The sequence below is a fragment of the Enhydra lutris genome, unplaced genomic scaffold, assembly GCF_002288905.1.
Source record: "Enhydra lutris kenyoni isolate GAN:26980312 unplaced genomic scaffold, ASM228890v2 scaffoldscaffold7, whole genome shotgun sequence".
In the NCBI taxonomy this organism is placed as follows: Eukaryota; Metazoa; Chordata; class Mammalia; order Carnivora; family Mustelidae; genus Enhydra; species Enhydra lutris.
The window spans coordinates 28,985,908-29,130,086 of record NW_019154091.1 but is presented as its reverse complement, the minus strand read 5'-3'; the positions used below and the strand labels follow the sequence as shown (position 1 = coordinate 29,130,086).

General features: G+C 36.5%; 2 protein-coding genes across 5 annotated transcripts; both read left to right on the top strand.

The window, feature by feature from the left end:
• Positions 1-1,627: 1,627 nt before the first annotated feature.
• On the top strand, positions 1,628-34,500 carry LOC111142116 (RAB21, member RAS oncogene family). The gene is made up of 7 exons (XM_022495085.1): positions 1,628-2,029; positions 14,142-14,201; positions 15,156-15,263; positions 18,558-18,621; positions 25,110-25,164; positions 25,636-25,724; positions 32,855-34,500. Exons 1-7 carry the CDS (start codon positions 1,877-1,879, stop codon positions 32,995-32,997), a joined length of 672 nt encoding a protein of 223 aa, XP_022350793.1. The 5' UTR covers positions 1,628-1,876; the 3' UTR covers positions 32,998-34,500.
• Positions 34,501-78,103: 43,603 nt separating this feature from the next.
• LOC111142123 (TBC1 domain family member 15) lies at positions 78,104-143,710 on the top strand. Of its 4 annotated transcripts, none has more exons than XM_022495097.1 (18): positions 78,254-78,299; positions 91,206-91,304; positions 91,894-91,968; positions 98,795-98,933; positions 103,929-104,139; positions 112,837-112,939; positions 113,915-113,965; positions 114,269-114,466; positions 115,671-115,799; positions 116,350-116,453; positions 117,680-117,774; positions 126,703-126,819; positions 132,621-132,721; positions 137,041-137,140; positions 137,533-137,630; positions 140,428-140,544; positions 141,067-141,153; positions 142,371-143,710. In XM_022495097.1, the coding sequence occupies exons 1-18, from the start codon at positions 78,270-78,272 to the stop codon at positions 142,587-142,589; spliced, it is 2,073 nt and encodes a 690-aa protein (XP_022350805.1). In that variant the 5' UTR covers positions 78,254-78,269; the 3' UTR covers positions 142,590-143,710. The 4 variants fall into 4 exon arrangements, with proteins under 4 accessions (XP_022350806.1, XP_022350805.1, XP_022350808.1 ...); XM_022495100.1 differs by lacking the exon at positions 78,254-78,299 and adding an exon at positions 89,102-89,116; XM_022495098.1 differs by lacking the exon at positions 113,915-113,965 and having other exon boundaries at positions 78,104-78,299.
• The last annotated feature ends 469 nt before the right edge of the window (positions 143,711-144,179 follow it).

Sequence of the window (144,179 nt, the reverse complement as noted above, 5' to 3'; positions counted from 1 at the left end):
TTTCTTTAAAAGTTAAATCTGATTATGTCGATTCCTTAATTAAAACTCTTCATTTGCTGAAAGGCCCTTTCAGTATTGGTCCCTGTCTTCCTTGCCAGTCTCATTTAGAACTCTTTTCCTCTCTGCATTCTTATCACAGTTTGAGTTGCTCAACCTTCGATGCTCCTTCCTATGTCAAGGCTGTTGGACATACTGTTCTCTTTTCTTGCAAACCTCTCCTCCCTTCCTGCCTAGGTTACTCCTAACCAAAGGCAACAATCTCTGGGACAGCTTCCCTGGCATGCAAAACCAGTTGGGTCCCAATACAGCTTTGCAAAATACTCTGAATTGCTTTATCAAGATAAAAGCATTTATTGTGTAAATGACTGTTTGTCTTCCCCTGCTAAAATGTAAGCTTTTTTTTTTTTAAGATTTTATTTTTAAGCACTCTTTACACCAAACATGGGGCTTGAACCCACAACCCCAAGATTAAGACTTGCATTCTCTACCAACTGAGCCGCCCAGGTGCTCCTAAAGTGTAAGCTCTTGATGACAGGGACATTGTATGTTGTTCAGTATTGTGCCTGGCATGTGGTGGGCACTTTCAAACATTAGTTGAATGAATGAATGAACTTCCAGGTTTGAAGTGGAAAGGGAGTCTGATGAAAAATAATATGTTTGCTTGACTGATGAAAAATAGTATGTTTGCTTGACTGACACCAAATTTCTAGTTGTAAAATTTCAGAAACACCACTAGGTTTTTGGGAAGAGTGTATTTCATAAAAGAAGGAGAGGCAGATCAAGAAATATAAACAATCATCAAACAAACCAGGTATCTCAAGGTGGAATCAACAAGGAACATCAGAAGCTTCACGGAAGACAGAAAAACAGGGTAGCTAAGACGTAATGACTTAAGATGTACTGTTCTTTCATTCATTCAATGCCTATTCCGTGCTTGGAACTTGGGACTTAGAAATTCAAAGGCGGGCAAGTCTTACACAGTTCTTGTCCTTAAACCTATTGCGTACTAAGAGACTGTATTCGGTCTAGTAACTTCCGTGAAGTGCTGCTAAGGAAGGTATGTATGCCAGCGTCATGAAATACTTTACTTGAAGGTAGGGGAAGAGAGGGAGGAACAAAGAGAAGATGGATGCGTGGTCAGGCAAGCCTTTCTGGTTCAAGCTGAGAACTGAAAGATGAGGAGGAAACCTGACGGTCTGGGGAACTGAAGGAAGTTCGGTAGTTATGATTTGGGATCTCACAGAAAATGTCAAGGGTCCGAAGTGCACCTTGGCAGATTTGCCTTACAGCGACCCCGAGCTGTGAGAGGTCATTAGCCTGGTGAACACTCCCTGGGCAAGAACGTAACGTTCTGCCCCCTTCCACATTCCACCAGAACTGGGTTTACCTCAAATTATCCATTTCTTAATCGCGCAGGTTTCCACCAACTGCAAAGTAGCAACGACCCGCAGACAACCAAGGTCTGCCGGAGACTGCGCGGAGGAACTCTACTCACTGCCAACGCCACCCCGGGAAGAGGCCCCAGAAGCCCCACCCACGTCCAGGCACGTTCTCCTAGGCCGAGTCCCAGGGGCCGCCCGCGACCGCGGCGATCACGTGACCCGAAGTGTGACGTAGGAGGAAGGAGACGCCATTAGAGGGAGGCGGAGAGGGAGCGCTCTTCGCCTTTCCTCGGGTGTTTGACGTGGTGGCGGGGGCCCTTCATTCTCGGACTTTCCTCTGCCCTCTCAGGCTTCGCCCCGAGGCGGGAGTAAAGACAGCGGCTGGGGTTGGCGGGTCGGTGCGGAGGGGCCTGCGCCGGCCGCGGTTGTGAAGGCGCTGCGGCGGCTGTGGGGTGCTCGGCGCAGCTCTAGGGCTCGGGCGGCCGGGAAACGGGATGGCTGCGGCCGGCAGCGGCGGCGGGGCGGCGGCGGGTAGAGCCTACTCATTCAAGGTGGTGCTGCTGGGGGAAGGCTGCGTGGGAAAGACGTCGCTGGTGCTGCGCTACTGCGAGAACAAGTTCAACGACAAGCACATCACCACTCTGCAGGTGCGGGCCCCAGGGAGTGGAAGGTGGAGCCTTGGGGCCCCTACCCCTTCGGGACTGTGAGGACTTTGTTACCGTGGTCCTCTGGATCTCGGCTTACAAATCTCAGGCCTGTCACCTCCGTCTTCGAATTGCCTTTCTGAATTCGCCCTAGGGAAACGCGGGGTCGGGCATCCTGTAGACAGACATTAGGACAGGCTTTTGGGAAGCGAGTGGAAGGTCCCTCAAAAGTCCCCCGTGTGGCTGAGCATATCGTGGAGTCCCCCATATCGCTTGGCTAATTTTCGCTTTTGATTCACTTCCGCTTGGGCCCTAGGTGCCTTCACCCTACAGTCACCGGCTGTCAGCCCTTTTTCTTTCTTTCGGAATTAGGAACTTAGCTGCGGATTTGATTTTGCGAACTAGGTGATTTGTAACTTCAGCGCTTACTGATGACTAAGTGTTTACGCAAGTTCCATTTTGTCCTGTCTTCGAGTAACATGCTGATTGGCGAAACAGTCATTTGTGGAGGATTTTTGAAATGACCGCTTGCCGGTTATGGGTTACACAGTTTCATTGCTGCCTGCGTGAGTCTGACTTATGGGGCAGTTATTCTGTGAAGTCGGTCGATCCACATGCACATGGAAACGTCATGTGACTACTAGCCAACAGTTGGTCCCCAAACTAACAGTTTAGTTGCTGCTGCTACTTGTTTTCTTTGGTTGTAGTGTAGGACCGGCTTTCTTCTGAAGTTACCTTATGGTTAGCTGGAAAAGTGTTAAAGTGTAGTCATTGATTGGGAGTGAAATCAGCCCTTTTAGGCAGGTGTAGTCTCCTCCGTCTCCCAAAGAAATCAGTTTGCACGTGTTAGAAGAAAAATATCCAGCTAATCTGACTTCATCAATTTAGTTACAGGTAGTAAAGTCGAATGGACTTTTGAGCCTGATTGTCGAGGTTTCTATCCATCTCCATCTTTTTAACTAGCTGTGTGATCTTGGGCAAGCTAATTAACCTGTCTGTGCCTAGGTTTTCTTTATCTGTTGAAATGGCCATAATGATAGTTTCTAGCTCATAGGTTTGTCAGGACAAGTATACATAAAATCACTTAGGACCTGGTCTATTGGAAGCTCTCCATCTTTATTACTGGCCCAAATTGCACAATAGATCTTAGTGACTATTTAATAGAATGCATAATCCCCTTTAATTGTTGTGACATTTGATATTTGATGCTATTATTAAACTACTGAGTCTAGAATTCACAAAGATGCTCTGATTCCATGTTCTATTTTTATTCCTGTTTTTACTTCTCTTATGTAAAGCATAATACCTGAAAAAATGAATATGAGGAAACTCCTTTTTTTCTTATATCCTTGAACAAGAACACTTACACAATTTTAGTAGTTGTTATTGTTGAGTGTTGCTAGTGAAATCAAGGAAATTTGTAGGGTAAATACCTATGATTATTTGGAACTTAGAAATTCATTTAGGTAAAGTATAGCTAACATTTAGTAAGTTCTTACTGTGCTGAACATTTTTTCTTCTGTCATTTAATTTTTATAACAGCCTATGAGGTCAGTAGTTTTATTGGCCCCATTTTGTAGGCAAGGAAACAGGCTTGGTTAAGTTGAGTAATTTGCTGGCAGTCATATTGCCACAAGTCTTGCATGGTGCCCAAGCTGAAATTTGAATGCAGATCGGACTTAAGATTTTGAGCAAGTAAACCACACTGCCTCTGGATATTGGTAAACCACCCCTTTAGTGGTTACTTTTGTGCTAGAGATCTAAGATAAAAGAGAAAATCATTGTAATTGTGCCTCCTTCTTTAAGATAATGTAGTCCTACAACCTGAAAATTACACCTTCATTATACATTTCAAAGACATCATTGAAGCTAAAAGCAGGCTAAAGATTTTTAAATATTAGAAACTACTGCAGCCTACACTGGAGAGGATGAAGTTACGGTAGATTTTCGTTATCAAAAACATAGCAGTCCTGATTTTAATATTTATATGACTGTCATCACAAACAGTGTCTGGTTTATATTACAGAATTGAGGATTTTATTGCATACCTATATATGCAAGCATTGTATTTACTTTTTCTTATATATCAGTTTATCTCATTTTAATTTTTTTAGAGAACTGTGACCCATAAAACAACCTGGTATGCTTTTAATTTCCAAATGGAGAGGAGATGATGGATCAAATCAGAAGACATGAAGAGTCCCTCTTTTTTTGTCAACAAAATTACCTCTTACCTATCTTTGTAACATACTTTATGATTTGCAAAGTATATTCTCTTGCAATCTTGTTTCAAAGATTTTTAATACTGAGAGGAACCTAAAGTAGTTTATGGTTCACTGTTTCAGTCTTTTGTTTAATTCAGTCAAGTGATTGTCCACTTTTGTCTCATCTCCTCTTAGAGGCAGATGAACTGGTCTAGAAAGTAGAAAACTCACAATGTCCTGAGATGGCCCACTTCATTTTGGACAGTTTTAATTTCCAGTAAGTTTTTCTGTGTATAAAGCCAAAATTTGTTCCCTTGTTTCCAGTCCCATTTCTGTCCTCTGAATCTTGGTCACACAGGACATCCCTTCTGATAGTTGAAGATCCCTATCACACCCCTTGATTTTGTCTGTTGGGAAACAGCTCTGGTTCCCCTAAAGGAATCTCCTCTGACATCGTTTTAAATCATTTCACTATTTTGATACCTTTTCTCGACACTTATTATTTAATCATTGTCCTCTTTCCTTAGAATGGGGTTCTTTGAGCTGTGGAAATGATTCCAAGTGTAGTTTGAACTGAGCAAAGGACAGGCTATCACCTTCCCTATAGAGAATCCTTTTACAACACTGAAATAGAAGAGTTTCTATGGGCTTGTGGACAGCTGTTACATTGATTAATATTGGGCTTGCTGTCTTGTCTTAGTCTTGCTTATCCCTAACCCCCAAGAAAGGCATTCCATCCCTCAAATTCTTTTTTGTCTGATTTTATGGTTAAGTTTTTGTCCCTAATATATTTGACCCATTAAAAGTGGCTTTGATAGATTTACTCCAGTGGTTAAAGCCTTTTGATGTCCTTTTAAGTTTGATTTTGTAATTCAAGAAATGTGACCTTGATTGGGTTCTGGGCATGCAAAGAAGAAGAAGGTATGTTCCTTAATGTCCAGATGAGCTACTCATTTTAACTTTTCACCTGAAAATTTGCTAAGAATGTCTTCATTGTTCTCATCAGGCATTAATAAAGACTGAAAAAGGGAGACAGTGGGCCAAGTACAAAGCTCTGCAGCAGGTCTCATTATTGTCTCGTGATGCATGACCCGAGGTGTATTTTTCTTTAGATATGCAGAATCTTAGCGTGGGGCTTTTTCAGACTATGCACGGGCTGTAGTCTGTATTCTTGAGTGAGAAACAATGGAGTGTTGTACATATTAATGATAATGAAATCAGAAAACAGCTTAAAATTGACTGCTATGGGTTACTAACTAGTGGACACAAAGCCTTTAATGAAAATGGTTATTCCAGCCTTATAAACCTAGCTTTTTTGCCCTAGCTACATCAGTCTTGCCCACAGGGGATATCATGAGATGTTTTGTCAGATGCTTGCAGAAGACAAGATAAACTGTGTTTCTGCATTAGGAGGCCATACGATGTAAAAAAGACGGGACTTTGAAGTTAGACTTGGTTTTGCATTTTGGCTCCTACTTCATAGCCATCATGATCTTGGCAGGTTATTCTAATGTTTGTAAGTTGGCTCTTGATCTATAAAATGAGAGGATTTTACTTACAGGATTTTTTTTTTTTAAAGATTTTATTTATTTGACAGACAGAGATCACAAGTAGGCAGAGAGACAGGTGGAGAGAGAGAGAGGAGGAAGCAGACTTCCTGCTAAGCAGAGAGCCTGACGTGGGGCTCGATCCCAGGACTCTGGGATCATGACCTGAGCTGAAGGCAGAGGCTTTAACCCACTGAGCCACCCAGGCGCCCTCAGGATTTTTTTTTTTTTTTAAGATTTTATTTTTAAGTAATCTGTACACCCGGCATGAGGCTCAAACCCAGGGATCAAGAATCGCATGCTTATTGAATGAACCAGTGAGGTACCCCTACCCCTTTACTTACTGGATTTTTATATTGGTTAAATAGAGAACCAGTATAGGTAAATCTCCTATCACAGTGCCTGGCACGTTTGTTTACCAAAGGATTGCTGTTGAAGGAATAGATGGTGCTTAGTTTGCATTGGTTTCCTTCATGTTAACTCTGTCAAAAAGGTAATGGGATTAATTTCACATGAATTATTTTGAGAACCCGTGCTGTCTCTAAAGGATCACTACATTTTAGAATTGCTTATAATTTTATATATAATTATATATACATATATATGTAAATGTATTTGTATACAAGTATATATAAATGTATTACTACTGAACATATACATATATATGTGTTTATTATCCATTTTTGGGTTTTGACTGGGATTGACATTACAGGAAATTATGTGACATTGGCCATGCTTTGGTGTTTTAGTACTGCTCCCTTTTCTCAGAGCTTCTCCTCAGTTACTAATAGTTATGAAGTTATCTTGTAGGTGAGCTAAGAACTCAAGATGTTTTACCTATCGCAGGAAACTTGATCTTCTATAGAGTCCCCATGCTTTCTTACGTGATTACCTAAGTCATTAAATTCAGTGATTGTTTATTTCATACCTCTTAAACACCAAACATTATGATAGTTGGGGAATATAAAGATGAGTAAGGTACTTTAACCATCAGTTGAAATGTTTTTGCCATTTCGATTGTAACCACTTTTTTTTTTTTAAGATTTTATTTATTTATTTGACAGACAGAGATCACAAGTAGACAGAGAGGCAGGCAGAGAGAGAGAGGGAAGCAGGCTCCCTGCTGAGCAGAGAGCCCGATGTGGGACTCGATCCCAGGACCCTGAGATCATGACCTGAGCCGAAGGCAGCGGCTTAACCCACTGAGCCACCCAGGTGCCCGATTGTAACCACTTTTTATCTGTGGCATGTCTCTTTATGTCTGTGCTCTTGAGTGATCATTTCATTTTTAGTTGTATGCCATTTTTCCCCCTTACAGGAAAGTGTTCTAAGATCATGCACTCTAATTTAAGTGCTTTCTATCACTTTCCACTAGTCTCTTATATAAAAAGTAACAATGTTTATAATCAGAACCTCAGTCATTTTCCCTTTTAGAATTCTGGCTGGAATTCCACTTATTGGCCTTCTGTAGTCTGGGGTAGGTAGCTGTCATTTGATTAGCAAAGCAGTGCTTTAAGATTGGCTGGGCAGATAGTATCCTGATAGTTTGGCAAATGAGGAAATTAAGATTTGTATTAAATTTCCAAGGTCCCACAAATAGTAATGGTTTACCATTTTTTCTTAAGCTAAGTCTACTGCCCCCCACCTCCACCCCAATGCACCTTAACCTCCTGAGCAGCACTTGGCATTCAGGGTCTAGCAGTTGCTTTTTTATACCTGTCATCTTAGTCTCTGGTCTAGAAATCTTGGTTTCCTTATTTGTAAGACTAGTATTTTGAATGTCTGGAATATCTTCCAAATAGTTCTGGAAGTCATATCAGTGTTGAACAGTCAATTCATTCACATCATCTTTATAAAATACCCCCTTCTTGGTATGTTTCTAGATACATGTGTGCTATGGAAGGGTGGGTTATTTATTTATTTTTTTTTAAGAAAAGAGGTTTTCTGAATTGTTTTAAATTTCTTATATATAAGTATTCCATGTCTGATTGTTATTGTCTCCTTTGGGTTTTGAGCTACTCCTCAGAAATAACTTTTTGGCTCTTATTTTCAAAGTATTGAACTCTAAACTGATTATAATCCTTGTACTTTATGGAAACTAAGGACAAGAAATGTTGAAATATTCAAGCACTCAATTTTCTTTCCTTTTTTATTGAGATGTATTTGACATACAACATTGTGTAAATTTAAGGTATATAATATGTAAATTTGTTACATTTGTATATTGTGACATGATTGCCACTATAGCAATCCAGTTTAGTTTAGACTAATTTATAAATCACCTAATTCCTTTTATGTGTTAATAAAGTAGTAATAGATACTTTAAATACTTAAGTCTGAAACAATGCTAGTGATTATAGCAAAGATAGTATCAGTGTTCAGTTTTTATGTATACACCCAGACACTTATTAATGAAAGTCTGTTGAACTTAAAAGATACTAGATAAAAACAGAAAAGTCTTTGTCTACAACTCATTTACTTTGCTGCTTTAGGTATATTGCTTTGCCAGTGGTTAGCAAACACAGCAAGTGCTAATAGCAACAACAAATACAACAAAACTGATTAAACAAGTTATGAAAAGACTTTCATTTGGCAGATATATTTTTTCTTATTATTTCCTATATTCTTTTTTTTAATAGAGATTTTTAAATAGTATCCACTATGCTTTTAGGTAAGATGTTGGGTAACTAAGCATCATGTGCAGGTAACAGATGTTGGCCTCAGCTAATGAGATTACTGATTTGTTAATACCTCTAAAGTTTGGAAGATGAAGTCATTGGAATTATAAGTACTAGGCTGTAACTCAGGGTTTAGGGGAATAAGGTGGGAGATCTGCCATTGCTTTGATCTTCATTACTTTGTGCCTACCCTGAGAATATATTTTTGGGAGTTGAGTTGGTTTCCAGGAACACCTAGTGTCCATGTGGACGAATGCCATGTTAAGAATGTGTTCTAGAATAAAAAGCTTTGTGCAGTGGAAAAAGCACTGTGGAGTCACACAGTCTTCTACCCCCTGCAACACCTGAGTTGTCTGACCTTGAGTGAGTCCCTATATCTTTAAATCTCAGGTTTTCACAGTTGTAAAGCAGGACTAGTTAGCTACCTCACAGGGTTGTTAAAAAGATTAAATGAGAAAGTCTAGCACAGTGTTTGGCACACAGGATGTACTATTTTTTTTCTTCCTGTATTTCTAGAACCTTTTAAATTGATACTGTAATGCTGCTTTCCCCTCCCCTTTCTAGACTGGGAATTCTTCACTGAGAGTTGTCAGGGATTTATAAATCCCTGGGGTAAGTGTGTGAAATTGTTTTTGGTATGTGCATATGAGCAGTTTTCTTGGGAGGAAATCAGTTCATGGCTCTCATTAGATTCTCAAAAGAAGTCAGTGCTCTCCTTTTCACTCTCACATAACAATTAAGAGCCCCTGTCCCACGTTAAGTGTAACTACAAGTGATATCTTGGTAGTCTATCCAAATTAAGTATGCCTCATAGAGGTTGTTAAAAAAGATAAGATGAATGCCAGCCTTTTGGTTGTTCACTCCTATCTTGATTTTACATAAAATCTTTCAGCTTTATTCTTACATATAATTGTATTTGTTTTTAAGACATATTTGTTCTTTTTTTTTTTTTTTTTAGATTTTATTTATTTATTTGACAGATCACAAGCAGGCAAGGGGGCAGGGGGAAGCAGGCTCCCTGCTAAGCAGAGATGTGGAGCTTGATCCCAGGACCCTGAGATCATGACCTGAGCTGAAGGCAAAGGCTTAACCCATTGAGCCACCCAGGTGCCCCAAAACATATTTGTTCTTTAAGAAAATACCTGTAACATATTAAAGACATAGAAAATATATATAAAATGGGACAGTTTATATTACACTAGGAATCTTTCCATATCACGGGACTTAAGTATTTCATTATGAAGGAGAAAAAAAAGATTTAGCAGGGATCCTTGGATAATATATCAAATATTTGAATTAAAATAATTTGGTTTATAAGGAAACTTTTAGTACATCTCTTACATAAATTGAGTTTTACCTGAATGGATTAACCCAGGCACATTGTAGATACCTATATCTACAGTAACAAAATTTATGTGTCAGCACTGGCTCCTCCTGCTTTTTCCATGAGAAAAGTATTATTTCAGATCTCAGTGTGGAAGATAGCATAGCATAGTAGTTATGAGTCTTGTCTGGAGCCAGATTGCTTGGATTTCAGATCCCACTGTGTCACTTACTATGTGACCATAGGCAAGATATCCTTCCTGTGTCTAGGTTTGCACATCTTTAATATTTGGACAGTTGTTTCTTAGTGTACTGTGACAATTGAATGAGTTAATATTGGAAAGCTTTTAGAATACTGCCCATTTCATTGTAAGCACGGTGAATATGTTAAATAAAAATATGTAATCTACTTGACAGAAGACTTACATTCATGAAAAGAAAACTTAGGATATAAGCAAGGCAGTATATGCTGTTTGTTAAAGATTAGGTTCCCTGTAATTCTTCAGGATAGAGCAAGTCAGTGTGGGTTGTATGGGTGGTACGAGAAAGCTTTAAAAATTTAAGGAGGAAGAGTATGGGTCATGAACTGAACTTGGTTAGATGGGGTCCAAATAGAGAAAAGAGAATACATCCAAATTAGACGGAAATTTTATGAACAAGCAGAATTGGAGGTATGTGTATAAACCATATAAGTTGGAGAGTAAGTGGAGAGATTCTGGAAGCTATCATACGAAGATAGTTGTGGACAATTGTTTAGGTCCTTAAATACAAAGATAGCATTTAGAGATTTTTGCTTGTAGATGAGGGTTCCTGAACTTTTATAAAGGAGAAGCTTGTGAATGATATAAAAAGTGCTCAGCGTGGTACTTGATGGAAGGTAAGCATTCAGTAACTGTTAGCTAGTATAGTAACAGTAGTTGAAATCAAAGTAGAGAGTTTCATTATATGAATGGGCTATATTTGTGTACCTTTTCAAGATTGCCTGTTGAGGGACACTTAGGTTATTTCTTTTTTCTTTATAATCAACACTGATGAGCGTCTTTCCATAAGATTGTGTATCTGTGGTTCCATAGGGGAGACTTAACATTGTTTCTTAAACTCACACAGGAAGGTGGTGGTAAGTTTCCAAGGTGATGGTAAAAAAGGATATGATGGAGCTTTATCAGCTCTAGTTCGTTCCTCTCTACTGAGAACTCCCCACAAATCTCATGACAAAAAGATTATTTAGATATTAGCTACCAGCAGAGATGTAGTTCAAGGACTCTTGTTAAAAATGATACCTTATTGGGATCTTTCAGTGAGTTATGGTAAGATTTTTTTTTTTTTTCCTTAATCATGGAGGCTTTAGAAAGATAATTTGGCATGTTGACTAGAGTGTGAGGTTAGAGCAAAGGTGGTATAATAATAGGAGATTGATCATCCAAGAACTCCAGAGGAAGTATGAAGACAAGCCTTGGTAGGGTTTTTTTTGGAATGTGGAATGTCAGGGGAGGAAGAATATTCAATGATGATATTTGTAAGATTCTAAACAACGGTGACTTGGAGAATGTTATCAAAATACTAAAGTTGGAATGGAAGGCCAATTTTGGAAGGAAGATCAGTTTAATTTTAAATATATTTGAGAGAAAAGAGGCACCTAAGTTGACCTACCTATTAAATATTTGGATAGGACGCAGATTTTGAGTTTCTTTATATAGCATTGTATTGAAACCATGAAAATGGTTGAGTTCAAATAGATTATACAACTAATAAGTAGCAAAGCTGAGATTCAAATCCAAAGTTCTGGTTCAAAGTTCATATTCTTTTTTTTTTTTTTTAAGTTTATTTATTTATTTGATAGAGACATAGTGACAGAGGGAACACAAGCATGGGGAGTGGGAGAGGGAGAAGCAGCTTTCCCACCAAACTGGGAGCCCAATGCGAGGCATGATCCCAAGACCCTGGGATCATGAGCTGAGCCGAAGGCAGAGGCTTAACAACTGATCCACCCAGGCGCCCCAAGAGAGAAAGAGTCTTAAGCAGTCTCCACGCCTAGTGTGGAGTTCAAAGCCTCTTCACAACCCTGAGATCATGACCTGAGCTGAAATCAGGAGTCGGATGCCCAACAGAGTGAGCCACCCAGGCACCCCTCAAAGTTCCTTTTCTTAGCTTCTGTGCTATAATGAGTGGGAGAAGTCCTTTGTTCACATTTATTGTCAAAACATGTATCTGGTCTTCTCATTTTCCAAGTTTTCTTTTATTATTATGCTTTTTTATTTTTTTGTTATTTTATTTTTATTTTGTTACTTATTTTATACCTTTTCTGTGTAATCTGTTTCATTTAATAAAATATCTTTAGTGTAGTTTGGGTTCTGAAGGAAAGCATTCCTGGATTTGATCTCAGCTCTGCCACTTAGTTAAGTACTAAATTCATTGGCTTTTTCTTAATTCTAAATTTCCTTGTGTTTATACAGCAGAAAGTCTTTCCTGAGATCTAGACTCCTTCTCCTTCAGTAATAATTCGCCATTCTAGCTTTTTATCTGTTTTACTGTACTTCTCTGTATTTTCTTTTATATAGATACACCTAACTGTGACTGTCTCTGCATAGCTTTGGACTTGGCTCTTTATTCCTTTTTTTAACTATGTGAGCTGACTCTGGATTTTGATTGTATTTCATTTTCAGGTACTCTGGATTCTCTTTTTTTTCTATGTTTGTGGCCTTGGTTCAGGTCCTTTTTGTTTTTCCCTCCAACTTTGTAATGGCCTTCTGTCTCCAGGTCTAGTCCTGTCCTTTCCTGTCTAACCTCCCTTCCTATTCCAGAGTCATTCTCTTAAAATTTAGATCTTATACTTCCCCACTGCTTTAAAATCCTTCAGTGATTCTCCATCATTAACAGTATTCTTCTTCTTCTTCTTCTTTTTTTTTTTTTTTTTAAAGATTTTATTTGTTTATTTGACAGAGAGAGACACAGCGAGAGAGGCAACACAAGCCTAGGAAGGGGGAGAGGGAGAAGCAGGCTTCCCATTGAGCAGGGATCCTGATGCAGGCTCTATCCCAGGAACCTGCGATCATGACCTGAGCTGAAGTAGATGCTTAACAACTGAAGCACCCAGGCGCCCCAACAGTATTATTCTTCTTAACACTTATTCCTTAGGATGAATTAGGCATTTCTCTAGTAAAAAAGAGGTCAAATAAGTTTAGGAAATGGTTGTATAGATGCAGTTAGCTTTTCTTTTGGCAGAATCTTACTGTGTTGTGTATTATGAATGTACAAAGGGAATACAGAGGAATATGCTGCATTTCCCAAATCTGACTGTAGTATATACATTTATACATTTAAAAAAATACATGTGTCTTGGAACAAGTTTTATTAAAACCCTGAAAGTAAAGTCCATACATCTAGACATGGAACCCTAGCACTTTTTTGATTTGAATAGCATTTGCCTATCTTTGTAGTCTCATCTCCGGCATTGACCTTACTAACTTGTTGGGAGTTTTCCATGGAGAGGGAGTTACATGTTTGAGGCTTCAGTGGCTTCTCCCATCTGTTGGAAAAGCCCCTATTACTCCTAAAGGGGAGATTATCACCTTCTTTTTGAAACTTTTTTTGACTCATCCAGGACGGCTTTACACTTCCTTTCTTAGCACTCTCTTTAGAGTATACTTGGCAAGACCCTCCCATTTTAACAATTGTTACATGATATTGTACTTTTATTTACATGTTTATTTCTACTATAGACTATAAACTCCCTGAAGGCTAGAACCATTTCCTTTCATTTCTGTAACATTGGTACCTGGGATAATTATTAGATATAAGTTAAATAATTGAGTTATAAAATAATTAGAGGAATATTTCAAATAATACTGGTATTCATACCATTAAGTAAACTACCAGTAAATATATCTTTTCTCTCATTTAGAAATCTCTTAGCTCTTTCTATAATGAGTGTGTAGGGTGACATCAAATTAAATGCTCTAAGAAAATTTTTTATGGGGGAAATCTAAGAAAATACTTAATTACAATTTTTTAAAAAATCTTTTTATTTGTTTCTATTTTAAGTTGTCTCCATGCCCAATAGGGGGCTCAAACTCATGGCCCTAAGATCAAAAGTCACATGCTCTGTCAACTGAGCCAGCCAGGGGCCATGTTTTTCTTCCTGTTTTTCATAACTTGTGTTCATAAAGCAAAATACCATTTTTTTAGATTAGAATATAAATAATGTTCTGTCTTCAGTGAATGTTTGGTCATTAATAAGAACTCAGTGATTACTTTTTCTCCCAGATAACTTGAGTTTCATATTGAGATTATTCTTTCATCTATAGTTCTTAGAATAAGAAACATATTATATGAAATATTGTTTAATGTATATCTCTTTTCTTAGGCATCATTCTTAACGAAGAAGTTAAATATTGGTGGGAAAAGAGTAAACCTTGCTATATGGGTAAGTTAACCTTTTCAGTTGAGTGAGTGAAGGCTTCTTCTGTTCTTTGTACTCTAATAACTAATGGGCTCAAGGAATAGGAATTCGAATGTCTGGATTTTTTTTTTTTTAAGTTTAGCTAAAACTTTTTTTTTTAAGGATTTTATTTATTTATTTATTTGACAAACACAGATCACAAGTAGGCAGAGAGGAAGGCAAAGAGAGGGAGAGGAGGAAGCAGGCTCCTTGCTGAGCAGAGAGCCCGATGTGGGGCTCAATCCCAGGACCCTGGAATCATGACCCGAGCTGAAGGCAGGGGCTTTAACCCACTGAGCCACCCAGGCGCCCCCAAAACTGTTTTTAAATAAACATTTTTTTCTAAAATCAGGCTAAGAATTACACAGTTGCATACATGAATATTGCTTATCCATAACCGTTGAGCTGGAAGAAGGGTAAACTCAGAGGGATTCCATGTCAGACAAAGAACAGGGTGGGTGGACAGCCTGACTGGCATTTTTCCCCTCTGTGTTTCCATGTTCCCACTTTCCAGGGGAATAGCTAGTACAGAGTAGGGCAAGGGTAGTGCATCAGAGGACCTTTTGGCCAGTTGTTCTGGTGTATGCTCTCTTTCCTTGTCTTCTCCCTCTATGCAGAACCTAAATTTAGGGCAAGGCCTATTCCTGGCTTATAATGCCATCGTGAGCATTCTGATCCTCTGGCAATTAAACTGTTTTTCGTTTAGTGACAGTGGGAATTTTGCTTGGGAGGGAAGTAACTTTCATATAACAGTAAAACATTAAATATTGTTTGTAACTTCTAAAAATTTTTTTGTAACTTTTTTTTTTCTTTTAACAGTGTTTTGAGTTTATCTGTAATTTCATGTCCCACTTTCCAGTTAATCAAAAGTTTATTGTAGTTGCAATAGCAGATGTATTTTTTTCTTATGACCTAATAAGTGTTTGTTGCTTTATTTAGGATACAGCAGGTCAAGAGAGATTCCATGCATTGGGTCCAATTTACTACAGAGATTCAAATGGAGCTATTTTAGTTTATGATATAACAGATGAAGATTCCTTTCAGAAGGTATACTGTTTACTTATGGGTAGATTACTTAAATAGAATAACAACACTAATTTTTCAAGTCTCCATTCACATGCCTTTGTTTACTAATGTGACTAGCCTTGGTTTTAAAAGTAAAATAAAGTTGTGCATAAATGGTTACCACTCATATTTGTTAATGCAGTATTTAATTCATGTTTATATTTTGAATAACAGTTATAAGTTTATTACATGGCTTTCTCAGATATTAGGAAAGGGAAATACTTTGAAATAACACTTTATAAAAATCAAGGGGCTTTTTTTCTCCCTATAAAGAAAAATCACATGTATTTCTTGATTCCATATACACTAGGCATGTGAATACTTCGTATGGCTGCATGGACTCCCCAATTGTAAAGAGGGAAAAGAAGAACTAAATCATGTTTAAGCTCTTTGTTCTCACTTAATGTCCTGAAGGATATAATATAAATTTTAAATGACAGTCTAATTAGTATTTATTTTAAACCTTCTTCATTATTTTTCACCCCTCTTTTATTTTTTTTTAAGATTTTATTAATTTATTAGAGCATGAGCAGGGTGGGGGTACAGAATGAGAAGCAACTTGTTGCTGAGCACAGAGCCTGAAGCAGGGCTTCATCCCAGGACCCCTGGCTCATGACCTGAGCCTAAGCAGACTGAGCCACCCAGGCGCCTTTCACTCCTCTTTTAAATATCCACCACAAATGTAGAATTATTATTATTATTTTTTTTTTACAAATGTAGAATTTTTGAAGTTGTTCAGAAGCAAACTAAGTTACCGTTAAACTTACCTTTGAATTCTCATCACAGTCAGGATGGTGATTAATTACTTATTTCACCCTTCCTCTGAAAGCCCCTTATGGAATAAATTTGTCAGGGGTATGTAACTAAAAGGGGTAATTCTGCGGCAGAAACTTTACTTGCATTGAAATTACAGGTTTGTTTCTATAGAAATTGCTTGCTTTTTTAGTTTTAGTTTTAGGTGTGTTGTCTTTTTTTTTGTTTGTTTTGTTTTGTTTTGTTTTCCATTTGTTTTTCAGTATTCAACTGATGAAGCAACTATGCAAGTTAGTCCTCGGGTTATTATTACATGTGAAAAAATTTAGTCCAAGGAGTAGAAAAAGGGAATGATGAAGTAACTTGCAGGTTTAATGATACTTGCAAAATTTATTTGGGGGCTGCTGTTTGTTGTCTCTTCCTGCCTTTTGACATAGATGGAAATGGTCTGAGTGTTTTATTGATTAAGAGAAGGTTGAGTCTTTTAGGTTGAAAAGTGACCATTTCTCTCTTGCTGTGTAACAAACCCCCAAAACTTGGTGGCTTAAAACAATGCATTATTTCTCATGGTTTTGTGGGTTGACTGGGCAGGTTATGTGGTTTCATGGGAGTCACTCATGCAACTGCATTGAACTTCAAGTTTGGTGAGGCCAGGACCATCTAGGAAGGCCTGTTCTCCTCCTTGTGGCCTCTCACTCCATTTGGTGTCTCATCGTCTGGTGCTCTCTCCACATGCTCCCTCATTATTCCATATTCTAGCCTAAGCTGTTTACATGACTACTGGATCCTGAGAGTACCTTCCAGGCCTTCTTAAGGCTTAAGTCTGGAACTGGCATAGCATTACTTCTGCCACATTCTCTTGGTCAGAGCAAGTTGTAAGGCTAGCCCAGCTTCAGAGGGAAGGGAAATAGACTCTCTCTCTCTCTCTCTCTCTCTCTTTTTTTTTTTTTTTTAAGATTTTAATGATTTATTTGAGAGAGAGGTAGAGAGCACAGCAGGAGGAGCGGGAGAGGGAGAGGCAGGCTCCCTGCTGAGCAGGGGACAACCCCCGCCCCCCCAACTAACTCTTGTTGAGAGGATTGGTAAAAAATCTGTAACCATCTCTAACTCATCACAGAATGTATGGGGGTAATGAGTAGGATGCCTGCAGAAGGGGATCTATTTGCAGATGTATAACACATTTTTTAAAAAAGTTGGTTAGATTTGGTAGGTTATGATACTATCTATACAGAGAGTACAGTAATATGTAATTGGATTCTGGCATGTTTCCTTTGAAATAATGAGGATGTACGTTTTATACCAAGTTGTCATATTTTTCTTATGTGACATCAACTAGGGATGGAAGTTCAGTGCTTCTCTAAAAACTTTCTATATACATGTGAATGAAGCAAAAAGATGGGGCTGTACTGAGAAAACTATGGTTCAGTTGAAGCTCTGAGAAAGATAAGGTGGTGATATTGATTACTTTTCCTTATATAAAGCTTTGGGGTTTATTAAAGACAGTTTCTCTGCATTCCTGCAAAGAACAGGAATGTGGAACGGTTACATTTGTACTGTAGGACCAGATGTACAGTAAGTGCTTACTTACCACCTATTTAATGTAACTTTTATAATTTAAAGATGTGTGTGCATTTTTTTAGGAATATGTATAGATTCTCTGTGACTTGATGACATGGAAATTAAATTCCATTACAAAAAAATGAAGGAGGTATTCAAGTTTGTTCTTAACCTATTTTATTATAATCAGCATATTTAAAATCAGGAGTTCAACTGATTAATTTACTTAATTTGAATGTACTCAACTGTGCCTACTGCTATGCTTCATAGTGAAGAATCTGTTTGTTACTGGAGTCATTGTATACCAGTGGTTCTCCACCAGGAGGGAGCAGTGTTTGGAGATGTCTTTGGTTGTCACAGCTGGAGGGTGGTACTGATACCTAGTGGGTAGGAGGCTGGGGATGCTGCTCAATAGCATACATTACACAGGGCAGTCCCTCCCAGCAGCGTTAATCTGGGCCAAAATACCAGTAGGGTTGAAGTTGAAAAAAACCTGTTAGACACTAAAGGATGAAAATTTATTTTGGTACTCTTTTTAGTGCCCATATACATTTCTCCCCCCTTTAAGTGTGTGACACTTCTTCTGACGCTTCTGTGCCCTCTAATTTGGAACCAATTGGAATACAAAAGACTTTTAAGATGTTCTTAAGTCCAAAGTGACTCTACAAGCATCTGTTATCTGAGGCTGGAGTTTTGCTCTAGTTAATAGTTTTATTTAGATCTGTGGAAGATTTATGAAAATTTATAATTAGAGGTGTTTCTGTCTATACTGCTATGTAGATAGAGAAATCGTTCCATTAGATGTTTGTATGTTTGTCAGTACAGTTTGTCAGTAACTGATCCTACAGGTAACTAAGTATCTGGGCTGTTAGACAAATTCTGAGTTATTTTGACAATGTGGAGTTTGGGGAGTTGTAATGATAGTTGTTGCAACAGGATTTGATATTTTCTCTTTTGTATACACAGGTAAAAAACTGGGTCAAAGAATTACGGAAAATGTTGGGAAATGAAATCTGTTTATGTATAGTTGGTAAGCATCATTACTTTTTTTTTTTTTTTAAGTCCTCTGTTTCCAAAAAAAAAAAAAAAAAAAAGTGTTCTGTTTCCTTAATGTTATATTAGAGAATAGCAAGTAAGTAAATCTCATTTTTAAAGTTACCTGAGAAAGGAAGAAGAATGATATTTTAATATTTAATATTTTAGAATAATTTTTGATTTGGAAGTGATCTTTCAGGAGATTCAGACTTCAGGGAAGACCTTGGGGAGCAAGTGGGAAACTAACCATGTAAACTTTCAACTCCCAGACTTGCTTCAGTTTCATCTTTAGTTTTTCATCATAAGATTTTCTTTAGAAAAAAAAAGAGTTTAGGAACTATTTTTAAATAAAACGAAAACTAATGACTTAGGCTAGTATTCTTGTTTTATACATTTAACTATATACATTTTTGAATTAAGGACAAATTTGACTCTTGAGGATGAGCAAATCATGATACAAGGGTGAAAGAACTCTAGAACTCACTCTTGGACTTCTGGAATTTCTCTCTGGTTCCCTTTTTCTTTAGATTATTATTTCTATGATATAAGAACTAATTATTGAGCAGTAGAGTATACCAGACACTATGCTTTGTTCTTAGACAATTTTTCATGTAATCCTCATAATTTGATGAGGGCTTTGATGAGAGGAAGCTAAGTCCTGGAGATACTTGATTACTTGTACAATATCAAGCAGCTATCAGAGATGGGGTAGGAATTGAAGTCATTCTGATTCCCATGCTTTGTTATTAATCCTTATGATGAGTAGCTTCATGCTGTTTTCTGTCTTTCTGCATGACTTGGTAGAATAACAATGGCCTAGAAGAAATCAGGGTAGCTTTAGTGGAGGACCTAGAATGGAATGGTCAATGTGGGCACATTTGACTTTTAAGAATTATTTTTTTTAAACTAGAGTTTACATTTCTTATATTGTCTCACCATTAGATTGGCAAACTCTATAGTTCTAGATCAGGGTGTGTGCCTGGGGGAAGAGGCCAAAGGAGATTATCTGGCCTACTTTGTAAGTTTAGTTGCTAGATGTTAAGTTAGATGGCCGGAGTATTTCAGAATGGAAAACTGGAGTAGTAGGCCACATGGGAGTTTGGGCCAAAGCTGTAGCTAGTCAGTGAGTTTGGCCTGGGTTTGTCTGGTATCTGGGGATTAATAGAAATGGAAGTAGTAACAGTAGGTGGATGCCTAAATATTTGATTATTTGGGATTCTGGTTGTCTCTCAGAAGAGGGAAAGAAATGACTAAATATACTTAAAGTCAGAGAAAGCTCAAGAGTTTGTTACTTGACCCAGGTTACAAAGTAACATTTAAAGAAAATAGCTGGATAAATAAAGCTTATGAATAGTTAATTTGAACTGTATATTTTTTGTGTTCATATTATAAGAAGGTTAGAAATTTTGGTGGTAGCTTACTGCCTCAAGTAGGGTCAGATAATCCTCATTTAATGTTATGTAATGTTTATTAATGATTGGTATAGAGACTAAAAAGTTCTCATTTCTATTGGGAAGTGTGACATGGAATTTTAGTTGTAATTCATTGTTGAAAGAATTTTGAGAGTCCTTTTACCACAAAAGGAAAATTTCACAAAGTAACTTACAGGTCTCACCTGTGTTTCTTTTTTTATCCCAGCTGTCTTCCCCTCACCATTTTCCACCTCCAGACACTGTCTTGACATTTTACTGCATGAACCAGTTTTGTTTTGCATTTTATATAAATGAAATTGTATAGTATGAACTCTTGAATCTGGTTTTTTTTGGCTTTACCTTATGTTTGCAGGATTCCTCTATGTTTTTGTATATAGTTGTAGTTCATTTTATTCTCTTTGCTCTCTAATAGTTTATTCTATAAATATCCCAGAATTTATCCTTTTGTTATTGATAGGCATTTACATTATTTTTTCCACATACTGATTTTCATCCTATTTTTTATAGTAGTACAGTGTTTATTTGTTCTTCTGTTTTATTACTAAATTCAAAATAATAACACTACTTCCCAGGATCCTATGTAACTTAATGAAAGTTAAATAATAACTTGGAAAACACTTGGCATAAAGAAGGCATTTGACAAATATTTGTTCCTTTTCCTCTAAATAAGACAACCTTTCAAACATTTGGATGGTTCACCTGAAATCTTACATTCTCTAGTCTTCGGTTGTTTTTCATTTGGTCTTACTTGTAGACATTTTTACCATCCTGATTATTTTTTCCTAGGTTTATGTCAGTGTATAAATATGTCTTCTACACTTGAATACTAGAATCCAAACATTGTTGAGCCAATGTCTCCTTAAATGGCTCTCTTTTTAAAATTCTCCCATTATCTTTCTACCAACACTGCCCAAGATTGCATACATTTTTTAGCAGCCATGTCACAGTGTCTCTTTTACATAGATTATACTTAACAAAAATCTGAATTACTTTTTTATAAGTATTGCTTTTCTGTCAAGCTTTTCTCGTTTTTTTTTTTTTTCTTTAAAGATTTATTTATTTATTTGACAGAGAGAGAGATCACAACTAGGCAGAGAGGCAGGCAGGCAGAGAGAGAGGGAAGCAGGCCCCCCACTGAGCAGAGAGCCTGATGTGGGGCTTGATCTCAAGACCCTGAGACCACGACCTGAGCTGAAGGCAGAGGCTTAACCCGCTTAGTCACCCAGGCACCCATCACTTTTTTTTTTTTTTTTTAAGATTTTATCATTTATTTGACTAGAGAAAGGGAACACAAGTAGGGGGAGTGGGGTTGGGAGAGGGAGAAGCAGGCTTCCTGCAGAGCAGGGAGCCCCATCACAAGGCTCGCCAAAGGCAGATGCTTAATGACTGAGCCACCCCGCCGTTCCCCCCATCTTTTTCATATGTAATTAAGTTATTTAAACTTAAGTGTAGGAATTTCAACTCATATAATGTTCCTGAATCTTTATGTTTGATGGCTTCTTCATGTAAATTAAATACTTAACCTTCTAGGTCCTTATCTAAACCACTTATAATGTGTTAACCAATAATGGAGAACCCCATACTTTGCTAACAGAGATTTTTCCTCTCAGTTTTAGTTAGTCCATTAATTAGCACTCTTAGCTGTGGTTGCTTTATTTGTTATTTTCCTTCTAGTCTGTCCTTAACATTTGTATGTTTGTTAAATACTTATTTTAAATAATAGTTACCAGGCGCCTAGGTAGCTCAGTGGGTTAAAGCCTCTGCCTTCGGCTCAGGTCATGATCCCAGGGTCCTGGGATCGAGCCCCACATCGGGCTCTCTGCTCATCAGGGAGCCTGCTTCCCCTCCTCTCTCTCTGCCTGCCTCTCTGCCTACTTGTGATCTCTATCTGTCAAATAAATAAAATATTTAGAAAATAAATAAATAATAGTTACCATTTATTGAGTCCTAGGTACTGTTCTAAGAACTATATGTTTATGCTTTCATTAAGTCTTCTGACAGCACTACAAGAAGGTATTGCTGCCATTTCCATATCACACATGAGAAGTGGGCTGAGAGCTTGACACTTCTCAAAGTACATAGCTAGTTAGAGGTAGACCTGGGATTTTAACTTAGGTCTTTCTGCTATATCAAGCCCATATTCTTTTTTTTTTTTTTAAGATTTTATTTATTTATTTGACAGACAGAGATCACAAGTAGGCGGAGAGGCAGGCAGAGAGAGAGAGAGGAGGAAGCAAGATCTCCGCTGAGCAGAGAGCCTGATGTGGGGCTCGATCCCAGGACCCTGGGATCATGACCTGAGCCGAAGGCAGAAGCTTTAACCCACTGAGCCACCCAGGCACCCCTCAAGCCCATATTCTTAACCAGCACTATAGATTGCTTACTCTATACCAGTTTTAGGAATAGTGTATTAAAAGAATAAGTGAACAAAATAGATACAGTCCTTGTCTTCCCAGAGCTTATTGAGTAGAGAGAGGGAGAAGAACAGGCTATTATATATTACAGTAAATGCTGTGAAGGGGGAAGTACAGAATGTTCTGATAGCACTAAAACAAACCTAACTAAATTTAGGGGGAAGGGAAGTTAAAGGAGGACTTCCTAGAGTGTTGGATTAACCAAATTAGCTAGATGAAGTAGCAAGGTGGTAGTAAAATGTGTGAGCTTTAATTTTCTCATAATAATACTGATTTTCCATTTGATCATTCACTGTGATGAATACAGCTGATATTAATAACTGCTCTTTATTGAGCATGTACTATATGCTAGGTCTTTTCCATTATCATATTTTCATATAAACCATGCTAAGTTTGTTAGCTACATTTGTGTAGAGTGATACTGAGAGGTTAGTAATTTCCCCTCAGGTTATATAGTTATGAAGTGATCCAGGCCATAAAAACACACTTTATCAGATTGAAAGCCTCTGAAAGCTTCTTTTGACTAGTCCATACACCAACCATACAGTCTAACCAAAATAGGGTTCTAGCCCTTTATTGCCATTAGGCCATCTGCCCTTAGCAATGGGTATATCCCTTTCATATTTTTAATTCAAATGTGTATTTATAAAGAAGATAAAGTTTTTACTATTTGTAACACAGTGGCTTTTCCCTTTCCTCTCCAATAGCTTCAGCCAGTTTTCCCCCCTAATCTTCATAGTACTATACTTGGTGGTAATCCTTGTTTTCAGGTGTTTCAACCCTATTAGAAAGTTCCCTATATAACTGCGTAGTAGCATTGAAATAGATGAGCCTCAAAGCCTTAATCCTTTATATGTCTTGCTTTTAAAAGAGCTATAGGCACTAAAAAGGTTTTGAGTTTGGAAAGATGTCAGTCTCCAAAATGCAGTTTTTTATGACTTAATCTGCATTATTAATCCCTTTATGGACACTGATTGTCAAAAGAAATAGTGGTAAAATTATTTTGTTTTAAATTATAATTAGCTTACTAAAAAATTTAGCTATTTTAATGATAACTAGATTTATTAAAGTTAGGTAAATTTAGAATGCTATTAGATGAGAAAGCAGTGTCTGAATAATTTTCCCCAAATATTCATTTAAGACATTACTCAAATTCTTTCTCAGTCCTTATAAAAAAAAAAATGGATGTTCATAATTCTGGAAGAATTTGAAAGCAGAGGCATTAGAGATTGAGAAAAACAACTCCTAGTGTTTTAGTTAATTGTTGTCTCCCCTTGTGCCTCTGTTGGAACCACTGGCCACTAGGTGGTGCTTCTTGCATTCTTCATAGTATAAACAGCATTTTTTTTTTTTTTTTTTTTTTTTAGGTGACTGTCAGATGTATTGGCTGTAGTATTTAGCAAATTTAAAATTTTATTGACAGATATAATGTAGGAAGTCAGAACTGATATGTCTTTCTTGCTGAGTTAAACAGATAACTCTTCAAAGCAGGAACAATTCATTACTGAATTTGTTGGTAATCCCTGAGCTTTAGTATATAGTCTGTTTCCTTCTCATGCTTTGGCTGTGGTGTCACATAGGTACTGTAGCCGCCAACATTTGGGTGCTCAGATTATTTAAGGTCCTCCATATATACAATCTCTGGGCTTGTACTTCTCAGTTCTAAGCATTGGATCTTTCATTGGGTGCTTACTTCAATACTTAACTGAAATTGTCTTCTAGATTCTGTAAGGTCCTAAGAAAAGATGACCTTATTTACAAAGTTTTCTCCCCCCTTTCCCCATAAATCATAATAGAAATGAAAATATTTGTTTGAAATAGTCTTCCTTAGGGCATTCTCTCTTTTTTCTATCTGTTATTTCCTTTACCTTTAGCATCCTGTGTGCCCGGCCATATCACCTTAACCTCTACCTTGTATTTAATAAGGAATCTGCATTTTGCAGTTTCTTCACTTTTATTCTGGTGGGTTTTTAGCATTATCTCAGTTTTGTCCCATTGTTTAAGAAAACCAAACTTATTTTCAGTAATTTTAAATTTGCATGATGTGCATGTATTATGTTCTCTCATGTTGCTAAATAGTACAGTTTCCTCTCCTTGTGATAGTGGAGTGCTTAAAAGGCCATATGTCTAAATGCTTTATTTAACCAGTTCTTATCAGTTACGAAACCAAAATACCCTCAGAGTCCAAGAGTCTAGCCTATTGTATTTCATGAACAGTAAGGTAGCCTTGCTTAATTATTGACTGGCTATATATTGATTGGGGACCATTTACATTTGGCTAAGAATCATAGTTTATTCCTAGGTTCCCAAGTGATTTTTAGTCTCCATTATATCCTAAATCAAAGAATAGTGCCCATCTCTTCGGAAAAGTTATTTTCTCTGACAAAGGCTGCGGCTTCAGGAGGGATATGCGTTGAGCCATTTGAGGAGGTCGAGGCATATATTGTGACTGTAATGATCAACCCTCCTATCATAGGGTTTAACTTTGTAGTTTTAGGACATGTAGAAGTCTGATGGGGATTTGTATTATTTTTTTCCAGGTAATTAAAATGGCAGTTGTGTGTTTAGAATTGGCGTTGTTTTGTTATAAAAATGAATCAATATTAAGAATTGGCACTTTTACTTTTTGAAACTAGGTAATAAAATAGATCTGGAAAAAGAGAGACACGTTTCCATTCAAGAAGCAGAATCGTAAGTGTTCTCCCTTTCCCCCTCCATCTAGTCATTCCCTAGTAGAAGTCTTTCTCTTTGCACAGTGTGCTTTACCATTTAGGTATTACTCAAACCTCTTAATATAAAATGATCTATTGAATTCAGTGAAGCGTTGGTAATTTGTGGACTTTTGAGAACATCTAAAAATACTCCATTCTCACTTCTCTTTTTGATTTCAGTAGAAAATGTGAAGAGTGATACCAAAAAAAACCTATATAGTCAAATAGTGAGTCACAAAAACTTATTAAAGTATTTGGGTTCCAAATTAACTTAAAAATTTCAAGTCTTATCCTTATGTTCTCATTTAAAATTTGATTCAATGTATCTTAATTTCACTAAATGTGGATTAATTAGTAACGAGTCACTAAAATTGCTACTTGAAAAAATTCAAATAGTTATGACAAAAACATGAAAATTTTTTTGTATCACTGATGTTACTTTTTTTTTAAGGTATGCAGAATCTGTAGGAGCAAAACATTATCATACTTCTGCTAAACAGAACAAAGGAATTGAGGAACTCTTTCTTGACCTTTGTAAAAGTAGGTATACTCAGATTTTGTATATTTAGAAGTTGTTCTTTTAAAAATTTTGGTAATACTTTTTAAGTGATGTTTTATGGTCTCAATTAATGACCACATTAATGATTTCTCACATCTACCAGTACTATTATTGACTTAATATTTTTCTTAAAATCATTTTTTAAAGCTTAAATACCTACTTTAGCTCTATTTCAAGCAGTAGTTAATGGGTATGAAATCATGAAATCATTAGATATGATATGTACCAAGTATACATTAAAATAAAAGTATAACTATCAAATATAAAGATAGAAGGAGAATACACGGATTTAAGAAATGTAACAACTTGCTGCAATGGATGGATCTTATTTGGATCCTGATTTGACAACCTAGTGAAAGAGAACATATGTCAGACAGTGAGCTATATGAACACTCACTGGATATTTGATGATAATTAAGAAATTATTGAGGGGCACCTGGCTAGCTCAGTCAGTAGAGCGTGTGACTCTTGATCTCAGGGTCTTGAGTTCAAGCCCACATTGAACATAGAGCTTACTTAAAGAAAACAAAAATAAAATAAATAAAAACAGGAAAGTGAGTCTTTAAAAAAAATTATTGAGGTTCTAGTTCAAGATGGTCATATCAGAAGATTTTCAGCTTATCTTCCCTAGACACACTGAGTCTAAAGCTATATATGGAGCAACTTCCTCTTAAAAAAAAATAACCTAAAGGCTGGTTGAATGACAGCTGTACATTGGACTACCAAGAAGAAAACCACATCTAAGAGGGGAAGGAGGCTGTAACACAATCTTGCCATAAACCCCATCCCTGGTATGGTGACCCACAACCAGAAGGGAACTCAAAACCCATAGCTTCTCCCTAAGGAGTGAAGAGTTTGAACCCTACAGTGGGCATCTCAACTTTAAAGACATAAATGAGAGATGATTCCCCCATCTAACTTTGAAAACCAGCATGGCTTATATCACAAGACCTGCAAGATTGATGCAGTCTGAAAAACTGCTCTTGAGGGGCTTGCTCTTGGACTCACTTGTCCCAGGGCCCAGCTCAGAGGCAGCTGATCACACCAACTTAAACTGAGGGAGGCCCACCTGCTTCTATTAAAGGCATAGAGTTTAACACACACATCCAGGAGCCTGCTGATGGAATACTCTCCCAGGCTGGAGACTGGCAGGAACCATCTTCATGCTCTCTCTTTGCTGGATTCACCCTTTGTTGTGCTCCAGAGCACCATTATCTTCCAGAGGGAAGCTTTCACACATATCTGGTGCCCCAATTGTTGCAGCTGCACCTAGGAAATACATCTTGATCACCTATCCCAGAGGCCAGGGGAGCTTGTATTCTTGGTCCCGTTGGACTATAATTGATGTTACCCAGAAAGGAGCTCATACCCCTGTCTTGTACCCCAGTTTTTGTGACTGCTGCCAGGGGACAACTCTACATTAGCTGGCTTTGATGCCCAGTGGGGCTTATGGTCATGGGTCCCATGGGACTGTAACCAACAGAGAAAGAGTTCTTAAACAGCTACCACCCACAGGGCACAGCGAGAAGCAACAGAGCCACAAGCTCAATTATTCTGTGAAGGAGGTCTGTTAACTAGTCATCATGACTGTGGCCTGAGGGCCAAGTTTCAAGTTTGAGACATATTTAGTGACCTGTGGAGCTGCTTTCAAGGACGGTAGGCTGTGAGTACCATCTTGGTGCTCTTCTTTTACCTTGTTCTAGCTTGCTCCTATCACCTAGGAAGAGCTTATCCATTTGTCTAGAGCCCTAATTTTTGTGATTGCTATCCGGGGGATACATCCAGATCACCTGGCCTTAGTGGCCAGTGGGGCTTATGATTGCAGTCCTGTAGGACTATATGTTTGCATACTTTTGGGTTTTTATGTTTTTGTTTTAAGATTTTATTTATTCACTTGACAGAGAGATCACAAGTAGGCAGAGAGGCAGGCAGAGAAAGAGGGGGAAGCAGGCTCCCCATTGAGCAGAGAGCCCGATGTGGGGCTCCATCCCAGGACCCTGAGATCATGACCTGAGCCAAAGGCAGAGGCTTAACCCACTGAGCCACGCAGGCGCCCTGTCATCTTTTTTAAAAAAGATTTGAGAGGGAGAGCACGAGCAGAGGGAGGGGCAGAGGGAAAGGAGAGAGAATCCTAAGCAGACTTTGCCCCTGAGCATGGAGCCCCACACACAGCTCCATCCCATGATCCTGAGATCACGACCTGAGCTGAAACCAGGAGTAGGAAGCTTAACCAACTGAACCACCCAGGCATCCCTATATTTGCATACTTTTGAAAGCTGATGCCTAAAGATTGGGCTTCCAGTCACCCTACATCTAGGTGCTAAGGTCCTCCCCTTTGGGACACTGATAGGTCTTAGGACATCCTTAACTACTGGGAGCTATTAAAAATATGATAGGCTGCTTGTTCCATTTACTGTATAGAAAGCAACATGGAGAGTCACACAAAATGAAGAAACAGAGGGGTATGTTTCAAATGAAAGAACAAGATAAAAACGTTGGGGAAAAAAACCTTAATGAAACAAATAAGTAATTTACCTGATAAAGAATTCAAGGTAATGGTTATAAAGATGATCACTGAACATTGAATTGGGGAGAAGACTAGGTGAACACAGAACTTCAACAGGAAATGGAAAATATAAGAAAGTACCAGGCAGAAGTCACAGAGCTGAAGCATACAGTAAATGAACTGAAAAATACAGTGGTGATATTCAATATCAGACTAGATGAATCAGAAGAAATGATCATTCAACTCAAATGCAAGGCAGTGGCACTCACCCAATCAGAGCAGCAAGAAGAAAAGAGTGAAAGGGATAAAGCAAATAGAAAAAAATGAAAAAATTGAAGATAGTTTAAGGGACTTACAGGATGACATCAGACTGCCCAACATTTGCATCCGAGGGATTCCAGAAGGAGAAGACAGAGAGAAAGAGGCAGAATCTTATTTGAAGACATAATGGCTAAAAACTTACCAACCTGAGTAAGGAAACAGACATCCAAGCCCAGGAAGCCCAGAGAGTTCCAAATAAGAGGAACCTAAAAGATCCATACCAAAGACACATTATAAGTAAAATGTCAAAAGTGAAAGATAAGGAGAGATTATTAAAAGCAGCAAGTGAAAAACAACTTGTTACATAAAAGGGGACCCCCAACCCCCATTAGATTATCAGCAGATCTTTCAGCAGCAGTTTCCCAGGCCAGAGGGAATGGCGTGATGTATATGATACATTCAAAGTGCTGAAAGAAAAACTAGCAACTAAGAATTCTCAACTTGGCAAAACTATATTCAGAAGGGAAGGAAAAATAAAGAATTTTCCAGACAAGCAAAAGCTAAAGTTCATCATTACCAAACTTTCCCTAAAGATATGTTAAAGGAACTTCTTTTCCCTGGAAAAAAAAAGGGTGGGGGGCACTAATTAGTTACTAGAACATGCTTGAGAGGAGAACTCTCACTGGAAAGCAGATATTTAGTAAAGGGAGTATATTATTGATTATAAAGCTAGTATGAAAGAAGACAAAAGTCGTAAAAATAACCATAATTACAATAATTAGTTGAGGGATACATAAGATGCAAAGATGTAAAATGTGAAATCAAAACCAATAAACCTTAGTGGGGGAGTAATAATGTTGAGCTTTACAATGGGATCAAGTTTAAGATGTTTTCAACGTAAGGGGTGCCTGGGTGACTCAGTTGTTAAGCATCTGCCTTTGGCTTAGGTCCTGATCCCAGGGTCCTGGGATCGAGCCCCCACATCAGGCTCCCTGCTCAGCGGGAAGCCTGCTTCGCCCTCCCCCACTCCCCCTGTTTGTGTTCCCTCCCTCGCTGTCTCTCTCTCAAATTAAAAAAAAAAAAAAAAAAAAGTCCGTACTACCCAAAGCAGATTCAGCATAGTCTTTATCAAAATTCTAGTAGCATTTTTAACAGAAAGAGAACAAAATCCTAAAGTTGTTATAGAACCATAAAAAACCCTGAATAGCCAGAACAATCTTGAGTTGGAGAACAAAGCTAGAAGCATCACAACACTTCCTGATTTCAAACTGTATTACAGAGCTATAGTAAAATTGTGGTATTGGCATAAAAATAGACACACAGATCAATGGAACAGAATACAGAGCCCAGAAATGAAACAATGCATATATGACCATTTAACTTAGGACAGAAAAGCCAAGAATGTACAACAGGGAAAGGACAGTCTCTTCAATAAATGGCGTTGGAGAATTTGGACAGCCACACGCAAAAGAATGAACCTGGACCACTATCTTATACTGTACACAAAAATTAACTTAAATGGATTAAGTTACAAATTAACTTAAATGAACTTAAATGAATCTAAGTCCTAAAACCATAGAACACTTAAAAGAAAATATAGGCAGTAAGCCCCTTGACATAGGTCTTAGCAATGATTTTTTTAAATCTGACAGTGAAAGCAAAAGCAACAAAAGCAAAAATAAACAAGTGTGCTATATGAAACTAACGATACAGCCCAAAAAACAGATGAGATTTTGCCATTTGTGACAACATGGATGGACCTTGAGGGCATTATCCTAAGTGAAGTAAATCAGAGAAGGATAAATAACTTATGATCCCTCTTATACGTGAAATCTAAAAATAAATAAATAAAACCGATCTCATAGATACAGAGAATAGGTTGGTAGTTGCCAGAGGCAGGGTTTGGGGGTGTGAGAAATAGGTGAAATGTTTTTTGTTTGTTTAGTTTAAATTAATTGCATTATTCTTTATTTTTAAAATTATCATAAACTTTTTAAGGTATGATTATGGTGTTGTGGTTAAACTTTTTTAAAAAGGTCTTAATTTTTTAAAAAAGAATCCATATATTTTAGAGGTCATATTAAAATTATGAATAAAATTATGTGTCTACTGTTTGATTCTCAATAATGCTAGGGATGCTTGCTTAGTATAGATGAAATTGTGTGATGGACATAATGGATTGTCATTATGTTTATATATACTTGAAGTTTTTCATAGTAGAAAGTTTTTTAAAAGAGAGGAAAATGATTATCACCAATAGCATATATACCAACCATACTTAGGAAAACCCTAGTCTATGGAATAATAGATTGAAATGATTTTGTAAAATTATATTCCTTGACTTTATGGATCTTATAGTTTCCTGAGAATTTGATGAAACTGTGGTTTTTATCTCTAGGAAAATGTACATATACATAAACTTTGGAGTAAATTTCAGTTTTACGAAAACCTAAAGATCATTCATAATTCTTGTAGAGCTTTAATTCTCTAAGTGAGGTCCCCTGACCAGCAGCATCAGCATCACTTGAGAATGTATTAGAAATGCAGATTCTTGTGCCCTGCCCAAACCAACTGAGTCAAAACTTCTGGAGGTGGTGCCTAGAATCTATGTTTTAACAATCCTTCCTTATGATTGTGATGCACACTGAAATTTGGGAATTTGTTTCTGTTTTCACTGCTTGTACATACCTATCAATCACTTGGAGATCTTGTAAAAATGTATATTTGATAGAGTGGGTCTGGTGTGGGCTTCAGCTTTTCTTTTCTAACAGGCACGCATGTGGTGATGATGCTGGTCCTACGACCATTCTTGGAGTACCAAGGGTCTAGAGCTGTAGCTTAGACATGTTATAAATCTCACATCTTTTTTTTCTTAAGATTTTATTTATTTATTTATTGAGAGTGTGCATGAGCACACAAGCAGGGGGAGAGGCGGAGAGAGATTGAGAGAGAGAATCCTAAGCAGACTCTGTGCTGAGCATGGAGCCCAATACAGGGCTCAGTCTTACAACCCTGAGATCAAGACCTGAGCCAGAATCAAGAAAGGGACTCTTAACTGACTGAGACACCCAGATGCCCCTAAATCTCACAGTTTTATAGAAAAAAATTTGAGTATTTCCCATGTTTATTTAAAATATATAGAACATATACAAATGCTAATATATTTTGTACATTTTTATAAAACATTGTGGTGGTTTCTTATTTCATCTTACTGGATTTTCCTGTACACCTAAATTTGGAAACCGTTGTTCAAGGTCAGTCTCTGGACCCAAGTTTAAGAATTATTGTTCTAAGGACTCCCTCTTTTCCTTCTTCCTCTTTTCAGATATGTATTTTGTGAATATTTACTCCCAATCTTTGTCTTCTTTTTTCATTTTTTAACTGTCTTTCAGAAGTTCTAAATTTATTTAATAAGGTCTTATTTGTCAGTTTTTCTTTATGATTCATTTTTTGTGTGTTTTATATGAGAAATCTTTGCCTAATTCACAGTCACAAAGATTTTTTTCCTACAGAGATTGCCTCCTATGTTTTCTTCTAGAAATTTCTGGTTGGGTCTATAATTCATTTTTAAATTTTTATATATAGCGAGAGATAAAAATAAATCAGGGTTTATTTTTTACATGTAAATATCCAGTTCTAATATTGTTTCTTAAAAAGATTAATCTTTATTCATTGAATAATCTTGGCATATACATCAAAAATCAAGTGACCATATAAATGGGGGTCTATTTCTGGACTCTGTTCCATTGATCTGTATTTATTTATTTTTTATTTAAATTTGGTTAATTAACATGTAGTGTATTACTAGTTTCATTGATCTTTCGAGCTCTCCTTTCCCCAATATCTCACTCTCTATTGGAGTAACTTTCTGCTATATTTTTAAGTCACATAGCATGGGTCCTGCAGCTTGTTCTTCCTCCCTCATCTTAAACTCTTTCATTCTTTCAAATACTATATAAAAGTATTACATTATTAGTTGAAGAATAAATCTTTTCCCCTAACTACTAGTTGTACATGGAATAATTTGAACTTCTTTGACAGATTGCTAAGTATATTTGGAAAATCTTAAGGATTATACTTGTATACAGTCATTTGTTCAAAGCAGAAACTTTTCTCTCTATTGATATCACTGTGGCCATTATGCAACTGGACAAATATAGTTGCTATTAACTATTTATAACTTTCAGGAAAGGCTGTTTAGTGAGCTGACAAAATGTTTATTATATTTAGCTTCCTTGTTGGTTGAAAGTCAGAAATGGCTGTTATGGTGGTATACTGAAATTACAGAAAGAGGAAACTCATAGGTTGTGGTCCTAAATAATTTCTGTTTCCTCCCTCTCTCAGGGATGATAGAAACAGCACAAGTGGATGAGAGAGCAAAAGGCAATGGCTCTAGTCAACCGGGATCTGCAAGGCGGGGTGTACAGATTATTGATGATGAACCTCAAGCCCAGAGTGGTGGTGGAGGGTGCTGTTCTTCTGGATAACTGTTCACACTTAAGAAATTAAACAAACTGTGGATCATTGCCCTCAACATGAAGACTGCCATATTCCAAGTCACATTATTTTACCAATGGAATTATAGAATTAACAGTATTTTAAATTACATTTATAACACTGCAGAGACCTTAAGTGCTAAACTTAGTGGAGTTTGTGACCAGAGAATTGGCATTTTTCTACAAATGTTAACAAAGCAATTACCAATGGCCTTTTTACATACTTTTTTCTTTAATAAGGAATAATATGCATGTAGAAAAGACCTACTTAAAGGCTTCATTTATATTCTTTTAAATCAGATCTTTATTTAATAACTTATATATGTTGTTGGAATGGTATACATTTTTGCAGCCCTTTGTATTTTGTGGTAGTTTGAATTGTATCACTTCTGAACAGCAAAGTGTTTTTGTTTTCTTTTTTTTTAAGTAGCAGATACCTGAAGTACTATTTTTGCAGGGTTTGCACAGGCCCCTTAACTGTCTACTACTTTGATATAATCTATATACAACCTGTATGCTGAGCTGGTAAAATACATTGTAAAATTACATATTAAATATTTTATCTGCTTTTACAAGCGCAAGGTGCAAAAATATATACAATAGTCTCATTGATGATTGTAAAGTGAATTAACATTTGGTGATAATGCCTAAGCTTTTTGACTCTGTTATAAAGATCATAGCTCCCCTTCACTTTTTGTCTTAACTTGAAAGTGGCGTGTTTTAATTTTCACATATACTTTACTTGAATTACTGCTGTTGTCATATTTTTTGCCTCTGTAAGTCTTTCTGATGATTGAACAACAGCATTTGCCTTTTGGTTTGTTGGGGTTTTTTTGTTTTTGTTGTTGTTGTTGTTGTTGTTGTTATTGTTGTTTGGGGGGGGACTTTTTTGGATAAAAGAGATGAATTCTGCTGATTTTGCTTTAGAGTGGTTACCTTAGAAGTATTTGAGTGGAGCATGCTGAGTTTCACTTCTGCAATGGCTTTAGTTTTCTCTTAGACTTTATGTGAGATGGTTTCACTGGTGTGAGAAGAAAGGAGAGGTCCCAGAGAGTTGCCACTGGCCAAGACTCATTCATACAGCATGTCAGTGGGTAGTTTATTCTCCTGGGGCAGCACTTTTAAACCCTTTGTGAGCAAATTGTATTTGTTCATTGCTTGCCAGAGACGAACACAGAAAAGTTTGTTCCATTTTATAAGAGTTGTCCTTCTGAGTTTCTGTGAAGGGAAACATTTCATGTAATGTGGTTATAGCAGACACTGGAAAGATTTATTATAAAATTATATTCTTGTATACTTTGTAAATTAGTCTCATTAGGGTTTTTTTTTCCTTAAGCATAGGACTGAACTTAAATTTGTTAATTTTAATAGAATCAGACACTGCTCACAGAAGGATCACAAATTGTGGAGATTAACATAAATTGTTCTTGTTCTAATATATATATTTTTCCATTTCTGTCATGCTTGGAAAACTAGTAAATGTTATGTCTAAGATTAAATGGAATGGTCCCTGGATTTACTTCTAATAAGAAGCAGTAGTATGCAATAAAGTTGTTAGCATGAGCAATTAAGAGAATATAAAGAGGTTACAGTTACTAAAGAAGTACTATCATATTTTTAAGTTAATAGCTTAAATTTTCCCAAATGGGTTTAAAGTTGAATTGACACCTTGATGTTATGATGTTAGAATTTTAACTTAAAATATTAAGTGTTTGAGCCCTCACTTTACCTTCTTTAGTTACTCTCCTTGCTAAACTCAACACACTGATCTTTGTTATTTGTGTTTGGAGAGGGTGGAGTGGAAAGAGTGAGGGATATAAGCTATAAAATTGTTTTTTTTTTTTTTTAAACAGATGATTGTACTCTGTATAATCTCTCAGTGTCCTGGGAAGTTTGTCTTTATGTAGGGCAGCAGAGGAGACAAGGGGAATCATGAGTACAAATACAGGAAAAATTGGTTTTGTCCCCTGGTTCTTCCACAGAAAGTAAATCAAGCCTTGCCATTTCTTCTAGTATACATGCAGATGTGAAATAAGCTCTTCTCCTTTGGAGTGGAATGTTTTAGAGATAAAATTGAGTTTTTTTCCAAAAAAGTAGAGTCATAAAGCCTGATAACTGGAGAGTTGTACTCTTGATTTTTGACCCTATATTAATGATACTAAGTCCAGATAGGAATCTCTGCTCCAGAGTTGCCAGATAACGATTGATGGGGTAAAACCACTCTCCATATTTTTTTCCTTTACTCTCCCTTGGTTTCTGTGTATCTTTCTTAACCTCAAGCGTTTCTTCTTTTTTTGACCTGTAATTTAAGCTAATTCATTAGCAATGATAAATAATACAGAATACTTGTCCTTGCCTTGAGGTCTGAGAGGTCTTTAGGTAGGAATAGGATGAAAGAGGAATAAAAGAGGACCAGCAAATTGCAATATGTGCATAAAGGAGAGGTAAAGGGATGGTAAACTAAGGCTGAGAAAATTTCTCTGATAACTTTCTTCACCTCTAACATATCTTTTGTGTTCCTGTCCTTATAAATTGTGCTATTAGGAAAAAGACACAAGTTACTGTATTGTGTATTAAAAGTAGTAGGTAGGTAGGTAGAACCAATATATTTTTTATTTAGTAAGTGTATACATTTAGTATATGTAATTAAAAATTGGTATAAGATAGTCATTAAAAAATACCTGAATATTATGTTAAAAGTATACAATCATTGTTTCTGTAATGATGATGGGTATTCAGCCTCTTGTTTTGCTTTGTGACTATAGAGGAAAATACTGTTTTTAAAAATGTATATTGCAACAGTTTTGGGGTAAACAGCAATCTGAAAAAAAGCATCACGTTATTGTATGAAATATGAGTGTTCGAATTTGTTTTATTCTGGGAATATCTCCTAAAAATACCCTAAAGCTATGGCTGTTGCAGCTAAATTGATGTTTTGGTTTTTTGGTTTTTTTTTTTTAATATTAGCCATATATTATTAGTGATTACTTTTTACTTGGCATTAAAGTAAAAAAGAAGAATGATACATGTTTTCAGTAAGAAAAAATAGAATTTGGGAAATATGAAAGAAGGCTAGTAAGGAGAATGGAAGGCAGATGGATATGAAACTCTACAACCTGACATCTTTATAATCATTTTGAAAATACATTATCAAGTCATTATTTAGTCATTTCTAAAGACAAGTTATGCATTGTGCCAAATATTTAGAACATATAAAAAATGAATTGTGATACTATGTCTTTTAATATAATTTGCAATTTTCTATATTATAAATGCTACAAGGAGTCTAGATCATTGATGTTATCTCCAGATAATAGAATTTACCCTTATAAATTACCACTTATATTATCTCCAGAAGTGGTTTGATCTGTGCCTTTAACTTTTGAAATTCACCTTTTTTTGACTTCTGTTTGCCATTGTAGTTTTCTTTATAGATGCAGTTTGGCAAAGAGGGGATGCATACTCTGACGATTGAAGATGTTGAGCTCTTCTAGAAAAGTGTATGGATGGTTGCAATCATTAGGAGCCTTACAATAATGTCTGGAGATACAGAGACTAAGTAGATCTTTTTTCTAAATTACAAAATGTATTACCTAGATTTTAATAACTAAAAGCTGAATATATATATTTACTTGACTTCACGATAGGTATTGATTCTAGTATGTTGCTGTTCTGTAATTTTCAGTTAACAAAAACAATAATATATTTGGTGTTTGTGGACCAAAATTCATGTTACACATATGTTTGGCTTTGATGGCGTTTCCCTTTTCAAAGGAAACAAATTTGAATTCTGGGCAAATTTCCTAAATGAAAGTATTTTAGCATTAATCATACATAATGAAAAAAATCTAGAAATACTCTTAATAAGAGTTTGCAATTTCAAGCAACAATGTTTTTGCTTCTAAACAAATACCACTTTAATTTGATAGACTTTTAGCACTGCTTGTGCTCTTTGGGATTTATATATCATCTCTTTTCTGAGAAGTTGAGTGTGCTTTATATGTTAACTTTGCTACCACAACTTTTTCTCTGCAGTAGATAAATGAACACAGCAAGTTGATGTTACACGGCACTCCCAGTAAGAAACTTACTCTTAAAGCATCTTGTCCTCTTCAGAGGCCTGCTCATACTTCCAAATATATCACATTAAAGCCAAAAGATGAAACTGCCTACCTTTATTCTCACTGTATCAGTTCTCAAATACTCAAGAAAAAGCTAAAATTGACTTCCTTAAATTTGAGCTTGTGTAGAGCAATGAGAGGAAAGGTGAGGGACCGCAGGGATAACGTATGGTAATACTGAAATGTAGACAACAATGGTATTTGCCAAACTGTATCTTCGGTAGCAAACTATTTTAAGGAGATCATCATATGTGGTACTTCTAGAAATATAAAAGTTCTTCACTTTGTATTTAATTATCTGAGAATATACTCTAGGAAAAAAAATAAAAAGTACTCCCCTCCCAGATGGAAAATAATTGCTCTGTTGTATATACTCTTCAATTACCTTTTTGCTGTGCATTTATATAAATATATTTACCTAGAGAAATGCATAGTTTTATGGGTTTAAAATTTTTACATAAATGCTGTCTTACTATGCATGTGTTTTGTAACTTGCTTTTTCTCTTACCAACATGTCTAGGAACTGTTGTGTCAGTATATGTAGACTTTCTTTTTATCTTCTCCCACATGTTTGGAGTGTTTGCCTTTCAGAATAACTTCTGACTCTCTATGAAACCTTCCCAAAAGGAATATTGTCAATTAGATGGATTTCATGAGAATCAGAATTTAAGTGCAAGCCAGTGATTAAACAGAATCAGGGTCTCCCTTAAACATGTGAATCAGGATATTAGAAAGACATCTGCTTATAATTCATTTGAAGTACATTACTTTTGGCCTACTGGTGGCTGATTAACATATAAAATTTAAGAATTTAGCAGGTTGTTTATTTAGAATAGGTTTTTATTTGAGGGAAGTAGAAAAAAGAGGAGGAATAGCTGATAGAGAAAGAGTACAGATAAACTAAAGTCTTTCTAGAACTCCCAAGTAGTTACATAACATAGGACTTTGTGCGGCCAAAAATTAAAACTTCTGTTTGGCTGGTGCCTTTAATGAAAAAATGAAAAGTCCCTTTTCAGATTTCCCTTCCCCCAACATCCCACATCCCTATCCTTCTTAAGAGATATGGTTAACAGTGTGTGTCTCTGTCTCTCATTTTTACTTATATTTGGCCTTTATGAATTTTTAGTGTTCCCTGATATCAACTTCTACCCTATGTCAAATTCCATCTTCAGTCAACTAATAAATTTACCAAGAGCAAACCAGAATCATACTTCTTTAAAGAAAGTTACATCAGTGGTGACAGTTCTTGAACTGGAAATTAACTACTTGATTCTTAATATGTTTTATGTTTATCATAAATTAAAGAGTAACCATCATTCTGTGAAAGTCAAACCATTGGTTTCTATACCCTGTGGAAATAGGGTAGGGAAAGAGAAGTGTGCTAGTACCTGTGTAATTCTGAGTTGGGCTCATTCTCGGCATATTCTCTTACTTGAGCGTTGCAGTTGTCCCCCAGTTACTTTACAGGTGTTTCTCACTGTTCAGGCTATAGCTTAGCATGAGAGTGCCTTGACACAGAGTTAGCTGTATATGCCCCAGAACAACAAATTTGTTCTTATTTGACTTCTAATGAAAATAATTCAGAGGCGGAAATTAAGCACAAGCGTACATGATTTTGTTAATTGTTTCTGGATGGTCTTTTAAAAAATTTAAAAAACATTCCGCTCATCATGACTGTTTATCAGTTTCCCTCATTTATTGAGTACCTGCTCTGTGCCCAGTGAACATATAGCAGGGGAACCAGCTTCCTTTGTAGTTAGAACTTGGAGATGGGGAACAGATGACCATTGCCTATAATCAAGGGTGTAAGTAGTTTATCTGTATATATGAGGTTGACTGAGCACATGTGTTCACATTCTGTATTTGATCAGATACATACATGTCAGTTTTTGAGGTGAGGTAATTAGAATGATAGGAGTTGGAACTGATCATGAATTTGAGGTAAAGCTGGACAGTTTGATTTTTGAGTTTTGCAAATAATACATTTTCAAGCCAAATTAAAATAGAATAACTTGTTTTCTAGCTTCAGGGGGGACAATTAAATGATCCGTAAGTCCAAACTGCTTTTCCAGGTTTTGTAGTAGCAGTGAAGAAATATGTGCTTTTTGCTTATTTCGACAGCTGTTTTTTTTAAACCTAGAAAAAAAGTGCATTTAAAAAAGCAGTGGTATTATTTTCTTTGTTTTTGACAGCCGTTATCTGGTCACCAGATAATAACCCAGGACTCAATCCAGTCCTAAGTCATAGGCCCATTTGGAGAGTATATCATAGTATAATTTGTATATATGTATACATTTTCTTTTTAAGTAGGCTCTACATGGGCTTGAACTCAGCCCCAAGACCACGTGTCACATGCTCTACTGACTGGGCCAGCCAGGGCCCCTAATTTGTGTATTTCTAAAAACATTTTTCAAATGGGAAGTAAGTCCCTGTTTTTCTACATGAAGTTGAAGACATAGACCAGAAGGATTAAGCCAGAAAGCTTAATGAATATCTGAATTTTCTGATAATCTTTCCAGTGCCCTTTAAGAATATTTTTGATATTACAGTGTATTGTTAAAATTAACTCAAATTATCGGGTCCCTTCTTGGCCTTTTTGGGAAAAAACAGAGTGAAATCAGTTTTGTTTTGTTTTTTTTTAAAGATTTTATTTATTTGACAGAGATCACAAGTAGGCAGAGAGAGGAGGAAGCAGGCCCCCGGCCAAGCAGAGAGCCCGATGCAGGGCTCGATCCCAGAACCCTGGGATCATGACCTAAGCTGAAGGCAGAGGCTTTAACCCACTGAGCCACCCAGGCGCCCCGTGAAATCAGTTTTTTTTTTTTTAAAGATTTTATTTATTTCTTTGAGAGAGAGACAGTGAGAGAGAGCATGAGCAAGGAGAAGGTCAGAGAGAGAAGCAGACTCCCCGTGGAGCTGGGAGCGCAATGTGGGACTCGATCCTGGGACTCCGGGATCATGACCTGAGCCGAAGGCAGTCATCCAACCAACTGAGCCACCTAGGCGTCCCGTGAAATCAGTTTTTAAATAACTATTTCATAGGCCAGTTATCAAGAAGTAATTACATTCAGGGGGCACCTGCGTGGCTCAGTTGGCTAAGTGACTGTCTTTGGCTCAGGTCATGATCCCAGGGTCCCGGGATTGAGTTCTGCATCAGGCTCCCTGCTCAGCTGGGAACCTGCTTCTCCCTCAGACCCTCTCCTCTCTCATGGTCTCTCACACACACTCTCTCAAATAAATAAAAGAAAAGAAGTAACATTCATCTGTATTAATTCATCTGCACTGACTTGCAAAAGATGAATTATTTTATTTTTCCAAGTATTTATTCATTTGTCAGCACAAGCCGCAGAAGAGCGGCAGGCAGGTGTCCCAAAAGGTGAACAATTTTAATGACCTAGTGACAGTTCTTCAAAATGTAAAGTCCCATGAAAGAAAAACTATATAGCAAGGACAAGATACTTTGAGGACTTTCTACAAAATTACTCATCTTGTCCAAAGCTATCCAATAGTAGTTCCCCCCACCACAACTGAATCCCGTATTAGTATTTTTAAACCTGAAAAGTTTAAATGAAGAAGTGACATGGGTGGTTTCTCCCCTTCAAAGATTTTAAAGCCAACATTAGTGACACAGGGAATTTATTTAAGAAGGATGTAATTTTGGAAGAACCTTATTGAGGATGGTCAGGGTGCTATTAATTCACTGATTATTTATCTTTGGTGTGTCATTTTGGGGCTGACATTTGGCAGTCCTAATTCCCCCAAAATTTGTCTACTGCTTTGCCAGAACTAAGGCTGTCCTGCTGCCTCTAACAATCAAACATTTAAAAGATTAATAACTGGTTATGGAATGATCTGCCAAATAATCACCATGTATAAGAAACTTTCACCTGTGGAATGTTTGACAAAGATAGGATTCTAAAAAATGAGGAATTTCCTTAAATGCAGAATGAAGAGCTAAAGCTTAAGCGTGGTATTGATTGAGAGCTTCATTCAATCTGGTAAGTTACTTATTTGTCCCTTTCTATTGACTGAATCATAGGGCTATGGGTGGCTTTAAGTAGAGAAAGAAAAATTGGCAAAATTTGTGATTCAGAATATTAAATGCCAAGAATCCAAAAACAGCCTTTTAAAAATATATTGTCAGGTCGGTGGGAGGCTCCTGGGTGGCTGAGTCGGTTAAGCATCTGCCTTCGGTTCAGGTCATGATCCCAGAGTCCTGGGATTGAGTCCCGAATGATCCCAGAGTCCTGGGATTGAGTCCCGGATTGGGCTTCTTGATCAGTGGGGAGCCTACTTCTCCCTCTGCCTGCCACTCCCCCTGCTTGTGCGCTTGCTCACTCTCGCTCTCTTGCAAGTCAATGGATAAAATCTTAAAAAATAATATATAAATATATATATATATATATATATATATATATATATATATATATATATATATATACATATATATATGTAGAGAGAGAGAATGAGAGTGTCAGGGTGTCTGGGTGGCTCGGTCAGTTGAGCATCTGACTTTTTTAAAAAGATTTTATTTACTTATTTGACAGAGATCACAAGTAGGAAGAGAGGCAGGCAGAGAAAGAGGGGGAAGCAGGTCCCCCGCCTAGTAGGGATCCCCATGTGGGTCTCAATGCAGGGCTCGATCCTAGGACCCTGGGATCATGACCGGAGCCAAAGGCAGAAGTTTTAACCCACTGAGCTACCCAGCTACCCTGACTCTTGATTTTGGCTCAGGTCATGATCTCAGGTTATGGGATCAAGGACGTGTCAGGCTCTGCACTCAGCATGGAGTCTACTTGAGATTCTCTTCCTCTCCCTCTGCCTCTACCATCTCTTAAATAAATAAATCTTTCCAAAAGACACTCTAGAAAATATATATTGCCAAAGGACCACAGTATTTTTAGTGGTGTTTAAAAAGAAGAAGGAAAGGAAGTGAGGAAGGAAGGAGGAACAGAAGGAAAAAGAAAAAGCTTTAAGCTAAGCACTGCTTTAAAAAAATGTATTTAATGATTATAGAGAAATTTGGGGATATCCCTAGCCTAATAATGACTTATGCTGATGTTTCAAGTGAAGGTTTTTAAATATTATTTATTTTTAATTGAATGTATTTAACATATGTCATTAGTATTTAAGGTCAGTTTTAACATCACTAGGGAAGATTGAGATAGGTTCTACAACTTTTATTCACTAAGGTTAACTAATAGCTTGTAGACCTCATCCTAAATTCTGCCTTTCTTTGTGATTAGTAAATTACACAGAATCTTCCAGATACTTGACATTTGTATGACGAATTCTAAATTTTTCATATGCCACAATTTTTGCTAAAGCTGTTCTTGAATTCCCTTACCATCTTTGCTCTTTATTTTCAATCTGACTCGGGCACTGCCTGTTATCTTCTAAAACTTGAACTAGAAAGCTTGAGCTGTTCACCATTTTGGGCTTAGTGTTGAAAACAATTTAAGTTACTGTCCCCAAATTCTTAATCTCTAATAGAAATTTTTAAAATATATATATAAATTTTTAAAATATATATATTAAGATTTTAGCTTCAGTTTTTCCAAGATGATTTTGGCTGTTTTGTTTTCTGGCTATTTTGCAATGAAAAATTACATGTGCCAGTTATTTATTAATTCACTATATTGAATGTTCAAAGTAAATTGAATATTCAAAGTAAATCATTACACTTACCGTATTAAGTCACGTGAATTTTTATGCCATCTTTAGTTACATACTCACTAAGAAATGCTAAAAGGAGCCTCTGCATGTCCTTAATGGGGCACCCCAGGTGAGAACTAAGCAGTGAATGGACAGGAAAAAAGAAAAAATGTAAAATAACCTTGAGTCATGATCTCAGGTTGTCACACTGATTAGCCTTGTAGGTAGACATTTATTTATCTGAATAAGAAATAATTGAAACTAATTGCACTTATTTAAGTATTGTGGTCAGGATTCACATGCTGGTGTTACAAAGTCATTGGTTAGATCTTTAATCTCTGCCTTTGATGGTCTTTGATGGTAGTCTTAAAAACTAGCACAATTTATGCCTCGGTTTTTGAAAATTGGGGTGCGGCAAATACAGTCAACAAAAGATTCAGGAGATATGAGGTCCAATATAAGGTATGAGGAAGATTTAGTTACTAGAGAAAGAACCTCATCATGATGTTTGAGAAAAGCTTTAGAGTTAGGCTGAGGGAGAGTGTCTGATAGCCCTGTGAGGAAAATCTACAAATATTTATCCATTTTGCTAGGTAGATTTAAGAGCTGCCATTTACCTGTACTTTCCTGAATTTTCATCTTAATTCAGTGTATCACACAGTTGTTTTCTGTACCTTATAAAAATTTAATTTAGAACTTTGAATTTTTACCACACTTGAAAATGGCCTAGGGAAAACATTTGTTTTATCAAGTGGAAGTTCTGTTCTTTTTCTTTTCATTTTTTAAGATTTTATTTGTTTATTAGAGAGCAGTGTGAGGAGCAAAGAGAGAGGGACAAGCAGACTCCATGCTGAGGTCGGAGCCCAGTGCAGGGCTCAATCTCACGACCCTGAGGTCATAACCTAAGCCAAAATCAAAAGTCAGATGTTTAACCAACTGAGCCACCCAGGAGCCTCAGGAACTTCTATTCTGATGTAGTATTTTTAAGATGCACACATGAATGATTTGCCCTTTCTATGTAAGTAACTAGTATAGTTTGGAAATATTTTAACATAAGATTCCTAGCTATAAAATAAGAAGACTAATTTTCTTTCTTTCTTTCCCTTTCTTTCTCTTCCTTCCTTCCTACCTTCCTTTCTTTCTTTCTTTTTCTTTCTTTCTTTTTTTTAGATTATTCAAGAGAGAGACAGACCAAGACCACGGGGAGGAGCAAAGGGAGATGGATAAACAGACTCTGTGCTGAGTGCAAAGCCTAACACAGGGCTTGATTCCAGGACCCCAAGGTGATGACCTGACCCTAAGCCAAGAGCCAGCTGCTTTACTGACTGAGCCACCCAGGCACCGGAAGACTGATTTTCTTGTATAGTGTATAGAATAAAATCTTCTGTTCCATGCGTTTGCTTTTAAGCCTTAATGTCCATGCTACCCCTCCTCTCATTTCACCTAATATGTGTAGTTTTTTTTTAAAGAAGATTTTATTTATTTCTTAATTTGAGTCAGAGAGAGTAGGAGTAGGGGGAAGGGCCAGGAAGGAGGGAGAGGAAGAGGGAGAGAATCTCAAGCAAACTCCCACAGAGCATGGAGCCCATGCAGGGCTCGATCCCACCACCCTGAGACGATCTGAGTGGAAACCAAGAGTGGGATGCTTAACCAACTGAGCCGCCCAAGGGCCCCTAATATATGTAGTTTTTAAGTGAAATTATGCATGGCTTTAGGAAAACTGCTATAGACAATGTATAAATTCTTAATGTTTAATGTTTAAGCAAAACTGAGACTAAACATTTTAGATTTTGCCTGCAATTTCATACCTAAATCCAATTAAAAAAAAAAAAGACTTGTAGCTAAAAGGCCTACTTTATTGCAAAACACTTCAAAAGGTTTTCAGTTTTGGGTTCATTTGGGAGTGGGACCTGACAAAAGGATATGAATAAATAAGCAGAGTCAGAATTTAGCAGGCACTATGTGTTTCTGTTTTCCTACTGGTCTCTGAAAGATAAACAAAATGTACTACTATAACTCATGTCCTCAAGGAACTTAAAAACCTGGGGGAGATTAACTAACAAATGGGAGAGAATTTAAGAGACGTTAAAGATGGAGGAAGTAAAATTAGTACTTGTAGAAGATAGTGCAAAGCTTAAGAGTCAACCAAAAATATCTTAAAATTAATAAAGTCACAGGGTATAAAATTAGTCATACAAATCAAAAGCTTTTATTTATATAAACAATAGCCAATTAGAAGATACAATGGAAGACAAAGCTCCTTTTAAAGCAAGAACAAAGGGGATTCCTGGGTGACTGAGTTGATTAAGAGTCTGCTTTTGGCTCAGGTCATGATCCCAGAATTCTGGGATTGAGTCCCATATGGAGCTCCTTGCTCAGCGGGGAGTCTGCTTCTCCCTCTGCTGCTCTCCCTGCTTGTGCTCTCTCTCTCTCTCTCTGACAAATAAATAAAATCCTTTTTTTTTTTTTTTTAAGTACAAGAAGAACAAAGCAGGGGCACCTGGGTGGCTCAGGTGGTTAAGTGGTTTCACCTCAGGTTGATGATCTCAGGGTCATGGGATCAAGTCCAGCGTGGGGCTCCATGCTCTGTACAGAGTCTTTTGAGATTCTCTTTCCCTCTGCCCCTCCCCCTGCTTGCTCTCTCTCCTTTCTCTCTCTCAAATTAAATAAATAAGATCTTAAAAAAAAAATAAAAAACAAAGGAGAAAAGAATACCTAGGAATAGGCAGTATGCAAGATCACCAAAAAAATGCTTTGTTTCTCCTGAAAAGAAAGCACAAACACATAGAGAGGCACATCATATTCTTGGGTAGGAAGACTTACCAATATCTACATGCCAGTTCTTTGTAAGTTAATCTATAAATTTAATGCAAGCTCAATAAAAATACCAGGATTTTCTAAGACTAGAAAGCTGATTGCAAAGTTCCTATGGAAAAGAAATAAGACTAGCTAGGAAAGCTCTGAAAAAAGCAGTGAGGACAGACTAGTCTTATAAAATACTAAAAATAGAAAACCACAGTAATTAAAACAGTTCGGTACTGGCATATGACTAGAGATACCATTGGAATAAAGTAGGTCTAAAACTGACTCAGATATGGGAATCTAGCACAAGACAAAGAGGACATTTAATTCAGTGAGGAAAATATGGCTTGTTCATTAAAAGGTGTTAGGACACCTGGGTAGCTATTTGCAGGAAAAAAAAAAAAGTTGGATTCATATCTCATACCAAAATAAAATCCAGTTTTGTTTTTTTTTTAAGATTTTTATTTATTTATTTATTTGTCAGAGAGAGAGGGAGAGAGAGTGAGCGAGCACAGGCAGAGTGGCAGGCAGAGGCAGAGGGAGAAGCAGGCTCCCCACCAAGTAAGGAGCCTGATGTGGGACCCGAGCCGAAGACAGCCGCCCAACCAACTGAGCCACCCAGGCATCCCTAAAATCCAGTTTTAAATGTGAAAACTGAAATGTTTAAAGTACTTGAAGAAATCATAAGAGAATCTTAAAAGATTTTAGTGTGGTGAAGACTTTTCTAAATTTGTTATAAAATCCAGAAACAATAAAAAAGTTATTCAGTATAAATTTATAATGATGTATGATATATATAATGATGATAATATAATTATATATGTGTGTATATATGTGTATATATAATAAATTCTTCGTCTCAAAAACCACCATAAGCAAAGAGAAATTACAGATTTGGAAAAAAATTTGCAAATCATATCATGCATTGCTTAATATATAAAGAAGTCCTAGAATTTAATAAGAAAAAAAATTCAACAATCCAAAAGGAAAAGGATCCTAAACTATAAAGAGTTTTCACAGAAAAGGATATAAATGACACAAATTGAAAATAAAATTCAATTTCACTATTAAGTACAAAATAAAAACTATCCTGAGATACAAGTTTTTAACCTATTTGATCAGGAGAGATTTTTTTAAAAAATTTTATAAAACATTGTGTTACATCCTAGATATTTTTGATAAGAATTGGAGAACAGGTATTTTTGCTTGTAGAGGGGTAAATTAGAACAACCACTGAAAATGGTGTGCTATCTATTCTAGATTTACTCTTTCACCTACCAGTTTTCCTTCCTAGTCAGGTTGGAAAATACATACATTTCCCAGATTTGTTTGTACAGCTACTGTTATGGAAGCTAATTAGATTTTCCCAATTATTTGTTCCCTGCATGATCTGAAAACAGACATGAGGCAGAGGCCATCTTTTTGGGGTTCTTGAATGTTGCAAGATTTTGAGAAACATGTTCCCATGCAGCAGTGATCAAAGGTCTATCCTCCAACTTCCTGGATATGGAGAAGCAGTGATGGTGGCAGCAGCTCCTTAAAATGATATTTTAATCCCTGGATTGTGGTATCAGATCTTCTTTCTCTAGTTTCCCAGGAGTGGGGAGAAGGCGATGGTAGTCCTGGCTTCCAGCATGGCTTTGCAATGACTCCAGAGGTAGTAGACCCCAGTAAGTCAGTTCTGTATCACGTTGGGATTCATTCTGGGAGGTTCAGCCTATATTCCTAAACCTTGCTCTTTCAGCCCTTTCAATGACCTTTTAAGTACCAAAGTCCCTATGACAAGTGCCTTCCTGTTCAAAATCTCTAGAATGGCTTCTGTTTCCTGCATTGAAAACTGACTGATCCATTCGGCAATGGCAATCAGAACTGTAAATGTATTTCCTTTTGACCTCACAGTTTTACTTATAAGAATATATTCTACAGGGGCACCTGGGTGGCTCAGTGGGTTGAGCCTCTGCCTTCTGCTCGGGTCATGATCTCAGGGTCCTGGGATCGAGTCCCGCATTGGGCTCTCTGCTCAGCGGAGAGCCTGCTTCCTCCTCTATCTCTCTCTCTGCCTGCCTCTCTGCCTACTTGTGATCTCTCTCTGAAATAAATAAAATAAAAATTAAAAAAAGAATATATTCTACAGATATGCTTGTATCTGAAAGTAAAGAAGGTTTTTCAATGGATTGTAAACTGACATCAGTAGGGGACTCATAAAATGGATTATAGTACATGTATATAATAGAATCCTAAGTAGGTAAAAAAAGAATGAGAAAACTTTGTATATTTAAAAGAAACAAAAAGGGGCGCCTGGGTGGCTCAGTGGGTTAAGCCTCTGCCTTCGGCTCAGGTCGTGATCTCAGAGTCCTGGGAACGAGCAGGCATCGGGCTCTCTGCTCAGCGGGGAGCCTGCTTCCTCCTCTCTCTCTGCCTGCCTCTCTGCCTGCTTGTGATCTCTCTGTCAAATAAATAAATAAAATCTTAAAAAAATAATAAAATAAAATAAAAATAAAAGAAAAAAACAAGGCATATCAAGTTAAAAAAAAGAAAAGAAAAGAAAAGAAAAAGGCCAGGGAGCAGAACTGTGTATACGCTTTAAAAGAAATTAATTAGGGGCACCTGGGTGGCTCAGTGGGTTAAAGCCTCTGCCTTCAGCTCAGGTCATGATTCCAGGGTCCTGGGATTGAGTCCCGTATCGGGCTCTCTGCTCAGTGGGGAGCCTGCTTCCTCCTCTCTCTCTCTCTCTTCCTGCCTCTCCACCTACTTGTGATCTCTCTCTCTCTCTGTCAATAAATAAATAAAATCTTTTAAAAAAAAAGAAATTAATTAGCTTTGTTGAAGTATAATAGACATAAAATAAAACACATATTTAAAGTGTGCAGTTTGACAAATTTGACCCACAAAACTATCATCACAGTCCAAATAGTGAATATATTCTTCACCCCCAAAAGTCTTCTATTGCTTCTTTGTAATCCCTTCCTCCCATTCCCTCTTTCCTTTACAGTAGTAGTTTGAATTATCTAGAATTTTACATAAATGGACTCAGTGTATATACTTTTGAGTCTGGCTTCTTTCATTCTACAGAATTATGTTAAGATTCTTCCAATGTTATGTTTATTAATAGCTCACTCCTTCTTATACTATCCCTTTGTATGGATATACTTCTTTTTGTTTATTCATTCACTTGTTGGTGGACATTTGAGTTGTTTTCCATTTGTAGCTATTACAAATAAAGCTTCTGTAGATGTGGCTGGCTGACTCAGTAGGTGGAGAGTGCAACTCTTGATCTTGGGGTTGTGAGTTTGAGCCTCACGTTGGGTGTGGAGATTACTTAAAAATAATATCTTTTGGGGCCCTGGGTGGCTCAGTGGGTTAAGCCGCTGCCTTCGGCTCAGGTCATGATCTCAGAGTCCTGGGATCGAGCCCCACGTCGGGCTCTCTGCTCAGCAGGGAGCCTGCTTCCTCCTCTCTCTCTGCCTGCCTCTCTGCCTGCTTGTGATCTCTCTGTCAAATAAATAAATAAAAATCTTTAAAAAAAATAATAATATCTTTAAAAACAAAAAACAAATAAAGCTTTTGTGAACATTTGTATACAACTTTTTGTAAAGACAGATGCTTTTATTTCTCTTCCATTGGGTAGCTACCTAGGAGTAAAATGGTTGAACTATTTGGTAGGTGTATGTTTAACTTTTCAAGAAACTGCCAAGGTGTTTTCCAAACTAGTTGTACCACTTTATATTTCCACCAGTATCAGTTCTTCCACATTCTGGCCAACACTTGATATGGGCATTTTTTAAAGTTATAGCCATCCTAATAGATGTATATACCATTGTGTGTTTTTTTAATCATTGTGGTTTTAATTTGTATTTCCCTAAAAACAAATGATATTGAGCATTTTTTCATGTCTTATTTGACTTCTGTATATCTTCTTAGTGACATGTCTGTTCAAATCATTTGTCCATATTTGTTGACTTTTTTGTTATTTAGTTTTGAGACTTTTTATATATTTTGGATACAGGCTCTTTATCAGATATGTAATTTGGAAATATTTCCTCCTGGTTTGACTTCTCTTTCCATTCTCTAATATCTTTAAAAGAGAAATTTTAAATTCTGATGAAATCTGAGAGCTTTTCCTTTATGGATTGTGTTTTGGTGTTGTTTCTAAGAACTCTTTGCTTAGCTCATGGTCACAACAATTTTCTTCTATGTATTCTACCAAAAATTTTACAGTTTTAGGTCCATGACTCATTTGGAGTTACTTTTTTATATGATACAAGGTAAATATTGAAGTTAATTTTTTTCTTTTTGTTGTAGCACCATTTGTTTAAAAGACTACTTTCTCTTTATTGCTTTGTGTTTGCTTCTTTGTTGAAAATCAGTTGTCTACAGATGAATGGTTCTACTTTTTTTTTAAAAAGATTTTACTTATTTATTAGAGAGAGAGCGAGTGAGAGAGCAGGAGCAGGGGAGCAGAGGAAGAGGGAGAAGCAGGCTCCCCACTGAGCAGGGAGCACAGCTCTGGTCTTGATCCCAGGACCCTGAGATCTTGACTGAGCCAAAGGCAGACGCTTAACCGACTAAGGCACCCAGGTGCCCCAGAAGAGTGCTTCTATTTCTGAACACCATTCTATTCCATTGATTTGTCTACCTTGATACAATACCATACTTTACTGATTAGTGCAGTTGTATAGTTGGTGTTGATGTGTTGGTCCTTCACCTCTGTTTTTTTCCAAAATTGTTTTTGGCTATTTTAGACTCATTTGTATATGAATTTTAGAATCAGCTTGTTATGTCCATAAAAATAATTTTTAAAAACTTTTCTAGAATGCTGATTGCAATTTCATTGAATCTATAGATCAACTTGGGAAGAGTTGACTAAACTATTGAATCTTTCAACCAATAAAGATAATATAGCTGTCCATTTACTTAGGTCTTCTTTATTTCTTTCAGCAGTGTTTTACAGTGTTTAGTGTACAGGTCTTTTGCCAGATGTTTTTCTAATTATTTCATGTGTTTGATGTTATTTTAAATGATGTTTTTAATTTAAATTTCTAATTATTTATTGCTAGCATATAGAAACAAATTATTTCTCTCTTGATCTTGCATCCTATAACTTTGCTGAACTCACTTATCAGTTCTAATACCTTCTTTGTAGATTACGTAAATTTTTTTTACATTATTACATCATCAGTCAGTAAAGACAGATTTCTTTCTTTCTAATTTGGATGTGTTTTTCTTTTTCTTGCCTTCTTGCACTGGCTATAACTCCCAGTACAATGTTGAATAGAAGTGGTTAGAATTGACATCTTTGCCTTCTTCCTGATCTTTTTTGTTGTTGAAAAAAAAAAAAAAGAGGGCACCTGGGTGGCTCAGTTGGTTAGGCATCTGCCTTTGGCTCAGGTCATGATCCTGGACATCCTGGGATTAAGCCCCACATTGGGCTCCCTGTTCAGTGGGGAGTCTGCTTCTGCTGCTCCCCCTGCTTCTGCTTTCTTTCTCTCTCTCTCTCTCTCTGTCATATAAATAAAGATAAAAAGAGTAACCATACACATATTTGTCTCCATAGGCCTTGAATATCTCAAAAAAGATATGTATTGGTTGCCTTTGAAGAGAGAAATAGGGTTGGATTGGAAAAGGGACAAGAAGCATACTTTTTGTTGTTGTTGTTAAGAACAGGGAGCAGGGACACCGATGCATAGCTCCATTCCCGGACCCTGGGATCATGACCTCGCCATTCTGAGGTACTTACCTGACTGAGCCACCCAGGCACCCCTGAGAAGCATACTTCTCACTGGATACCTTTTGGTATATTTTTTTTTAAAGTAGGAATCATGTAAACATATTGCCTATTCCAGAAAATAAATAAAGCTTAAGAAAGAAAAATTAAGTGTATAATCAGAGAATTTGCTAAAAAAAAAATGACTTTTTTGCAAAGAAACATCTTAAGAATGTGACACAAGGGATCATAAAGTTAAAAATTAACAAATGTAGATTTAATCATTTACGAATACTTGAGAGTAGATAAGTAATTTTTGCAGCAGACTTTGAAAGAGAGACATGAACAGAGGGTGAAGTAGACATTTTAAGAGGAAGATATATGCAATGGCATGAAAATGGGAAGTGGCAAGTTTTAGCAAACAAATTGACTTGGCTGGGGGTGGGGAGGGCATGGGACCTGGTACAAGAAATAGGAAGGAAAAGGTAAGTGCTTTGCAGAAGAATTAAGACTAATATAAATGGTAATTTTGTAACATTCAACCCAATACCAACCTAACCAAGGCACACATTTAACGTCATTGTCTTAATTCAGCTAACAGAAATTTTAATAAGTTATTATTCACCGGGTCCAGAGCTAGGTGTTGCATAGACATGATCCCTGTTCTAATAGAGCTTAGTCTAGTGGGCACCTCTGGGCTTCAACAGAGTAAGCAACCTCCATGGTCCCCAAAATTCTGGCTATGTATTTACTCTAACATTCTCTGAACACCCCTAACCCTTTGTCCATCCTTAGACATCTCCATCTCTGTAACAATTTAAGTCATTACTCCAATTGCTTGACCCTCCCTCCTCCTTTCCACACTTATCAGTATAGGATAAGGATTGAGACTGAAGACTGAGGCCAGATGCCTGGATTTGAAATTTTATGTTGCATTTTCTGGTGAGACTTGGGCAATTTACTTAACTTTCTTTGCCCAGCTTCTTCATTTACAAAATAGAGATGATAATAATATGTACCTCATACGGATGCTGAGAATGTTAAATGAGTCATTACATATAAAGTGCTTAGAACACCCCCATGATGGTAAATTATTAATAAATATTAGCAGTTATTACTATTAGCAAAAAGTTTTGCTTGTGTCATTTCACCCAAGTGTGTCATTTCACTAATACTTCCCACCAACTCTTTCCCACCTCCTCCCACCTGGTGATCTTTTAATAGATGATCTCATTTTTCCCACAGCATATTGAACAACATTCTCCCTACTCACCATTCTTCTAGAATTATAAACATGATCAAGAAACTCCCATTTAAAATCTATCCTTAATTGTGAGCATCTCTTTTTCTTTTTTATTTTATAATCAAATTTATTAAAAGTCCACACTGGAACCTCCACGTTCTTCTATTTTCCCTTCATTCCTTAAACTACTACAGTCTTCTGCTTGACCCTAACATGTCACAAAATTGCTTTTACCAAGTTCAATTATTTTCAAAATGCCTCTCCTATGTTTTTCCATTGTATCCTAAGTTCTCCTGACTACCTTAAAATTATAACTTTTTCAACTTCGTATCCCCTCTAACACAGTATAATTTTTACTTCTTTATTTGGTTTATATCTGTTTTCCCTGGTTAGAATGTAAAATCAGGGAGAACAGGAATTTTGTCTCCTTTGTTGTTATATCCACAACACCTAAAATAATGCTGGAACATCATAGGCACTCACTAAATATGCATTGAATGAATGAACACTAAATTGTGATTATTTATTTTTCTGTCTTCTACTTTAGGTCAGGAGCTACTTTGAAGACTGGAACTGTTCTTCCTATCTCTTTACTGGCCATTAACTCAGAGCCTGACCCAAATGAGAGTATGAATATGATGGGTTCATGGGGAGTCACTATGGTTCCAGTATTTTTGGCAAATGCTTCTGGAGGATACTCCAAGGCCTGAGAAAGTGTTTTTAAAATTCTTTTCTGCAATCCTCAGCTCCAATGAGCTAGTATGAAGATTTTGCAAATAATGGAGATTTAAGTTGCCTAAAGAAACTGTATTAGTCAGTGGTCTCCAGAAAGACAGGATCAATAGGAGATTATCTATTTATCGATCTATCTATCTATCATCTGTCTAGAGATTTATTAAGACGAATTGGCTCATGTGATTATAGAAACTGAGAAGACTCACAATCTGGGTAAGACAAACGAAAAACCATACAGTATAGAGAACAAATAGATGGTAACCAGAGGAGAGGTCGGTGGGAGGAATGGGTGAAATAGGTAAAGGCATTAAGAGTGCACTTACTATCTGAGCACTGAGTATTATATGGAACTGTTGAATCACTATCTTATATACCTGAAGCTAACATAACATTGTATATTAACTACACTGGAGTTAAAATAAAAGCTTAATAAAAAAAATAGTTCTCCTGCTAAAATAAGTTTGAAAATGATAAGTTTAAACCAAAGACAGAGGAAGGAGGGGCACCTGGGTGGCTCAGTCGTTTGGTCTTCCAACTCTTGATTTCTGCCTCAGTAATGATCTCAGGGTCATAAGATGGAGCCCTACATTGGGCTTCATGCTGGCCATGGAACCTGCTCTCTCTGCCCCTACCCCTGCACTCTCTCTCTCTAAAAACAACAACAACAACAACAACAAACAGAGGAAGAAAGGAAGTACAAAGAAAGAAGAGAGGACATAGAGCTCTCAGAGCACATTCAGATCACTTGGGGAATTTCCAAACTGATACCTGGGCCCCATTCCCAGAAGTGTCAGTCAAGGCTAAGGATTGCGCATAGACAGTTTTAAAATTCTTCAGGTGATTCTAATTATTAGCCAGGGCTGAGAACCACTGGAATGGGTCATCCTTGAGAAATGGAACAAGGCTACAAGGGAAGATGAAGGTTAGTCTGTTGAGAGAGACAACATGTCCCCAGTGGCTGCTTAAAGTCCTCTTTAGTAATACTGAGCCATAGACAGTCCTGTTACTGGCATTTTATAGGGATCACTAGTAATTGGATCCAGACACTCGAAGGGACATAAGAGCAAAACTAAGTAAGTACTTAATGGTTACTTTATGGGACACTAATAAGAGCTAAAAAATCAAAAAAGCCATCCTTCTTGAAGCCATCCTTCTTCCTTGAAGCTTTCTAAAAGGTTAATTATCAACCAGTTCTTTCAACCCTTAAATTACTTTCTGAAAGTGAATTAGAGAGAGGAGCCTGAATTCTATTAGGAGATTGTGGTACTACTATAGATTAATTCTTCTTATTAAATGGTACTCTGTTGTTCATTTGTCACCATGAAGAAGCTAATTTAATCCTTGTTTTGAGCTTGCATATTGAACAATTCTGGATAATTGCATGTAGAATGATAACCTTTCTAATAGGCACAATCCAATACAGAGGAAAATTCATTCTTGGAATGCAATTTCAAATTCATAAAATGAAATTTAACATCTTAGAAAGAGGTATATGAGTTTTATGTTGTAGTAGTATTATTCCCAAGGGAAATTTCCAATATTCTGTGATTCAGTATAGACTCAGGATAAACATATGATACTCACACTGCCTGAGGCATTCTAACAACCACATTTGATTTATTAGCAGATAAGTATTATTAATCAAAGTTTACACAATGTTGATCACAGGTGCCTGTTTTTGTTATTATCCTCTTTATGAAATACATTTCAATAATAGAAAAACTCTCCATATAAAGAAGGACATATTATAATCCAGTTCTTTGTAAAGAATATTTTCATAGAATATATTGGACTTTTTTTCCTTTCAAATTAACAGGTTCTTGTGAGCAAATCTGATGAAATGGTTTACCACGGGAATTGCCTTTTAAATTCCAAAACAAAAGCATTAAACAAGTTGACTTCAACAGAAATGGATATTGCATTTTTTCTTCCACAAGTGCCAGTACTTTTTATTCTGCAATGATTTGTGTTCCCTGATATGCTTTATCTCTTGCTTGACTGATTACAAGTGTGAAGGAGGGTTAAATGTATTTGCTATTGGCAATTTAGCATTAATTGTAATACGCTGTAATCCAAATTACAATCTGTCATTTCCAGTCAAATTGTGAAGCACTGTAATTGTATTTTAGAGTTCCACCGCCATTGATTATAGCTACCTCATTTGTGTTTTAATGTACCATGACGAATTTGCGAATGGAAATACAATCTTGTAACAAGCCAGGAAACAAGTATTGTTCTTCCTATTATAACAGCTAGAAAATTATTTCTTAACAAATGAAAAGAGAAGGAGATGGTAAGACAGTAAAGAGAATTCATTTAAGGATGAAAAAGACACAAAACTACTTCAGTTTTCTAGCAGTGCAAAAAAATAAGTGAGCCATAGATTTTTTGAAAAAATTTTTTTAACAAAACATTACAAAAATATTTTTAAAATTTTTAAATCTACCCATACTAATACAGATTGCTCTAGTTTATTGATTTGAATTGGTGTATAGTATTCCACAGCTTATACAATATTCTTTTCTTGGTGATCATTCATATTGTTTTTACTATTACAAATAATGTTGCCATGAGCATTCTTATATATGACTCTTCACAACATGGGAAAGATTCACTAGGGAATATACTTAGGAGTGGGATCTCTGGGTTGTAGAGTATGCTTATCTTCTATTTCACTTAAAAAAAAAATTCTGGTAAGGGATCCCTGGGTCATTCATCAGTAAAGTGTCCAACTCTAGATTTCAGCAAAGGTCATAATTGCAGGGTTGTGAGATCAAGCCCCTTGTCAGACTCCATCTCAGTAGGGAGTCAGCTTGAGATCCTCTCTTTCCTCTTCCCTCTGCCCCTTCCCCCAGTCACAATCTCTCTTTCATGTAAATAAGTAAGTAAGTAAATAAATAAATAAATAAAGTCTTGAAAAAATTCTGATAAGAACACTTAAGAAGAGATCTACCCTCTTGACAATTAAAAAAAATATTTATTATTTGAGAGAGAGTATTTTGGGGAGAGGTTGAGGAAGAGGGAGAGAGAATCTTTTTTCCCTTCTCTCTTTAAAATAATTTTTTATTTAAATTCAATTTACTTAACATGTAGTGTATTATCAGTTTCAGGGGTAGAATTTAGTGATTCATCAGTTGCATAATACCCAGTAGAAGGAGAGAGAATCTTAAGCACACTATGCACTAAGCGAAGAGCCTGACTTGGGGCTTGATGTAACAACCCTGAGATCACTGCCTGAGCCCAAACCAAGAGTCAGATGCTTAACTGGCTGTGGCAACCAGGTACTCCAAATTTTTAAGTATACATTATTGTTGACTAGAAGTATAATTGTACAACTAGATCTCTAGAGCTCATTCATCTTGTTTAGATGAAACTCTATGTATGTTGATTAGCAACTCCCCATTTACCCTTCCTCCCATTCCCTGGTAACCACTGTTTCACTCTTCGGTTCTGTGAAGTTTGACTGTTTTAGATAGCTCATGTAAGTAGAACCATGTAGCAGTTGTTTTTCCGTGACTGGCTTATTTCACTTGGCTTCACTTCACTTATTTTTCTGTTCTTAAAGGTTCACCCATGTTGTCACATATTTCAGATTTCCTTCTTTTTTTAAGGCTGAATAGTATTCTTATAGATATATGCCACATTCTTTATCCATTAATCCATCAATGTACATTGAGCTTGTTTCCACATCTTGGTTATTGTGACTAATGCTGCAATGAACATAACAGTGTTAATATCTACTTAAGATTCTGATTGCATTTCTTTGGATAAATACCCAGAGTAGGATTGTTGGATCATATGATAGTTCTATTTTTTAATATTTTGAGGAATCTCCATACAGTTTCCCACGCATTGTTTTGCATTCCCACCAACACTGTGTAAGAGTTCAGTTTCCCCACATCCTCACCAACATTTATTGTGTTTTGTCTTTTTGATAATAGCCATCCTGACAGGTATGAGGTGATAACTCATTATAGTTTTGATTTGCATTTCCCTGATGATTTGTAACAATGAGCATTTTTTCATATGCCGGTTGGCATTTTGTATGTTTTCTTTGGAGAAATGTCTATTCAAGTTCTTATCCCATTGTTTTGTTTTGGGTTTTTTTGGCTTTTTATGTTTTTATTTTATTTATTTATTTTCAAAATTTTATTTATCTGTCAGAGAGAGAGAGAGAGAGAGAGCACGCACAAGCAGGCAGAGGTGGAGAGAGAAGCCGACTCACCGCCGAGCAAGGAGCCCAATGTGGAACTCGATCCCAGAACCCTGGGATCATGACCTGAGCAGGAGACAGCGGCCTGACTGAGCTACCCAGGCCTTCCTAAGTTTTAATTTTTATTCCGATTAATTAACATACAATGTTATATTAGTTTTAGGTGTACATTATAGTGATTCAACAATTCTATACACCACTCTTCATGACAAGTGCACTTCTTAATCCCTATCACTTATTTAACCCATTACTCCACCCACCTCCCCTCTGGTAGCCATCAGTTTGTTCTCTATGATAGGGACCATTTCTGGATTTCTCACTTTCTCTCTTTTCCCTCTGCTCTTTTGATTTGTTTCTTAAATTCCATATATGATTGAAATCATACAGTATTTCTTAAATTCCATGTATGAGTGAAATCATACAGTATTTGTCTTTCTCTGACTGACTTATTTCACTTAGCATTATCCTCTCTAGCTCCATCCATGTTGTTGCAAATGGCAAGATTTCATTCTTTTTAATGGCTGAATAATATCCATTGCATATGAATAACACATCTTCTTCATCTATTCATCATTCAATGGATACTTGGGCTGCTTATATCTTGGATATTGTAAATAAGGCTGCTATAAACATAGGGATCCATGTATCCCTTTGAATTAGTGTTTTTGTATTCTTTGGGTAAATACCTAGCAGTGTGATTGTTAGATCATAGGATAGATCTTTTTTTGTTGTTGTTTTAAAGATTTTATTTATTTATTTGACATACAGAGATCACAAGTAGGCAGAGAGGCAGGCAGAGAGAGAGAGGAGGAAGCAGGCTCCCCACGGAGCAGAGAGCCGGACGCGGGGCTCGATCCCAGGACCCTGGGATCGTGACCTGAGCCGAAGGCAGAGGCTTTAACCCACTGAACCACCCAGGAGCCCCAGGATAGATCTTTTTAACTTTTTAAGGAACCTCCACAGTGTTTTCTACAGTGGCTGCACCAGTTTGCATTCCCACCAACAGTAAATAAGGATTCCTTTTTCTCCACATCACCCCAAACTCTTTTTTCTTGAGTTGTTGATTTTAGCCATTCTGACAGGTGTGAGGTGATATCTCATGTAGTTTTGATATGCATTTCCCTGATGGTCTAAATGATAATGAGCATTTTTTATGTGTCTGTTGGCCATCTTTTTTTTTTTTAAGATTTTATTTATTTATGTGACAGAGATCACAAGTAGGCAGAGAGGCAGGCAGAGAGAGAGGGGGAAGCAGGCTCCCCACTGAGCAGAGAGTTCCATGTGGGGCTCAGTCCCAGGACCCTGGATCATGGCCTGAGCTGAAAGCAGAGGCTTAACCCACTGAGCACCCAGGGGCCCTTGTATGTCTTCTTTGGAGAAATGTCTGTTCATGTATTTTGTCCATTTTTAATTGGTTTATTATTATTATTACTTTTTGGTATTGAGTTGCATAAGTTCTTTATATATTTTGAATTATTAACCCTTTATCAAATATGTCATTTGGGGGGTATAGCTCAGTGGTAGAGCATTTGACTGCAAATATGTCATTTGCAGATATCTTCTCCCATTCCATAGGTTGCCTTTTAGTTTTGTTGATTATTTCCTTTGTTGTGCAGAAGCTTTTTATTTTGATGTAGTCTCAATAGTTTGTTTTTGTTTTTGTTTTCCTTGCCTCAAGGGACATATCTAAAAAAAGCTGCTATTGCTGATGTCATAGAGGTTACTGCCTGTGTTCTCCTCTAAAATTTTTATGGTTTTAGGTCTCATATTTAGGTCTTTAATCCATTTTGAATTTATTTTTGTGTATGGTATAAGGAAGTGGTCTAGTTTCATTCTTTTGCTGTCCAGTTTTCCCAACACCATATGTTGAAGAGATTATCTTTTTCCCATTGGATATTCTTTCCTGCTTTATCTAAGACTAATTGGCCATAGAGTTGTGGTCAAGTTCTTAGCCCATTTTTAATTAATAATTAATAGTTCTTCTACTTTTGAGCTCCAGTACTTCCTTGGAGATTTTGGAGATGAGCCCCATTTCAGATATATGATTTGCAAATATTTTCTTCTCTTTCGTAGATTGCCTTTTCACTCTGTTGTTGCTATTGCTGTTCAGAAGCTCTTAGTTTGATGAAGTCCCACTTATTTATTTTTGTTTATATTGCCTGTTCTTTTGATGTCATATCCATAAAAGCCATTTCCAAGACCAATGCCATGAAGATCTTCGGCGATGTGTTCTTCTAGAAATTTTAGTTTGGAGTAGTCTCTAATTCATTTTGAGTTGATTTTTGTGTATGGTGTAAGATAAGAGTCCAAAATGTCATTCTTTTGCGTGTGGATATCCAGTTTTCCATCACCATCTGTTTAAGAAACTACACTTTCTCAATTTTGTATTCTTGAGGCCCTTGTTGAAGATGAGTTGACCTTATAGGTGGTGATTTGTTTCCAAACTCTCTATTCTGTTCCATTGGTCTATATGACTGTCTTTATTTTAGTATCATACTGTTTTGATTACTGTAGCTTTGCAATACATTTTGAAATCAGAGAGTGTAAAGCCTTCCATTTAAAAAAAAATTTATTTGAGAGACTGACTGAGAGAGAGAGAAAGTATGAATGGGGGTAAGGGGCAGAGACCACCCATGGGCCTCGATTCCAGGACCCTGGTATCATGACCTGAGCCAAAGGCAGATAGATGCTTAACTGGCTGAGCCACCCAGGTGTTCCAAGCCTCCAATTTTGTTGTTCTTTCTCAAGATTGATTTGATTATATGTGATATGGTCTTTTGTGCTTCCGTATGAATTTTAGAATTTTCTTCTATTCCTGTAAAAAAAATGCCAATGAGGCTTTGATAGATATCTTTGGGCTACATGGATGTTTAAAAAATACTACATGTTTTAATCCATGAACACAAGATTTTTTCCCATTTGTTTGTGTCTTGTTTAATTTCTTTCATCAGTGTTTTGTAGTTGTCAGTGTACAAGTTTTTCAGCTCCTTAGTTAAATTTATTGCTAGGTATTTTACTCATTTTGATGCTATTATAAATGAGTTTTTCCCCAAATTACCTTTCTAGAAAGTTTGTTGTTTGCATATTGAAATGCAACTGATGTTTTATTTTTTTTATTTTTTTTATTTTTAAAGATTTTATTTATTTATTTGACAGACAGAGATCACAAGTAGGCAGAGAGGCAGGCAGAGAGACAGGAAGGGAAGCAGGCTCCCCGCTGAGCAGAGAGCCCGATGCGGGACTCGATCCCAGGACCCTGGGATCATGACCTGAGCCGAAGGCAGCAGCTTAACCCACTGAGCCACCCAGGCGCCCGCAACTGATGTTTTAAAAAATTGTTTATTTAAGTAATCTCTGCACTCAGTGTGGGGCTCAAACTCATGACCCCAAGATCAAGAATCACATGCTCTTCTGAACCAGCTAGTCACCCTAAAATGCAACTGATTTTTGTGTGTTCAATTTGTATCTCATAATCTTAATGAATTTATTTAATCATTATAAGTTTTTTATGTAGTGTTTAGGGTTTTCTATATATAAGATCATATTGTCTGCAAACAGGGATAAATTTCTCTTTCTTTCTTTCCAATGTGGGTGCTTTTTATTTCTTTTCTTACCTAATTGCTCTGGCTAGGAGATTTAGTACTATGTCTCATAAAAGTGAGCAGCCTTGCCTTGTTCCTGATCTTGGAGGAAAAGCTTTCAGTTTTTTTGTTTTGTTTTGTTTTGTTTTTTACCACTGAACATGATATTTAGTTGTGGCTTTTCATATATGGTCTTTAGTGTGTTAAGGTAATTTCCTTCTATTCCTAGTTTGTTGAAAGTTTTTGTTATGAAAAGGTATTGAATTTTGTTAAATTTTTTTTCTACATCTACTGGGACAATCATGTGCTTTTATTCTTTATTCTGTTTATTGTGGTGTATCACATTAGTTGATTTTCATGTTGAACCATCCTTACACACAAGGGATAAATCCCACTTGATCATGGTATATGATCCTTTTAATGTGCTGTTAATTTCTGTTGAATAGTATTTCATTGAGGATTTTTTCATGTATTTTCATCAGGGATATTGGCCTGTAGTTTTCTTTTCTTGTGGTACTTTGTCTGGCTTTGGTATCAAGGTAATTGTGCCTTATAAAATGAGTTTGGAAATGCTTCTTCATCTTCTACTTTTTGGAATTTTTTGAGATATATTGGCATTAATTCTTCTTTAAATATTATTAGAATATACCAGTGAAGCCATGTGGTCCTGGGCTTTTCTTTCTTGAAAGGTCCTTGATTACTGATTCAATCTTTTTACTAATAATAGTTCTGTTCAGACTTTCTGTTTCTTCATGATTAAATTATGGTATGTTGTATGTTTCTAGGAATTTTTGATTACTTATTCAATCGTCTTACTAATTGCAGGTCTCTTTAGACTTTCTATTTCTTCATGATTTAAATGGTATGTTGTATGTTTCTATGAATTTATCCATTTCTCCTAGCTTATCCAATTTGTTGGCATGTGATTGTTCATAATTATCTCTGGTGATCATTTTTATTTCTATGCCATCAGTTATAAGGTCTCTTACTTTTTATTTTTAGTCTTCTTTCTTTTTTTCTTAGTCTAGCTAAGAGTTTGTGGGTCTTTCCAAAAAGTAACTCCCAGTTTTGTTGATTTTTTTTCTATTTTCTGTTTCATATATTTCTGTTCTGATTTATTTCCTTCCTTCTGCTAACTTTGGGCTTAGTTTGCTCTTCTATAAGATTTTGATGAAAGAAATTGAATAAGACAAATAAATAGAAAGATATACTATATTTATAGATTAGAAGAATTAATATTGTTAGATTGTCCATACTATTCAAAGCTACCTATAGACTCAATGCAACCCTACCAAAATTTCAATGGCATTTTCTACAGAAATAGAAAAAAGAAATCTTAAAATTTATATGGAACCAAAGAAGACCTTGATTAGCTAAAGTAATTCTGAGAAAGAACAAAGCTAGAAGCACACTTTCTGATTTCAAACTATACTACAAAGCTGTAGTAATCAAAATATGATACTGGCATAAAAACTGATACATAAGTTAATGGAACAGAATTGAGAGCCCAGAAATAAACCCATGCATAATACAGTCAACTACTATTTGAAAGGGAGTCAAGAATACTCAATGGGAGAAAATATAGTCTATTTATTTATTTTTATTTTTTTTAAGATTTTACTTTTTTTTTTTTTTTTTAGAATTTACTTATTTATTTATTTGTCAGAGAGAGAGAGAGAGAGCACTCACAGCAGGCAGAGAGAGAAGCTGGCTCCCCACCAAGCAAGGGGCCCAATGTGGGACTTGATCCCAGGGCCCCAGGATCATGACCTGAGCCCAAGGCAGATGCTTAACTGACTGAGCCACCCAGGTGCCCCAAGACAGTCTACTTAATAAATGATGTTGAGAAAACTGAATAATCATATGCAGAATGACATTGAACCCCTATCTTATACCACTCACAAAAATTAACTTGAAATGGATTAAAGACTTATATGTAAGATCTGAAACTGTAAAACTCCTAGAAGAAAACATAGGAAAAAATTTTCTTTGTGTAGGTCTCAGCAAGGATTTTAGGATATGGTAGCAAAAGAAACTAAATAAAGGAATTTATCAAACTAAAAATCTTCTGTACAGGAAAAGAAATAATCAACAAGATGCCCAACCTATCGAATGGGAGAAAAAATGTGCAAATCATATATCTGATAAAGGTTAATATACAAAAGAGAGAGAAACTTATACAATTGTATGGGGGGTGCTCAATCTGATTAAAAGTTTTGGAGGGGAGAGGGTGGGGTTTGGGAGGACCTGGTGGTGGGTACTTTTTTTTAAGATTTTATTTATTCATTTGACAGAGAGAGATCACAAGTACTCAGAGAGGCAGGCAGAGGTGGGGGGTGGGGGAAAGCAGGTTCCCCGCTGAGAGTAGAGAGTCCAGTGCAGGGCTTGATCCCAGGACCCTGAGATCATGACCTGAGCCGAAGGCAGAGGTTTAACCTACTGAGCCCCTCAGGTGTCCCTTGGTGGTGGGTATTAAGGAGGGCACGTATTGCATGGAGCACTGGGTGTGGTGCATAAACAATGAATCTTGGAACGCTGAAAAAAAAGATAGGCTGAGGAACTGAATAAACATTTTTCCAAAGAAGACATATAGATTGCCAACAGGTACATGAAAAGATATACAACATCACGGATGAAAGATGCTCAACATCACTAATCATTAGGGAAATGCAAATCAAAAGCACAATGTGACATTACCTCACACCTGTTAGAATGGCTATCATCAAAATGATAAGATACCAAGTGTTGGTCAGGATGTGGAGAAAAGGCAACTCTTGTGCACTGCTGGTAGAATATAAATTTGTCCAGTTACTATGGAAAATAGTATAGAGGTTACTCAAAAATTAAACATAGGTCTATTATATGATCCAACAATCTCACTTCTGCATATCTATCCAAAGGAAAGGAAATCAATACCTTGAAGAGATACATGCTCTCCCATTGGAGCATTATACATAATAGCTCAACCCATGTGTCCATCTACAGATTAGTGGATAAATAAAATGTAGCATATCTATATATTTATATATGTAACACACAATATAAAATTGTTCAGCCACAATGAAGAAGGAAATGTTGCCATTTATGATAACATGGATGGAACTTGAGGACATTATGCTAAGTGAAATAAGTCAAACAGAGAAAGACAAATACTGTATGATATCACTTATATGTGGAATCTAAAATAGCTAAACTCTTAGAGACATTAGAATGGCAACCTGGCAACCGCCAGGGCCTGGATGTTGGGGGAAATGAGATGTTGGTCAAAGGGTACAAACTTCCAATTATAACTTATAATGAATAAGTTCTGTGAATCTAACGTATAACATGGTAGTTATAGTTAATAATACAATGTTACATACTTAAAGGTTGCTAAGAGGATAGATCTTGAATGATCTCACTACAAACAGAAACGGTAATTATGTGAGTTGATGGAGGTGTTATCTAATGCTACTGTGGTAATCATTTTTTAAAAATATTTTTATTTATTTATTTGACAGATCACAAGTAGTAAGAGAAGCAGGCAGAGAGAGAGGAGGAAGCAGGCTCTCCACAGAGCAGAGAGCCCGATGCGGGGCTCGATCCCAGGACCCTGAGACCGTGACCTGAGCCAAAGGCAGAGGCTTTAACCCACTGAGCCACCCAGGTGCCCCTGTGGTAATCATTTTGAATATATATTGTACCAAATCAATATGTTGTACATCTTAAACTTACACAATGTTGTATGCCAATTATATGTTAGTAGTACTAGAAGGAAGTAAAAATAAAAACAAATAACCCCCCAAGAATATAAAACATTTAAAAACACATATAAAATAGCTATGGGTCAAAGAAGAAATCATATAGAAAACTAAAAAATACTTAGAATTGAATGATAAGTGAAAATGCTACATACTGTGGGATGCAGAAGAAGTGGTCCTCCTGGCATTTTACAGATTTAAAGTTTGTATTAGAGAAGAAATAAGGCTGCATAATAAGATAAAGAGTTAACTTAAGAAATTAGAAAAGGGGGGCACCTGGATGGCTCAGTCGTCAAGCAGCTGCCTTTGGCTCAGGTCATGATCCCAGGGTCCTGGGATAGAGCCCACATCGGGCTCCCTGCTCAGTGGGAAGCCTGCTTCTCCCTCTCCAGCTCCCCGATGCTTATGTTCCCTCTCTTGCTATCTCTCTCTGCCAAATAAATAAAATCTTTAAAAAAAATGAGAAAAAGAACAAAAGAATAAAATCCAAAGAAAACAGAAGGCAGAAGGAAGGAAATAATAAGAGCAGAATTCAATGAGAGAGAAAGCTGAAATATAATGAAGAGAAAAAATAAGTTCAGAAATTGGTTCTATGAAAATCTTAAAATACAAAACCTTTGGAAAAATTTTCAAGGAAGAGGAAAGCACATCTAAGCAATGTCATGAATGAGAAAGAAAACATAACTATAGTTACGTTAGAAATGTACAAGATAGGGGCGCCTGGGTGGCTCAGTGGGTTAAGCCGCTGCCTTCGGCTCAGGTCATGATCCCAGGTCCTGGGTTCGAGCCCCACATCGGGCTTTCTGCTCAGCAGGGAGCCTGCTTCCTCCTCTCTCTCTGCCTGCCTCTCTGCTTACTTGTGATTTCTCTCTGTCAAATAAATAAATAAAATCTTAAAAAAAAAGAAATGTACAAGATAACAAGAAAATATTATCAATAATTTTATGCCCATAAAGTTGAAATGCACTAAAAATTGAGAGTATGTGTGACAATATGACTTAAGTAAGACTGTAGACCACTTGGTCAACTTGACTTAGCTGGTTGTTCACGGAAATTTTGCCTGGAATGGATGTTACTATAAACAGTAATTAGTTTCACTTCTTTAGAAAATTCCCACAGATCAATTTATCTGAGATAGTAGACTATTCACTTCCACAATTAGCTTGCAGGCATCCACAACAATTTATACTTGCAGCAAGTGACAACAAAAGTCACTTCAGGATCCTCTCTCTCTGTCACCAAATTTTAAATAATTATACCACATATTTGCCTGATCCCAATCATTTCCTTGCCTTGAAAGACCCATCTTAAACCAGTTGAACTCAGAACCCAAAACTCAGTAAGTATTCCATTTCTGATTTCTCCTTTCTGATACATTGCTAAGATCTGCCAAGTTGTGTTCTCTCTCACTGAAATAACTTCTAATTAATGGCTTTGCTTTAATAGCAGATATAGTGATGTTTTGGGGAGTTCAAAAGGATTAATTCCTTCTTTTTAAAAAGTCTCTCTCTATGTATTAAAAAATTCTGGTGCTCTTCATTCTTTGCCAAAGCCACATCACAGGGTTAGCTCAGGTCCACTGGGTAAGGAAATATATTTCACCTTTTGATTTAAGGAAATATAAAGTCACCTTGAGAAGAGGTGGGCATATGGAAAGGATGGGTAATTGTGGCTGTTTTTGCAATCTACCACAATGATGGAGAAATCATTTACCTCCATTCCTGCATTTTACTAAAATCTCTAATTTAGAGATTAGTTGATTTGTCAACAGTTAAACAACAGCTAAGTGGTAGCACCTTTCTTGAGTCCATTCCTAGATATTCCTCTTCAGGGCTTCTCCCATGTGTTTTTGATTCCCATAGTTCTTAGCACAGTGTACTGACACAGTAAGTACTCCAAGTACTAACTCAGTACTGACACAGTAAGCACTCAGAAAACACGTGGGCTTCTCCCACGTGTTCTTGATTCGCATAGTTCTTAGCACAGTGTACTGACACAGTAAGCACTCAGAAAATGTAGAATTAGTGAGGGGCGCCTGGGTGGCTCAGTTGGTTAAGCTTCTGCCTTTGGCTCAGGTCATAATCCCGGAGTCCAGCATTGGGCTCCCTGCTCAGCAGGAAATCTGCTTCTCCTTCTCTCTCTCCCTCTCCTCTTCCTCTGCTCATACTCTCTCTCTTTTGCTCATTCTGTCTCTGAAATAAAAATAAAATCCTGGGGGGGGCATAGAATTAGTGAATATCTACATTTTTTAAAAGATTTATTTATTCTTCAGAGAGACAGAGAGAGATGAGAGCACAAGCAGGGGGAGGGTCAGACCAAGGGAGAGAGAGAAGCAGGTTCCCCACTGAGCAGAGAGCCCCATGTAGGACTTGAGCCTAGGACCTTGGGATCATGACCTGAGCCAAAGGCAGACGCTTAACTAACTGAGCCACTTAGGTATTCTGAATATTTACATTTTAAAGGAAGAGAACAAACTCAATTTAGAAATTCTTACTGATATCCCACCCTTCAAGTAAAACATTTATATTTATTTGTATAGAATAAATGGAGGGAAGGTTTGTGGCTTGAATTCCTTGGTTTTCCTCATAAAAGAATAGATAGAATTATCAGGCATATCTTCAAAATATTCTTTTTAAAAAAGATTTTATTTATTTGAGAAAGAGAGAACACTAGCAGGGAGAGGGGCAGGAGGAGTGGGGGAGAGGGAGAAGCAGACTCCCCTCTGAGCAGGGAGCCCAAAGCAGGCTCCATCCCAGGATGCTGGCTGGGGTCATGACCTGAGCCATAGGCAGATGCTTAACCAACTGAGCCACCCTGGTACCCTCTTTAAAATATTCTGATTATAAAATATATAGATATATATTCTGATTATTTGATGATTTTGAAAGTAATATAGAGCCAGTGTTATGGATAGGGGGTGCTTTCTCTGGGTTCTTCCCACCCTCCAACATTATAAGAATCTGGCAGGGTTTCCAGAGGGAAAATTCAGTGGGAAGATGGGAACACCCCCTACTCCCTGGCCCCAGGGCTATAGCCCCTGGAACTTCATATCTGCAGTTGGTCTATGCCTGGCCTCCGGCAATTCATACAGATTTCTAGTTTGGACTTCCTGCTCGTTTGTGTGGTGCTTGATGACTTTCCTAGTTAAGTTGCCAAAGCTTCTGACGCAAAAGAACACAAGTTCAGAACTTGCATGCCATAACATTTAAAGATTAAATCACTGATGGGTTGAGGAGATAAATTTCAGAAGATTAAACCACGTGCCCCATTGTATTGTGGGTAAGGATTCACCCAAGACTGTCTCCAGATACCATATTCTCTACCACTCTCTACTGCCAAAAGGGAATCCAATTTCAGTATAAGAACTTTCTGGCAAGAGGGAAGAAAACCAATATAAAATTTCAGACAATAAAACCTGCCCAAAGTAGAGAAAGGAATTCTTCATACAGTCCTAGCACTTTGGCATTTGGTATAGAATCTATACTGTAGATCCTTAGGGCTTTTTGTTTTTTCTCTTGTATTCTTTATGCCCTTAATAAATAAGGAAATCCAATAGTTCACTTAAAACATTCACTCTAAAATATTCTTAAATTTTAACAACAGGATTAGAAGATACAATTCTTGAGTCTATTCGCTAACTGAATTAGGTCCCATGTATACCATATGTCTTAATGTTTAATATTGACTCAAGGTTGGGGGCCTGAAGTAAGAGAAAGTATGCTTACTATGCATGCATATGCTGTTATGTAGGAAATGTTCACATATGATGCTTAAAAAGCTTTTACACATAAACATATCTCTCAAATTTTGGATGGAGTAGTTAGATGGCAACAACTGTTACTTTCAAGTGCTCAGTTTATGTAGATATTTGAATTTGCTAGTTTTATTTTCCATTAGCTTCATCAGAGTATGAAAGAGAAATGTTGTAGATTCATGCTAATATAATTTTAAATGATTGTTACATTGATAATCCCTTTTCTTCCCAAGTAGCTTATAAATTTCCCGTTTTCTTTCTTCATTTTATAAACAGTAAAAAAAAAAGCATTTAACATAAAGTTTCATGACATATTAAAGTAGAGAAAAATGTGACTGGATAAACAATGAAGCTGAGAAGGAAATATGTGATAGTGGGTAATATGTGCCTTGATAGAAGGAAACAAGAATACCTCCTCAGGCTTCAGCAATAACTACATTTCTCAATAGTTAGCTCTGTTAGGATTCAGAGATAAATGGAATGATACACAGTTTGGGAAGCTATTTGTTATTATTTGCCTGCAGATCTTTTATTTCCAAAGCACCATAGTGCCAGAGAAGAAATATGGTATATACAGGCTGTCACTGAGTCAATTGTCACAAACAATTGATGATTTTTCAGAAACTCTCTTCATATAGGCATGCCTCAGATTCAGAGTTTTTGTTGGTGTTTCAGTAGCAATTTGCTTTTCCAGCTCACTCCTGCAATTCTGTATAGACTCCTGACTATCACTGCTATCATGAAGAATTGTGGAGAAGACTTCCAGAGATTTGATGTCCAGGCTGATTCTTAAAAGGATGAGGAGTCATTTCCTGTTTGAAATGGGGAAAGCAAGGGCATGCCAGGCTAAAAGGGCTTCATAAGCAAAGGAAGAAATAGCATAGAAGTTCAGAGAACCATAAATGGTTTGGGGTCATGAATGGTAGAAAATAGGCTGAGGAGTTAAGTCAAGGAAGGGGCCTGGCTTTCACCTCATCAGATGTGGATGAAAAATTAGCAAATGATTTTAAGGGGCCAATGACATTGTTATTTGAAAAAGAAAAAGACATTATCATTGTGTTTCATGGTAAAGAAAGGATTATAAGAGAGCAATACTTTAGGCAGGGAGTACAAAAAAGTTGGTATAGTCATTATGGGTGAAATGATAGTGGCCTTAGATATAAGGATAACTAAAGCTATTACTTTTCTTTTTTATTTTTTTAAGATTTATTGATTTGACAGAGAGAGATCACAAGTGGGCAGAGAGGCAGGCAGAGAGAGAAGGCAAAGCAGGCTCCCTGCTGAGCAGAGAGCCTGATGAGGGGCTCAATCCCAGGACCCTGAGATTATGACCTGAGCTGAAGGCAGAGGCTTAAACCACTGAGCCAGCCAGGTGCCCCAAGCTATTACTTTTCAATTGCATTAAGGTTGAAGCAAACTTTTCAATTCCACCCCATTTTCCACCATTCTGCAATGGTGTTGCAGACATAGAGGCTGTTGACCCAATAAGCATCTTTCCCTTCTCTGTTAACTGCTCTCTGATATTAAGCAAATATACTTCAGGGCCCTAGTATATTCCCAGAGCCATACTAATCTATGAATGAGAATGAGATGCAATTCTGGCCAGTAAGATTTGAGAAAAAGAATCTTAAGGACTTTTCATTGGTCTTACCAAAGGAACCCACAAAAGCAAGTATCTCTCTTCTGGCCTCTGCATGTTTTTGTAGAAGGATGTGATTAAGGGGGCTGCTGTAGCCGTCCTGAGACCGAGTGAACAATTTTAAGACAAAAGACAACATTCTGCAAATGAACGAGCAGAAATATGGCAAGAAATTTGATCTCTGATAGCTATGTTGAAGTGGTGAATTAATCAGTCCTGAAACTACCCTATCTCTTGAATTTTTATGTAAGACAGATATCAACTAATTACAATTTCATTTGGATGTTCAGCTTCTTGCAGCCAAAGGCAGGCAAACTGACATGTACGTAAAAATATGTAACTGAATTAAGAAATACCCCAAATACAAACTTGGAAATTTGCAAAAGAAGTATGGGTACGTCCATATACCTTTCACCCACTTTTCCCTAAAGGTAATGTCTTAGACCAGGAAATTGATATTGGTACAATCCATAGAATCTACTCAGATTTCACATTTTATATGCACTTATTTATAACTGTACGTGCATGGTGTGTATAGTGTGCAACTTTATCATGTGTGGATTCATGTAGCCATCACTATGATCAAGATATAAAACTGTTTTATCACTATCAGCACCTCCACACTCACCCCTTTTCCTTCCTCTCCAATCCCAAACTCCTGGAACCACTAATCTCTTCTCTGTATCTACAATTTTGCTGTCTTGAGAATGTTATGTAAATGGACTCACACAGCATGTAACCATTTGACATTGTTTTCACTCAGCATCAGCATCTTGAGATCCATCCAAGTTGTTGCATATATCAATAGTTCATTCCTTTTTATTGCTATGTAGTATTCCATGGTATAGATGTACCACGGTGTTAAAGGACATTTGGTTTGTTTCCAGCTTTGGCTATTAAAAATAATGCTTCTATGAATATTAGTGTAAAGGTTTCTGTGTGTACATAAATTTTCATTTCTCTGGGTAAATGCTCAAGTGTACAATTAATTGCTGGGTCATATGGTGAGTACATGTTTAGTTTTTTTTTTTTTTAATTTTACCTTCTCTAATTTTGGTGTGTGTCCAGTTTCTTTTTTTTTTTTTAATTTTATTTATTTATTTGACACAGAGAGAGAGAGAGAGAGAGATCACAAGTAGGCAGAGAGGCAGGCAGAGAGAGGAGGAAGAGCAGAGAGCTGAGCAGAGAGCCCAATGCAGGGCTCGATCCCAGGACCCTGAGATCATGACCTGAGCCAAAGGCAGAGGCTTAACCCACTGAGCCACCCAGGTGCCCCCATGTTTAGTTTTAAGAAACTGCCAAACTGTTTTTCCCATAGTGGCTGTACAATTTTATATTCCTGCCAGCAATGTATTAATGATTCCATTTCTCTACATCCTTACAAGGATTTGGTGTTACCACTATTTTTATTTTAGCCACTCTAATAAGTATGTTTTGATATCTGATTGTAGATTTAATGTGCATTTTCCTAATGACTAATGAAGTTCAACATCTTTTTTTTTTTTAAAGAGATTTTATTTATTTATTTGACAGAGAGAGAACATGCATAAGCAGCAAAGGGAGAGGAAGCAGCAGACTCTCCACTGAGCAGGGAGCCCAATGTGGGGCTTGATCCCTGGACCCCAGGACCATGACTGGAGTTGAAGGCAGATGCTTAATCGACTCAGCCACCCAGGCCCCCTGATGTTGAACATCTTTTATGTGCTTATTTTGCCAACTTTATGTCCTCTTTAATGAAATATCTGTTTATGTCTGTGAAAGGCAAAATAATGGCCTAGCAAAGATACCACGCCATAATCCCCAGAACCTCAGAATATTTATCTCATACAGCTAAGATACTTCGCTGATGTGATTAGGGTACAGACCTCGAGATGAGGAGACTGTTGTGAATTACCCAAGTGGGACCAATCTAATCCCCTGAGTCTTTAAGTGGAAAAACTTTCAGGGAGAGATGTGACTAAGAAATAAAGATCAGAGGCAAAGATTGCAGAAAGATGGAATATTGCTAGCTTTGAGGAAAGTAGGTGACCTCTAGAAACTCAAATGTCAAGAAAATTGTTTTGTGCTGGTCTTAGCCTATCAATGATCAATGTCGTAGTTGGACTGACCCTGTGGTTCTTATTATGATTGCAAGATGCCCCTTAGCAATAACCATCAGGAAACTTTGAAAAAATAAAGGTTTATTACTTACAAGATCTAGATATTACATAGCACACCTGGGGCCACACAGCATGGATGAAAGGAGAGAGGGAGGAGAGAGTGCATGTCACATGCTAGCAAGAGAGAGCACATGAGTCCCAGGGGTTCACCCCTAGTATCAAGGATGAGAGCCAAGGGTTTTCCAGGCTCACTCTTTAGTAGTAAATTTAAAACAGAACGGTAGGAATTTAAAGTGCAGGAAGAGAAAAAAACAAGTGGCCCAAATTGTCAGTTATTAAATCAACCAAGATCTCTAAAACAAAGGAACATTAGTGTGGGGAGGTAACTGGCTCTTTACCTAGTACTGTGGCTGGCCATGTGTTTATTTGAAATAGCCATCACTGAAGAGGATGTCTCTTTGCAGTGGATGCCTCTGCAGTCAAAGCTTAAGTCAGGCACCTGCATTACAAAAAGAAGAAAGAGAAAAGGAAAAACAACCCAACTGTCAGGGTTTATGCCAAGAAATAGAATGTCCTTGAAAGCCTCTAGAAAGAAATACTGTCCTGCTGACACCCTGATCTTAGGCCAATAAGATCTGTGGTTGACATCTGATGTGTTTTTTTCCAGCAACTAAATTTTTGGTAATTTTTTAGAGCAGCAATGGAAAATTAATACACTTTCTTTTACCCATTTTCTAATTGGATTTTTTTTAAATGCTGAATTTTGAGAGTTCCTTATAAAGGTTAGGTACTAGTCTTTTGTTGGGTTTGTGGTTTGCAAATGTTTTACCCTAGTCTATAGCTTTTTTTCATTCTTTTCAATCTGAAGAGCAAAAGTTTTTAATTTTGATAAAGTCTAATCTTATCCACTATTCCTTTATGGATCAGGATTTTGATGTCAAGTCTCAGAATTCTGCTTAGCCCTACGTTCTGAGTATTTTCCTCTATTTTTCCAATTATTTAAAAATTGTGGTAAAATATACATAAAGTTTAACCATTTCAGCCACTTTTTAAGTATACAATTCAGTGGTATTTATTTATTTTTTAAGATTTTATTTATTTGACAGAGAGCACAAGCAGGGGGATAGTGGCAGGCAGAGCGAAAAGCAGGCTCCCTACTGAGCAGGGGGAGCCTATGTGGGACTTGATCCAGGACCCCTGGATCATGACCTGAGCCGAAGGCAGTCGCTTAACCAACTGAGCCACCCAGGCACCCTTCAGTGGTATTTATTGTAATTAAAATGTTTCCTTCTCTTCTTTGTACTGTTTGTATCAAATTAGTTTTTTTTGTTTGTTTGTTTTTGTTTTTTTTGTTGTTGTTGTTCATTTTGGTCTCTTGTCTTTCAACTTAAAGATTTTCTTCAAATGAGGACTGATCCATGGTTGTCTGTCCATATTTGAGGAACTAAAACCAAAAGCTGATTGGAAGTTGTAGGTATACAGGTGGGGTTTGTTGATTTTTGGTCTTCTCCGTAGGATGATATGGTTGGTTATTTCAATGGAGATCACCGACTATCAGTACCTATCAGTCTGATTTCTTCAGCTGCTCAATTTATCCAGAGGGAAATCCTACAGTCATCTGACCGTCAGTTCTCTTCATGGTACTATTTTGTATAGTTAAGCAGAAAAAGTTTTTAGTTTGACTGTTCTTTTAAAAAAATTTTTTTAAAAGATTTTATTTATTTATTTGAGAGAGAGTGAAAGCGAGAGAGATCACAGAGCTCTGGAGAGGGAGAAGCAGACTTGCTGCTGAGCAGAGAGCGGGATGTGAGGCTTGACCCCAGGACCCTGGGACCAAGCCACCCAGGATGAGTCAGCCATTAGTCTGACCTAAGAATTCAAAAAAGGTAGAGGTCAATGACGAGTGGCAAAGTTGGGAAGTCTTAACAGATGATGTGTGACATGGGATGAGCCCTGAAAGACAAATAGTTTGGTCAGAATCTGAGGTTAAGAGGGAATCAAACTGAATGGGTAATTCATGTTGTAGTTTACAAGGGGAGTAAACTTTCAGCTGATAGTGTGGCACAGCTGACTAAGACATGTATCAGTAATGAAGTCTAATTCAGCAATAAAGCAGCTTGTGACTTTGGCAAATCATTAATCTCTTAAGAGTTCTAATTTCTTCAAATGAAAACCATAGGGGAGACAAATGCTAAAGTTCTGCCCAGGTCTAGAGTTGTAAGTTCCTGGTTTAGGATTTATTAAGATTCTTTTACATCAGATGACTTTTTGAGTGATAAGTTATAATTAGTGAATGACTATATAGTTCATGCGAGTGAACTCAGGAACTATAGAATTACTCCCATGAAAACAGTAATTATTTTAAGTGATAGAGAGCCCCATAACTTTATTTACATTAAATTTATATCAAACTACACTGAAATCCTGACCTTGTCTCTCCCTTTGCATATAGAGAATATCACTATAAATGGAATATGGTTTCTTTCTTCTTGAATGTAAAGCATAATTATGCCATTTGTAGAGAATTGATTTAATTTGTTAAACAAACCTTTATTTAGTATCTGCTGTGGGTCAGGCATTTGTGCTAGGAGTGATGATTCATAGCAATTAAAAGTATAGTTCCTACCTTCCATTAGTTCACAGCCTAGCAGGGAAAGGACGGCAGGCCAGTAAGCCAGGTAGTTTACAGTGTGATACCACGGGAGTGCAAAGATGGATTCTCTGTAATTAATGTCTCCTTTGACCTGCCCAGAAACCACTCCTTCTTTCTAGAATGGTTCCTGAATTTTTCACTTGGAATTACCCCTCCTATCATTCTCTGTACTTTGACTGGGGCTGTAGGCATATGAGTCAAATCTGGCCAATTAGAACATCTATATATTTTGGGTCACAGTGATTAGTTTAGGGATGGTCCCATGACCAAAGCCAATCTGTTACAGTTACAAGGAATCTTGGGACATGGCATGGTATATTCAAGGAAGAAGAGATATTTGGCTATGGTGGGCAACTTGGGTCTGAGTGTGTATGGTTGGGAGATAAAGCTAAAATAGGCAAGAACAGTGTATGAAAGGCCTTGTATGTTATGCTGGGGAATTTGGACTTTTTCCTTGAAGAGATGGAAAGCCATTAAAGGATTTTAAACAGGGAGTTCACCTGATCAGATTTATGCTCTCAGAAGACAAATCTGGTGGGGTTATGAATTATTAGGGGGAAGATGAAGCAGAAAGGAAGGGAATGAATTAAGATGCCACAGTAGTTGTCCAAACCAGGGGTAACCAGAGACCTCAACTGTAGGAGTGATAGTGGGGATAGGAAGGAGAGAGACAGTGGGGATGTTTGCCATTTCTCCAGAAGACTCATGCCATGAATTACCCAGAACTGAGTAACATGATAGCAACACTTTGGGGAAACTGTACTCTGTCTGTATCTCTAATTCAGCAAATAGTAGTCAATTTCAGAGAACAAAAGCAAAATTTAAGACTGCTTCTCAAAGTTTAATGTGCACAAAAATCACCTGGAGATCTTGTTAAAGTGCAGCTTTTGATTCAGTAGTTCTGGGACTCGAGATTCTGCATTTTTTTTTCTCTTTTAAAAAATTATTTTTAAAAAATTTAAATTCAATTAATTAACATACAATGTATTATTCATTTCATGGGTACAGGTCTGTGATTCATTAGTCTTATAGAATACCCACTGCTCCTTACAACACATACCCTCCCCAGTGTGAGATTCTGCATTTATAACAAGCTTCCAGATGCTACTGGTCTGCAGACTACATTTTGAGGAGCAAAGATTTAGGATTTTTTTGGGGTGTGATGGCTCATTTAGGTAAAAAGGTACAGCAGACAACAGGTGTTGGCCCTATATTTTAGGAAAGAGAAGCTTGGGCTGGAGATATTTCAGTCATTAGTACATAGTAGGTAGTGATGTCAGAATATATAATGTCTAGGAATGTGCTTGGAAAAAAGTAAAAGAAACCCAAGAATAGCCCATGGGTAGTTAGTGCCAGCATTTAAGCGGCATCTGGAGGATGAGTCTTTAAAACATGGAACCGACAGATGAGACTAGGATGCCAAGTTTTCAGTGAGAAACCTTTAATTCCCAAACTTTATATTATATAAATAGTAGCTGCCATTTACTGAGCATTTTATTCCAGACAGTGTACTAAGGGCTTCAACTTTTCTCCAAACCACAGGGTGTAAGAAATGTCTGTTAAAAATCCCTCTAACCAGGGGCGCCTGGGTGGCTCAGTGGGTTAAAGCCTCTGCCTTTGGCTCAGGTCATGATCCCAGAGTCCTGGGATCCCGCAGGGAGCCTGCTTCCTCCTCTCTCTCTGCCTGCCTCTCTGCCTACTTGTGATCTGTCTGTCAAATAAATAAGTAAAATCTTAAAAAAAAAATTCCTCTAACCACACCCAATTACTTTGAGCTGGTAGAGTGTTTAATGTGGGTCACTATTAAGGAGCTACACACCACATTTAGGATTGTACGAAGGTTCTAGGGGGTCTTACTCAAACCAGTACTTTTGGGAAAGGTCTCAAGTCTTCACTCAATGCTGGTTACTATATGCTCACTTCTCCAGCTCATTTATCCTTTCAGGGTGACCTGCTTTGCTGATTCAGTGCCAAACTTGGACATGGAGTCTTGGCAGTGATTGGAATCTCTGATGCCTGGAGCGCAGCCTCCCTTATGGATACTACAAATCTATTCCCTTGGAAGTTCTTGCCACTTCCCTTACCCATTAGGTTCCTGATATTCGCAGAACTTTGAACCTTCCTTTTCTGTTACTCTCTTTGGTTGCCACTTAACCAACCTGAGAAGTCTCTAACCTCTCTCCACGAAGTACCTCAGTGGGTACTGAAGTTTTAACACAAAGGGGCCATTTATTCTGCCCTGGGGCAAGGAAAGTCCCAGAGCTATCAGGATGGTATCCAATCATCTGGCATACTGCTCCTCTCTACTCCCCCTCCCCCACGCATTCTTTTACAGCCTTGAGAACAAAACAGTACCTTGGTATCTCAATAACTTATCTTGACACACATGCACACACCCAGGAGATCTCTACAATCAGTCCATGGGTAATCTTCATTTTACATCCTTAAGCTTGGATGAATCTCAAGTCACGCAGCTATTAAGTAACTGTGTAGGAGCTGTGAGCTATGTGCTTTGGATTCTGGAGCAATGAGGGCGTGGTATTATCGCAGTTCCTATAGAAATACCTTACTCAAGGTCATGTGTGAGTTGCAGTGATCAGACTCAAATTCAGAAACTTCACATACAGAAGGGGAAAGTCTCCGTGTGGATGCTCAAATAGAGGGCTGGGATTCCTTTAACCTTCTCCATAGACTTTTTTTTTTTTTTTTAAGATTTTATTTATTTATTTGACAGAGATCACAAGTAGACAGAAAGGATAGGCGGGGGGCGGGGGCAGGCCCCCTGCTGAGCAGAGAGCCCGATGCGGGACTCGATCCCAGGAGCCTGGGATCATGACCTGAGCCGAAGGCAGCGGCCCAACCCACTGGGCCACCCAGGCGCCCAACCTTCTCCATAGACTTAAACCGATTTTCAGATGAGAAACAGAGGCTGAAGGTGTGACTTACTTAGAGCTACAAAGCCAGGACCATGTTTACTGGCTCCCAATATATGTTCTTCCCATCGTACCAAACAGAAATGGACCGTGAGCGGCTCAAAAATCTCGTCCCTAGGAAAACACAACGCAAAAACACTTTAATTCAGCTTCCCTCCACGGGAAAATTTGGCGCATGCGCGGTATGTACCAGAGCCTCGGTAGCGCCCTGAGTTCCATTCCACTACGCATGCGTTAGGCTACTCCTGTCACCCGCCCCTTCGCTCTGCGCAGTTCCCGCCGCTCCCCGCCCCTTTTCCGCCCGGATATCAGCCTAGTTTTCGCGGATGTTGTTGTGAATCCAAGAGACACGTGAGGTGCTGCTACGTCATCACAGGCACGCGAAGGAAACATGGCGGCGGCGGGTGTTGTGAACGGGAAGGTAAGTAACGGCCCCGGCGAACGTACCTGCTTTTCTCTGGGACAGGGGTACTTTTGTTGCTTGGAGGCCGGTCGGGGAGGGACGTGAAGGCCATTCGGAATCACGAACACCTTGTGGCGGATGTAAGAGAAGAAGACTTGGTTGTGTCACCTGTTCTCTGGAGATTGCCGGCTCAGTCTGGGAATAAAAGACCGGCTCCTGCTCCCAAGACCAGCTAGGCCTCGGCGCTGTTCTGCTCTGCACTGCCCTGCAGTAGGGGGTCTTTATTTTTTATTGCTTTTTCTAAGAGACAGGTTGCCTAGTTCCTTTCCTTTTGTGGTTCACTTTTTCCTGAATTTGGTTCTTTAGATCTACTTTGACTCCAGCGTCTTTTTCTTTCCCCTTGAGGCGTTAATCTAACTTGCCTGTCTTTCTCTGCATCACTCTGGTGAAGGTATCTTTGCCCTCTTTGGAAGGAGCTGAAAACAGGTGCTGTGCAGCTGAGCACTTAGAAGAAAAGAGTGTTTTGGATTCATTTTACCAGCCTGCCTAGTTGGCTGGTGCTTGTGAGCAGCAGGGCATGTTTCCACTCAGGGAGCAGGAGATTTACACCATCCCACGCTTGTCTAAGAAGGCGTTAGTTAAGGTATTTATTTCTTAGAGGTTTTTATGATGTTCTCTTGGGGAGTGTCTGTGATGCTGTCATAACTTCCTCCTAGTTCGTTAGGAACTAGGATTACGTGTGGGGGAGATTTCGTTGTATATTGCCTATATACGTTCCGAGGGCACATCTTAATGCGTGTTACTTGGGACTATCATGACATGCCACAGGCAGCATTTCCTAGTGCGGGAGTGTTTCGTAAACAGTTGGGTCTGGTGATGATGACTCATGGAAAACTAATGACTACATATTTACTTGTCACTGGTAGCTTCCTCTGTGCCCCGAATTTTGGTCATTTTCTCTATGCTGCTCTCCTTAATGCACTTTGAATTATTTGACGATTGTGGTTTGGTGTATGGACCACTAGACTTGGCGGCAGAATAACACATATGGTCTTGGTTTTGCTGTTACTTTGAAGTGTGACCTTGGGAAACTGAGCAAGTATGACTTCTTTGTCCTTCATAAAATTTTTTCTCCAGAAGAGTGGTGGTGCCAGTTATTATTTTTTGTATTGGGGTTGTTAGGATTACATGAAATAATAAAAACATTAAGAAAGTTTTCATACTTCTACATATTGACTGTTTTAAATAATAGATTGGTCATAGTTTTTTGGATTATTCATGCTCTTTGATTGTCTTAGTTTTTAAGTCTTCATAATGGATGCTGATTTTCTGTTTGACTCATTACATATTTGAAAGCTACCCTGCTTGATTTTCTGCCTGGACCCATCCAATTTAGGTCTCTCTAAGGAGGGATCCTTTCCATTTGAGCTACGCTTCCCTCTTTCAGGTGTGGGCTGTTTTTGAGAGAATCCTTGAGATGATGAAGCCCAGTTGTGAAATGTAAGACTTTTTTCACTCTTTGCTTCCAGTCACTCTCTTTCATAATCTGACATTTAAAAAAATATATTTATTTATTTATTTATTTAAGAGAAAGGTAGCATGTGCAGGGGGAGGGGGAGGACGAGAGGGAGAGAGAGAGAGAGAATCTCAAACAGGCTCCCGGCTGTGCATAGAGCCCCACACAGGGCTTGATGCCATGACTCAGAGATCAGGACCTGAGTCAGCATCAAGATTTACACGTTTAGCTGAGTGAACCACCCAGGAGCCCCCATAATCTGACTTCTTAAAATTAGTCTTTTATTAGATAACTGTGCTTCATCATCTCATTTATTTCCACTCATTGTAAATTGACACCCGTTACCATCATACCACCTAAACTATTTTCCTATGCCAAAAGCTGCCCCTTTCCCAAATAATATTATCATGATCTGCAAAACTCATTTATTCTTCCCTCAGTAAGTTCAGATCTAGCTTAATGGTATCATCATTCAGTGGTTGTGTGTAAAACAAACTTGGAGATATCCATTTCAATAAAAATTTATCAACAACCAAGTCCTACCAGTTCACCTCAAAGAACTTTCTTAAATTTCTTCATACTTTTCTTTCTCTGTGTTTAGTACATTTAGGCTGTCATTAGTCTTGCATTCTTAGCTGATTTTTTTGATTTGTTGCAGTTTCTTTGCCCACAGTCCCCTCTCTCACTGCCACTGGAGGGTTTTTGTTTTTTTGGTGATGAACATATCTGATTGTCTCTTCTTTTAAAAAAACAAAATCTGGGGTGCCTGGGTAGCTTGGTCGATTAAGTATCAGATGCTTAATTTTGGCTCCGGTGGTGATCTCAGGATCATGTCATAGAGACCTGTGTTGGCTCTGCACTCAGCATGGAGTCTGCTTACGATTTTTTCTTGCCCCCTGCCCTTTCTCCACTTGTGCATGCTCGCTCTCTTCTCAAAATAAATAAAATTAAAGAAAAAAAACCTTTATTTTGTTACTGTCACCATTAGAATAATATTATAGGCTACTTAACATGGCATTAAAGGCCATGTTTCCTTTCTGGCTTTATCTTACTGTTCCCTCCTTTCCAGTTTTGTTTTTTTGGGAAAGGGGAATAGGGAAAAATATACAGATGTGAGAGAGTGAGTGTGTGTATGTGTATGCATGTGTATTTCTTTGTCTCCACACCCTTCCCACCCAAAGGTTCAGCTAAGACCTATCTAGCTTAGAAACCTAGAGCAGTGGATGTTAACCAAGGCTCACAAGAACCACATATGGTACTTTTAAAAAATGCAGATGTTGGTGTATAGAATCAGTGTTGAGATCTAGGACATAGAGTAATTTTTCTAACAATTGTGTTTTGCTTGCTTTGAACTTTGAGTGTAGGAAATAATCGAGGAGTTAATCTCTGTCATATGGAGAAGCAGTGTAAGGTAACAGTTAAAAGAGTTTGGATTTTGGATCCAAACCAGTTTCAAAATTAACGTCTCACTTACTGGTGACTTCAAATTACTTAATATTTCTGTGCTTCAGTCTCCTCATTTGTGATATGGGGATGATATAGTACCTACTTTATGAGATTGTGAAGAGAATAAGTAAATAGAACAAAGCCTGGCATGTGGTAGATGCTGTGTAGGTGTTACTTGTAATCTCAGTTTCTCTGCAAGTCACTGTTATATGGTTTTGGTATGGGTATAAACTTCATTTGAAGTCAGTTCTAGCTCTAATTCTCATTGTTACTTTAGGAATTGAAAAATACCTTGTTTTAGAAATCACGTAGTTTTGATGAATGAAAAATCATCACAGCTGGGCAGTGGTTAAGGAGATGGAACTTGATGGGTTCAAATTCTGACTCCACTGCTTTATGGCTGTATACTTTGGGCACATTTCTTTTTTTATTTTAATTTTTTTTATAAACGTATAATGTATTTTTATCCCCAGGGGTATAGGTCTGTGAATCGCCAGGTTTACACACTTCACAGCACTCACCATAGCGCATACCCTCCCCAGTGTCCATAACCCCACCCCCCTCTCCTGACGCCCCTCCCTCCAGCAACCCTCAGTTTGTTTTGGAGATTAAGAGTCACTTATAGTTTGTCTCCCTCCTGATCCCATCTTGTTTCATTTATTCTTCTCCTACCCCCCAACCCCCCATGTTACATCTCCACTTCCTCATATCAGGGAGATCATATGATAGTTGTCTTTCTCCGATTGACTTATTTCACTAAGCATGATACCCTCTAGTTCCATCCACGTCATCGCAAATGGCAAGATTTCATTTCTTTTGATGGCTGCGTAGTATTCCATTGTGTATAAATACCACATCTTCTTTAGCCATTCATCTGTTGATGGAAATCAAGGTTCTTTCCATAGTTTGGCTATTGTAGACATTGCTGCTATAAACATTCGGGTGCACGTGCCCCTTCAGATCACTACGTTCCTATCTTTAGGGTAAATACCTAGCAGTGCAATTGCTGGGTCATAGGGTAGTTCTATTTTCAACTTTTTGAGGAACCTCCATGCTGTTTTCCAGAGTGGTTGCACCAGCTTGCATTCCCACCAACAGTGTAGGAGGGTTCCTCTTTCTCCGCATCCTCGCCAGCATCTGTCATTTCCTGACTCGTTAATTTTAGCCATTCTGACTGGTGTGAGGTGATATCTCATTGTGGTTTTGATTTGTATTTCCCTGATGCCGAGTGATGTGGAGCACTTTTTCATGTGTCTGTTGGCCATCTGGATGTCTTCTTTGCAGAAATGTCTGTTCATGTCTTCTGCCCATTTCTTGATTGGATTATTTGTTCTTTGGGTGTTGAGTTTGCTAAGTTCTTTATAGATTTTGGACACTAGCCCTTTATCTGATATGTTGTTTGCAAATATCTTCTCCCATTCTGTCAGTTGTCTTTTGGTTTTGTTAACTGTTTTTGGGCACATTTCTTAACTTCCTTGTGCCCAGTTTTCTCATTTTAAATGAGGGATAATTATATTTCCATCATGGAATTGTAAAGAGGATTTATAAATGAGTTAACTGTAAATGTAAGTTGTAAATGTAAAGTTGTAAATGAGTTAATATTTGCAAAGCATTCAGAACAGTGCCTGGTGTCAACTAAGTGCCCAGTAAATGTTAGCTGCTGCTATTACTAAGGAAAATCTTTCAGACTTCTTAAACATTACAAGATTATTGGTTAATTTAATTTTTGCTGCCATTTTCCACAGATTTAAGCTGCTCACATATATAAAAGCAGTATAGTTATGTAAAATAAATTAGAAAAAAGGTAAAAGGAAAGTAGGGATAAGAAAGGTAAATGGTACTGGAAGTACGTTTATTAAATAAACTGTATGCTTTGATGGGCCACAGTTCAGCTCTAAGTTTTTTACCAGCCTAAGAGGGTAACCTGATCCATTATAAGGATTATAGGACCCACACTCAAATAAAACCCAAAAGCAAAACCCCAGAAAACTAGTTTCTGAAGGGTAGACCAGAGAATAAAGTCTTCTGTAGGTTCTTTGTACTATATAATACAATGTAGTTCAGTAAATACAAGGTAGTTCAGTAAATACAGGGTACCAATTTGATGCCCTCAGTTCTCTGATGGTTTGACTTAATGAAGAGTAGGTTTTTGTTAGCATGAGTGGGTGAATTCAGTTTTGCATAAATACTGTTCTTAGCAGAGCTTTTGAAAGTAGATTTGAATTTGATTATAAACCCTGATTAGTTCTTAAGTTCAGCATTTTTTTTTTTAACTGTCTGTAGAACAATGTTTTAACAGTCAACCAAACAGAGAAAGTGACATTCTGTTGTGAATATTGTGGGGAGTTATAGGGACACTGCCTGTATGGACGATCTTTTGTCTTCTATAATTGGTGGACAGATTTGAGTTGAATTACGTTAATAATTTAACAGAATGAGTTGAATTTACCTATCAAAGAAAAGGCAGGAAAAAGGAGATAGCCTGAAGTAGGTTTTGGCCTTAGATCCACTGCCCTGATTGTTAGTTTACTTTCATTCATTTATTCAGCAAATACTTATTAAGCATCTGATTTGTTCCAGGCACTATAGTAGGCTTTGGGTGTATATTAAATAGCCCTTACCTTCTATCTTAAAGACTTAAGTTCTTTAGAGGGAAAATACTCAGTAGCATCCACTTCTTTGCCTTGTCTAAATAAGAAATGCAAAATGAATTTCAAGTCCTTGAAGTAGGTGCTATTTTTCCTGACTGTATTCTGAAGACCAGTAAACTGACTCATTATGAGGGCAGGGCCTGACGTGTTTCACCTGCATCTAGCCAAAATTCTGGCACATAGTATGTATTCAGTGAGTACGAATGAGCAAGAAGGTTGTTTGATTTCGAGAAATTGAACCACACAGGAATCATGGTCCTAAAACCAAAACCTCAAACCACCCAAATCCTGATTTTGACAACCATATGTCCTGTTGTATACAGTTTTCATACTTCGTTTTCCCTGCCAAATAAATTGGAAGAGGAAGTGAAAACACCACTTGTATCTTCACTAGAGATGTATTGCAGATATATTTTTGCCATATAATTTGTTCTGTTGTAGAATATCATAAATTGGTAAGTTATTAAGCTTGGAGACTCTGATACAGACTTTTTATAGTATCTCAGATATGTGTGCTAGAGAAATGATTAGGCTGTTATATTTTTACATTCAGTGCCTGTGTCCCTAGGGTAGCAATCATGGGATGGCTTTACTGCCTGTGCATTGTGTTCCTATTAGGGATGCTTGGTGCAGGTAACTGAGAATTTCTCTTTGAAAGGAGTCTTAAACATGCTGTGCATGTCTAGTAGCACAGACTTTTGTCTCAGTCTTTTTCTTCTCCTGGCTTTCCATTTGCCGGCTTCCCGTGCTTGCTTTGGCAGCACATATACCGTTAGTTTTCATTGCCTTTTACTTCATTGGAATATGATTTTTTTCTTGTTTTTCTTTCTGACTTAAGTTTGTTTTCCTATAAAGTGTAGAAATTCTTCATCTTCTTTCAAGTCTTAAGTAGTAGAAAGAGAGGCATTGCTGGTGTCCTTTCTTTACTTTCTGTAGCACAGAGGACCTACTCATGTTCACAGTATTGGAATTGCTGACTTCTTCAGATTGGAGTATGAGCATTTAGTATACTAGAATAATTTTGTCGATGTCTTTATATTATGCACCTTATGCTGATTGGCTTGTTATTGTATATCCTTTGATCAAATAAAACTTGTCAGAGCGGATCTTTGGATCTCAGCCCCAGACTAGTGTAAGAACCTTGATCAAATCACTTAACGTCCCTTTTATTTTTTCCTCCGTTACAAAGTGGGGATGGTAACACATACCTAATTGTGTTACAGCATCAAATTTGATAACATACAAATGCTGTGTAAGGTAATGCTTAATGGAAACATTATGTGCTGATAATAGAATTTTAACTTTTCTTTTTATTTGGCACTAGAGATTATGAGGAAAACCCGAGGAAAGAAATTGGAAGCCTGTTTTACTAAATGTATTGCTTCAGATGAAATGCCTGATATCATAATTATCCCCCATAGCAAAATAATTTTTTATATCAAACAAGCTTGGAGATAGCTTTTCAAATTCTAATTATTACTATTGATGGAGATAGGAAGCAGAATGTTCTATGGCAGAGATACTCCTCAGGAATCAATTCACATATAGAGTCTAAGGAAGAAGAAATAACTGTTTTTTATATTGCGTAAGATCAGAATTTTAGTTGGCCTTCTGTTTTTGTGTTTTGAGCTATTGAAGGTAGTTGATAGCTGTAGAGTAGTGTTTTATTAGACACATGTACCCAGAAGGTGGAGTGACGAGCAGATACATGCTGTAAAAAAAAAAAAAAAAGTAAAATCACTCCCGCAAAAGTAGAGTGAAGTACTATATTAAAATGAGTGATTCAAACCAAGACGATATAAAGGGAAGTACTAAGCTTTTTATGTTTAATATTTAGAAGTACAGATGGGAGAAAACCAAAGATTTTTGTTTGAAGACCATATTATTAAATAGTTAGCTGCTGCATTGGTTTATAAATTAAAGACATTTAAAAATTGTTTTTAGTCCTAAGCAACATTATTTTCTGCATCTGTGTCTAATTTCAGAAACTGCTTTCCTCTAGAGAAGCCACATAGAGGTTTTTTTTTAGTAGGTTTTTTTTTTTTTAGTAGGTTCTTGAGGCAGTAACAGTTGAAATTTAATGGATAAAGGCATTGGGAAATCTCCACTCCTTCCTTTGGTATGCATATGGTCTTGAGTCAAGTCACTGAACAGCTTTGTGTCACAGTTTATTCTTCTGTAAGATAGAGATGGAAATAAGGTCTATTTCTGACACATTCAATTTGGCTCTGAGGATTAAATGAGATGGAAATGCTTTGAAAACAATAAATAGTTAAAACTGTTATTCAATTGTTTCCTATTTGAAATAAATTATGTACTGATGCAACTAGTTTGGTCCCTTTAAATCTCATAAGACTTCATAAGGTTTAGGAGCTCAGGAAGGTAAGTTTATTAATTTCATTCTATTTCTGGCAGAATTAGTAATTTGTATTGGTTAACATCACACCCTTCAAATTAGAAAGCTGAACATGACTGCTTTCTAAAGACAGTACCTAAGTCTGGGTTTGGAGTGGTGGATTTTTAGGCATGTAATTTGTGCTAAAGAGTTAAGGAACACAGAACCCAGAATGAGTGCAGCTTGGATTTTTTGTAAGATGCCTGGTACTTAAATGCTTTTAAAATATTTTCTCAGCTGAATTACTTAGGAAGCTCAACTTTTTCTTAAATGAAAAAGAGAATAAGTAACACTTGACCAATATATGCATGGGAAAGAAAGAACTTTAATGTGCTTCAGTTAGGTAAAGTGTTTTATTTGTTTCTTTAGTATTTACTAACTTTATTAAAGTTCCAGAGTCTGTTTAGTGTTAATAGTATCACAGAATCTTAGGTTGCATTGTTAATGATACCAAGCTTTTCTGGGCAAATGAGTCTCCCTCTTTCTGCTATGAGAACTTTGAAGCTCCCTTTTTTTTTTTTTTTTTTTTAAACATTTATTTTTTTTATTTGAGAGAGAGTGTGTCTGTGTTGGGGGGAAGGGGTAGAGGGAGAGAATTTCAAGCAGACTCCCCACTGAGCAGGGAGCATGATGTGGGGCTTGATCCCATGACCCATGAGATCATGATCTGAGCTGAAACCAAGAATGGTGGCTTAACCAACTGAGCCACTCAGGAGACCTGAAAACTATGAAGCTTTTAACTACTGTTTTAGCTGAGACTTAGGTGGAAAATATGCTAACCTGTGCTTTCCAGATATGTCTTTGATCTGTTTCTCTTTCAAGCTCGAGATTTTAACGGATTTCTTTCCCTTAACCTTTCCATACTTCCATATTGTGGTCCCAGATATAATTATCTAGTTTAACCTCTTGTTTTAGAAATTGATAAAGTGAAGTCTGCAAAGGTTATAGTTTATACTGCTGCAATTTCCTTTTTTACTTATTAAAGTTATCTTTTTTTTCAAAAATTTTAATGATTTTATTTATTTGAGAGAGAGAGAGAGAGAGCATGAGAGGATTGAGGTCAGCGGGAGAAGCAGACTCCTGGCTGAGCAGGGAGCCCGATGTGGGACTCAGTCCCAGGACTCCAGGATCATGACCTGAGCCGAAGGCAGTCACTTAACCAACTGAGCCACCCAGGCGCCCCTAAAATTATTTTTTATTACTAAGCAATGTGTAACTGTATTTTAACTTCGAAATATTCAAGTAGGTTAGAGACATTAACATAGACAATTACAGTTTTCTTTCAGTCTTTCAGTATCCCATTCTCTTTTACAAGTAATCTGTTAACATCTTAAAGTGTGTCCTTCCAGAACTTGTTCTGGGTATTTTACAGTAATTTAGAGAAGCTTTAAAAAAAAAATAAAAATGTCATACTATCTATAACTGGCAGTTTTTTTCCATGTTTGATCATTTGATCTATCATTTCCTTTATTGATTTCCGAAAAGTATTCCCCATAGAATGACTGTCCTAGGATATATCTGATCATTTCACTCTGTGTGGATTTTTATATTCCTCACTTTCCTTTTTTCTCCCTCCCTCACCCAACCTGATGCTATAAATAATAGTATTGTGAATAGTCTTAAGCATATCTTTATGCACATTTGTTTAACCAACTGAGCCACCCAGGCGTCCCTCTTTATGCACATTTGTGAATAAATCTGTGTACTTTAAAGGTTTTTATCTTTATGCAAAATATACAGAATTGTCTCTTACTGCTTCCCAACTCATACCGTCCCCAGTCTTTGCCTTCTGCTTAATGTTGGTCTGGTGCTTAACAACTATTTCATTGAAGGCTATCTTGGGTTTTTGAAATCAGAACTTCTCTGGTGATCTTGTTTACTAGAAGGACTCTTTTCCTGACATATAACTTCATATCACAAGTGATAACATAACATGGGAATAACAGTAAAAGTAATGTACTTTATAATGTAGTAGCAGAGTTCTCTGGTACGAGATTGCCTGGATTTTAACCTCCACTCATTAACAGTCCCTTACTATTTGCATCGGTGATCTGAGGCATTTAACCTCTCTTTCAGTTTTCTCATTAACGCAAATGGGCTTTCCATTCTAATGATAAAGTAGGATACAGTTATTAGAGCCTGTGGTCTAGGGTTTTGGGAATTAAACTATAACCTGTGGAGTTCCTGGTGCATAAGTATTTCATAAATGTTAGTTAAAAACAGGAAGATGCATACCCATTTAAATTGATAACTAGGGCATGATGGTGATGGGTTGTGATAGTGCTTGCTTACATGTTGGTCTCCATGGTATACTGAATAGTGATGTGGTAAACATAAAATGTCCACACTACCCAAAGCAGTCTACAGATTTAATACAATCCCTGTCAAAATACCAACAGCATTTTTCATAGAACTAAAATAAATAATCCTAAAATTTGTATGGAACCACAAAAGACCCTGACTGGCCAAAGCAGTCTTGAAAAAGAACGGAATTGGAGATATAACTGCCCCAGGTTTCAAGATATACTGCAAAGCTGTTGTAATCAAACAGTATGTTACTGGCACAAAAATAGACACACAGCTGGGTGGAACAGAACAGAAACCCCAGAAATAAACCCATGTCAATTAATTTTCAACAGAGGAGGCAAGAGTATGCATTGGGGGAAATACAGTCTCTTCAACAAGTGGTGTTGGGAAAACTGGACAGCTATATGTAGAAGAATGAAACTGGAGCATTTTCTTATACCATACACAAAAATAAGCCCCAAATGGATTAAAGACCTAAAGATGAGTCCTGAAACCATATAAGTCCTAGAAGAAAGCATAGGTAATAATTTCTTTGACATCATTTATAATGACATTTTTCTAGATATGTCTCCTCAGGCAAGGAAAACAAAAGCAAAAATAAACTATTGGAACTGCATCAAGATAAAATCCCCTTCACCTATTTCACCCATCCCCCACCAGGAAACAATCAGTAAAACTTAAAGGCAGCCTATAGAATGGGAGAAGATCTTTGCAAATGACATATCTGATAAAGGGTTAGTACCCAAAATATATAAAGAACTTATGCAGCTCAATACCAAAGCAACCAAATAATCCAATTAAATGGGCAGAAGATAAGAACAGACATTTCTCCTAAGAAGATACACAGATGGCCAAAAGACACATGAAAAGATCCTCATCATCACTTATCATCAGGGAAATGCAAATCAGAACCATGATGAGATACCACCTCATGCCTGTCAGAATGACTAATCAATACAAGAAACAACTGTTGGCAAGGATGTGGAGAAAAAGAACCCTTGTGCACTGTTGGTGGGAATACAAACTGGTGCAGCCACCGTGGAAAACAGTATGGCGATTTCTCAAAACATTAAAGGAATTACCATAAGATCCAGTAATTCCACTACTGGGTATTTACCGAAAGAATACAGAAACACTAATTCAGAGGGATACATGCATCTCTATGTTTATAGCAGCATTATTTACAATAGCTAAAATATGGAAGCATCCCAAGTATCCATTCACAGATGAATGGATAAAGAAGATGTGATATACACCCCCCCCACACACAATGCAAATATTACTCAGCTATAAAAAGATGAAGATTTGTCATTTGCAACAACATGCATGGATCTAGAGTGTGTAATGCTAAGTGAAATAAGTCATTCAGGGAAATATGTGGAATTTGACAAACAAAACCAATGAACAAAGAAAAAGAGACAGACAAAAAAACAAGGACCTTAAATATAGAGAACAAACTGGTGGCTACTAAAGAGCAGGTGGGTGGGGGATGGGAGAAATAGGTGAAGGGGATTAAGAGAGGGTATGTGTTGTAATGGGCACTGGGTATTACATAAGACTGATGAATCACAGACCTGTACCCCTGAAACAAATAAGATATTACATGTTAATTGAATTAATTAAAAAAAAGTACACTTATGATGAGCACTGAGTAATGTATAGAATTGTTGAATCACTATGTTGTACACCTGAAACTAATATAATTGTATGTTAATTATATTGGAATTAAGGAAAAAAGAAAAAGGTTAACATAAACAGAAGTTTACACTCTATTCCAAACTTGTATATGTCAAAAGTACTTAGGTCTCAAAGTGATGATTTTATTTCTCTTATTTCTGTCATGAAAAAAAGTTAATTTTTGAAGTAGGTCCCAGTACTGGAATCTTAATTTATAATATTATGCTAATAGAAGATAAGTCTTAACTTGACATGGTTCAGTTTACTCAGGAGTTAACTTCAGTCTCCCTTATATTCTCATAGGATATTATTGTTCAGGACCATGTTTTAATTATATCTAACTGTAGTCTTTCACATGATTTTACATATACACGCACTCAGTAAATATTTGTGTGGATGAATACTTTAATCATTCCTAGAAGTCCTCATCATTACTCTTGAAAACTCCCATATTATTCCCTGAGTTTCTATGGTACTGTGCTACAAAACTCACTGAAATGATTTTAGTGTAAAACGTGCTGTTCTAGGAATGGTTAGAAAGCATTGATTCCTTATTGTATTTCATCTGTTCTTATTTTTGAATATTTTCATGGCCTTTTTCAGTTTGAAACCAGTATCTTGCTTAACGTTAAGAATATATTTTAAGTGGAATTCACTTGAGACATGTATTAATTAATGTGACATCTTTGTTTATGGGGATGATCAAGATTGTGATTACTGCTAAACCAACAAACTTCTATACAGCAAACTTCCTTCCAATTTATCTTAGTTTAAAGTGCTCTTAAGCCTGAGTGGTATTTTTAAAATAATACATTTGTATATGAAATAATCAGAATGTGGCTTTGTATGAAAACATCTAATTTTTTTTTAAACAAATGTCAAAATATTACTGTATAATAATGGTGTGATTTTTTTTGTTGTTGTTGTTCCAGATTATATATGAACAGGAAGGGGTCTATATTCACTCATCTTGTGGAAAAACCAATGACCAAGACAGCTTGATTTCAGGAATATTACGTGTGTTAGAAAAGGTATGTTTTTAGTAAATGATTTTATTTAATAATTGTTTATGCAGTGGTTTATCTCCGAGGCATTATCAGTAAGTTTGAATTTCATGTGTAAGGTAAATTATGTAATTGAACAGTGATGAAAATGAAACATGAAAATATTTGTTAAAATGAAAATGATGTTAACGTAGAAATGATGTTAAAAGATGCTTTATTTAAAAAAATTTTTTTAAGGTTTTATTTTTAAGTAATTTCTACAATCAGTGTGGGGCTTGAACTCACAAGCCCGTTATCAAGAGTCCCGTACTTCACTGACTGAGCCAGCCAGGCACCCAAGGAAAAAAATATTTCCAATAGACCCATAAAGTGGCATGGAATATTAAAAACTTATGTAAAAGTTTCAGTATGAGAAATTTTTTGTCATGAAAAATAAGCAGAATTTAAAAATGTACATAACATTTATTGTCAAGTAGTGGTTTACTTATGATATTGCATATTTAAAATGCTAATATTTAAGGGTTTAATTTCATTTTGGGTTCAGGGAATTAAAAATAGGTAACTGAGAATAAGATGCTGCTGAATAGTAAATATAGTCCATAATTTCTTTTTCTAGGATGCTGAAGTAATAGTGGACTGGAGACCATTGGATGATGCTTTAGATTCTTCTAGTATTCTCTATGCTGGAAAGGTACTTAACGGGAGTGGCTAAAGGAAGTACCACTTTTATTTTTATTTTTTTGTTTTTGTGTTCATTCATCATTCACATATTCATTTATTCATTCCAGTGTAAGGAATGCCATTTTTATTCTTATTTTTATTTTTATTTTTTTAAAAGATTTTATTTATTTATTTGACAGAAATCACAAGTAGGCAGAGTAGCAGGCAGAGAGAAAGGGGGAAGCAGGCTCCCCGCTGAGCAGAGAGCCCGATGTGGGTCTTGATCCCAGGGTCCTGAGACCATGACCTGAGCCGAAGGCAGAGGCTCAACCCACTTAGCCACCCAGGCACCCCAGGAAAGCCATTTTTTAAACAACTTTTTTGAACTGTAATTCATATGCCATAGTATTTCTCTTTTAAAGTGTGTAAATCACTGGTGTTAATACATATAGAGTTGTGTAACCATTACTAATATCTAATTTTAGAACACTTCCATTACTCCTTAAAAAAGAAACTGTACCTTTTAGTAGTATACCCCTCATTCCCACTTAACTCCAGCCTCTTGCAACCAGTAATCTACTTTTTGTTTCTGAGAATTTGCTTGTTGTGGACATTTCATCTAGATGGACTCATACAGTATGTGATCTTTCATGACTGGCTTCTTTCTCTTAGCCTGTTGTTTTCAGGGTTTATCCATGTTATAGCATATCTCAGTTCGTTCTTTTCCTTTTCCTTTTTCTTTTTCCTTTCTTTCCTTTCTTTCTCTTTCTCTTTCACTCTCTCTCTTTCTTGCTTTCTTGCCTGCCTGCCGAACAGCATTGCAATTATGGAAATACAGTAGTCTCCCCTTATCCATGGGGGTTACATTCTAAGACCCCCCCCCCCCATTGGATGCCTGAGACCACAGATAGTATTGAACCCTATACATACTGTCTTTTTTCCTGTGCATACCTATAATAAAGTTTATAAGTTAGGCAAATGACATAGGCATTGTGACGTGGTGTTAGGCTACTAAATGTATGTACCTACTGTCAGAAGGTAGATCATCTGCTTCTAGATGGACCTTTGCTGACCACAGGTAACTCTTTGTGGAAGAGAGAAACACCATGGATATGTGGTGGGAAGGACTACTATACCACATCTTGTACATTCATCAGTTGATGGATTTTTGGTGGTTTTTTTTTAGTTTAAATAATGCTGACATGAACATTCACATACAAGTTTCTGTGTGGACATATATTTTTCTCTTAAAAACCTAGTAGTGGAATTGTCAGGTTATATGATAGCAGTGAGTTTACCATTTGTATTGTATATTGACTTACTGTGGAATGTAGAGATTTCTGTTTTATCTCTAATTCACCCTGAAACTCCGGCTCAGTTCTCTGCGTATCTTCTCAAAAATATCTATTTACTTATTTTTAAAAGATTTTATTTATTTATTTGTGAGAAAGGAAGAGAGCGAGGACAGGCAGGGGGATTCCCAGGCAGAGGGAGAAGCAGGCTCCCTGCTGAGCAAGGAGTCCCATGCAGGACTCTGATCCCAGGACCCTGAGATCATGACCCGAGCTGAAGGCAGATGCTCGGCTGACTGAGCCACCCAGACAACCCTCTTCTCAAAATATTTCAACATGTATATGATCTTTGGATTTCATCTTTTTTTTTTTTTTAAGGATTAATTTATTTATTTGAGAGAGAGGAAGAGAGCCATTCACATGGGTGGAGGGAGAAGGGGACAGACGGAGAGAGGGAGAGAGAGAATCCCAAGCAGACTCCTTGCTGAGTACAGAGCCTGACTGACCCTGAGATCCATGACCTGAACCGAAATCAAGAGCTGGATGCTCAGCCAGCTGAGCCACCCAGGTGCCTCCAGTTTTCACCTTCTAGAGACATTTCTTCCAGAGCTGCCTTACAAGCTTGTTCTGAACTGGCTGCCCTTTTGGTTTGCTGTATAGCAGTTGTCTTGAAGATTCTTTTTGCCTCTTCCTCATAGTTTTATCTCCATTTCTTATATCCTGTGCTGTTTTTTATTTTGGTTTACTCCTTTGTTTTCATGCAGCTCTGCTGCTTCTGAAAAAAAGGATGTATGGGAGCAAAGAAATTACTTTCTTTAGACTTTTCTATCCTAATTCTGAATTGATAGCTTGGCTCACATAGAATTACAGTTGAAAAGAAATTTTCCCACGTATTTTTTAACATTATTGCTCTACATTTGCCTAATTTCCTTTATTAATATTAAGTCTAATACATTCTAACTCCTGATCCATTGTATGTTTTTTTTCACTTCAGAAGCTTTCATGGTTGTCTCTTTGTTTCTTGTATTCTAGATGTCCTCATAGTAGCCTTTGTGGTCCTTTTTTTTTTTTTTTTTTTTTTTTAAATTTTATTTATTTATTTATTTGACAGAGAGAAAGAGAGATCACAAGTAGGCAGAGAGGCAGGCAGAGAGAGAGAGGGAAGCAGACTCCCCGTTCAGCAGAGAGCCCGATGTGGGGCTCGACCCCAGGACCCTGAGATCATGACCTGAGCTGAAGGCAGGGGCTTAACCCACTGAGCCACCCAGGCGCCCCTTTGTGGTCCTTTTTATCCATTGTTCTGGGCACTTGATGGGCTCTTTTAATATGGAAACTTGTGTTCTTTAGTTAGTAAGAAATGTCGAATTATTTCCGTGATGATTTTTTTCTTCTGCTCCATTTTCTATTTTCTTTCTTTCTTGCACTCTTTAGACCTGGATTGGTCCTCTACTTTTTTAATCCTTTCTTTCCTGTTTTTAATTCTGTGTGTGTGTATGTGTGTGTATTTTTTCTAGGAAGTTCCTTCCATTTTTTTCTAATCATTCCTCATTTTCTTTCTTTTTTTTTTTTTTTTTAACTTTTTTTTCCTGTTAACATATAATGTATTTTTAGCCCCAGGGGTACAGGTCTGTGAATTGTCAGGCTTACACACTTCACAGCACTCACCATAGCACATACCCTCCCCAATGTCCATAACCCAAACACCCTCTCCCTACCCCCCACCCCCTGGCAACCCTCCAGTTTGTTTTGTGAGATTAAGAATCTCTCATGGGGGAAAAAAAGTGTCTCTTATGGTTTGTTTCTATCCCGATCCCATCTTGTTTCATTTTTTCTTTCCCTATCCCCCAACTTCCCACTTTGCCTCTCAAATTCTTCATATCAGGGAGAGCATATGACAGTTTCTTTCTCTGATTGACTTATTTGACTCAGCATAATACCCTCTAGTTCCATCCACATTGTTGCAAATGGCAAGATTTCATTTCTTTTGATTGCTGCATAGTACTCCATTATATAAAAATATATATACACATGTATACACACACACACACACACACACACACACACACACACACCGCATCTTCTTTATCCATTCATCCGTTGATGGACATCTAGGTTCTTTTCATAGTTTGGCTATTGTGGAAATTGCTGCTATAAACATTCGGGTGCATGTGCCCCTTTGGATCACAGTGTTTGTATCTTTAGGGTAAATACTCAGTAGTGCGATTGCCGGGTTGTAGGGTAGCTCTGTTTTCAATCTTTGAGGAATCTCCATGCTGTGTTCTAGAATGGCTGCACCAGCTTGCATTCCCACTAATGGTGTAGGAGGGTTCCCCTTTCTCCACATCCTCGCCAACATCTGTCGTTTCCTGACTTGTTAATTTTAGCCATTTTGACTGGTGTGAGGTGGTACAATTTTTTTTTTTTTTAAGATGTTATTTGTTTGTCAGAGAGAGTATAAGCAGGGGGAGTAGCAGGTAGAGGGAGAAGCAGTCTCCCTACTGAGCAAGGAGCCTGAAATGGGACTCAGTCCCAGAACCCTGGAATCAGGACCTGAGCCAGAGGCAGATGATTAACCAACTGAGCCACCCAGACATCCCAGGTTTCTTCAGTTTGTTTTTGTTTTTGTTTTTTTTTTTTTAAAGATTTTATTTATTTATTTGTGAGGGAGAGAGAGCACAGGCAGGGGGAGTGGCAGGCAGAGGGAGAAGTAGACTCCCCGCTGAACAGGGAGCCCAATGTGGGACTTGATCCCAGGACCCTGGGATCATGACCTGAGCTGAAGGCGCACTTAAGTTAACTTAACTCACTTAACACTTAACTGACCAGCCACCCAGGAATCCCTTAAGTTTCTTTAATTTTATTTTTCAGTTCTTCTGTTGCCTTTTTCATTTTTGCTATAATTTTAATTTCTAAGACATTTTATTGTAAGTGTCCTTTTTCCAGTCCTTTGTAAAATAGCATCCTGATCTTTATGGATATATCTTTCCTTATTTCTAAAGAGTTTAAAGGTAGTTTTAAGATGTTTTTATCTCTATATAATCTGTTTCTTCTAATTGACTTTTTTCTCCTTGTTTCATTTGGACTTTTTTTTTGTGTAGACTCTTGCCTTTGATGTTTGGTGATCTTTGTCGTGTGGTGCTTATTATTTAACAGCAGACACAAAAAAAGTGATCGACTATCCTCTGTAGGTATAGGTAGGTATGGGTAGGCTTGGTAATCCCTTGGGGGAATCCCTGATGTTAAAATTAGATCCTTTCTCTTGGGCTAGTCATTTGCCTGAGATTCCTGCAGATTCCCTCCTGGAGAGCGTATGCCTGGATGCCAGTGTTCTGGGAACTGAGTGGAGAAAGAGAGCTGGAATCTCACTTATTCATTATATAGATGGACTTTTAATTAATTCTTGTTTTCAGTGTGTTATCCCTTTGCTCAGTGTGCTTGGTTTCTCCTAATCCAGAGATAATCTGTTTTATTTTCTTTAACAAGTAACCCTCCAGCCTTTTGGACTTTTGTTAGTACTCTTTTTAGCTTGACCTCTACCCTAATTTCCAGAAGTACTTGATCGACCATTTCCAAGCCTTTGGGCTGATGGCTCTCTGTAGATGTTTCTTAAGTCTCCCCATTGATTTCATTCATTCAGTTTTCCTCTCTGTTTTTTCAGTCTACTTCTTCATTTTCTTGTGCTTTTATAATATCTTTCTGTTCCTACAGATTTTCCTTTTTTTCTTTTTGAAAAATTACAGTAGCAGTACATGAGTACATTCTTGTAAAAATATTCAAGTAATACAAACAATAGAAATCGAAGTCCTGCTTTACTAGAATCCTGTTCTTTATCTGTCCCTGCTTAGTGTATCTTGCCAGACTTTTATCTCTACACATTTCATTATTGGTCTGTCGAGACCTAGTTTTTTTTTTTTTTCTATGTCTTTACACTGTCTTTCATATTTTTATTTTTTACTTAAATGGGACAAAAAATTGAAATTCATCTTAACTTGCTTTTCTGTTTGTTTGTTTTTTTTCTTTTAAAGATTTTATTTATTTGAGAGAGAAAGAGAACAAGCAGGGGAAGGGGTAGAGGGAGAAGGAGAAGCAGACTCCCTGGCAAGGGGAGAGCCTGTTGGGAGGGCTTGAGGGCTTCCACCTGAGTGGAAGGCAGACACTTAACCGACTGAGCCACTCAGGCATCCCAAGTTTCTTTAGTTTTTTTTTTGTTTGTTTTGTTTTTTAAGATTTTATTTATTTGTGAGAGAGAGTGTGCATGTGCAGAGGGAGGGGCGGAGGAGGAAGGAGAGGGACTAGGAGAGAGAGAATCTTGAGCAGATTCCACGCTGAGTGTGAACCCAATGTGCGGCTCCATCTCAGGTCCTGAGATCCTGACCTGAGCTGAAACCAAGAGTCAGACACAACAAGCCAAGCCACCCAGGTGCCCCTTAACTTCTTTTTTTTTTTTCTTTCTTTCTTTTCTTTTTTTTGAAGATTTTATTTATTTATTTGCCAGAGAGAGAAACTGCGAAAGAGGGAACACAAGCAGGGCTGGAGTGGGAGAGGGAGAAGCAGGCTCCCCGCTGAGCAGGGAGCCCAATGTGGGGCTCCATCCCAGGACCCTAGGATCATGACCTGAGCCGAAGGCAGACGCTTAACCTCTGAGCCACCCAGGCACTCCTTAACTTATTTTTCTTTGATTGTTTCTATAGTTGGATGTCTTCTATATGCTTGTTCCTTCATATTTCTTCTTGACTTGCTTGTGCATACCATTTGTTTTTCTGTTTTGATATTTGCCTATTTCTAAATAATTTGGTAGGTGTTGTTTTTGTAGTCTGGATGTTTTTCTTTTGTCTGCTGTACATTTTGAAAACATTTTCACCCAGTCTTGTTTATTTTTAACATACCTGTGCTACCTTTTATTGTATAGGAATTAAATATTTTTATTTAAATTATTAATATTGAATTTTAGACTTTTGGTTTTATTCTCTTTTAAAATGTTAAGTTTTGTAGAACTATACATGTGGATATGTTATTTATAGCTCTTAGCAAATTTTGACTGAGAAATATGCAACCAGTGGTGGCTTAAATAAAATTGCTATCTTGGTTATTTTTCTCAAATAACTACAGATCTACAGGTTTGGAGTGATTCTCCTGTTTTTTCTCTTGCAGTCATAACATGGCTGCCATATTTTTAGGCATCATAGCTACATTCAAAGTAGGGGAAAGTGGAAAAGGGATGAGGCTTTTTTATTAGGAAAGCAAAAGCATTTCCAAAAGCCCTGCAGTTGACCTCTGCTTTTATTTCATTGGCAACACTAACTGCATGGGCAAGCTTTTCTTTCTTGGCGGGGGCGGGGTGTGGGTGAGGGGGATGACCACATGGTATGGGGTTGGGGGATGTGGAGAAGTGGTGGGGATGGAGTGGGTGGTAGGTGAAGATAGAAAAGGATAGGAAATAGTGGTTGGTCCTCCCACCAGTGATGTCTGTCATAATCTCCAAACTTTATGGAGAAGTTGAGAATATGTTGTTAAATTAAATTCTAGTTTTAGTACCTAAATATTTTATATGTATATTTTTTTTAGGACTCCAGTTCAGTTGTAGAGTGGACGCAGGCCCCAAAGGAAAGAGGTCATCGGGGATCGGAACATCTGAACAGTTACGAAGCAGAGTGGGACATGGTCAATACAGTTCCATCTAAAAAGAAACCACATACCACTGGAGGTATGAAGTAAATCTTTTGAAATCTAAAACTGATCTGCTACAATATAATAAAAATAAAAGTGCAGAGAAAATTCTTTAATGTTTCTCTATCACAAGGATGATTTGGTGCTTTAATACATTGAACTCCTATTTTAGTTATATTTCCTCTTCATCTCTTTTTGTTGGCTGTTAACTTTGTAAAAAAAAAAAAAAGTCCTTAAGAATACATATTCTGTTTTGTAGTTATTCATGGCAGAAAATAGAAACACTTTAAAAAATTGCTTTAGATTTCTCTCATGCACGTTTTTCTAGCCTTAAAAAAAAAACAAACAAACATGTTATTTCATCCTAAAGCACCAGGGGGAGATGGAGTATACCACTAAATCATACTGTTCTAATTTCAGTGCTTACTGAGACCTTCACAGCTCATTATAGTCTCCCATTTATGTATGTCCAGTGACTGTTCTCCTTTATGTATTACATGTGTATATTTAAATCTGTGTTGCTTTGTGGTGATAATCTACATGTAGATAACAAAAAAGAGCCAAGCTAACAGCCTGATAGAACATATATACTACACCAAATATGATTTAGGTAGCCCATTTAATGATGTAGTCACATCTATTTGTGATTCCTTTAAAAATAGTAAATATACAGAGTTAAAATGTTTTTTTTCCTTATTGATTAATTTGTGTTTTATAACTAAAAGGACATTTAATTTCTTGCTGATTTTAGTCTGATTTTATGATTTATCCACATTTCCCAATTCAGAAAACCTGGCCAAAATTGGCTAGAATGTGTAATGCTACATTTCTACATCATTGTTACCCAGTGAATCTGATTTTCATGTATGGCCTGGGGAATCACTCTCATATACAATAGTTACACTTTGTACTGTATCATTTCTTGGAAACAGTGGCAATTAAGAAGTTAATAGTAACTCATAAGCTTTTGGTGAATTAAAATCAGGTCATGCCGGTGTGTTGTTTTTGGTTTTTGTTTTTTTCCTTTCTGGCATTCTTTTTCTATTGAAAGTGAAGGTTCTTACCAGAACAATACAAAGTGTTAAGATAAGACCACAGGGTTTTAGTATATTTAGCATGTAAAGTGATTTTTAACTGCTCTAGATTAGATCTTCAGGATTATGTGAATTGTTCTTTTTTTCTTTGTTGTTGCCTAATATTGTTGATTTCTTGAAAATGAAAATGTCAGGCAATTGGAAAGAGCAAGGGAATGAGTTTTCAGAATTCCATAAAAGAAAGAAGCATTACATGTATGAGAAGAGCATAATCTGACAATAAACATCTTTTTAGATTAGCAGTTTTCAGCTTTGGCTGCACATTGAAATAACCTGGGGAGGTTAATATTTTTTAAAAAGTATTAATGCCTGTGTTTCATCCCAATGAATTAAATCAGACTCTAGGGATGGAAACTAGGCATTTGTATTTTTTAAATGCTGTCCTGTTGATTTTAATGTGCAGAACTGAGAACCTGTGTGTAACTGTGTAGTTTAGCAAAAAACCACAGATGTAAATACTGCTTATATGGCTTGGCCATGCACTGTGACTTATAAAGAGCCTTTATTTATCAATTATTATAAAAGTTAAGGAGACATTTTCTTTTTTTTCTTAGTATTTAAAAAAATTTATGAGTGTATACAGTAGTAGAAAATGGTATTGAACACAATATGACCCAGTATGCATACACGTGCACGTATTTGGCAGGAGTTACGAAGTATAGTACATTCTATCCCATGCCATCCCTTCTTCTCCCAGACTATCTCATCCAATTATATCTCATCAAAAATTCTTCCTAAAGGAGATACTTTCTGAGCTTGGTGTTTCAGAGTTCAAATTTATGCCATTATGAAACATTTTTATATGTTTAAAAAGCATTTTTTCTAATTTTATTCATCATTGTATAGTTTTCCTATTTTATACTTTTTACTTTTTTTGTGTGACAAAGGAAATTGGGACAACACTTAGAAAATTGACTATTAAAGACTTAACTTTCTTTATATTTTTTAAGAGTTTCTATTACAAAGTCTTTGTTTTCATATACCAGATTAAATGTTTTAAAAATGTTTCTTCCCAGAACAACAGATTCCCATCATATTCTGTACACCCATCCAAATAAAATGTCATGTCCTTGGTGTTAATTCTGTTCAAGACATATAGGGACTTACTGAACTGTTTTAGTTTTACTCTTCTTCTGTTATGGTTGGTTGTCCCATGTCATTGTGTTGGGGATACTTCTTACATGTATTTGGTAACATCATTCATCAAAATAATTCATTTTTTTAAAGATTTTTATTAATTTGAGAGAGAGAGTATGCATGCAGGCACATGGGAGGGAGAAGCAGACTCCCTGCTGAGCAGGGAGTCTGATGTGGGACTTGATCCCAGGACTCCAGGATCAGAAGCATGACCAAAGGCAGATGCTTAACCAACTGAGCCACCCAGGTGCCGCAGAACTAATTAGTTTTATTTACCTTTAAGAGAGAAAAGGAAATTTTGAGTTAATTCGAATTTGTTAGTTTTCTTTTTGTAACCCTATTTCCGGTTAGCTATTGCTGGTAGACTAAATTGCAGGTTTCTTTTATGTTGACTTGGTACCAGATTATTCATTTATTCAGTGGATCTTTGAGTACCTGCTATGTGCTAGTTACTCTTCTAGGCATTGAGATTATAATTATGAACAAAATAAAGTTCTTATTCTCATGAAGCTTATTATGTTCAAGTAAAGGGGCTTCCAGAATTGACCTGTAATGTTTCTTTCATTGTTTATCAGAGCTTCAAGTGAGGAAATGTATAAGGCATTTTCTATTTCATATGTGATGTGTTTCTTCCATTAACATGGAAAAAATCTGTGTAAAAGTTTTATTTTTGAATATGCACAAACTCCTGATAATTCATAGAGCTTGCATGTATTTATATTTTTCATATGATTTTCTTGCATTAATTTATAGTCTTTCTATGTAATTTAAGAACTTAATTTTTAAAATTGTCTATAGTTTTTCATTGCTCTGAAAGTATTTTTAGTCTTTGCAAATAATCTAGTAGTCCTAAATACATTTGCATGTAAATGATTCAGGAAGACATTGGAATTCTAGAATTGTTTTCACTTTGGTATTAACTTGTAGTGGTGTTATGAGCTCTGATATAAATTCCAGTGAAATATGATGTAGTCAAGTGGGCACATGGGGCTTAATGTAGTATCAGACTTAGGTGTGAGTGCATCATCTGAGCTGGTATGGAACCTAGGCAGGACACTGTAGAGATAAATCACTTTATAGTCTTTCTGGACTTCTTTCAAATGATACTTAAGTGTCCATGAAATAGTGATGATGCCTGTATTTTTTGTAGGTAGAGTTTCTGTAAGCTGTAGATTTCTTTGTGTCATATTAGGAGATCTGTTTGTTGGAGCTGATGGAGCTATGGTGTTCCCGACTATTATAGGAAGGTGACATATATGCAGGTCAGCACTGATCTACCCTTTTATTAAGTTCTGTAAGCACATTATCTTCTATGCAGTTTATGTTTGTGGAGCTGATAGTGTGGAGTTGAGTTAAGATCTTGAATAACAGGATAGTGTAACTGTTCTTAGGAAATAACATTAGAGAAATGGATTTTTAAAATTTCGGAGATACGATATGCGTATGTCCAAGTTAAAATAGGTAAAAATGGCATTTTTGGATAAAAATTATAAGTAGTAGTGGGAAAGTAACATTTTTCCCCTTGTTCTTTAAAGTTTTATTTATGTATTTTTTAAGCTGCTTGTTATCAGGTATGCTATTGTTCACAAACCTAAGATTTTTTTAAGCTTCTATAACTAGCCCTCAAACTCAGAAAATAATTTATGTTACTATAGTTTGGATTGAACTGAGGTCTTACTTTAGTAGATTGAATTTGTGGAAGATTGAATATATTCATTCTTTTTTCTTAAAAATATGGAATGCTTCACAAATTCACGTGTCATCTTTGCATAGGAGCCATGCTAATCTTCTCTGTATCGTTCCAATTTTATATATGTGCTGCTGAAGCAAGCACTGTATTCATTCTCTTTGAAGCACTCACAACTTAGTTATATTTTCATCCTCAACTCCCCACTGCTCTTTGGGTTTTTGCAAATAAAATGTCTGTTGGTATATTTACTCCAGTGTTATTATTATTTTTTTTAAAGATTTTATTTATTCATTTGACAGAGATCAAAAGTAGGCAGAGAGGCAGGCAGAGAGAGAGGAGGAAGCAGACTCCCTGCTGAGCAGAGAGCCTGATGTGAGGCTCAATCCCAGGCCCTGGGACCATAACCTGAGCTGAAGGCAGAGGCTTTAATCCACTGAGCCACCCAGGCACCCTCCAGTGTTATTTTTTTATACCAGTGTATTTACCTTCACTCAGTGTAGTCTAGTAAAAATAATTGTAAAAGGAAGTGAGGAAGTAAAGGGTTTTTTTATTTTTAATGACTCTCCAGGAGCATCATGCCATTTGTATTTGGCAGGGGATGGGGGGAGTGGGCAGTGGAAAAGAGTAACATTTATTGAATATTTGCTATATAATTGGCACTATACTAATTAGTGAAAAGTATGATCTCTTTTAATTCTTAGAATAACATTGGGAGGTAAGTATAATTATCTCCATTTTTACAGATGAAGAAACCAAGGCTCAGAGATTTTCACTTATTTGCCCCAGATCATTCAGTTAGTAAGATGGTGGTGCTGTAATTTGAATCCAGCCTGCATACTTCCAAAGCCATAGTCATTTTTGGACAAGCTTTTACTTGAAATAGGGATAACATTTTTTTCACTTTGTATTGCAGTAAGATGATTATTTTCAGAACTCTTCTTTTAAGAAAATGTATATTGCCATTTCTAATACAGGTAGAAGCCATAGTAATGTGAATGCTATAGTCATTCTCTAGGTTCAACAAGTATCTGTTAGGCAGTCATGAAAAGCACTGTCAGTACCTTTTGAAAGGGTGAACAAAAATATTTTGCCCCACTTTCTTGTTTTTAAGATGCTCCAAGTCATAGAAATGGGAAAAGCAAATGGTCATTCCTGTTCAGTTTGACAGACCTGAAATCAATCAAGCAAAACAAAGAGGGTATGGGCTGGTCGTATTTGGTATTCTGTCTAAAGGATGACGTCGTTCTCCCTGCTCTGCACTTTCATCAAGGAGATAGCAAACTACTGATTGACTCTCTTGAAAAATATGTGGTATTGTGTGAGTAAGTATCAAATTATTTTCTACTTATGAAACTGGATTGTTGTATTGGTCCCAAGACAAACAATTTTTACTTGTCATTGGGCATCAGTGATCTGTGTGCAGACAAGGGCACAAGCAGCATTGTTCTTTCTTGGATATTGACTGCTTTGGATGAGTGGTTGAATAAAATTTTGCCATTTTGGTACTTTGGATCTGAAACTTATCACCTTATTACTGTTCTAAAGAAAAGAGTGGTCCCATATTTTTTATACACATTTAAATGAATGATGATGCATCAGTAATTTATGGATTATATATTTAGGCAATTAACCTTTTATTACATATTGTCTGTTAAAGATAGAATTTTATTTGTAATGTTGTATATTTAAATATAGCAAGTCTAAGGCCTTTATAAAATTTTTATAGGTGTGGAAGATAGGGCTTTCTCACTTTCCAAAAATCTGGAATATATTTATATATATTTTGTGTGTATGTGTGTGTGCATATATATATTTATTTATTCATTCATTCATTCATTGATTCATTCACCTACCTGTGTGCATTTGTACTCTCATATTCTTTCTTGCTTTCACTTCCTACAAATATATTTTGAGTATCAAAGTTCTGAGCACTGTGCTAGTTGCTTGATAGTTAGTAGTGAACATAACAGGCTGTTCCTGGATATCTGAGAGTTTATGGTTTTGTGAAGGATGCCAACCAGTAAATGGCAGTAAAACTCAAGATGAAGTACAAGGTGCTTTGGGAGATCCTAGGAAGTGAAGAAGGTCCCTCATTCAGACTAGGGTTTGGGTGGGATTCAGGGAAGACTTTCTGGAGGAAGTAGTATCTGTATTAGACCTGACAAATGAGTAAATGTTAGCACAAAAGAGAAGGAAATTAATTTAGAGGAAGAGGTGTTTTAGATAGAGGGAAGAATATAAAACATGATGTAATCACAGAACAGAGTAGTTGAATAACACAGGTCTGCATACTGGGGGACAGGGTACCAAATTTAAAGATGAAGCTGGAGAGCTGAGTAAATGTCAGAGCATGAGGATCTTGTAAATCATTTTAGCTGTTTGTTCCAGTCATCTAGATGAGATTATAGCGGCATGAATTAGGGGAGTGACAGGAAAGATAGAAGTATTGGAGAACAATATTTAGGATTTGATTTTGTGATTGAGTGGTATGTGGACGTGAGAAGAAGGGAGAAGTTGAGGTTTTTAGCTTGGGGGACTGTAGGGATGAGTGTTAACCTTATTAATAATGTCACGTTATAATAGTGTAATATATCTAAATTTAGATTATATAAATATAGTAGTCATCCAAAAGTCGGAAAATATTGGCTGTGTTTTCTGATATGAAATTCTCCCTCCTGCCATGTTGAACATCTCTGGCTGGCACTAGGCATAGATTAGTACCAATATCTGTAAGAAAGTTAGGCCTGGTTGGCGGTATGTGGGTCTTGAATCTTGAAGTGGGAAGCTTTGAATAGGTTACCACCTGGGGGTGGGAGTTGGGAGTTTAAGTAGATTTCAGGAGGGGCATGATTAGAGCAAAAGGTTTGGTTGTTGAATAGCAGGTGTTAAAGACTTAGGGGTTTTAGTACTATAGCAAGTTCTGTATCGGTCAGTGTTGTGATGTAACTGTCAGAAAAGAGTTCATTCAATTTGAGACCATTGAGGAAAGCATAATGTTGAGAATGAAGTGGTAGTTCCTCTCTACCCTTTACTGGTGTTTACCTTGGAGAACCAGGGTTGGTGTTAAATGTACTAGACTGTACTGTATAGAAAAGATGACCAGTGTGTGTTGAGAGGGATCAGAGTGGTATGAAGAACATTAGAAGGATGTGGAGGTTTAACTTACAGAGTAGGAGTTTTGGTGCAACATTAAATAAAATCCAAACTTACTAGGGTTGATGGAGTCCTGCACTGCCTTGTTAACTCTGTTTATCTCTTAAGCCTCACCTCATGCTGTTCTCTTTTATATTCTAGCCATATAGTTTTCTTTCCGTTCCTGAAACATACCAGACTCTTGAGTTAGGGTCCTGTGTGTATGCTGTGTTTTTTTGTTTGTTTGTTTTGTTTGTTGCCTGGACTATTTTTCTCCCTTTCTGATCCTAACATCTCAGTTTAATGTCACTTACTCAGAGAGGCTTATCTGGATACCCCTCCCAAGTAATGTAGGTTCCCATTCCAATTTCTTTTTCATTGTCTCATTTCCTTCTTTGCATCATAATTCTTAATAGAATAATGTTAACTCTTTACTTTTTAAGTATTCTACTTTAGAATGTATGCCCACAAAAGCAGAGATTATATCTCTTTTGTTTACATTTTAGGTTCCTGGCCACAGTACCTGGCACATAATATCTGCACAATAAATTTCAGTGGAATGAATAAATGGCATAGTACTTAACCAGTTCTACAAATAATTTTGAAAGAGTTGTTATAAGAACTATATCGTAGATTTGTTTTGTATGACTCCAAAGAGCAATTAGAAGAAACCGGTTGTAGCTCAGGGATTAGAGAGTTTTGTATCCTGGATGGACTCAGCAATCACTTAGGTGTTTTGAGAGTATGTGTACCTTGAATGTGTGTTGGTGGTGTTTTAATGAGGGTTGTATATGAAACTTCTTTACAAATGCAGAAAAGGAAACAAAAGTAAGGAGCAAATATAGGAATCAGATAATGGTAAAAATATCATTATTGGTGAGGCTTAGATGTGCAGCATCATAATAACTGACTCCATCGTAATTTTGAAGTCACCCAGTTACCATTGTTGAACAACTACAGGTCTTCCTGTTGAGGATAGACTGATAGATGTGAATGAAAGCAGACTGGAAAGCCCCTTCTATGTTGGTAGGCAAATCCGAGAGAGAGAGAGAGTGAGAGAGAGGTGTGTGCACACCTGGAAAGGATAATTTATGCCAAGCACGCACCTTACTCTTTGCTGATCTCAGTATCAGATATGTCCTAGCGAAAAGGAGAGTTTAATAGAAGTTTATCTTTCCATTTAAAAACAGGAAGCCATGGGAATAGTGTTCCTCCATATATATATAAATATTACATATATACATTTAATTTTTTATTCAACAGGTTTATTTTTGAGGACCTCTTATGTTCTAGACACTCTGTGCTAACTTGCTGGGAAAAGCAATAAAAAAACGGGCTCTGCCTTCATGAAGTTTGTACTGTTGTGGGAGAAACAGACATTACTTATGCAAATAAAGGTAGCATTTTAGCTGTAATAAATACTCCAAATAAGAGATGTGGAGAACTGTAACAGCATAGAATAGGATATTTTTAAAGTCGTTTTGTGTGTCAGTAGTAATTGAAGCTCTGAGAGAGAATGAAATTAAGGAGAGGATAAAATGGGACATGATGTGCGCATCAGTGTATAACTGCAACCTTTAATGACCTGGTCAAAGAGAAGAACTAACAAAGGAGAATAACCTCCCTCCCTATACTTGTTGTTTTGTCTTTTCCTTTTGGGCTTTGTCATTCAATTTATGGTCAACCAGGGTTATGGCCATTCTTGGTGGGCGGCGGGGCGGGGGGGGGCAGTTGTCCTGGTGGTGGTAGAGAGAGATGGCCTAAAGTGAGTTCTTCAAAAACCACTGCTAATACCAGCCACTTTTCCACTGTGTATTTTTCTTTGATACTGGGGGCTAATTTATTCTTTGCCCCCTAGATGGTCTGAAATATATAAAGATAATTTATCAGATATTTTATCTCCAAGGCCCCTCTGTACCCTAAGCTGAAAATAAACTCTTCCTCTTCTCTTTCCCATCAAATTATACCCAATTATATTGCACAATAGAACTCACCAGAGATTATATGTTGAGCCTAAGTGGTAGAATATAGATACTCCAAATAAATTCTCATTGACATTAAGAAAATTCCATATTTGTGTAAGCCATCTCTGTCAAATTCTTAGGGAAATATTAAAGATCCTTATTCTTTATTTCCTTAATTGTGATCTAAATAAATGGAATTCTCAATTAAGTTGAACTCCAAAGAAATGAAAATTCCCAAGTATTCTTGGTTTTTCACTCTACTAGGTGTCAGCCATGGCAGTCTCATTTCCTGTTCCCAGAGCAGTTATTTCAAGCAAAATCATGTTTCCAGAGTCACATTCCTGAGGCCAGAGATTGTTGTAGAGACTAGAAGGAAGAAGAATAGTTCCAGAAAACCTTGGTTTCTGTAGCCTGACTGGGGTGCCAAGCAGTCTAAGCTAGGGTCATCCTTCTTGTCTTCTTTTCAGCTCAGAACCAACAGAGAGAGTCAGACCATATTTTCGTTTTTCTCTGGTTAACTTAGATTGCATAATGCAGTTTGCGTTTGTGACCATCTTCTCTTCCTAATACTGCCCTAACGAATTAAGGGCCTTAGCATACAGATGAACAGAAGTCATGAATGTCCTAGGGATGTGCAGCCTTATAAGAGAATGAGGCTGGGCCAGCTGTGCACACATAGTTCCTTCTTTCATTCTCATCAGCTGGATCAGGGAGTGCAAAATAGGCTAGCTTCTTGAGACCTGTTATTTCTCAAATGGTTCTTTTATCTCCTGGGAAAAACATGTTGTCCTTTTCATTCATGTTTGTTAATGTTCTTTGATTTATCACCATTTAAAACATGATACTTCGGTAAAGAATGAATCATAAATTTATGTTACCTTTCTGGAACCAAGTTGGTTGCTAGGATATGAATGAAGGTTGTGATATGAAGGTTCCATTAAAATTATTTTATATATTGGGCTATTTTTACGTTAATGTATAAATAAGCAGTAGGATATTTCCTAAAAAGCCAAATTGGTTGTAACACCATTTATAAGATTAGGTTATAAACCTCATTTATTCCCTTTGAATTATATCGATAAAATGAGTAAGAATATATATATAGTTTTGTTGTGAATATTCTGTACTTTTTAATTTTATCATCTTTTTTGATTGATACAGCCTTTGCAGTGATATTTTTATTTCTTTAGTTTTCCATATTGGTCATTCTCAGTAGCAATGGAAAATAGTTACCACTACATCTCAGCACACAAAACATTTTTCAGCTGTTATCATTCCTGAATTTATTCTGAGGTCTTTGAGAGAGGCTCACTATAGAGTCTGGGAAATACTTCTCAGTTTTCAGTAGATATACTTCTATAGTTGTGATATTAGACAATGGTTTTCTTTAAGCTCTTTAGTAGGCTCTAATAGAATTACTGATGTTAACATCATTAAAAGTTCTGTCTTGCTGCTGTGATGAGTTTGAAAGTCTTAAATAATGTCATAAGATACCAACTTCCAGAATCCATTATATTTCCAGAATATGTACATATAAATCCATAATTGTGATCTTTCCAAATTAAATCAATGTGATACCCTGGCAGGTGGAAACGTAACAATATTCTGAAATATTTGAATATTGGAATATTGCTCCTTTTGATGAGCTGTGCAATTGCCTAGCAATATATAGCTTGTCCTTTGACTCATGTACTTTTTTTTTTTTAAGATTTTATTTATTTATTTGACAGAGAGCAATCACAATTAGGCAGAGAGGCAGGTAGAGAGGAAGGGAAGCAGGCTCCCTGCTGAACAGGGAGCCCGACGTGGAGCTCCATCCCAGGACCCTGAGACTATGACCCGAGCCGAAGGCAGAGGCCTAACCCACTGAGCCACCCAGGCGCCCCGACTCATGTACTTTTTAAAAATGTTTTTGTTGATTTCCTTAGCTAAGGGCAACTAAGTCTTAAATTTCTTACATCTTTTTCTCCTAGAGCTTTCCCCAGCCCCTCATTACAGAGCATTAGGTATAAAAAGTGAAATACTTTCTTTTTATTAATTTTTAATTTAAAAAAATATATATACTTTTTATTTATTTGAGAGATAGCATGAGCAGGGGGAGGGGCAGAAGGAAAAGGAGGAGAAGGACAAGCAGATTCCCTGCTGAGTGCAGAGCCCAATGCGGGGCTTGATCCCAGGATCCCAAGATCATGACCTGAGCTGAAATTGGACACTTAATCAGATGAGCCTCCCAGGCATCCCTAAATACTTTCTTCTTAAAAGAGTATCTGTGAGAAGATGTAGTATATATACATAAACAATGGAATACTATGCACCCATCAAAAGAAATGAAATCTTGCCATTTGCAACAATGTGGATAGAACTAGAGGGTATTATGCTGAGCGAAATAAGTCAAACAGAGAAAGATAATTATCATAAGATCTCCCTAATAGGAGGAATTTGAGAGGCAAAGTGGGGAGTTTGGGGAGTAGGGAAGGAAAAAATGAAACAAGATGGGATTGGGAGGGAGACAAACCATAAGAGACTCTTAATCTCACAAAACAAACTGAGGGTTGCTGGTGTGTGTGGGGGGAGTGGGGTTGGGTTATGGACATGGGGAGGGTATGTGCTATGGTGAGTGCTGTGAAGTGTGTAAGCCTGACAATTCACAGACCTGTACCCCTGGGGCTAATAATACATTATATGTTAATAAAAAAAAAAAAACTAAAAAGCAACACATGGAATGGGAGAAGATATTTGCAAATGACAGATCAGATAAAGGGCCAGTATTCAAGATCCATAAAGAATGTATCAAACTCAACATCCAAAAAACAAATAATCCAGTCAAAAAATGGACAGGAGACATGAACAAACATTTCTCCAAAGAAGACATACAAATGGCTAACAGGCACATGAGAAAAATGCTGAACATCATTCAGCATCAGGGAAATAAAAGTCAAAACAGGGAAATGTATGGAACTGTTGAAATACTATCTTGTGGGGGCACCTGGGTGACTCAGTGGGTTAAAGCTTCTGCCTTCAGCTCAGGTCATGATCCCAGCATCCTGGAATCTAGCCCCACATCTGGCTCTCTACTCAGCAGGAAGCCTGCTTCCCTTTGTCTCTCTCTCTCTGCCTACCTCTCTGCCTGCTTGTGATCTCTGTCTGTCAAATAAATAAATAAAATCTTAAAAAAAAATACTATCTTGTACACCTGAAACTAATACAACACTGTTAACCAGATGGAATTTAAAACTTTTATTTAAAAAAAAAAAAAAGAGTATCTGTGGTTGCTTATTGGTTGGGCAGTCATTTCTTCTTGCATCACTAGTTTGTTTGATGACTACAGTTTTAAATCTGGAGCCATAATAACTATCTGAGCCCAGATTGCTGAAGATTACATATTTGTTCCCTTCCTTTTCTTTTCCTTTCCTTTTCTTCTTTCTTTCTTTCTTTCTAAAGATTTTATTTATTTGACGGAGAGTACAAGCAGGGGGAGTGGCAGGGAGAGAGAGAAGCAGGCTCCCGCAGAGCAGGAAGCCTGATGTGGGGCTCAATCCCAGGACCCTGGGATCAGGACCTGAGCTAAAGGCAGGTGCTTAACTGACTGAGCCACCCAGCCACCCCATTTGTTCCCCTTCTCTATGCATAGCTAGTGTTTTGACTTTGATGACCAATTTTTATTTGGATTTTAAAGAAATAATTTGACTTAATTTATTGTTGGAAATAAAATAATAACCATAGTGCCAGCTGTACTGTGCTAGGAAAATGTATCTTGCTATATTAGTTACTTTTTCTGGTGCTATATTTAAAGGATTTATTAAAAAATGCCTTGTGGAACCATATAAGTCTTCATATTAAGCACAACCCCACTATCCAGTGTTGAGAAAAATGACATTTGATGAAAATTGAACATTTTAAAAGTCATTATTTTTTTCTTACCTCAAATGACTCAACCTCATCTCCTTTTAAAAAGCCAAGGGGCTTATTAAGCTACCGTTGTCTCTGAAGATCAAGCGTTGTTTCTGAATGTGTAAGAGTAAGATCCTGCTTTGGAGGTCATATCCCCTCCAGCATTGCTGTTGCATCCTGTTATGCTAGAATTGAGAAGAGATAACTGTTATTAAAGTTCTTATCTCAAACATTTATAATAAACTAGAAGTAGATAGCCACAACATAACACATTTAAGCTCTATTTTAAACACAGAAAAGTTGTGTGAACTTACTAAGTTATAAAACTTATTGAATAAAAAAAAAGACTGGATAATTCATCTGATTACTTGAAATTCAGTGTCTATTTAGAAAACATTTATTCTGCAGTTATTAAGAAATGTGAAGAAAAACTTGCTTCGAGAGCTTAGTAAGCAAGAACTAAAAACATAGTTACCTTAACAGCATTTATAATTTATAACCTTGTTAAATATGTTCATGTGTGTGTGTGTTTATAATTATGGTTAGCATAACTAATGATCTTTAAAAAATATCTATTTTATCTTGTGGTTTTAAAATATGTTATATTGCAGTACTATCAAGCTGTGGAATGAGGTTGGAAACCCTTTCAAAATAGGACATTAAAGTGTGCTTTAAGTTTCTTTAATTTTTACGATAATAAAGACATAATGATTGTAAGGTTTTCCTACTATAAGTATAAACAAAAACTTGGGTTCATTACAATTTAGTCCTCTTGGCTTTACCTAGAATAAAATTACACTTCAACCCTTTTATATTTGTTAATTTAATATTTCATGTTTCATGTAGTTTTAGAGCTTCTTTAAGGTAGTTACTAAGTACTTGCTAATATTGTATTAATGGGAAACAGTTCTAGAATTGGACATTTGAGTTTTGGGATTTTCGTTGTTAAGGAAAAGTAGGCATTAATAATTCTTCAGGTAGTAATTAATGCAGTGTGCTAGTATTTTCTACAGATCCCTTCTTTTATTACAGATCTCCACAGGATAAAAGAACACTTCTTGTGAATTGTCAGAGTAAAAGTCTTTCACAGTCTTTTGAAAATCTTCTTGATGAACCTGCATATGGTTTAATACAAGTATGTTTCTTAATCTGTTTTGTATTTATCTGTTAATCTGACACCATTATTTCATATACCTCCTACTTCTCACTTTCTCAGAGATTATACAGAACAACGCGAGTGTCTCTGTGTGTAACGTTTATGGAAATATTCTCTTAATTTTTATAGAAATAATGTGCTTCATGATAAGACTCAGGAGCTTCCTTGGTTCTTAGTTACGCTTAAGGCAATTTCCCTCCTTATTGTAATACTGAAATTGGACATTAGTAGATTTTTATTATCATAGCTTTTACTGACTAGGTGCAGCGTCACTGGGTAAGCCACTTTGAATTCATTAATGATAAACTTGGTAAAAAAATATGGTTTGAATTTTTATTTTCCAATTTAAATAGGTTCATTTGGGGTGATGATAAACTAATTCCCCCTAAAGTATTTGAGTATATTCTTACATTTGGCTAAAAATATGCACTTAACACAGACAGAAATAAAGTTAATTTATTTTTCACTCAAATTTTTATGTAAACTAATGAAATGGTTGTTTATTTATTCACTTATTCACTCAACAATGTTTGAGTGCTTACTCTGTCCCAGGTATCTTCTTCTTGCTTCTGAAGATAACAGGATGAAAGGGTAACTTTTGAGGAAGGAGGACAAGATAGATAAACACTGATTAAAGTAAAAAATTAGGGAACAGTTTTTGTTGTGAAAATAATCATTAAAAGACCTTTAAAAAGTAGCTGTTTTTGCTAAATATGAATAAATAGGCAGTTTGGGATTTAGAAGGAACCCTAGCAACAGAAAAATCTTTTGCTGCTTTCCAGGGCAGCATTGTCCAGAACAGATTACACTCATTGGCATGATTTATTAATCATATCATTAGATTAAAATGTCAGCTAATATTTAAATATTGTGAACTTTAAAACTTAGCTGTCGAATATTTTCTGGTGGACTAGGGTGGTTCTGCACACTTTAAGAAATATTTTTTTTGTAAAGGCAGGACTACTAGACAGAAGAAAGCTGTTGTGGGCCATTCATCAATGGAAAGTAAGCATTGCATATTTGTGATGTATGCAGATTGAATAAAGCCTGCAAATCATTTGTTCATCTGCAATTCGATCAGTAGCATTACCTTGCTGTGTAATATTCTGTTTTAACCAAATGAGAAGATTGGCTTAGAAAATATAAATTCTTCCCAGAAAAAAAATAAAATTTTAAAATAATCCTAGAACACTCTATTTTAGTTCTGATTTTCCCCCTTTAAAAAAATGTGGCCTTTTTGCCTACTGTAAGATATTTTTATTCTTCATTTGAATTAATGGTGCTAATATTTTTCTTCTTACTACATAGAAAATTAAAAAGGATCCTTATACAGCAACTATGGTAGGATTTTCCAAAGTCACAAACTACATTTTTGATAGTTTGAGAGGCAGTGATCCCTCTACACATCAACGACCGCCTTCAGAAATGGCAGATTTTCTTAGTGATGCTATTCCAGGTTTGAAGATAAATCAACAAGAAGAACCAGGATTTGAAGTCATCACAAGAGTGAGTGAAGATTTTTATTAATATATTCATATATTAATATAATAATATAACTCTTAGATTTTAACAGGAGAAATGCTTTTTATTTTTTATTTTTATTTTAAAGATTTTATTTATTTATTTGACAGAGATCGCAAGTAGGCAGAGAGGCAGGCAGAGAGAGAGGAAGGCAGAGGCTTAACCCAATGAGCTACCCAGGCGCCCCGAGAAATGCTTTTTAAACATGTACTGAATGTGATAGAAATAGAAAACTCAATTTTGGTTATATCTGCCTCTTGTAATCCTTATAACTTTTTTGCTAACTGATATATGTAACTAACACTTTTTCTGCCACCAAATTCTTGGGTTGTTCTTCATTGATTACTGCTTATACTTTCTGTTTAAGTTGGATCTTTTCTTTGATTACTTTTTGATAATAGTGAGCAGATTGTTTCATTGAGTGCATAGCAGTGAGTGAATAGTGAGCATTACATATTGTTCCTAGTTCTGTTCCTAATTTATGTTTTCTCAGTAGGGATCGGCAACAGATAGGACACTATTCTAGGGCTTTTATGTTCAAGTGAATCTTTTCTTTTTTTAAGTAAGATGAATCTTGGCCCTGAATTATGGCAAACCTTTATATATGCTCAACAAAACTTTTGTATTTGCTACAATTCTAGGCTGTACATAGTTAGAACATTATACATATCTAAATTGTAATATTTAAAGGGCTTATCTTGCAAATGGCATTTTAAATTACCAACATCTGTTAATTGAGTTAAAAAAAACTATAGAAAATACCAAGTGGAGCTAATGGACCATGACTCAGTTCTGAGAGCTACAAATTTTAGTTTGGAAGAAAATAAATTTTAGAATATTATTAGTGGAATAATACTGTCTTTTTAAATAATACAGCATAGCATTTAATTTGAAGGGTCTCTTATGGAATTTACATGTTGAACGTTTTGTACTTAAATAATTGAAACTCAAAATAGCAAATGTATTCTGGTCCCTGAATTTATAATCCTGTTATTTGTATGTTTAGTAGGAAGGAAAATGTATGAAATGCTATTGAAGTTCTTAAACTAGACATTGGAAAATAAGGGAAGATACTAGAATGTTAGAATTTATGCCTGAGTAATAAATAGTATTTTAGTCATGGTTTCCATGTACCTTGATATAATTTCACTGTTTAAAACTGTACTCCTTATTGCTTATCTTCTTTTAGATTGATTTGGGAGAACGACCTGTTGTTCAAAGGAGAGAGCCAGTATCACTGGAAGAATGGTCCAAGAACATTGATTCTGAAGGAAGAATTTTAAATGTAGATAATATGAAGCAGATGATATTCAGAGGGGTAAGTACCTTAATGAGGATATTTGAAACTGCTTATATTTAACCTTTCTTTTTTTATGGGAAGTGCGGAGGTAGTCAAGGAATGAACTCCCTTTTTTGGGAATGAACTCCTTTTTGATGAGTGATGCCTTAAAATCCCAGTGTGAGATCCTTGTGATGCCCCTTAAAGGTTGGGTGGGGAGGTGGGGACGAGATACCATTAAGCCTTAGGGAAGAAGAGTCTTCCTTACTTGAAGTTCTGTGGGTAATACGAAAAAGGCATGTATGTACCCAGTGGTCATTGCCTTATCTAATAAGTATCGGATTTAGAAAGACTAATCAGTGCTGCCGCCTTCTGGATAATCTGTGTACTCTGCAAAGCTTTCTGGCAACTGCTTACATCTTCAGAGTCTAGAGGTGAGAAACAAGTTAGTATTCACTGAATTGAGCTATTTTATTTGTAAAACGCTCTCTCAAATATTAGTCTCCCTGTGTATTTATATGCAGGTTTTATGAACTTAAAGTATTGCATTCTTTTTTACAAATGTGCTTAACATGCATGTTTTCTTTAGGGACTTAGTCATGCGTTGAGAAAGCAAGCATGGAAATTTCTTTTGGGTTATTTTCCTTGGGACAGTACCAAGGAGGAAAGAATTCAGTTACAAAAACAAAAAACGTAAGTAAGATCTTTTGTGTGTTGATCAAAGAAATTCAGATAACTCACCCATACAAATTAGTATAGAGCTTCTAGATGATTATTTTAAACAGATGAGGGTATGGGAAAATAATTTTATTTTCATCTTTTTATTTGAAAAATCATGAGCTCTGTACTTAATCTAGTCATTTCAAACACTCACTGCAGTTGTGTTGGTGAATATATAGAAAGATGGTAAAAAAAATTCCATTTCCCTTGTGAAAACATTTTGCATACTAGAAAAATAATTAGATAGGGATTTTTAAATGTCATTCATATTCATTTTTATAATTTATTATGAAATTATAAAAATGTTCCATAAGAAGTATGTTTACTATTTAGGTTAATTAGCTGTAAATTATTTTCCTGGTGCTCTTGTAGCATAAACTAGTCTTTCATTTTTTTTTGGAAGACTTTTTCTATTTTTACGTAATTTCTCAGACTTGAAAAGAAACTTGGACAAACTTCCCAGGTTTTAATTCCCAGTTCATTAGTCTAGCCTATGATTTAAAGCACACCCTGAATCATTATATGCATATTTAAACTTTCAGACAGTCCTTTCTCTTTCAGCACATTTGCCATTTCTTTTTTATTTTATTTATATGAGAGAAAGAGAGTGAGTGAGAGAGAGAGCACCGACCAGGGGGGAGAGACAGAGGGAGAAGCAGACTCCCCGCTGAGCAGGGAGCTGGCCTCGATCCCAGGACCCTGAGATTGTGATCTGAGCTGAAGGCAGACGCTTAATTGGCTGAGCTACCCAGTTGCCCCAATTGCCAGTTCTAAGACATATCATATTAACAAGCTTGTGAATAAACTGGCTAGAAAATGGAAATCTTATGGCACATTAAAAAACCCCAGCAATTTGTAGATTTGTATTTGTAATTATTCAGAAACTTTAGTGGTTAAAATACTTAATAACTAGAATATTTTAGGTATCATTTTAAGGACTGAGGTAAATGCTTTCTTAAAATCATATCCAAATTATTCTGGTAGTTTAAGCAAAGTTTATAGTATGTATAAGGTTATTTAATTTTTCCTTTGTTTTCACATACATATTGTAACTTTAAACATTTCACTATCATATTTATAACCTCACAGCTCACTAGCATCATAAATGCCTTGATATATTGTTAATAGGAAAACCCAGTCAGAATTTTTAAAAATACCGTGTTCATAGCTTTTTTTTGGTATAAAATTGTTTTCTGTAGTGATGAATACTTCAGGATGAAACTACAGTGGAAATCTGTCAGTGAAGAACAAGAGAAGAGAAATTCGAGGTTAAGAGATTATAGAAGTCTTATCGGTAATTTTTTCATATTTTTGGAAATGCCTGAGAGGGGTTTATAATGAAGTCTTGTTAAGATTTAAGAAGTGACGATATATGTGGCGATAGGGCTCAAAAGAGATATTGCCATTGGAGAGTACATTAGAATGTGTGTTGGATGTTCTTGGTTGTTCATTTTCCAATAGGAATATGAAGTCGGTCAGTGTAAGTGCGGATATATTTCATTTCCAGTTCCAAATGTGAATTTAAAAAAGGTTTATTTGCTTATGGAATTAATTTCATTAAAAACATTATTATCTCACTTATTACAATAAGTTTGTGTTTATTGATTGAAAAATTAGGAACTATAGACCAGCAAAAAGAAGAAAATAAAGTTTAGTTTTGATTCTGTCATCCGGAGATAACTATAGTTAATAGACATTGGTTTATATCCCTCCAAACCATCTCTAAATATGCATATATTTCATTTTTTTAATAAATGACTTCAGATAACAAATTTTTGTTAGTGTTTGAGAATTGTATAACTATTATATGGGAGTAACTATTTCATAAAAAAGAGATGCTTGACAGAATTTTACATTAAAAGAATTAGACTTATTTCCAAAGAGTGAGTGCTGGGTTACCTAGCTGTTATGATAAAGGCCAGGTTGGTATAAGTTATTTAGAGAATGTATATTTCCTGCTGTACATGTCTCTAAGTTTTTTTCGATAATCTCCATTTTACAAAAGAAAACTGAACCATTGAAAGCATAAATGACTTGTTCAAGATCACATAGTTAAGGGCAGTACCCAGTTTTAATACCCTTAACTATCTTGTTAGCTAGCCTCTATATAGTTTTAGGATAACTTTGGATAGTAGTGGAACTTATTTTTAAAATTCTGATAATTGCTTTTGGATTTATTTATAGCTTCATAAATAAAAATGGGGGATGTTTTTACTACCATGGTCAATACCACCTTCCCATGGAAGAAGAAAAATCTCTGAATTATGGTTAGAAAGTGCAACATAACCAGTTTGGTAGCTGTTTTTTTCTGTTTTTTAAAGATTTTACTTAGGGGCGCCTGGGTGGCTCAGTCATTAGGCATCTGCCTTTAGCTTAGGTCATGATCCCAGAGTCCTGTGGTAGAGCCCGTATCAGGCTTCCTGCTCAACGGGGAACCTGCTTTTCCCTCTCCCCCAACTTGTGTTCCCTCTCTGTTCCCTCTCTCACTGTCTCTTTCTTTGTCAACTAAATAAAATCTTTAAAAAATATATTTATTATAAAGTTGGGGGGTTGGGGGAAGAGGCAGAGGGAGAAGCAGACTCCCCACTGAGCAGGGAGCCCAGTGATGAGCTCAGTCCCAGGACCCTGGGATCATGACCTGAGCTGAAGGCAGACACTTAACTGATTGAGCCATGCAGGCACACACACCCCCTTTTAAAAATGATTATTTATTTTAGAATATGAACAGGTGAGAGGAAGGGCAGGGGGAGAGAGAGAATCCTGAAGCAGATTCCCTGCTGAGCTCAGGGCCATTGTGGGGCTTGTCCCAGGATGCTGAGATCATGACCTAAGCCAAAATCAAGAGTCAGCTGCTTAACTGACTGAGCCATCCAGGCATCCCAATTTGGTTGCATTTGTAAACATAAAGACAAATGATGAGTTTTTTCAACTTAAATTCAATTAATTAACATACAGTATATTAGTTTCAGAGGTAGAATTCAGTGATTCATCTGTCTTTATAACACCCAGTGCTCATTATATCATTTGCCCTCCTTAATGCCCATCAACCAGTTAGTTACCCATCCCTCTGCGTCCCTCCCCTCCAGCAACCCTCAGTTCGTTTCCTATGATTAAGAGTCTCTGATGGTTTGTCTCCCCCTCTGATGTCTTGTTTTTTTTCCCCTCCCAATGAGATCTTTTTGGTGATAGTACTTTTGAATGTAAAGTTTTTATTTATTCGTGTAAGTAATCTCTACACCCAGTGTGAGGCTTGAACTCATAACCTTGAGATCAAGAGTTGGATGATCCTCTAACTGAGCCTGCCAGGTGCCCCAGTACTTTTGATTGTAAAATAACTTTATTTTTCTAAAAAATAAATTATACCAGAATAAACTGTGTCTTTCCTCGGGTTAAGGCAAAAGGTTGGGAGTCTTGAGGCATGGGGCTATATGAAGTTTCCAGTTGAAGTCTCCTGCTGTTTTCACTTTTTGTAGGGAAAATGGTAATGAACTGTTTTTTCCTGTTTGAACATAAAATATTTGAACTGGAAGGGATCTTACAGATTAAGTAATTCAATATTTTAAGCCTTTTCTTTTTCCTTTTTTTAAGTTTTAATTTATTTATTCATTTAAGTAATCTCTACACCCAGCAGGGGGCTCGAACTCATGACCCAGAGATCAAGAGTTGCATGCTTCTGCTGACTGTGAGCCAGCCAGGCACCCCGCAAGCCTTTTCTTCCCACATGTCATATCATCTTCCCTTTTTTATCAGGCCGCAGTGATAATGGCTCTGATATTCTCTATCTGTCTTGTGTCTTATTCTCACTTTTACAGGAACTTGGAAGAAAAATGTAGATGTTTTAAATCCGCATAGTATAATTTAAATTGAGCCATACATTAGTCCAATTCTTTCATTTTTAGCAGATAACAAAACTGAAGCCCAGAAAAGGTTAGTAAATTGTCATCTGTAGAGTTAGTTTCATTGCCCAGACTCATTCATAATCAGGTCTAATTCCTAATTCAGTAGCCTTTCAACTGTACCATGCTTTTCTACCAGTAGAAGTGTATATAATAAGTTGGTTTTAAAGCATTCTTTTTCTAAAATGAAACAAGATGGGGTCGGGAGGGAGACAAACTGTTTGAGACTCTTAATCTCACAAAACAAACGGAGGGTTGCTGGGGGAAGAGGAGGTATGGAGAGGGTGGTTAGGTTATGGACATAGGGGAGGGTATGTGATATGGTGAGTGCTGTGAAATGTGTAAGCCTGATGAGTCACAGACCTGTACCCCTGGGGTACATAATACATTATATATGTTAGTAAAAATAATAATAAAAAATTTTTAAAAAAACTACTAGAGTAGTTTTTCTCAAAAGTATTTTTTAGGAAAGATTACCAAAAGCTTTTTTCTGTTCATTTTCTTTGGTATAAATTTGCTTTATTAGAAAATACACAGGTAAACTGTAGATTTTGCGGTTAGTGCCAAGAAGGTGGATTTTATTTTAAGTGTGAAGAGAAACTATTGGAGCATTTTAAATAAGACCATTTTATTTATATTTTAAAATCATTATTTCTGCTGTATGGAAAATGGGTTGAATCAAGGTAAGAATAGGAACAAGGAGACCAGTAAGTGGGAACAACTGTAAGCAATAGGTGATAGTAATGGAGATGTAGAGAAATAAATGCATTCAGCTTATATTTTGGTGATAAAATTGATAAGACTTTCTGATGTATTGAATCTAGGATATGAAGAGGAAAGAGAATTTAGGATTGGACTGTATTTCTTGACTTGAGAAATTGGCCATTTGGTGGTTCCAAACCTAATGGAGATGAGGAGATTGGGGTATGGTGAAATTGAATTAGGTGTTACTTACATATTGCTTAAGGTGAGACATAGAAATGTAAAGTCAAGTGGCTAGTTGAATAATCTGGAGTAATCTAGTTAGGAGATATAAATTTGGGTATTATCTGTATAAGTATCCATGGGAATAGATAATGTCACCTGGGGGAGAAAAAGGCAGATAGGAAGGCCCCGGGAATCCTGGTCTTTATCCCTAACTTCAGCTGTATGCTAGAATCACCAGGAATTTTTTGAAAATCACGTTCATTATTTTAAACATTCGTACATTCATTTAATAAATATTTACTTATTGCCTCTTATGTGGCATTTATATGGCTCTCCCCTAGGCTCTGGGGATTTATTAGTGAACAAAACAGACAAAATACTTACCTTCGAGGACCTTCTATTCTTGTGGGGAAGAACAGACAGTAAATAAGATAAGTAACATATGTGGTATGTTAGTGATAAGTGCTAAATAGAAAATGAGGCAGCCAAAATGGTTAGGAAGTTTATGTGTGATATTGCAGTTTTAACTTGGGTGACCCAAGAATGCTTTTACTGAAAAGGTGATATTTGAGTAGAAACCTAAAGGGGGAAGGGTGAGATGCCAATATCTAAGTGAAGGGCATTCCAAGTAGAAAAGAACAACATATGTTAGACTTATTTTTCACCCCAGGCTCTCTGCATGTTTGAAGTAAAGCAGAGAGGTAAATGTGGTTAGAGCAAGGTGGCATAGGATATAGAAACTAATGAGGTCAGAGAAACAGTGGAGGAATAGGTACAAATCACAGAGAACCTTATAGTTCATTGTAAAGACTTGAACTTTTCCTCTGAGTGTGGGGGGAAGCCGCTGGAGGATTTTCAGCAGGAGAGTGATACGATCTGACTTTTGAACAAATCACTCTCTGGCTCTTGTCTGGAGAATACCTGTCGGGGGCAAGGGAGGAGATAAAAAGATCATGTGAGGCTATTCCTGTAATTCAGAAGAGAGATGATGATGGTTGCTTGATACAAAGGCCTAGCAATTGAGTGAATGAGATTTGAATAGAGACTTGAAGAAACAGTGTATGCCATGCAGCTATCTGGACGAAGGGCATTCTGAGCACAGGGGGACCACATGGTCTAGACTTGTTTCTGCCTCAGGGCCTCCATATGTTTGAAGAAGAGCAAGGAGGAGACTGGTGTGGCTAGAATGAAGTGAATGGGAGGGGTGGCATGGAGTGAGTAGTTGGGAGAGTTCAGTGTTGGTTTCTATACGAATTTTGAAAGTTTAACGTGTGTGTGTGTGTGTGTGTGTGTGTGTGTGTGTGTGTGTGTGTGTAAATGTTGGGCAAGAAAAGCAAAGAGTCAAGAGTGACTCCCAGAGTTTTTAAGGTGAGTAACTGGAGGAATGGAGGTTTGGGTTTTTTATTAAGACACAGAAAACTATGAGAGAAGCAAGTTTGGAAGGGCATATTTGAAACTTAGTTTTGGACATGTTTAAGTGTGAGAATGCCTCATGGATGTTCCTATATTAATATGTACAGTAGAAGGTAGATAGGGCTGAAATTCACTGGAGATAGAAATTTAGAGGTCTTAAACATTTAGATGGTGGGGGACTAGATGACATTGTCAAAAGATTGATGTATTTAGAAAAGTAGGGGTCCAAGAACTGAGCCCTGAGATACTTTAACTGATAAGTAGGAACAATTAGGAGAAATCTGCAAAAGAGACTCAGAAGAGAGCCAGAGAAAAAAGAAGAAATTCTGTGAGTTTGTCCTGGAAATCAAGTGAAGAAAGTATTTCAGGACAGAATGAGTAGAATGTCAAGTGAGTTGAAGACTTGGATTCACTGTTGTACAAGGTAGTAAGGAGATCACTGGAGATTTTGATTAGTGCCGCTTCCAGTCGGCGACAGGAGAAGAATTAGGCACAAACAAGTCAGCTGCAAGAGATTGGGAGCAGGGGACAACAGTTGAAAAGGACTGCTGCCATGAGCAACTCCACAGTCTGACTTTTTAAAAAATTTTTTAATTTATTTTATTTTATTTTTTTTAAGATTTTATTTATTTCACAGAGGTCACAAGCAGACAGAGAGGCAAGCAGAGAGAGAGATAGAGGAGGAAACAGGCTCCCCGCTGAGCAGAGAGCTCCATGCAGGACTCGATCCCAGGACCCTGAGACCATGACCTGAGCCGAAGGCAGAGGCTTAACCCACTGAGCCACCCAGGCACCCCAGTCTCACTTTTATTAGATAGAAACAATAGCCAACAAAAGGACCGATGAAGGTCAAACGTTAGTCACATCTTGCTGACAAGCAAGGAGGAGGATAAAGTTTATAGTTAACCAAGTACATTCAAAGGACTCATCTAACTAACAACGGGCGCTTCTGGGAAGAGAAAGGAGCGACAACGGAGAAGGGAAGCAGGCAATTTTCGTTCCACCCTGAGCTGACTGGGCGTTCCCGGCTGCCCGGCTTCGGTGAAGGTGCGGCGTTCGGCTCTGAGCAAGCCGGGCATCCCCAGCTGCCCAGCTTCCCGGTCGTATATCGTCCTCCTGCCCAAAGACCTGTTGCCAGTATATGTTTTTCTTAAAGCCATATCTAAATGTGCTTGGTAACTAGTAAAATCCTCCAGGGGTTACAGTTTAAGTAACAAATTGTTCTGAGGGGCAGCAGCAGATTAGAGGGAGTTTTGGTAGAGTGGTGGGAGTGACAACCTGATTTGAGTGAGTTCAGGAGGAAACAGGAGGAGTGGACTTGGACACAATTCAGCTCTTTTAAGAAGTTTTGCTCTAGGGGCGCCTGAGTCATCTCTCTGTCAAATAAATAATATCTTTAAAAAAAAAAAAAAGTTTTGCTCTAAACAGATGGAGACAAAATGGGCTGCCATTAGAGGGGAAAGTGAGGTTAAGTAAGGCTTTGATGAAGATGAGAGAAATAACAGTATGGTTGAAAGCTAGGTGAGAATGGACCAGGTAGGAAGAAAAACTGAAACTAGAGAGGGAGACAAGAATTAACTAGGGCATTATCTTTGGGTAGCCACTAGAGGGTGGATTTCATGCAGTAGGGGAGGGGTTGGACTTCACCACCATCCTGGAAGCTCCTTTAGAGTGATAGGAGAGGAGACTGAATACAAATGCATTTACGTGGTTAAAAGAGCAGGATTCTGTGGATGTTCTCTTTGGATAACTTCCGTTTTCTCAGAAATAGGAAGCAAGGGCCTCATCTGAGAGCTTGAGTTGGGAGGAGATAACATGTTGGAGTCTTCTTTAGCTATATCAAGTTAGATGTACAGTTGGATTTAATGAGAGCCCTTTTTTTCCCCCTAAATTTAAATACTAATTTTCTTTCTAGAAATAGTTTCTAGAAGTACTTTCTTTATAAAATATTTTTATATATCATTTTGATCCCTTTTTGTTTTCTGCCTGGCATGTCACTTCTAAATATACAAGAGGAAAGAAATGCAGATAGTTCATGAGGGTACAAATAATTTTTACCATGTTTAAGAACCCCTGTTAAGGCAGATATTCTGTATTATCATGACTGTGTAAATTGTGCTTGAGTTAATAAAACATAAACTTATGTACCCATTTATCAACACTGATTTGAGAGCGAAACATTTTGATGTTTTTTATTTTTTTATTTTTATTTTTTAAAGATCTTATTTGAGAGAAAGCACGAGTGGGAGGAGGGAGAATGGGGGGAGGGGGAGAAGCCAACTCCTCACTGAGCAGGGAGCCCGACACCAGCCTCTATCCTAGGACCCTGAGATCATGACCTGAGCAGAAGGCAGATGTTTAACTGACTGAGCCACCCAGGTGCTGCCATTTTGATGTTTTTAAATGAAATTTTACATTCATTATGCTTTTTTTTGGTATTGCTTTTCTTTGAAAAATGTATCCACAATTCTATAGATATGTACTTGCTTTTATTAAATCTAATATAGTGTATTTTAATAGAAAGCTATGATATTTGTCTCATATTTTCTTAAAATGCCCTTACAGAATCTAAACTCATGTCATCTTCTATTGTTAGATTCTACTCTGTTGTAAAATACCTCCCCATTTCTTCACAAGTATAGATTTACCCTGCTATCTGAAAGTAGAGTGTTCCTATGAGACCTTTCATAAGTCTGAATGGTATAAAGCAGAGAAATAATTACTATTAACTTATATGGAAGATTTTTTAAGCATTCCCAGACCAAAAAAATAACCTCTTTTAGGCTCTTTGCTGATAGATACACAAAATCAATCAAGATACAGCACAGATGCCCACAGACACAGTTCAGAGCTGTGGTGGCTTGACGCTGAGATGTTGAGTGTAGGTCCTGGGGAAGGAGTGTGGTGGGGCCACTCTTGCTACCCAGGGCAGGGGCTGCCTCAGTAGCCAGTTTGCTGCAAAACAAATCCTGAAAGTTATTTTCACTTTTCATTGTTTTTTTGTAAAAGTAAAAATCTTTGGATTTCTTTTGGTTAGTGAAAACAGGTACTAATGTAGGTCTTTTGTAAAAGTGAAGTGGTGTAATGCAAACTTTTGAAAAACAGCAGGAGTACCTATATTGAGAATGTTTTCAATTTATTCATTTTAAGGGGGTGGGGGGGAGGTCAGTTATAACTTTTAAACAGAATTGATTATAGAGTAGTTAATTAAACACTGCATTTCTGTAAATTATTTCTTCCTAATTTACTAAGGGATTCGTTTGGGGAATACCTTTTAATTGTAAAGCCTTCCACAATAAGCTGCATTTAATAGTTAGCAGTGTTTGTGAATTGAATTGTCTGTACAACTTGGGGATACACTCATGGTGATGTTTCCAAATCTGTTTTTAATGTCATGAAATCATTGCTAGCACAATGTGAGTTTTCATTTTCTCAAAAGAAAAATAAATTGTTTATACTAATATGTAAACTGAATAATGTATATATGAGAAATAATTTGTCCTGAAGATGTTTGTGGAACATGATAAAGAAGTTGATAATGAATGAAGCAAATATGAATGAAACAAATCTCTTTGACTATAGTTGATTGCATAGTAGCTTTTTTAATTACTGTTTTCAAGTAATCCTGCCTATCACCTGCATCCATGACTGGCATATTTATTGCTAACTAATATGAATTATTGGTGTTACTTTTAATTAATTAAAATTGTTTTCTGCTATTGAAAAATTTCTGTGTTTAGATAAGAATTGAAAAATATTTGAAAATATACCCATGAGGAAGTGGACTGATTTTTTGGAAAATATTTTAGAATCTTACTTTATTGCATGCCTGAAATGGAATTTGATGAATTTTTTCATTAAGTAAAAGGTCAGCAAGAGAGTGAAATTTATAGCAAGAAAAATAATTTTGTTCTTATAAGATAATAAGCTTTATAAAAATCTGTTTTTTGAAAAGTTTTCAAATATATGATGATTTTCACCCTCAGAAAAAGATGTTAACAGAACAGATCGAACAAACAAGTTTTATGAAGGCCAAGATAATCCAGGGTTGATTTTGCTTCATGACATTTTGATGACCTACTGTATGTATGATTTTGATTTAGGTAAGTTCTCTTCTAATATTCTGATTTTAAAAGATTTATATATGCTTATTTTAGAATTTAAAGTTATGCCTGTTAGACATATGCAACAGCTCTGTGTGTTAGTTTCTAAAGGGATTGTTCTGTTGGACTGGAAACTTGGAAGGCAGTGATTCCCAGATTTTGCCCGAAGAGCACTGAGTTGGCACAGCATACTCATGGGGCAATATGGGATATTTTAAATTTTTGAGGAAGATAGTGACATCTGTAAGGATGCTTCTCTGAGTCCTCGCTGATGTAGTTCAGAGTTTCAACATTCGATTTCCACATTCCTCCTAATGAAGTTACAGTTTTGCAAAGCAGGGCTTTTGGCTTTGTTATGATAAGCAAGTATTGTGTGAAAATAGATGAAGGACAGGAAATGAGGATGGTGGTATCCAGTTGGATTCCAAGGTTTGAGAAGTATTACAGTGCCCAACAGGTGCTAAGTTCATAGGACATAAATAGTTATTAAGTTGTTTGGATCTAAGTACTTAATAAATAGAAATGTTAGTTACTTCTTTGAACCTAGGGGTGCCTTGGAAAAAATTACTAAGACATTATGGCATCTGAACTGAGAAAGTTTGGTAAACTTTGTATGAAATGCTTTCCTCCCTTGTGAAGGAAAATACTGATGTGATGATACATTTTTGGACAAGCCAGGCAGATAAAATTCTCCAGGCCATGTAGAACTTTACTCTATTTTCTTGGTATGTGTGTTTCCTACGAAAATGGGTTAGCAAGATGGGCTGGTAGGGGTAGTAGCGGGTTGTATGAGGAAGGGTTAAGGGGGAAGAAAATATAAGGTATTAATATTTTAAGGAGTACGAACTTGAGCTGTTTCTTTAAAAATCAACCTTTAGGTAAGTATAAGTAAGTAATGGAAAAGTCTCTGAGTTATCTACCATGTGAGTGATTCCCAAGTAGAGAATAATGGAAGTAGGTGTTTTCCAGATTTTTTTTTTTAAGATTTTATTTATTTATTTGACAGAGAGAGAGAGAGTACAAACAGGCAGAGAAGCAGGCAGAGAAAGATGAGGGGAAGCAGGCTCCCTGCTGAGCAGAGAGCCTGATGTGGGGCTTGATCCCAGGATCCTGGGATCATGACCTGAGCCGAAGACAGAGGCTTTAACCCACTGAGCCACCCAGGCGCCCCTTCCAGATTATTTTAATAGAGCTTGATATAGCTTTTGGAGAAGGTAATTGGATATTTAGCATATTAAACCTAAGTGAACCTTGAATTATGGTACATTTTCCTCACCTTATGTGAATTCCTCTTCTTTTATATGTTAGGGGAAGATGTAAACTCTTTTGTGGATCTTGAGGCATTAGCCTCTTTGGTGACTGAAAACCACAGATTTCTCTTTAAAATGTAAAATTTAGCCAGTGCTATCTATCACACCTCATATTGGATCATTGAAAACATATTGGTAGAGTGCTTTTCAGGTTAAAATATTGTCATACTTGGTTTTGACTCCTTACCAATAGCAGCCTTTTGAAGAAGTGGGGAAATAATCCCAATAATATGAGTCAGGCTTTATTGTTTGAGAGAGTGACTCAAGGTTGCAGAAGTAGTAAATATTGGACTGGGGGTAGAGACCCAGTTCTTTCTTCTCAGGCTGGCATTTTTACCTCTACTCATCTACCACGCTGACCCATTGCCATTTTACTATAGGGACTAGGACTGTTGTCTTAGGGAACAGGAGGCATTGTCTTGTACTTTCAGGTGATAATTTTGAAATAGGAATTCGTGCATTTTCTTAGGAGTTCTGAATGCTCAGTTTTTTCAGGGTGTAGTCCCAGACCAGCTAACTGGGTAGATTGCTGTCTTCATTTGTCTGTATCAATCCCTCATTCTTTCTAGTCAAATACTTAAGTTATCTGAAACATAGCCAAGGTTCCTGTTAAGAACTCTGGCTTTGTGAGGAGCCAAGGTAGTTTTCATAAAGCAGTGCACCTAATTTCTCATCTTTTACCGTGGCAAAGTAACCTTGGCTGTAAATTTACTCTCATAGGTAATTCTATCATATTGAGTTCTTTGGCTTCATAGACCAACTAAATGAGGTATAGGTGTATTTACACTGAATACAATCTCATTAATAGTGAGGAAGGAGACAGAAATTACCAAAAGCAGATGGAAGAACTCAAGGAAGAATAATTTTTAGCTAGTGCAAAGACACTACGCTTAGGATGTTTCTGTGGGAGGTAATCTTTTTAAATGCTGTGTGTACATAATGATGATCCTAAATAACCACTAAAATATTAAATTTTACTCAAAATACTGTATGTAAGAAGGCAGAGTGTCTAATTAAAAAAAATGATTTCCAGCTCCTAAGATTAATATTTTTTATTTGATACTCTAAGGGCTAAGCTTCAGTTAATCTGAAAATTGACCTATATGTGTGAAATTTTTCTTTTCAGTGGAAGAAAGCGTACACTAGGATGATAAGTTCATTTCTCATACCTCCCTGCTGAAACAAATTTGCTCTGAAAATAATTTTAGGGAACTCCTTGAGAAATTGTACTAGTGCTGGTTAAGATGTGCATCAGTCGGGGCGCCTGGGGGGCTCAGTGGGTTAAAGCCTCTGCCTTCGGCTCAGGTCATGGTCCCAGTGTCCTGGGATGGAGCCCCACATCGGGCTCTGTGCTCTGCGGGGAGCCTGCTTCCACCTCTCTCTATCTGTCTGCTTCTCTGCCTACTTGTGATCTCTGTCTGTCAAATAAATAAATAAAATCTTAAAAAAAAAAAAAAAAGATGTGCATCAGTCAGCACTGCCGCAGGATCTTAGTGTCACCGAATGCTAATTTAAACAGCTTTAATCTTTCTTTAATTAAAAGGAATTTGTACATTAATTCCACCCCCGCAACTCATGACATACCCCAAAGAACATCATGTGTAAAATAAAATAGATTAAAAGCAACTAGAGTATGAAGATTAATTTGACTACTTGCTTCAGCTAAGACTTGTATAAGAAATATGGTAGTGATCCCATATGAAAGCTGAAGACTTAAATGATTAAATTAGCTTCTTAGAAATTTTTATTCATTATAACTTTATAATAAAGCACTTTTATTCCCAGATGAAAGATGCTTTGTAAATCTTTTGAATAGCACACTTTGAAATATTTTTATTATAGACTGTATGCAGTCAGACCCAGTAAAGTAGTACTCCTTTGCACTCTGTTGAATTCAGATCAAGTTTCTCTCATGCTTTAATTGGTTTAGGCTTTATATGTCTTTGCTTTCTCTGTGTCATTGCCATGTAGAAAAGTGCTGATAACAGTTTAGTCTTCCTTCCAATGTATTTATTCTTTTTTAAAGGATTTTATTTATATATTTGAGAGAGAGAGAGAGAGAGATCACAGAGGGAGAGAGAGAAGCAGAGAAGCCAACGTAGGGCTCCTGAACCTAAGGCAGATCGCTCAACCAACTGAGCCTCTCAGGCGCCCCTATTCTTTTTTTCAAAGTGTTGTGGTTTTTTTTTTTTTTTATTACGGTTCTCCAGGGGAACAGAACCATTAAGGTTATGTATGTTTATATATTTTCATTTCTGTTTGCATATATTTATTATATACTTTGACATATATACACAGAGAAAGAAAAAGGTTCTTTTAAGGTATTGGCTGACACGATTTTGGAGACTGAGAAGTCTCGCAATCTGTTACCTGCAAATTGGAGACCCAGGAAAACCCAAAAGCAGGAGAGCCAGTGGTGTAGATGCCAGTTCAGGTCTGTAGGCATGAGAACCATGGCAGAAGATCAGTGCCCCAGCGCAGAAAGCTGGGCAGAGCACATTCAACCTTCCTCCATCTTTTTATTCTGTTCAGGGCTTCCATGGACTGTGTAGTGCCCACCATATCCGGGAGGGCCATCTGCTTTCATCATTTCATCATTCAAATACTAATCTCATCTAGAAACACCTTCAGGACACTCACAGAAGTAATGCTTAATCAGGCCTCTGAGCATCCTGAGGCCTTCTCAAGTTGACAAATCTAATCATCACAAGCGTGCATGATTTTTTAAAAAGTCTGTGATAAATTTATAGAAATACTTGTATTTAGCTATTGTGTCATACGCCACTTTTTTCTGGCATTGTCTCCAAATGTTATTCCTGGTTCTGTAATAATTGGATACCCACCATGGCAACCCAAGTGTTTTTTCATGCTAATATGAGTAGAGCCATACTTTTTCACAGGGTGTACTATAGACATAGGTTGATAGGAACATAGCAGTAGATGTTGGGAAGTTCAGAACAGATAGAGAGAAACTTATTTGTAGGGAGATCCTGAGGTGATCTGAATTGTCTCTGTGTTATACCTCTAATCTGAGGTTTCTCAAGAAACTGGCCTGCATGCTTCCTGAGGTCGTTTGTTAATGCTTTATGCCAAAATAGGAGGAGAGATGTAGAATTGTGTATCATTTCTTGCAGAAATATCCTCTTCCCCTTTAAAATATATACTCTTTTAATGGCTTCAGTGCACATCAATTTTCGTGAATGAGAAGAATGTAAGCTTTAGACTTAGACATGAAAGACTGTATTTTCTGTGACTTCAAGCTGCCTTGGAATTAAAAAAAAAAAATCTCTGTGTAACTTTAACGCATGTATAAAAATTACCAAAGTTGAATAATAATTTGTGTGTAAAATGGCATACTGTGAACTTCTGCCCCTTTGTTGGTTCAAGAATGTTTGTCTTAAATCTGAAATCACTTGTTAAAGAGTTAAAAGAATTGAGAGTTTTATAAGCTGGAACTAAAAAATACGGGAGTGTTAAGCATCTGCCTTTGGCTCAGGTTACGATTCCAGTGGGATCGCCCGCATCAGGCAGGCTCCCTGTTCAGCGGGAGGCCTGCTTCTCCCTCTCCCATTCCCCCTGCTTTTATTCCCTCTCTCACTGTCAAATAAAATCTTAAAGAAGAAGAAGAAGAAGAAGAAGAAGCTTGACATGTTCAGATGGAAAGCAAAACCAAGACTTTTTGTATAAGTGAGGGGCCTGATTCTTTAACTTTGAGTTTTTCTTTTTAATCATGGCCTATAATTGTCATGACTGAGAAATTACAGCAGCGTCAAGAGAAAGATCACCTTTCTCTTGTGATGGTTTCAGGTACAGAGTATTAATTAGATTAAACGCAGTTGCTAGCATTAGTTATCCATAGAGTAACAAGAAAAGAAAAACAAGAACATAGATATGAGTACTTAAATGAAGTACATAATTTTGTTATGACTTCTTTTGGTTTAGATTACCAATGACCTGATGGCTAAAGCAGTTTAGCCACTTTTTTCATTCTTGTTTGGCTTGTTCATGGCACTTAGTGCTGTTGGCTGCTTGGGTCCTGAAATTTTTTTCCCCTTGACTTTTATAACACTTTCTCCCTTGACTTTTTTCCCCTCCTCTTTACTTCTAACTACTCCTTCTCAAATGTCCTTTGAGTAGATACTCTTTTATCTTTGATGTTCTTCTGGGTTTTCTCTTCACCCCTCCTCTTTATCATAATAATTTTGCATATTGTTTTTTTAATAACATTATCCTCTCTTGATAATGATATCTACACCAAGACGTATAATAGCAGCTATCTGTCTGCTTGACATCTCAGTCTAAACTCATTTTTCTTACTCATTGCTAGACTTCTGCCTTGTTTATTTTCTTTTCTTGGTAAATGCCATTATCTACCAGTTTCTGAAAGCAAAGAACAGATGAAATTTTAAGTGAAATCATGGTGATATGCACAGAAGGATACATAAAGCTTAGGTTTTCAGAGACATGATTTTTTTTTTTCTCTATTCTTAGGGTATGTTCAGGGAATGAGTGACTTACTTTCCCCTCTTTTATATGTGATGGAAAATGAAGTGGATGCCTTTTGGTGCTTTGCCTCCTATATGGACCAAATGGTAAGAATAGGGGCTCCTTCCTTTAATCAAACTAATTTTGAAAATTTTAGTTGTATAATCTTATTATATAAGATTGATGTTTATATTTAGACAATTATGGTGGAACTTAAAAGAATTACTCCTTGTTATTTGTTTCTTTTTTAAATAAGCCTTTCCAAGGGACTTGAAAATATGGACATTGCTTTTAATACAAAAAGTAGATAGTAAATGCCTATAGCATAGGAACAATCAGGGTTTAGTATCAGTAAATGCTTGTGTTCTGCAGAAGAGCTATGAGTCATAGAATATTGATGGAATAAATGAATTCAGTGCTTGTGAGGTAATTGAACTTTCATATTATCTGCTTTGGAGATAAAGCTTAGTCATGCCTAGTAATATCCTTACTTTTTGTGAACATTTTGGATTTTGTTATTATAGTATCTGACTTTTCTTCTAGATCTGTTTGAACTATTTGTAACAGTGATACTTTTATAGTGATTCACTGTTATTTTCTCAGAAGCATGTGATTATTAGAGTTGAACTGTGTTTATATATACATATTACTACAAAGAATATTGTATCTATTGATAATAGCTTGGAGACAGAATTCTGGGACAATAGCACAGAGTATTAATAGGGAAACAAAATAGGTTTCTCAAGTAATCTATTAGAAAAAACAGCAGAGAGCTAAGAATAGATAAAGGCATATGAAATCCAAAGACCTGACTACATAGGTCACTGTAGTGTTTCAGAGAAAAACTAATATACTTGATGCTGGACTTTGATGTTGGGTATTCTAATGACTTGCTTGCAAGGGGATAAAGATTTTGAATATGTAGTCATATACAGTGTTTCCCTATAATATAAGGTTTAATTCATTTTCTGGGATACAAACGTGGAGTTTAGAAGTACCCTTCTCTTTTTTCCATACTTCTGTTCTTCCCCTCTTGCTTGCCAATTTTTCTTTCCCCTTCCAGTTTCTCCCATTTGTATCTATTTCCTCAAGTCTTTTATATCCATGGTTCCATCTCATCCTCACTTCTCCTACTTCTTTTCAAATGCATATTTGATAAGATTTGATAGTTTTAAAAATACTTTTTACTCTTAAATTAATAAGTATTCAAAGTACCTAGTCATGAACGTGAATTAAGGTTTTGGATTATTTGGAAAGATTATTAATTGCAGTAATCTGCTAATATCATAGTTTGTCTTCCTTACCTTTTTGATTGATTGATTTTACCTGCCTTCTTAGTTCCAATTACTCCCAAGTGCTCTAGAAACCTGATGCATTTGTTATAAAGGTCTGTACAACTGATACTAATTGTATAAAAACTGTTGTCTGCCTTTCTTGTGTTTTTGTTGTTTATCCTCTTTTTGCTAGAGCTAGTATGTTCCTTGATAAAAGGGTCATGTCTTTATTTAACTAGTTTTCCGGTATGCTTCCAGAATTTTCCTAATGCCAACATGAGGTTTTTGTAGAATAAACACATGAATATTTCCCCAGTGCTTAGTTTAGACCTTTACTTAAATAGTAAGTATTCCAAAAATATTAACATGAACATACGGTTTAGATTTTTACTGTAATAACTTTGATAAAATTGATACAGTATTGACATGTTAAAAAAATTGGTTTATGATGCCATATATACACACACACACACACACACACACATACATGCATGTGTATGTACATACATGCATGTATCTAGGTCTCAAATGTAAAGACTTTTCTGAACATCTGTAATACGTACTTTACAGTCTTTGTCATTTTTGTGTATGAAGGTTCACACTCTTTCTTCTTTTTCATAGTAAATGTTTTCTGTGTTTGCCTTTTCCATTGAGGATGGTCTGGGGATTTTTCTAGTCTTTATTCTAAAAAAAATCTCTTAATATATTGTCTACTAACATTTTTTTTTCGATTTGAATAAAAGGGTAATATTTTGCAATCAAAATAATCTGCATGATTATTTTTTACTGCGTTGCTATTGGTTTGATGTCCTTAAATCCATACCACCATTTGACTCCTTCTTTTTGTTTTACAGCTTTATTTCATGTAAGTTTTTATTTCTTTTGTGATGGCTGAACCTAATGTCCATAGATTTATTATATTTACTCATATCTAATGTAGGTGTAGGCGTAGGCTATGTGTCTATTATAGAAATATTATGGAAAGATTAGCAAAATGATCTAATGAACTTTCTTATACCCACCATTCATTTTGCCCTTCAGTTTAGTTCTTCCCTTCTTCTCCTTACCTCCCTCCCCATATATATGTGTGTGTGTATATGTAGACATATGTATACACATATATACCCACATGTGTACATATATGTATAGATATACAGATATATATAAAGATATATAGATAGATATACAGATCTACATACATGTGTATGGGTATGTGTACACATACATATGTATTTGTATGCACACATGTATATATTTTACAGATTCAGTTGAAGCCATTTGTATACCCATTGTTGATCTCATTTTCTCTTCTCCCAGAGTAGCTACTTTTCCAAAGTAGTGGTCATTTTGGGAGTGGTCTTTTTTTATAGCAGATTTGCCATGTTGGTACTACCAGACCAACTCTGGCCTTTGGCTGTCATAATAAAAATGATGCTGCTAATCAAAGAGTTGATTCTGTCTTTCCCTTACAGGTCCGTGTGGTAAATGTGAAGAAATAATATCCCAAAAGCTTGTGTCAGTCTAGTAAACTAGTTCTTTAAGCATAAAGGAGAAATCAGTTTTTTTAGAAAGATTTGTTTATTTATTTTAGAGCAAGTGTGTGTGCAGAGGGAGGGGCAGAGGGAGAGGGAGAGCAAATCTCAAGCATATGCCCTGCTGTGCTGGGCTCGATCCCATGACCCTGAGACCATGACCTAAACTGAAATCAAGAGTCAGGTGCTTAACCGACTAAGCCTCCTGGGTGCCCCAAGAAATCAGTTTTTTGAGAATCAGTAGCTTTAAAATTTTACTTTGCTTTATCTTTACCAAGAATGATGCTTTGTCCCCAAAACTTAAATAGAACTTTGAGGGAAGAGAGGTTGTCTTTAGGCTTTTTCTAAGCATTAGGACAATAGGTCACCATAGAAGGGTTGGGACACATGGATAAAAGAGATTGGAATGATCTAGGGAGACTTCCAGTTATTTTGGTCTTCCTTCCCAGCTTCCAAACCTTGACTAAAGTTTTGGTGAGGAGTGTACTCAGCTTTGCAGAGTGTTTAAAATTATATAAACCATAGCAGTTCTCACACTTCATGGTCTCAGGACCCCTTCACACTCTTAGATACTACTGAGGACTCTGAGAGCATTTGTTTATGTAGGTTATATTTCTTAATGTTTACCTATATGAAAAATCAATTCTGAGAAGTGTATATTTATTAGTTATTTAAAAAAACAATAAACCTTTTATACTTTAACATACGTAATACTATTTTTTAATGAAAAGTAACTTTTCCAGAACAATTTACTGAGAAGAGGGATTGTTTACCCAGTGGATGTCTAGTTTAATGAAAATCTGAATTTTCATATCTGATCCTGTATTCAGTCTACTGTGATATCACTCCTCATATAGCCTTTACCCTTGTGGGAGAATTTAAAATGCAAAATGCATGTAGGATTTTAGAATTGTCATGAAAATGGTTTTGACTTCACAGATTACCTAATGTCATCAAATTTAAGAAACAATTAAAATGATTAGTTCTTCAAAATAAGTTATATGTTAAAGCTAAAATTTATTTTATTTTATATGACAGTTTGAAGAAATATTTAACAATGCAAGTGATTTGATAAAAGTTTATTGCCCAGGTGTGTGTTTCTTTCACCAAGTTTCTTTCTTTCTTTCTTTCTTTCTTTTTTTTTTTTAAGATTAAGATGACATAGAGAGAGAGCACAAGCAAGGGAAGAGGCAGAGGGAGAGGGAGAAGCAGGCTCCCTGCAGAGCAGGGGAAGCCCGATATGGAACTCGATCCCAGAACTCCGGGATCATGAACTGACCTGAAGGCAGTGGCTTAACCCTCTGAGCCACTCAGGCACCCTCTTTCACCAAGTTTCTTATTTGATGTAAGAAATAGGTGTATCAGTCTATAGCTCTGCATTTTTCTTTATCTAAGTGAAATGAATAGAGGAAAAGAAATAATCCTTAGTTTGAGACCAAGGAGTCTCTTTCCCTCCTTTTTAATGTTGTGTTAGTTTTTTAATTTGTTGTGATTTTTAAAGATACAACCAGTGTGGTATAAATCCAGCATTTGTCCTTAAACTCATGATTTAGTTATCAGTGATTTTGTAACATATTTATTAAGTATTATTTATGTGGTGACATTTATTTCCCTTTAAAGCATCAGAATTTTGAAGAACAAATGCAAGGCATGAAGACCCAGCTAATTCAACTAAGTACCTTACTTCGATTGTTGGACAGTGGATTTTGCAGTTACTTAGGTAAGCTTAGTGAATCAAATTATATACCCAGCAAACTGTAGAGTAATATACAGAGAGGAAAAAAGTAAAGAACTGTCTTAAAGATACCTATACCCTGTCACTGTTGCCTGAGTTCCTTTGACAAATGAAAGTGTGGGACCAAACTTTCTTTGTATAATTATGCCTTAAAACAGTTTATTCATAAAATGAATTATTTGTTATTTTATGGTTTTCTTTTAAACAAATTTGAACTGTTTCCTTGAATTAGTAGAAAGCAATTAAATTTTAGGATTTCTAATAGCTTAAGCTGCATAGAAAAATTTGAGGTTGGAATAGGTTACTGTATTGTGCGATAATTAGCATAAGAGTAAGTCATATATATATATATATATTTTTTTTTTCTTTCTGTATAGAATCTCAGGACTCTGGATACCTTTATTTTTGCTTCAGATGGCTTTTAATCAGATTTAAAAGGGAATTTAGCTTTCTAGATATTCTTCGATTATGGGAGGTAAGTTCTTAAATAATTATACAAACGTAATACTTATTATGGAAGGAAACACTTTATTCTGTAGAGTATAAATGGATTATAATAGCCTAACTGAAAGTTCTAAAGCATGTATCTTATGTAATTCTGATAGTTTTTGTGGTCTCTCCTTAATGATCTTGAATTGAATACCTGGTCTTTGGAGCATTTTTTATAAATCACAATCCTCATGAGATTTGAGGCCATTAGATTTCCTAAAAACGCTTTTCTAAACTGTTGGCAATTGTGTTCTTTCCTTGAGAGGCTTGACTTTATGTGTGGCTCTTCCACATTCTGGTATAGATTTGTGTAGAGTTCAGGGAAGTTTTAACAGGCAGGCAGTTGAGACGGGACTTTGTAGTCTGAAGTATTGGGAGGGAGCTGATCTGTGTTTTGCTTTTTTAAAGAACTTTAAGGTAAAGGAAAATACTAAGAATAATACAGCAAACATCTTGTGAATATACAGCCATTTACTTAGTTTCTACCTGGTAGATATTTTGCTTGATTGCACCAATAGTGTTGCAACGAACATCATATTTAACACTAGGGCACATATCTTAATATCAAATTTTCATGTGTACCTCTGAATATATCCTTAGAATAAATTTCTAGATACCTCTGAATCAAAGACCTAGTCAGTTTTTAAGGCTGTTGATAGATTTTGCCATATTACTCTCAAGAAGAGGTGAAAGATGATTATTTTTCAGAATGGGCAACCAAAGGTAGGAAAGGCCACTTTTAATCACTCGCAGTCAGCTTGAACTCTGACCTAATTACCTTAGCTAATTACTCGAGGTTGAGAAGGTGGGATGTAATGGTGGATTAAAAAACATCCCACCATCCATATTTAACATATGTAAACATTTTGCCATATTTAGTTCTAGTTTTTCTCTTTTTCTCCAAGAAAAAGAACTAAAGATATAGCTAACATCTTCTTTAATCTCCACCCCCAAGTCCCATTTCCCTGCCCCCGACTCTAGACAGTATTGATGAGTGTATATCCTTTTATTTATTTTGTACCCAGGGTAACTTGAAAAATAAAATTATTATTTTCTTCTAAGGTATATTCATTATTAACAGGTCAGTATATTTTTAAAATAGAATGTTGGTGTAATGACTAATTGCTACCTTATCTTTATAAAGACAAGGGATTACAGTAATTCTCCCAAGGAAGGGATGGGGGAATTAATCCATTGGGATAATGAATAGGTGTATATATATAGTGGAACCCCTGTGTCCTCTAAGGCTTTTATAGCTGGAAATTGGTTCCTATACTTTTGGCCACCATGCTACCATTAGAGAAGGGGATGTGCTAATTGAAAGGATCATTATTGCTTTGTTGGGATGACTTCTTCTGTTTGAAATTAGAACTAAAACTTACATGTTCTTGAGCTGGAATTGTATTTAATTTAATATAGTTAATTTATTTTTGAGGGTCATTATGGAATTTAATCTCAGTGGTTTGATAATTAAGCAAAAAAACACAATAATTATCACATCCTAATTTTCCAGTAAATATGTTGCTGACAACATTTTTTTAAAAAAAGTTTATTTATTTATAAACTGGAGTATAGTTGACATATAGTATTATGAGTTTGATGTACAACATATGGTTCAACACTTATATACATCATGAAATGCTCTCCATTTAAATGTAATTACCATCTGTCACCATACAAAGTTAATGACAATACTATTGACCATATTCCCTGTGTTGTATTTTACATCCCATGACTTCTTTATTTTACAACTGGGATTTTGTACCTTTTAATCCCTTTCAGTTTTCCTACCTTCCTGCTCCCCTTTTCCCTTTGACAACCACTAGTTTGTTCTCTGTATGGAATCACAGTTTAAAGTTACCAGTTTGGTTAAATAAGTATCTCAACTTCTTTTTTAAAGGATGACCTGAGAATATTATTACTGTATAGATAGAATAATCCTCTGTTTACCAAATAAATTGAACCTTTAATGAAAATTTTGATGTTAATTGCATTGTAAATTAAACTTCTAAAAATGGGATTTAATCTGCAAATTATTCAGTTTGATTTATTCTTGATGAAATAAGTAAAAACATTTTAGGTATGCTTTAGTAGTATTATTTGTGTGGTCTTTTTCACTTTCCAGATAAGATACTGTTATGTACATTAATAGGAAATTAAGGCTTTAAATTTGAGGCCGTTATCTATATTTAAGAAGTACAGCTATTGATCAAATGTTTTACACATTTGGGTATAAATTTTGGCTAGTTGATTCGGTTTTTGTCACAATCAGAGTGTTATGTGTTATGTAATATAATGTAGAGCTGTCTCTGGGAGGTTTTGATCCCATGCACTGTTTCACTGAATTTTTTTTCTTTTTTATCCACGATTTAGCTTTTTTTTTTTTCCCCTCCAGAGATTGAAGGTGATTTATAAGTGAGAAACTAAAGGGTCAGAAAAGTACTGAAGAGGCTTCTACCTTATACCTTAGACTTATATTCGTGGATGTAGCTTCTTAATTAATATCATTTATCATATAAATTAGGCTCAGTGATAATGCTTATTATAGTTACCTAAAGGGCCACATTGGGAATTCATCATATTAAAATAATGTTAAACCTGATGTTACTATGTAGGTGAAGGTAAGACTTCTCCACTCCTCATTTCCTAACTAGAAAAACAGTGGTCTGTCCTATCTATGCAACTTATGCTTTGCATAGAAGTCATTCAGAGTTCAACATTGTTTCTGTGAGGAAAATATTTTAGAATTGATACAGTTTACTAAATAGTTCTATTTTTTGTAGGTAATGTGGACTGAACTGCCATGTAAAAATTTTCATCTTCTTCTCTGCTGTGCTATTCTGGAATCAGAAAAGCAGCAAATAATGGAAAAGCATTATGGCTTTAATGAAATACTAAAGGTAGTTATTCTTTTAATTTAGATTTTAATATTTTGGCACTTTCCTTTGTTTGGTGGTACCAGTATACAAAACATTTCCCTGGAGCTTTATTGAATCCCTTGAGTAAAACTTAAATTATATCAATAACACTTAATATGAAACTAACTCTGAGAATGACAGTTCACTGAATACATACTGGCCAGTTATTTTTACCTGGCTAATTAGGAAGAAAAGGAAATTCAACAAATGCTCTTTTATGTAGTTTAGTTTTCTTAAAAGAAAAAAACGTCTTTTGCTTATAACTTTAAGATAACAGACTTGGGACAGCTGCTGGATGTAATGTTCCATAAGCTTATTAGCTATTCTTTAACTTTAAAACTGAAATATATATTGAATTTCCTGCTTATTTGTAGTATGTGAATACTTTTATTTTAAGGTTTTTTTATCTGCAATGAAATATAACTGGTAATAAATTGTTTAAATAGTAGAATATAATAGTGCTTTTAGTTTCAATTATCATTTTATTTTATGGATTCATTTTAGCATATCAATGAATTGTCCATGAAAATTGATGTGGAAGATGTACTATGCAAGGCAGAAGCAATTTCTCTACAGATGGTAAAATGCAAGGTATGCAGTGTTTTCAGTAATTGTAAGGTTTTTTTATTTGTATGCTTTTGGTGGGCTGAGGTCAAGAAAGAATTTTTCTTTGTAGAAGTAAGATAAATGGCAGTTTTAGCAAGTTGAAGGCAGGCATCAGGCATTAGCTAGGATTTTACCATTATGGATTTATCACACTTAATTGAAAACAGTCGATTAATTATGCTAGATAAGAAACATAGTACAGCAAAATGGCAAAAATAGTGAAAACATTTCTGCAACAACTAAAGAGGCTGTAGAATTTAAGTATTGATGATGTATTATCCAGTCTGAATACAGACTAGGACCTTATATTAAATGTGGTATCCCCAATAAAGAGAGATGCTAATCAGAAATAATTAAATGAATAGTATTTAGTCCGTGTCTTTACAACTGTATCAGGCTCTTAGTACTTTCTAAAAACAAGGCAAATTTGGTGTATTATGATCTGAATTCAAACCAAATCATTCTTCTGATGTATTTTGGCTTTTGCATTTTTATGAGCTTTCCTATTTGGTCTTTGTGTCTTTTTTTTTTTTTTTTTAAAGATTTTATTTATTTATTTGTCAGAAAGAGAGAGAGAGAAAGCACACAATCAGGCAGAGAGGAAGGCAGAGGCCGAGAGAGAGGCAGGCTCCCTGCTGAGCAAGGAGCCCGATGTGGGACTCGATCCCAGAACCCTGGGATCATGACCTGAGCCGAAGGCAGTGGCTTAACCCACTGAGCCACCCAGGTGTCTTTGTGTCATTTGTTCATGGTTCCAAATACTTCTTTTGGTTCACTTCTACAAACATTTATTTGATAGCTAATCTGTTCAAAATAGGTCAGTGAAACACATTTCTTTAAGGAACCTTGTGCATTAAGGGAGAAAGATGGTGTAAATAAGATCTCATTTAATAGCTAAGATTCTATAATAACAGGGAGAATGAAATAAATGCTAAATATTAGAAAACCTATGTTTGTGGGAGTGGTAGGGTGGGGTGGAGAGTGACTGACTTGGGAAAGAAGATCACAGAACTGCTTATGAAAAAAGGGTTAGGATTGCATTTGGAGTGGAGAAGGAAGTTGTGAGAAGATATATAACAATCATACTGTTAGAATAAATGTTCAGACTCTGGAATCAGTGTAGTCTTAAGGAGAAGTGTTATTTCGTGATTACTTTTCCTCAATAGTGAAAGATGGTGTTGTGTTTCATTTTTCATATTTAGGAATTACCACAAGCAGTTTCTGAGATCCTGGGACTTCAGGACAGTGAAGTTACAACACCAGATTCAGACACTGGTGAAGATGAAAATGTTGGCATGACTAGTCCTACATCTACATTTCAGAGTGACTCCTTGCCTGTACTTGCTACCAGTGGAGCCAGAGATGACAACCTAACACAGACATCAGTGTCCCCAAATGTTAGCAGATTAACACCTGCATGATCATTCTTCTTGCTTAGTTTTCGAAGAGACATTCTGTTGCAACCTTTTTCAAGTACTTGAAAGGTGGAAATTTAAAATCTTGGTATTGATCATGCTTTAAGGTTTGTGGAAAGAAAGTGTACTGATGTTCTTGCATTAAAGCTTTACAAAGATTTAAACTAATTATTTTTGTAGTTACTTCTACCAAATAGCCTTTCCTTTTCAATAACATTCCTTAGTATTTTTATAGCCAAGTACATTTTATTTTCTTGCTGATGAACTGGAATTGGATAAATATTACAAGTGGATGAGTTGGAAATTATGCACTTTGAAAAACATTCACTTTGTTTACTCTAAGTTTAGTGGGTTTTGGATTTGATTAAATTAAATGTTGGGCCTTTCATAGCATTCTAAGCTGAGATGTAGATTGTGTTACCCAAGTGATAAGATAAAAGAATTTGTTTTTCTCTATTGTTTACAACAATACTCAGCTTAAATATTTATGCTGGTTGAATGTGATTTAAATTGGATATTTTCATCAATGCAATTTAATGTGTAGATAAAAGAGCTATTTCAACCATAATAAGTGGATTGGCAGTATATTTTTTACATTGACGTTTTCTTCACTTGTATATAAAAACTATATAAGTACTTATTTATGAGTATAAGAAAGGATAGGCATATTTTCGTTAACTGAATAAACTTGACTATTGATTTGTATAACCTGATTTGACAAAAGTAATGCATAGCTTCAGTATGAGATCTTTTTCAAAACTATTTTCTTAATCAACATTTATTTCATGGGACTACATTCAACCCTGTATCTGGTGTAATTTTAAAATTAATTGCTTGTAATCCTCACTTTACTAATAATGTGTTTATTATCTTTCCTAATAATGCATTAACTGATTAATCAGGTCTTTAAATTTTTATAAAATGCTCTTTGCAAAAAGCTTATGTCAGAAATTTCAGTATACTATCACGAGTCTCAAAATAATACTTTTTTGTATATGAATGAAGCTGTTTTTACCATGCAGTGTTGCATGATTTTAAGTTATGTGGAATTAACATAACTGATTCCGTTTTAATTGTAATTTGTTAACTCCTGTACATATCATTAAAATAAATTTGAAGTTAAAGTAGTGTTTTCAGTTAAATTATACTTAGAAGTAGTCTGATAGTTCTTCATTGGAAGAAAAAAATCCAAGATGGTCCCCAGCACATTTTTTATTTTTATATGATTGAAACAATCACTGGAATGAGTTATGGACATGAGAAAGAAACACGACCCTTTTATAACCAAAAGCAAATTTTCATCACTGTGGGCTTGGGCATAGTGTTGTCTTGGAGGATGTAATTGTCTGACTTCGGAAAGCAACTTCCTATAATTGATGTTAATAATATAAAAGTTACGCAGTTCTGAAATGGTCCAGGAGACAGATTTTTTTTTTCCTCCAGAAAACTGGGGAACCAAATGAACTTTTTTCCTACTTGAGTAGGAATCTGACAATCATGACCGTTGAACCATTAGATTTTAGTTTTTTAATATCATATGTGTGTTATCTTTCATCAGTTAATAATGAGTAAGCCTGTTTAGACAAAAACGTAAAC

What these genes read in the sequence shown, in the direction of transcription:
- LOC111142123 (XM_022495097.1), top strand. Translation starts at nt 78,270, where the DNA reads ATGGCGGCGGCGGGTGTTGTGAACGGGAAG. An exon ending in AAATATGTGGTATTGTGTGA is followed by an intron (nt 104,140 to 112,836) that starts GTAAGTATCAAA and finishes CTTTTATTACAG; the next exon opens with ATCTCCACAGGATAAAAGAA. An exon ending in AGATTATAGAAGTCTTATCG is followed by an intron (nt 117,775 to 126,702) that starts GTAATTTTTTCA and finishes TTTCACCCTCAG; the next exon opens with AAAAAGATGTTAACAGAACA.
- LOC111142116 (XM_022495085.1), top strand. Translation starts at nt 1,877, where the DNA reads ATGGCTGCGGCCGGCAGCGGCGGCGGGGCGGCGGCGGGTAGAGCCTAC. An exon ending in ATGAAGATTCCTTTCAGAAG is followed by an intron (nt 15,264 to 18,557) that starts GTATACTGTTTA and finishes TTGTATACACAG; the next exon opens with GTAAAAAACTGGGTCAAAGA. An exon ending in TCCATTCAAGAAGCAGAATC is followed by an intron (nt 25,165 to 25,635) that starts GTAAGTGTTCTC and finishes TTTTTTTTTAAG; the next exon opens with GTATGCAGAATCTGTAGGAG.